Source organism: Phyllopteryx taeniolatus, chromosome 2 (genome assembly GCF_024500385.1).
Source record: "Phyllopteryx taeniolatus isolate TA_2022b chromosome 2, UOR_Ptae_1.2, whole genome shotgun sequence".
In the NCBI taxonomy this organism is placed as follows: Eukaryota; Metazoa; Chordata; class Actinopteri; order Syngnathiformes; family Syngnathidae; genus Phyllopteryx; species Phyllopteryx taeniolatus.
This window is the reverse complement of record NC_084503.1, coordinates 18,459,365-18,581,260: the sequence shown is the minus strand read 5'-3', so window position 1 is coordinate 18,581,260 and position 121,896 is coordinate 18,459,365. Positions and strand designations below refer to the sequence as shown.

General features: G+C 41.2%; 7 protein-coding genes across 9 annotated transcripts; 4 read left to right on the top strand and 3 right to left on the bottom strand.

The window, feature by feature from the left end:
* Nucleotides 1-2,313: 2,313 nt before the first annotated feature.
* On the top strand, nt 2,314-18,803 carry LOC133472689 (CKLF-like MARVEL transmembrane domain-containing protein 3). Its single transcript, XM_061763874.1, has 5 exons — nt 2,314-2,725; nt 12,816-12,971; nt 14,247-14,342; nt 14,474-14,591; nt 17,459-18,803. The coding sequence occupies exons 1-5, from the start codon at nt 2,609-2,611 to the stop codon at nt 17,485-17,487; spliced, it is 516 nt and encodes a 171-aa protein (XP_061619858.1). The 5' UTR covers nt 2,314-2,608; the 3' UTR covers nt 17,488-18,803.
* A 1,678-nt stretch (nt 18,804-20,481) lies between these two features.
* LOC133472685 (cyclin-dependent kinase inhibitor 1C-like) lies at nt 20,482-22,912 on the top strand. Its single transcript, XM_061763861.1, has 3 exons — nt 20,482-20,847; nt 21,290-21,424; nt 22,679-22,912. Exons 1-2 carry the CDS (start codon nt 20,592-20,594, stop codon nt 21,412-21,414), a joined length of 381 nt encoding a protein of 126 aa, XP_061619845.1. The 5' UTR covers nt 20,482-20,591; the 3' UTR covers nt 21,415-21,424; nt 22,679-22,912.
* Nucleotides 22,913-23,417: 505 nt separating this feature from the next.
* cmtm4 (CKLF-like MARVEL transmembrane domain containing 4) lies at nt 23,418-33,422 on the bottom strand. The gene is made up of 5 exons (XM_061763848.1): nt 33,101-33,422; nt 32,546-33,012; nt 28,225-28,401; nt 25,803-25,901; nt 23,418-25,044 (listed from the first exon to the last, which is right to left on the bottom strand). The coding sequence occupies exons 2-5, from the start codon at nt 32,729-32,731 to the stop codon at nt 24,880-24,882; spliced, it is 627 nt and encodes a 208-aa protein (XP_061619832.1). The 5' UTR covers nt 32,732-33,012; nt 33,101-33,422; the 3' UTR covers nt 23,418-24,879.
* A 1,842-nt stretch (nt 33,423-35,264) lies between these two features.
* On the bottom strand, nt 35,265-55,248 carry dync1li2 (dynein, cytoplasmic 1, light intermediate chain 2). 2 transcript variants are annotated; one of them, XM_061763813.1, is made up of 13 exons: nt 54,876-55,248; nt 54,033-54,106; nt 53,651-53,767; nt 53,334-53,564; nt 47,676-47,839; nt 46,002-46,095; nt 45,771-45,906; nt 44,354-44,465; nt 44,195-44,254; nt 44,025-44,069; nt 43,799-43,916; nt 42,420-42,548; nt 35,265-38,592 (listed from the first exon to the last, which is right to left on the bottom strand). In XM_061763813.1, exons 1-13 carry the CDS (start codon nt 55,124-55,126, stop codon nt 38,576-38,578), a joined length of 1,548 nt encoding a protein of 515 aa, XP_061619797.1. In that variant the 5' UTR covers nt 55,127-55,248; the 3' UTR covers nt 35,265-38,575. The 2 variants fall into 2 exon arrangements, with proteins under 2 accessions (XP_061619797.1, XP_061619788.1); XM_061763804.1 differs by having other exon boundaries at nt 35,265-38,597; nt 54,876-55,246.
* On the top strand, nt 54,914-64,684 carry si:dkey-56m19.5 (fibrous sheath CABYR-binding protein). 2 transcript variants are annotated; one of them, XM_061763835.1, is made up of 2 exons: nt 54,914-55,046; nt 62,563-64,684. In XM_061763835.1, the coding sequence occupies exon 2, from the start codon at nt 62,571-62,573 to the stop codon at nt 64,176-64,178; it is 1,608 nt and encodes a 535-aa protein (XP_061619819.1). In that variant the 5' UTR covers nt 54,914-55,046; nt 62,563-62,570; the 3' UTR covers nt 64,179-64,684. The 2 variants fall into 2 exon arrangements, with proteins under 2 accessions (XP_061619819.1, XP_061619811.1); XM_061763827.1 differs by lacking the exon at nt 54,914-55,046 and adding an exon at nt 60,458-60,679.
* A 17,449-nt stretch (nt 64,685-82,133) lies between these two features.
* On the bottom strand, nt 82,134-105,816 carry nae1 (nedd8 activating enzyme E1 subunit 1). The gene is made up of 20 exons (XM_061763790.1): nt 105,637-105,816; nt 103,363-103,466; nt 103,225-103,285; nt 103,102-103,132; nt 102,900-102,971; nt 97,971-98,050; nt 97,563-97,672; nt 93,290-93,399; nt 93,154-93,216; nt 93,011-93,074; nt 92,822-92,913; nt 92,618-92,677; nt 92,390-92,523; nt 91,618-91,693; nt 86,062-86,101; nt 84,824-84,910; nt 83,598-83,690; nt 83,382-83,496; nt 83,219-83,268; nt 82,134-83,137 (listed from the first exon to the last, which is right to left on the bottom strand). Exons 1-20 carry the CDS (start codon nt 105,684-105,686, stop codon nt 83,028-83,030), a joined length of 1,602 nt encoding a protein of 533 aa, XP_061619774.1. The 5' UTR covers nt 105,687-105,816; the 3' UTR covers nt 82,134-83,027.
* A 1,174-nt stretch (nt 105,817-106,990) lies between these two features.
* ca7 (carbonic anhydrase VII) lies at nt 106,991-113,401 on the top strand. Its single transcript, XM_061763780.1, is given in 8 exon segments — nt 106,991-107,027; nt 108,067-108,095; nt 108,097-108,271; nt 109,620-109,665; nt 109,667-109,721; nt 109,971-110,066; nt 110,925-110,987; nt 111,069-113,401. Coding segments are annotated over 8 exon segments (744 nt in total). The 3' UTR covers nt 111,312-113,401.
* Nucleotides 113,402-121,896: the final 8,495 nt, after the last annotated feature.

Sequence of the window (121,896 nt, the reverse complement as noted above, 5' to 3'; positions counted from 1 at the left end):
TTAGCAACAAGATAATAATGAATAAATGTGAATATTTTCCGAAAGTACTTGTAATTATTTGCACCAAAACAATGGGACAAATTTTTGAATAGCTGTTATTTATGGATTTTAAGCCATAAATATTGTGGTCCGGCCCACTTGACATCTAATTGGTGTAAATGTGGCCCGTGAACTAAAATGAGTTTGACACCCCTAATGTACACCATATTGACAGAAAAGAATTGAATTGTTGAAATTTATGCTGATTTATTAAAAAAGAAAAACTGTAATATCACACAGCCATAAGTATTCAGACCCTTTGCTCAGTATTTCGTAGAAGCACCCTTTAGAGCTAATACAGCAATGAGTCTTTTTGGGAATGATGTTATTCACGCCAGGATTTGGGGATCCTCTGCCATTCCTCCTTGCAGATCCTCTCTATTTCTGTCAGGTTGGATGGTGAATGTTGGTGGACAGCCATTTTCAGGTCTCTCCAGAGATGCTCAATTTTTTAAGTCAGGGTTCTGGCTAGGCCATTTAAGAAGTCACAGAGTTGTTCCGAAGCTAATCCTTCGTTATTTTTCTCGGAAGGTGAACCTTCAGCCCAGTCTGAGGTCCTGAGCGCTCTGAAGAAAGTATTCGTCCAGGATATTCCTGTACTTGGCCGCATTCATCTTTACTTCGATTGCAACCAGTCTTCCTGTCCCTGCAGCTGAAAAACACCCCCACAGCATGATGCTGCCACCACCATGCTTCACTGTTGGGACTGTATTGGACAGGTGATGAGCAGTGCCTGGTTTTCTCCACACATACCGCTTTAGAATCAAGGCCAAAAAGTTCTATCTTGGTCTCATCAGACCAGAGAATCTTATTTCTCAACATCTTGGAGTCCTTCAGGTGTTTTTTTTTTTTTTTTTTAGCAAACTCCATGCGGGCTTTCATGTGGCTTGCACTGAGGAGAGGCTTCCGTCGGGCCACTCTGCCATAAAGTCCCGACTGGTGAAGGGCTGCAGTGATGGTTGACTTTCTCAAACTTTCTCCCATCTCCAGACTGCATATCTGGAGCTTAGCCACAGTGATCTTTGGGTTCTTCTTTACCTCTCTCACCAAGGCTCTTCTCCCCCGATTGCTCAGTTTGGCCGGACAGCCAGCTCTGGGAAGGGTTCTGGTCATCCCAAACGTCTCCCATTTAAGGATTATGGAGGCCACTGTGCTCTTAGGAACCTTAAATGCGGCATAATTATTTTTTGGAACCTTTGGCAGATCTGTACCTTGCCACAATTCTGTCTCTGAGCTCTTCTTGATGTTGTTATTTTTAGCACCACGGGCCCTTGAGTACTGTAATTTCAAGCCACTGTATGTCTTGCGCATATTGAAGAATTGACAATAAAAGCACCTAGTACCTTACCGTATACCATGCAGCAAAAAACTGTAAAATGATTGTACTTTAATTAAATATAGGTTCCAATGCATCATGGGATTTTGGTTGATGTCACACTATAAAAAGAGTTAGTATATATTTTTTTTAAATCAATGTTTTTATTCATTGTGGTGCTGATGAGTCACACAAGGAAAATGGGAGCTCTTTTGTCGTGCAGAATAAGCAGGCCAAATCGAGTAGTCACAAAGAAGTTCTAATGCAGTCGATAAATCACCAGGTAACGATTAGCATAGCTTCACTTAGCATATAGCTGGACAGGATGTCACTCTATCACACGAGCCACAGCAGGTTTTCAGGAAAACGAAGTACAACATAAATGTAACGCGAGAGTTAAATAAGACACACATTCAACGAACTACGGATAGCATAAAGACATTATTCATGTTACGTTAATCCTGATCATTCATGAACATTAAGGTTTAACGTCTTTATTATGGCAACAGTTCAACATTTCATGGCGCAATGCATGCTGGGAGCCACACGGTTTCTGCTTCAAAATAAAGTAACTGTGTGACGTCAAGCAAAATCCCATAATGCAGTGTGAACTGTAGTTAATTACTGTGTAACCACTTTAAAGTATTGTATTGTATGGTATGTGATAACTGTAGAATTTACAGGAATGTCTGTCAGTGTACTAATCTCCATCTGCAGCTATTTGGTTTCCAGTTGAGTGGGCTGCTGCATTATGGACTGTTACTCACTTTTCCAGAAGAGCACATTGAGCAAACCAAGAAGTGAAACCAAACTGGAGAGAAAGCATGAACTTGGAATCAAAACAGAATGTCAAGAAAGAAACATTTAGCACCATATACTACTTGTATTGTTTCTTTTATCTGATAGAAATGTGACAGGTAGATATGTTTATTTTTATTACAATACTATACGAATCCAAATGATATCCAAAGAACTCCTACCTACGCTCCTCTTTCGAAGTTATGTGCCGCCATTCTTGAGAAGCCTTTCCTATCAGTGTGTGTGTGTGTGTGTTGACGGGCTGTCCCCCCGCTTCACTTCACATCTGGCCCGACAGATGTTGCTTGCTCGTCGTCGTGCTTCCGCGCTGTCATTGTTTCCGCTTCCAGCTCAGAGAGGCTCGTCCATTCGTTCTCCGTTTGAGCCTCGGCGCGGCCGAAGCTCTTCGTCGCAACTTTGACTTTTTCGCCCCAAGTCTGTTCTTTTGTTTCCGCCATGGGAGACATCGAAGCTCCCGCCGCGAGGCAGCCGAGCCGCAGCGTGCTGCAGTCGGTCCTCCCAAGCAGAGAGTTCGCCTCCTCCAGGAAAGGAATGCTGCTCATCGCTGAAGTGGTAGGAAACGTTTCTTTCACAAGATATCGTCCAATGTCTAATATAGTAATATAACAAATATCGCCAAATCTGTCGTGCTTCAACCCAACTTTAACTCAACTCTTCGAGTGTCTGCTTCAATGTCGGTCAGTCTGTTTCCATTAAAGTGGCACTAAGCAGGCCCCAAAAAATGGCACGGACAGTAATTTCGACACACCACAGAGAAGAGACATGTTAACAAGCCTGCCAAATTTCAATGAATAAAACAAATCGCTAGGTATATACAATCAGGTTTCAAAAGTTGAATAATAAAGCTCTCAGATGTTGTGGGCGTGTCGAATGGATGCGCCAAAAGGAATCAAACATACTGGGGGGGCGATAGCTTATATGATGTAAAACTTCAAAAATGAATGGTTATTGTGGACTATGATCAGAACAATTAGCACACAAGTCAACTTACCCTCGTTTTTGGTGGCATAATGTCACTGCCGAACACGCCACCTAACGACAGCGGGACGGTAGGAGGAAGCCCAAGTAGGGAGACAGACTGCCCCATTCACTAGTATCAAGTTACCCATGTTGTCTCTGGTGAAAGTTTACAAAACTATCTGTAAAATGCGCACTGTAAAATCGGCTGGTGGTGTTGATGTTCAGCTCGCCAACTACGTGTATTTTTAAAAACTCATTCACTGCCATTGACGGCTGTTGAATTCAAATATCCATGTTAACACGGAGGCCTGGCAGTGAATGTTAAAGTCAATCCATCACATTTTTATTTCCTCATTTTTTTTAGGAGCTTAAAAAAACGTCATCGAGCTATTCTGTAAATTGAGGCATCCAGCGATGACGCACTTTCAGGGTGTAGCCATTGTTAGCTTGCTAACTGCACCCTGGAGTGGTAAATGGGGCTTGTTATGGAAGCTAAGCACAGCTAACTCAAATGAGCAGCCAAACGAAATGACATCACTTTGTCCTTATATAGTGGGCAAGGGAACTTGCGCTAGAAAGTATACGCCCCAGCCCTGTGATGTCACAGGGCTGTGTTTTAGCCCAGCCCACAAAATCAGGAAACTTCAAATGGTGAAAAAGATGCTTAAGCTACAGTAATTTAGCACTATATTGTTATACGTCTTTGCATATGTTTTCCGCATTTATCTTCAAACATATTTAATGTATTTAGAAAGAAAACACGGATATCTGCTTCAAGCCATTTTAATGACGGGAGGAGCGGCAAAGGTTAAAAACAAATTAGGGGCTACATTCCCAAGGTTTGAAATAAACCTTTTTCTTTTTTTTAATCATCACAGCTCTCTTAACCCTGGTCTCCTCCTGTGTTTGTTTCTTTGAAGCGCCAAGAATTTTCATGTCAATATGACCTCATTCATCATTACCATTAAAAATGTATTTTAAATAAATAATACACACGCAGTAATTAAAAGTACAGTACAAAAGCACGGCTGATTTATTTCTATTTTTTTTTAAATGTTTTGTTATACATTTTTAACTTTCAGTACGGGGGTGAGCACGTCTGCCTCACAGTTATAAGCTTCAAGGTTTGGACTTTAGTTCCATTCTTCCTATGTGGAATTTGCATGTTCGTCCCGGGCTTGTGTGGGTTTTCTCCTGGTACTCCAGCTTCCATACGCATTCTAAAAACATGCATGTTATTCCATCCATTCTCTGTCTATCATCAAAAAGGTTGCGGGTGTGATGGAGCCTATCCCAGCAGACTTTTGGGCAAGAGGCATGGTGCACCCTGAACTGGTCACCAGCAACAGGGCACATATAAACAAACAACCATTCTCCTACAAACAATTTAAAGTCTTCAATGAAACTACAAAGCATGTTTTTGGAATGCAGGAGGAAAGCGGAGTACCCAGAGAAAACCCACACAGACACGGGGAGAAACTCCACACTGAGAGCCCGGATTTTAACCTTCAAATGCATGTTACTGGATACTCTAAATTATGTGAGTGTGAATGATTATCAATGTCTATATGCCCTTTAATTGACAGGCGACCAGTCCAGGGTGTACCCCACGGTCCCACCTCTCGCCCTTAGTCAATTGAGATAGGCTATAGCTCACACAGGGCCCAAATGAGGACAAGCAGAATAGAAAATAGATAAATGGATCATCAAAAGGAGTACTAAAACAAAAACAGTCATTTGTTTTCCATTTTTATATTATTATATATAATTTGGAATGTTTTGTTTCTAAACTTTGCAACATGTCAATTTGACCCACAACACAACAACAGTGTTAAAAGTGGCTCCAACTCACCATTGTGCTCCCTGCTGGATTTCATCAGACTGAAGGATGCTTTCATTATATTGTCACCCTTTCCTGATTATTTTTGAAAAGCAAACAGTTAGCACCTAAGTAACCTTTTTTTTATAGGCACAATCCACGAGCTGAATGAGAATCATCTTTATTGGCAAAGTGTGTTAAAACTTTCAAGAAATTGGTTGGTTGCACTCCAGCGGTAGAAAACATTAAACACTGTAAGAACAAAAGTATTGAGAAACCGCCAGTGGTTATGAATGAAGAAATCAAGCCTCTGCAGCTTAAAGCTTTCCACTATTTTTTGAAAGACATTCTCCAAGGTTATGGCGTTTGTGAGGTCGGAAGTAAATGATAATGGACGAGGGGGGCCTGGTACATCATGCCTATATAGCATAATTATTTACATTTAGGGAGAATTACAGATAAATGGTGAGAAATGCCATTGTAGATACTGAAAAACAAATACAATGTGGAGTATATTGCTGATTATTAAATTCATAAAATCAAAGCAAACCCCATATACCTCTAGTGGTTGTGAATAGTACACATGGGGTGTCCTCGGATATGACTAATGTAGTTATGGTTTAAAAGTGTTTTTCATGCATGTATTTACTATAGTTCTGACTTTACCACTGAATTAGCATTGGTTATTGATGGACTAAAATACATTTTGACTTACATACATGCTTATGCATGACATTTGTGTGTATTGTGTCCATCCATCCATTTTCTGTATCACTTATCCTCACTAAGGTCACGGGTGTGCTGGCATCTATCCCAGCTGACTTTGGGCGAGAGGGAGGGTACAGCCTGAACTGGTCGCCAGCCAGTTGCAGGGAACATATAAACAAACAACCATTCACACTCACATTAACACTTACGGTCAATTTAGTCTTCATCCATCCATCCATCCATTTTCTGTACCGCTTATCCTCACTAGGGTCGCGGGCGTGCTGGAGCCTATACCAGCTATTTTCGGGCGAGAGGCAGAGTACACCCTGAACCGGTCATCAGCCAATCGCAGGGCACATAGAAACAAACCTTCCGCACTCACATTCACACCTACGGGCAATTTCAAGTCTTCAGTTAACCTACCACGCATGTTTTTGGGATGTGGGAAGAAACCGGAGTACCCGGCGAAAACCCACACAGGCACGGGAAGAACATGCAAACTCCACACAGGTGGGGCCGGGATTTGAACCCCGGTCCTCAGAACTGTGAGGTAGATGTGCTAACCAGTCGGCCACCGTGCGGCTTAGAGTCTTCAATGAACCTAAAATGCATATTTTTGGAATGCAGGAGAAAACCAGAGTACCTGAAGAACACTCACACAGGCACCTGCAGACATACAAACTCCACACAGGAAGGCCGGATTTGAACCCTGTACCTCAGAACAGTGAGGTGGATGTGCTAACCAGTCGGCCACCATGCCACCTTATTGCATATACTGTAGTGTGTGACAAATTGTTCTTTTTTTTACTCCTCCATTGATGTGACTCCTCAATATTATACCGAAGCTTCAAGAAAATCGTCAACGGAGCCATTTTGGGGGGCATTTGATCAGATCTCAAATAGGAATAGACTGATTATCGGCGCCGATGTTCGGCATTGTGATGCATAACAGCATCAGACTTTTTTCTAAAAAATCAGATGGCCGATAAGAGATCCATTTAAAACGGTGTAAACATCAGAGAACTATTTATTTATTTATTTATTTATGTATTTACTGAAACTAATCAAATGAGCAAATTATGGCTATTTTCAGTTTGGGATATTTACAGTTTTGTTTTGGCAGTGGGCAAATAAATCTGTTGGAAATATTATATGTTAAGGCTCAAACGTAACATAATTTACTGCCAGCAAACTAGACTTCAACAAGCTAGCTTTCTAACAAACAAAAACTAGCGTGGTTCACCCAAAGCATTGCAGCACTTTTGAAAAAAAAATAGCCAAAAATATACCTACCTATGAAAGGTTATTTTATTTTATTTATTTTTTGTCCTGTTCGGCTGTTAGGTCAAGCAGAATGGAAAATCTGTATACCTTTCATGCCGGAACAGTTTTACTGTGTCACAGTGGAGTTTTTAAGCTTCCGCTGTGGTATTATAATTGAGGTTTATTGAGAATCAGACTTGATCAGTCGAACAGAACAAAGTTTATAAAAGGGAGAGAGAAACAAAGACAACATACAAAGCACTAATTGTAGACAGGATGAGAGAAGTAAATCATTACATTATGTAGAACAATGAAACATTAAATATGAGTGTTGCATGGGGCTGTAGTGCTACACCCTGTGAGGGAAGGACTGGATAAGATAGAACAGGACAAGGACAGGAGAGGAAGCATGCAGGACAAGGGTCGTGAACCCGGCTGTACAACTGAAGTGTGGTGGCATTAATTATGTGAATTATAAAAGTCTACAGGACGAGAGTATAAGTGAGGGGATACACAAGCGATTTGCATATTCATGAGTTATTTGTCACAGTAAGTGCGTGACCCCACACCCAGTGAAAGAGTCCGAGGGGTGTGTGTATGCGGATACATGCAAGTGAATTGATACCGCTTTACATGCACAAAGACTGACAGAAGTGTCATGTAATTGCTGTGGCCGCACCGTGGCGGCTGGGGACCCCACCCAATCAATCGAGGGGCGGGAAAGGTTATTAACAGTTCAGAGTTCCCTTGTTGTGGTAGTACAACGTGTGTGCAACCGTACGCAGCACAATGTGCAGGCATCCTTGTAATTTTAGTTTCCAACCGTGCCGTCCACAAACATGGAATGCGCCAACACTTTGCCCCCACTAGCTTAGCGTCACCGTAGGCACGCGGCTCAAATTAGCTATGATGTCTACGATCAATGCGCTCAACTCGTTTACTTCCAGTTTCCGCTTTTTCGGCGTTATCCTTTTTACGAGCTGTTGTTAACTTGAGAAGGTTTAAGAGTTAAGGTAACGAGCTCATTTTTTCTTTTTTTAATGTAAGGACTGGAAAGTACAGATATGTGTTAAAAAAGTAAGGAGTAAAAGTAAAAAGTATCCAGAAAAATAAATACTCCAGTAAAGTACAGATACCTGAAAAATCTACTTAAGTACTTCCACAATGAGTGTGTACAAGTACTTTGTTACGTCCCTGTCTGCCTCAAATTCAATGTGGACTCTAAATTGTCTATATTTGTGAATGTGAGGGTGACCAGCGACCCTAATGAGGAAAAGCGTGATAGAAAATGGATGGATGCAAGAATAAGTCAAATCCACATTTGCTTGTCTTTCAGCATTGTGCAATACCAAGTTCATGTAGTTTTCTGTACTTATACCCGAGGCACACGTACAACAACTTCCTTGTGGGAAGGAAGGTTCTTTTCTCATCACACTGGTGTCATGTGACTTTCAGTCTCATGTTGGGTCATGGTCACATAGTGGTCATTCTCTTCCTCACAGTTACACTCTTCCATTCCACAATGTGTGGGCTGCAGCGGTGTGCTCACTGAGTGCATAACTCGACATCCACAACAGAGTCCCTTTACCCCTCGGTCTCCGCTCACTGTCATTTAGTTGAATACATTTGGGGTGTTGGGGGAAGGAAACATGGGATGGAAACTGCACCATGTAACTGATTAAGTCCAGTTTATGTGTGTGAAAAATAGTTTAGGCTGTTTTAACAGAAGAGACTTGACAGAACTTCTACATTAATTGTCCAAGATTAATCACTACCTGCAATTGGCTGCTACCTAAATGGAAGTCAATATTTAATATGTTGCCAAAATGAATCAAAAAGTGCACACTGACAGACTGGGAATGTTTTGATGCCTTATTAGAGATTGTTATCAACTTGCAGTCTGTCCAATGTGTGTGTCCTTGACTCCTTGCTGCATCTTTATTTGAATGGCTTCCAACTGTATTGCATGCTGAGTATATATCTGAAAAATGTGCACCGTAATGAGAGAAACACATCTTATAGTACATATTAGTCAGTTAGTATTATTTTTCCATCTGTGTCAAACAACTACTGTTTTACTGCAGTGCACATCAATTTAGTTTGGAATCAGTCCTTTTTTGGTGTGAACATAGAATAGGAGAATTCTGTTTCACCCATTAGGTTTGTGACTCATAGTTACCCTCACAGCTAGTTTTACGACCTTTTAGTACCTGCTCACTTATTCCATACCTTGTAAGTACAATCTGCTTGTCCATTATTATGATCTAAGAGTGCATTTTGCCTGGAGGCTCAGAGAAGTGTTTGTAATTTATACAACAAGAACATCAACTTGTACTGATGTGACGAGTCAAGTGTTTTATCCTCAGTACTCTTAAGAATGCCCATACTTTATTCTGCCCGAACAAACATTCGCTCATAATTATTGAGTTCAGTTTATGGTTCTACAGGTACTCTGACAATCCAAAAATATGCATGTTACATTCACTGAAAACTGTTAAATTGTTTATACAGTAGGTGTAAATTAAAATTATGACCAGGCCAGGGTGAACCCCACCTCTCACCCAAAGTCAGATGGGAAAGGTTGCAGCTCACCCGTGACCCTAATGAGGATAAGTACTATAGAAAATTATTGGATGGATGAATGGGTTCCCTGGAAGGCAGCATGGTGATTTCATGTTTAGGATGCCTGCCTTACAACTCTGTGGTTCAGAGTTCAACTCTCGGCTATGACAAGAGGTGGATAGAGTGGACAAATATTGTACTCAAGTAAGAGTACTGTTAGTTGACAATAATTTGACTCCAGTAAAAGTAAAAAGTAGTCCTCCAAAAAATTACTTAAGAGTCAAAAGTAAACAGTGAAAAAACTACTGAAGTACTGAGTAAATGGTGAGTAGCATTTTTTATGAGCATGAACATCATCCATCCATCCATTCATCCATTTTCTGAGCCGCTTCTCCTCACTAGGGTCGCAGGCGTGCTGGAGCCTATCCCAGCTGTCATCGGGCAGGAGGCAGGGTACACCCTGAACTGGTTGCCAGCCAATCGCAGGGCACATACAAACAAGCAACCATTCGCACTCACAGGCACACCTACGGGCAATTTTAGAGTGTCCAATTAATGCATGTTTTTGGGATGTGGGAGGAAACCAGAGTGCCCGGAGAAAACCCACGCAGGTACGGGGAGAACATGCAAACTCCACACAGGCGGGGCCGGGGATTGGACCCGGGTCCTCAGAACTGTGAAGCTGACGCTCTAACCAGTCGTCGACCGTGCCACCGAGCATGAACATCAATAAAATAAAAATAACAAAATAAAATGTGAATGTGCAAATCCTGATATTTCTGTGTGTGTGTGCGTGTGTACAGTGTGAGCGAGATTAGCACGTACCCCAAGAGATGCATGTTTTACAGTTACTTGTGATAAAATAGGGCTAATGTGGGCTAATATGCATAGCCAAAACAACAAAACATTTCCAATTTACGACAAGGTGTTTTCCCAAGTTAGAAGTGGGCTGAAATATCCACGTTTGGGCAGACAGTGCCAGACAAATACTACAATTCATGAAAGTTGTTTTTCTTTGTCTAACTGTAAACATGAGTCATGCGCCGTTGCCTTCAATGGTAACAGTGCCTTTCCCAACATGGTCACCACGTAGGCACGTCGATTAGCCGGGCTGGCTTATCTAGTGTTAATACCTATGCCCGGGAAACCCAGGGGAAGGGGTTGTGTGTGGTCATGTGACTTCATTGTGTCGTTTGATTGGTGAACTTAATCTTCACTAGCGCTTAAATTGGATTGGAGCAAACAGCGCCCAATGCAGAAGTCGAAGTCGTAGTCTAAACCGATAGGTCGCACACGAAATAGCTGAAAAATAAGCAATTATTGATACATAAAAGTAGCGAGCGACATTTAGAATATTGTAACGGAGAAAAAGTACAGTTTCTTCTTCACATAAACACTTGAGTAAAACTAAAATGTATGCAGTATAAAACTACTTTAAAAAGTACATCCATCCATCCATTTTCTGAACCGCTTATCCTAATTAGGGTCGCGGGCGTGCTGGAGCCTATCCCAGCTACCTTCGGGCGAGAGGCGGGGTACACCCTGAATTGGTCGCCAGCCAATTGCAGGGCACATTTAAACAAACAATGATTCGCACTCATATTCACACCTACGGGCAATCTAGAGTCTTCAATCAATTTATCCAAAATGCTACTTGAGTAAATGTAACGGAGTAAATGTAGCACAATACTACCCACCTCTCGCTACGACCTTCCAGGGTGGAGTTCGCATGCTCTCCTTGTGCTGGTGTGGTCTTCCTCCTGCATTTCAGAAACATGCATGTTAGGTTAAGTGAAAAGTCTAAATAGTTCAGTGGCATGACTGTGAACGTTTGTGTGTATATACGTTGCCTGCAATTGGATGAGGACCAGTTCCAGGTGTACTTTCGCCTAAACTTAGATGGGATAGGCTCCGGTTCATCCGTGATCCTAATAAGAACAAGCAGTATAGAAAATGGATGGATGCATGATTTTCCTGGAAATCTGGTCTCCCACCAGGAAGAGTTATCATCAGTGCACATTTTGCACTGATCTCTGTACTGCACTGCACAGCACGCTCCCACATTTATGCTGCATTCCAGAAAACTAGCAAGTTGGTCATTTCTGATTTCAGACAAGGAAAAGTGCACTGGGACAAAAGAGTCAAGGGAAATCAGTCTGTATTTATTGCTCATGTTCGTAGATACAAGCATTTATCACAAACTCTTCTGCATGGAAAACTGTGTGAAACCATTACTACTATCTGACCCTTGACAAAAATGAGTTCAACACCGCTGACAGTTAACACAAGTTATCCATCTCTTTATTTTCTTTTTTACTGGTCACCAACCGATTTCAGGGCACACAGAAAAACAACCATTGGCACTCACTTTCACTATAATGGGCAATTTAAGTTTTCACTTAACCTAACTGCATGTTTTGGAATGTGGCAAGCATGGGGAGGACACGCAAAATCCACACAGGAAGGCCTGAGCCAATATTCAAACCCCAAACCTCAGAACTGTGAGGCAGATGACATACTAACCACTATGCTGCTCAACAAGAGTTATTTTCAATAAATTCATGAATACAAATAATTCAAGTAAATTACAGTGCCTATGTGTTGGTACATTTGACTCAATTTTTTCACTTTGCCTTGAGTGATCTGCAGTACATATACTGTACATATTTCTGTTTGGCAGAGGGGATTGGATACTCATTGCTTATATATGAAATTTTTAGCAACTGTTACCGCTTTGTGTTTTGTTTGAGTATTTGCGCCTGGAAGTGAAAGAAAGAGGGATTTAGTGTAGCAGTCAATAAACATTGTCTGTTCACAGCTGTATCTCCTTACAGGAAATAGGCCTGGAGCCGTGGGTGGATAAGGTCTCACTCTTGGGGAAGGCACTTTGCTTCGAAAGGCGATGCTTAGAGACAATCAAAAGTGGAATCAACCTACTTGTGCTAAATAGTACTTGACTAAATAGTGCTGTGAATTACTACTGGCCACAAGCCAGATCTGGTTGCCAGATGTCTCCCTGTATGTGCTGTACATATGGACATTGGAATTCAGATGGCTGGTTGGTGGAGTATTCAAGAAAGAAAAAGAGACAAAAAAGGTGGTGGGAGGCTAAAAGATAGCGATCCATGTCAGGAAATAAACAGACTGCTTGTGGAAAGTGACACTATAAAAAAACAAACCTCAGAAAAGGAGATGTTTTGAAAAAAATGCAACAGATGAGATTTATTCAGGCAAAGAGGGATTTGATTCTTTGTTCTTCTTTATGAAAGCGTATCCTGTGTGTGTTGCTTTTGTCTTCCATTTCTCATGAACATCTCCATGTGTCTGTAGGCGCTGTCCTTCGTAGACTTTGTGTGCTTCGCTGCATCCATGGCAGCTGCCTTTGTGACAGTCCCACTGCTGGAGTTCCTGGCTGCTCTCTTCCTGCTCTTTGCCTACTCTACCAAATTCAACGAGAGGTTTAAAGGTTTCATATGGCCTCTCATGGTAAGAGGATCGTCCCAGATCACATTTACATACTTTTGGACTGTTCTGAAACAAGAAAGGGGCAGCGTGGTGTAGGGTTGGGCATCGTTTGAATTTGAGCGATTCCGGTCCCGATTCCGGTTCCTCGTTTCGATTCCGATTCCAAACGATTCTCGATTCCGATTCTTTTTCGGGGTTGGGTCAAAAAAGTTTGCATGGTTTAAATAAAGGGTGTCCAAATTATGAACATCCATTTTCTTAGCAGTCCGCATCATAGACTAAAATGAGCATTTGACTCGGGCTTCTTTATAACCAGTATTAATATCAAACCCATGAACTAATAGGCAACTAAACCCATTGACTTAATATTTATTAATTAATGCTTCAGCTAAAAGTTAAATATAACATTGTTAAAATGAGGATAAAGCGGTACAGAAAATGGATGGATAAAATAGTTATTTGGAACTGTTTTATCACGTCAAATGGTTTATATGTGCAGGTTTTAACTTGACTTCCTGTTTTAAGCTTGCAGCCTTTTATTTTGAACGGTACGCACCCAGCATTTTTGCATGAAAAGTAACTTCACACGACACCGGTGAGCTATAAAACGTTGATTCCTTTCTCTACCCACCAATGAGCCACAAGGTTCGTGTTTGTGATACTGCGAGACTTTTATGTGAATTTTCTCCCAAATCATTGTGATGTAAAGTTGCTACGGTGAAGTTCCAGCTCAATGTTAAGTCATCGGTTCTTACGTTGGTTTGAAGACTAAAATAAATGCGAACGGCCATAAGTGCAAAAGTGCAACCAACCATTTACCTTGTTAGCTGTCTCAATGTTGGCATTGACGTATTTTATTGTTTCACTCACCCAATTGACTGAGCATTGACTTCACTGAAGCTTCGCGCGGTGTATGCTGAGGCTCAGAGCGGGAGGGAGCACGTCAGACGCGACACATTGTGAAAGCCTCTTTTACACAATATAATCTTTTTCCAAGTGTTGCACTGAGGCCACCGGTCATTCATTTTAACAAAGTTAAGACACAATTTTGTTCGCCGCCACCGTTGGGCAAAAGCACGTCTTCGTGCGCATTCTTCGTTGGTTTTCGCCACTCTTTTCTTCGGGGTTGGCGAACTAGGCATTGAAACTGGAAACCGAAATTTTGAAATTTTAACGATTCCGCGAGAACGGGAACATTATTCCCGGTTCCAGTCGGTTCTCGATTTTTGATGCCCAACCCTAGTGTGGTGTATGTTTTTCCTGATAATAGGTGTGTTTCTCTTTTCCTCTTTCAAGGATTTCATGAGATGTGTGACTGCTGCCATCATTTTCTTCATCATTTCCATAATTGCAGTATCCAAATATGTGGATGGTTCCTCCAAAGCTGCCGGGGTAAAGTTGAGAGCTTGACCACTTCAATCATTTAGCATGACCATTATTTACCTCTTATTAATCCCACACGTATTTGTTCTATTGAAATACCCATGTCCTTATTTCAATTTCTTCTGAAATCCTCCTCACAGGTTTTTGGCTTCATTGCTACTATTGCATTTGCTTTAGATTTTTATCTAATTTTTAATGAGCTCGCCAATTTCCTGAAGCAAGGTGGAGAGACCACTGAGGAGCCTTCCAGACAGCAAGGTAGTGGTCCACAACTATCAGCATCCAATATTTGTACATCTAAAATAATACCGGCACATAGGAATACATATTTTTTGTATAGCACTTACAAAAATTGTAGGTTCCTGTTGAATGAGGCCCTAGCTTGATGCCCTAAAACTATATACATCTTTGTACAGGCCCATAGTTTACCTCAAAATTGAAACAATGTGACAAACATTATTCCAGGACAATAAATAATGAGGTGGATAAAGAGAAAGTAAAAGAGAGGTTTAAAAAAAAACAAAAACCTGTGGCTTCACTCCATGCTGGCCAGACCAAATGGCAATAATAAAGGCAATCAAATACATATATAAGAAGGCTCAAATATGATGATATATATGTAATTTCAAACCTTTGAAATTATCCACACACATTTTAAGTGCAATGAATTAACTATTAACCTATTACTTATCTACTATTACCAGTTAAATTAATATGAATGTAAATACTGTAGACCTTTTTTTATAAGAATAAACACAAACCCACTTTTAATATATACATATAAATTATTATCAAATATTTACTTAAATGTTATTTATGGGCACGGTGGACGACTGGTTAGGGCGTCTGCTTCACAGTTCTGAGGACCGGGGGTCAATCCCCGGCCCCGCCTGTGTGGAGTTTGCGTGTTCTCCCCGTGCCTGGGTGGGTTTTCTCCGGGCACTCCGGTTTCCTCCCACATCCCAAAAACATGCGTGGTAGGTTGATTGAAGACTCTAAAATTGCCCGTAGGTGTGAATGTGAGTGTGGATGGTTGTTTGTTTGTATGTGCCCTGCGATTGGCTGGCAACCAGTTCAGGGTGTACCCCGCCTCCTGGCCGAAGATAGCTGGGATAGGCGACAGCACTCCCGCGACCCTAGTGAGGAGAAGCGGCTCAGAAAATGGATGGATGGATGTTATTTATGATTCTACAAAAATACTCAAAGATGCTTACTAGAGAAACACATTTAAAAAGTAAAAAAGAGCAATTATTATCTTATACAAAGAAGGGCTGCCCGCCTTTTACCGATAGATTTTAGATAGATAGATAGATACCATTTTTAATGGTATAGTTGAAGGAAGGTGCTCTTAATCAAGCTTTTGGTCCATATTAACACAAGAGCACCACATCCACATTGGGAATATGCAATTCCAGCACATCCCAAAGATGATGTATTGACACATCTTTACAATGAAGTTTTTAATAGGGAAAAACATTGAAAAATATTCAATCATTTTTAGTTCTTCGAATGTCACCCAGCCTGAATCATTGACCCGGCAGCATGTTCACATACACCAAATTCATATGCATTTAAAGTGCACAAGTGTATCTATCAACCATCCATTTTCTGTACCGCTTCTCCTCACTAGGGTCACGGGCATGCTGGAGCCTATCCCAGCTATCTTCGGGCGAGAGGCGGGGTACACCCTGAACTAGTTGCCAGGCAATCGCAGGGCACATATAAACAAACAACCATTCGCACTCACATTCACACCTACGAGCAATTTACAGTCTTCAATTAACCTACCATGCATGTTTTTTGGGATGTGGGAGGAAACCGTTGTGAAAAGCCACGCAGGCACGGGGGAGAATATGCAAACTCCACACAGGCGAGGCCAGGATTTTAACCCCAGTCCTTAGAACTGTGAGGCAGATGTGGTAACCAGTCGGCTGCTGTGTATCTAACATTTGTTTTATATATTTGTTTAAGCACTGCTGCAGGGGCACTCAGGCTTGTTACCCCAGATACATTCCTTTGTTGTTTTGGAAGTGTGTATGGGTCATGCATCCTGTATTCAGTTTGCGTGCATGTACTCTATCTTTAAATTGGCAGACAAAATGTCTGTGGACATTTGAGTTCAGTTAGCTGAGTTTCACAGTTGAACTTGCATGTTTTGGATCTTGAGCAGATCCGTTTGTTCTTGAAGCCACTTTGACAGTCCATAAAACTTTCTCCCCAGATTTTTTTAGACTCATCTCTGTCCTTTTGAACAAATTCCAGCCTGGCCTTCTTTTTCTTCTTGCAAATGAGTGAGTGCTTTGCATATTTTAGTGGAGCAGCTGTACCCTTGTTCATGTTCATGACCTTCACTCCTTCCTTCTGGAGGTTGTTGCCACAAAAAGTTTTTTTTAGGGAATTTCTTTATAGTTCTGAAATATTTCTTTCCACAACAGATGTTGATTCCTTGGTCTACCTGTTCAAAGTCAAGCACACCAGTAGTTTATTTCTTCTTTAAGAGATTCCAAATGCTATTCTCAGATAGATTTTCCATCTTCTCTCAGCTTCACAATTTTTGGTTTCTCACCAATAGAGAGCTCTATGATTTTCATTTTGATTACAGCTCTAAATGCATTCTTCACAGGCAAACTCTAAATCTGAAACTGTGCATATTTATTGTTTGAAAGTTGATTGTAAAAGCGGCATCAAAACACACCTGCCAGTCACATGTTCTAATACTTTTGCTTGTATGAACAATAAGTAGGTTCCAAGAAAAGGTGCTATCTTTCAAGTTGTGTAGCAGATGCAGATGATAATACCAGAAAATTGTAGCTGAAATTATGATCTCTTGTCTCATGTTCGTCTTTTGAACTAAAATTATTTTTGGGCCAACAGCTACAATAATGGAATTGCAAAATACCTTTGAAGAGGAGCATACAGTATATGTAAGAAAGGAAATCAATCAATAAGAAAATCAAAGGAACCTGTGCTTACAGTTTTAAATTTGAAAAAACAAACCAACTACTAAATACAACAAGCCTTGCACTTGTAACATTGTTGAATTACTTTTTCTTATTTATAAACTGCTAAACAAGCCCACATGGGGATGTGCCAATCATCCTGATGAAGGTATTTTTCTCTTCCAGATGAATTTTCAGACTCTGACTCGGACTGAGATCGTTCTCTCCTGCAGTTACCAATTACAACATTTCTAATAATCTACACCAGCAGGAGACAAGGCCTCAGCTGCTGCATGACACCTTACAAGGGTACATTCATACTGTGCGTCGAGGAAGTGACTAAATTTTCTTGAACAATTGGGATATTTTGGGGTAGTTGAGACCCAAACATGTAAATATGTGGTACGTAGATAATCCTGTCTGAATTCATCGGTCACACCAAAGAGCAGAGATGTCATTTTTTTTCCGTAAGAAAAAAAAACACCTTTACTGACCCTCTTGGTAAAATATGAAGCATAATGCTAAGTTACGTTTTGAACATTTGAAGGGTTACCAGTTGTTCTTCTATTTGATAAAAAAAAATACATTGGATTTCATCTCTTCATTCATCTTTAAATCTGCACGTTTTTTCCAAATTTGTATATCCACACTGAGAATGGCTTTCAATTGTTTTTAAAATTAAGTCTTTCTTTTAATAATAATCATAAAAGTGAATTTATAACAAAACATTCTTCTTAATATTAATTTAAATAGAAGTTTGGATCAATTAAGAAGTTAAATTTAAAATTTGAGTTCAACCATGTAACCCTATGTACAGACGTGATGCAGGTTGGCTGGTTTCAACCATTATACAATTATGCTTAACTTTACAAGGGTGTATTTTTGATTTGTTGACATCAATACTGTTGGTGTCATCTTTTCGGGTTGTTATGCTATGTTGTTTATGTCTCTGAAATGTCATGTTTGAGTGTGTGTGAATGTGAATTAATCTACTGTACCGTATGTGATCCTTTCAACACGTTTACATATTGGATAACAGTAAAGTGCAGCACTTATTAGTTTAGAAGAACTGCCAGTGCCTTCTGTTGCTTTTTTTTTGTACTGTATCTTTCAATTATTTACTTGTGCTTTTTGTGTCGTCCCTTATACTACCACTACTGAGGAATTAGAAGCACTAAAAAGCCACAGTGAATAGTTTCATAGCACCACAACAGTAATAACAGTGTTAACTCTACAGAAATTGTCACTTGTGGCCTTTGGTCAAGCGGAATTCATTTGTAGACTATAAATAACAAAATTATTGGAAGTAAGTATTATTTAAAACTTGTACTTGCAGCCAATACATTTCCACTGCAGTGTACTATCAATTGGAAATATTTTCCATGATTTGATACTGTGGCTTCAGTGTTAAAAAATGCAAAGATATTCCTACCTGTGTGTCCATCTCTATTGTATTTTGTCACTTGATGTCCTGTGAAAAACAGCAGTTATTTTTTTTTAACTAAAATAAAAGTTGCTTTGTGATCATTTATCAGTCATCAAACAAATTATGCAAATTGTGCACTGCACTTTTCGAATACCGAGTGACACTCATGCATTTTAGGAGACTTGCATCATCAGAAACACAATTGACATTTTATCAATTAATTTTCTATACCACTTGTCCATTATGGTCACGGGTGCATGCAGTATAGACAATCAGCCATTCACACTCACATTCACACCTATGGGCTATTTAGGGCTAAAATTTGAACTCTGGACCTGATCACTGTGAGTCAGCTTGGATAGGCTCCAGCAGGCCCATGACACTAATGAGGGTAAGCGGTACAGAAAATGAATGGATGTATTAATGTGTGCAGATTGGTAGAGACGGTTTTCACTAGTTACAGTTGGCTGTAACTAGTTTTGCTCTGACCAACCAATCACAGGATGAAAAAAGGTCTATTGCTAATAAAGGCCCTAGTTACATCCCCCAGCACTACTGATTCTGAAGGGAAGATCAGATTGACATGGCAGCACATAGGGGCTGAAATATGATTTAAAGTTGCCCTATTTGCCCTACCAAACCAACTTTTTCTAGTATTTGGGATGTCATATTGGCTCTATGGTGTCACAGTAAACATGCGAAATATGAATTAAAACCGTCCAGCCATTCCTGAATTCTAGACCTTTTTCTGCCGAGGCCTGAAATCAGGTCATTCGAATTTCTCAAGCTTATCTATGCCAACTAGTGAAGATCTCCGTGTACCTCTCCACTCCCGAGCCAGCACTGTCAACATAACAAACAACACGTGAGCTCTATATGGAGGCAACCAATCAGAAGAAAGGTGGCGGTCTTAGCCAAATATGGACAAAGGGATACAAAACTGGGTCAAACAGAAGTAGGTGTCAGAGGGACCTTTTCTGGACACTTGTATGACCAAACCAACATACATGTACACATACTGGAAGCACTATAGGGGAAAAAAGACGATGAAATGAAGAGAATAATCTGTTGATATTATCCATCCATCCATTTTCTGTACCGCTTATCCTCAATAGGGTCGGCGGCGTGCTGGAGCCTAACCCAGGTACCTTCGGGTGAGAGGCAGGGTACACCCGGAACTGGTCGCCAGCCAACCACAGGGCACATTTACACAAACAACACATTCACACTTACGGAAATTTTGAGTCTTCAATCAACCTACCACGCATGTGTGTGGGATGTGGGAGGAAACCGGAGTACCCGGAGAAAACCCACACAGGCACGGGGAGAACATGCAAACTCCACACATGAGGGGCCGGGATTTGAACCCCGGTCCTCAGAACTGTGAGGCAGACGTACTAACCAGTCCAAAACCGTGCTGCCGCGTTGGTAAAAAACTAATAAAATTTCATGAGGCAAATATTACAATGTAGTTTTAAATGTCATTGCTTCTGACTGCCCATCATAAGTAATTAGGTGAAACAATTACAATAAATGTCCAATATTCTAATTACAATGAAAAATATTGCCAGCACACCAGCCTAAACACAGAAAACGTTTGCTGTTTTTCATAGAGAGCAGCAAACGTTTTAGTGTATCCCTAACTGAGGAACAGCGCTGTACAAGTTAAATTCCCAATCTATGTGAAAACAATCCATTTTGTAATAATACCGCGCGCTTGCACTGAGTGAGCGCGGCCGCACACAGCATGCTGATTGGCTACAACCTATCCTTTGTGACGTCGATGCCACAGCCAATGGCGTGCTTTGCGCTCTCAATTGCAGCGTGCAGCTCCTCGGCTCGTCACATTCCATCGAAAAAAGCTGCGGCGGCTTTTCGTCGACTACAGCGAAAATGGACACCGTCGTTTTGGGAAAGTCGGTACGCAGGGACCTGTTCGGCATTGTGAACCGCGAGCGGGTGGACCGAGAGTTAGAAGTGAAGCTCCGCCAAAGTATCCAGGAGGACAACCTGCGCTGGAATTTCAGCTTCCAGACCGAGACGCCGCTGCCCGGCAGGTTGCAGTGGGAGAAACAGCCCGTGGAGCACACCGCTGCTTTTTACCACGAATCCTCCTGGGACAACGACAAGTCTTCTTCTCCCAGGCCCGGTATGGACACCCATTATGGAAGCTTTCATGCACGGTGTGCTGCCCGAAAAAAAAGGTCGTTATTCGTGACGTATGCCATCTGAGCTAGCTTTGTAAGTAACATGTCACGTCGTTCTTTTGGTGTTTTCTCTTCGAGAAGCGCTCGCCCTGTCGTCACAGAATGGTCACGTGCTGTGTCGCTTGTCAAACGCTCTTTGATGAACGGCCGACTCACTTATTTAAGTTGTGAACTTATCTGCTGTACACACAGATGTGATCCCACAGAGCCTTAAGCGCTTTTACCGCGTACCAAATAAACTTGAAGCTCACTGAACGCTTTTGGGAATCGAACCTGTGAGCCAGATGCTATAACCACACAACCCACCGTTCCACCTGTCCTTACAACTGAGCTGCCTTCGCTCAACAACGAACATTAAATATATTTTTTGTTGTTATTTTTCAGTGTGTGAGGAGACTGTGGAGACCGAACAGGAGATCTGCTCGGCTAACAAGCGTCCTGCTGAAGTCACCCCTGGCCCAAACAAGAAGACACTGAGAAGGTTTCCAGTCAAGATCTCACACAATTAATATACTACAAGTAAGGATTCTGTGCCATATATTATATTACAATAAACAAGATACAGTGAACCCTCGCTATCCCTCGCCTCGGACCAAGCATCGATGTAAATAGTGAGTAGTGGACGCCCCCTATAAAATGCCAACACAAATATGGCAAATGAGTCCATCTCTGCGATTGACTGGCGACCAGTTCAGGGTGTACTCCGCTTCTCGCCCGAAGATAGCTGGGGTAGGCTCTAGCACGCCCGCAACCCTAAAAATAATAACACAATATGGGTTATTTGGGACACCTAAAGTTGGAGTGACCCAGCCAGTGGTTAGTGTAAACCGGCTGGGTTTTGGGTGTGACCCTCCCTGTGTGTTGGGTTGGAATTGTGTAGCCCAAAATGGGTGGAATATGACTTTGCTGTTTGGGTTCATCCATCCATCCATCCTTCCATTTTCCGTACCATTTTTCCTCACTATGGTTGCGGTATGGTATATGGTTGCGGATGAGGGTCTGTGAGGGTTTTCTTCAGGTACTCAACTCGCAGCACTTTTATTTCTCAAAATAATGAATATTGGTACACAGACGCTGTATAAGTCATATACAAACAGGTAGTATAACAATACTCTCTGGCATATACTCTTCAGACTCTGTATCTCATTGCGTGCACCACACTGCCCCTCAGTGGTCAAGACGTGCACAGCAGGAACGGGGATCCCAACGAGGATTATTGTTCTCTGTCTAAGTAATATCACTTGATCAAGCCTTTACTAACATTCCATACTACAAAATAAGTCCAGGATGTATGATTATTGTTGATCGGACCAATATTGGTACCGGTCAAAACTTAAGGCTGCGATATCTGTATTGGAGCGGAAGTGAAACAGTAGGGACACCGCTAGCGTCAACCCAGCATCGTCTTGAGAAATGACCTCATTTCTTTCTCCTTCAGCTTGTCGGAACTCTTCTGAAATCTTCCATCTTCCAAGCTGTTGTTCACTGTCAAGCCGGCCGGCTGGCAACCGGTGGCCAGCGCTAACAACTCCTCCGTTAATAGGGTTTTTAGCAGGGCACTTGTGCGTCATTTTAGGCATTGCAGAAAGAGCACACAAATACACAGATAGATTGGCTGAAAATAGGTGGGCTTTACAATGAATAGTTGTTAGGTTTTACTGAAAATTTTGCAATTAGGTGTGTTTTGGTATAGTTACCCAATCAACGGGGGTTCACTGTAATTAGTTGCTGATGAATTAATACTGTTCTTTTTCTCTATTTTTCCCCCAGCAGATGTGTTGGTCTCAAAGGCACATGTTCCAGCAAAGTTATACTAAAATGGAATGGAGATTGATTATGGCAATTAGTCTAAGCACTGCACTAAAAAAAAGTCTGAATACTGGCATGACTTATTGTTTGATACTGTTATTATAGCATGTTATTGAACATACTTTGTTACAAAGACACAGTATAAGATGTATATATAATTTAGTTCTTTATTAAAACAAATGACATTTCCTCAAATGACCAAGTCTGTTGTGTATATTTTTATTATTATTAGTATTTGAATTGTATTTAACACACCCCTCCATGCGCCCCAGCCTGGTTCTAATGCTGTAGTTAAAATGGATAAAGTATACATGGATGATGCATTAATCTGCAGCCTAACAACAATATTAAAAATTAACCAATTAAACCGCATAAAGGCCATTAATTGTGGTCAATGATATAATTCTCTCATTGGGTTTTGTCAGCCCAAGTCCTGTGTCCTCTGTGCTCATTTTTATGCTAAAATATTGAATCAAGAAAGACGCTAGCATAACATTTGGTGCAGAGTACTGGTTCAGTGGGGGGCATGACAAAACCCACCAGGTTCTCAAGTGATAGCTAATATTGTATGGACTATATGCTGGATAATTCATATACTGTAGATAAAATCAGATTTTAAAATAGTCAACTTTTTCTGTTCATAAACAGTCAAGAGGAAACAAAATTTAGACAGCAAAAAAAGCCATGAAGAATGCACGCAGTCTTTGGTACAATTAGTTTAATAACATAATAAACATAAAGGCAATGCATAATAAATACCTGAAATGATTCTGGGTGTATTAAGGATATATTGTGTATGGATAAAAATAGAAAGAGTGGAATGGTTGTGTGTAGTTTTTTTTTTTTTCTTTTAATAAGTGTCACAGGCACACAGATCTGGACTGCACTAAGGTTACTGAAGTAAATTTTAGAAAAAGTAAATACTAAACATACAGTCTACCAGCAAATTCTTTGACCTGGGCCTACTGCGCAATGTCGAGTACAAGTACAGTACCTTCGGTCTCAGTCAGTTTGCCCTAAAAGCATTAATGGAGTGTCAAGGAAACAAGGCATGACTGAGGTTTGATTATAAACTGATACTATACAGCTTTTAAATAGATTGAGCCAAAATACTGAAAACTGTTTTGAAAAAAAAAAAGCCCAAAAAAATATCACACAGCATCAGCAAAAGACAAAAACATTACACCAACCCTCTATGATAGAACTAGCACATGAAAGTGCTTACAGTGAAGCACACTTGATTGTCATCTGAATGTGGTCAGAATGAAAAAGGTATACCAACACCCTGGATGCAGTATAGAGCAGCCACTACTATGTGATACAGACTTGGACTGTGTGTGTGTTATAACAAGATGTCATCACTTTATAAAGCATTTGACATGTGCAAAAGGGAGACAAAATAAATCAGACATCCTTGCCTCATATTATTCGCTCACAGTGTTATCAAACTAACATTAATAGTATGGATTAAGAAAAGGCAAGAACCATGTTTGTCTCTAAAGATAAATGCACAGAATTCAAGTTCGAAAAGGAGAAGTAATCTCAGCTAAAGAAATAGACTGATTGCACGTCACTGATTAAAAGGCAGTCAATCAAGACGAAGAAATCAGCGAAATCAGCGTGAGCGCTCTTTAGAGATTAAATACACTATTATCAGTCTTGTCTGGCCAACAGATGGTGTCAGTAAAGAAAGGAACAGTCAAGCTGTGGTACTGATCTGTAGTAACAGGTTGGCGGTTTATCATCACCGCTGACAGAGAAGACACAAAAGCCACTCAAAAAGCTCAACTTTTCTTCCCGACTACTTCACAGTGAGACGCAACACTTGGAAAAGTCCAAAATTAGGAAAGGACAGGTTTGTGTGTCGCTGTAGTGATGTGAGTCTGTTTCGACCGCCATGGAGGTCATCCTCAATTTAAATATGGAGTCACACGTGGGGGGGGAACTTTTACAGTTTCCATTACTTCAGTGAACCGTCTTTATTGTAGACCGTTTATACTGGATTCCAGGTAAACAAAACCGGGGAGCACATCTGTGGCTCAGGAATGAGAGCAGGAAGCAGAGCCAAAGTGTTGTGATGTTGAGCCAAAGCACGAGTTGAGCTGGTGGTTCCACGAGAGGTGCTATTCCTCTGTCAGCTGTCAGTCATGTGATTCACACTGAGATCACGCAAGTTCGGGCCGGGCCTCCATTTCTCCACGAGAGGCCGTGCGCGCTCGCATGTACTCGTTGCTCTGAGCCGCTCTCTGAGTCCCGTTGCCACGGCGCCATCGCCGTGCCGCCAGGAAAGTGTTTAGGCCATACACACTTGTAGCCAGGAAGCCAAAGGTCTGTACACAAAAGGAAATAGGAAGTGAATAACAATGCACAATTTGAGTGGGAAACTAAACATGACAAGCTGTTCATGAAACAAGTGCAAGTTAATTTAGATTCTTGCACTTGCAGTACAAATATTTAATGATGCACATAATTGTGTTTAGATAGATAAATAGATTGTCGACAGACAGGCAGGCAAATGGCTACGAGCTGTCGCTTGGTCTTTTTTATTTTTTTGCTTTGTATTGACAGGCAACTTTTCAGTTATGAGTGCTCTTTAAATACGCCAATTTATTTATATATCCTTGAAATTTGTACTGGCCTGGTCAGGTCAGCGTCTGTAGCATTTTGGTAGCCCGACACAGCGCCATACTGGCCCTAATGGGCCAGTGTTGATGTTGCACCCTGGTCCTGGTAGCACAAACTAGAGTTGCACATTGTACCGGTACTAAAAGAGTACCGCAGCACTATCCGGTCAAAGACCGAACGACACCGCATCTTTTTAGTACCCTTTTTGTTTCCCCAGCAGAGTGGCTGTGTGCAGTTTGACAGATGGCGAACAATTCTCCAAACAACAGGCAAAACATGCTTGCTTCAAGCTCTATTTGGCACTCCCAGCTCCACTTGGATGTAAAACAAAAATATTTGCCTTTGTAATAAATGTGTTAAGTTGTAGAGGGAATTTATGTATGCACAACCTATATTTTTCCCTCTTAGGTTTGCATCACATTTCAACGTGTGCACAGCAACGAGCCTGAGCCCACTTACTTACCACTGCAGCTATTTCAGCTCCACTGTTGTGGTTTAAGCAAGCAAGCACGAGGGATGACAAGAAGAAGAGGAAGGTACTAACTGCCGTGTTACCCAAATCCTATAGGAACAGACAAAAACATCATACACATTGTGAATTAGCCAGTTGTTTTGACTGCAACAGAAGAAAAACAATTTGGTTTGCTATAATAACCACTCAGATTGCACCCCTGTTGCTTCATTATAGTCCATTTAAAAGGAAGTACATAGTTCAAAATTAGTGAACAACTCATATTGCAGACAAAGACTATCCCCCACAGGAGAGAAAATGAGAGCTACTTCCTTTACATGTGTTCCTTTCCTATTTTAAGACAGCTTGGGGTTAATGATGGTATTCCGTGTTGGGGACTGCCTGCATGATTTAAATTATCACTGGCATGCTTTTTGTTGTCATACGACAATAGATTCGCACAACTGCAATGACAAGTTGTCACACGCTGGGAAGTAATTCACAATGTCACACCAGGGTGGTTTAATCAGTAACCCAATAATATGGACTCATAATGATGGATGGACAGCAGTAATCCAAACCATACCTACTTAGCACAAAAACTGGGCATACCCCCACCCACAGTTCCATTTGACACACCCAACCACTTAAACAGGATCTAGTCTAATTTTTGAGGGTCCTTTCTTATGTGAGGAAGCAAACACATTACACATCCAGTCAGATCACTCTCACACATTCCATGTTTTCGCCCAACCGACACTCTGTAAACCGTTACATAACACCAGACCAGACCAAACCGCTGGCTCTCTGGTTGAGTCCAGTCCTCAGTCAGTGCCGCTACGTGAACTTTCCCCAGAAGCACTGCCAAAGACACCATTAAAGGGTGAAATTGATGAGACTGAGTCTCATAGCACATAATCATATGCTCAAAACCCTCGCGCAGAATTTGCTCAGTAAGTACAATGGCAGCATCGAGCATTACTTTGAAATGAGTGAAGGGGGAGTAAGAGTGGTAGTAAGATACCAACAAGATTAAAAAAAAAAAAAAAAAAAACAGGATTAAAACCTAAAAGAGGTGTAGCTACAATACAAAATTAAACTTTTCTGTTTTCATGAAAATCATTACAATAGAAGACTGAACAGCCACAAGTCCAGTAAGGACTCACCTACTCTTTAAGGACACAAAAGACCACCTGTTGATGAATAAATCATGATTATTCTTCAGTTCAGTTAGGTGTAATTACCCTACAGTGAGTGAGTGGAAACCACATTAGGCCATAACCAGACAGTCCAGCAAACCACAAGAGAAAAGTAAATGATAGAATGTAAAGAAATGCTTTAGAAAAAAAAATGAAACCTGAGGGTTTCAATTATATGAATGCTGCTGGTCACAGCTCAGGTGCCTATTTCTCTAAATTCACAGTCAGTCAGTCAACAACTTTATATAAAAAAATAAAAATAAATAAATAAATAAAAAACACTTAGGCCAAATGAACACCATTTGTCCTTGCTTGAGGCATAACAGCCTACCAATGAAGCTATAAGGCAATCTGATAGCTACAGTTGGATCTGGGCATCTGGCTTAACATCCACTGCTCAACTATGACATGTAAGCTGTGTGGCTTCTGGAATTATAGCTAGAAGCTATTTTCCACTCCATGCTGCTCAGACAACACCATCTTGTGTGTTTGGGCAAAAAGTAAAATGCAAGCAGTGTAAAAAAAAAGCCAAACAGCTCATTTATTTACAGCTGAAACTGCATGTTTTACTGACACTGGCTCCCAAGGGCCTCCCACCACCCTTCAGAGTCTTTACAACCTTGCCTATGGAGGATCCTAAAAATGTTCCCTTTACACTCCAATCAGGAGGGGAACAAGCCCTGCTGTGAATAGTTAAAATCTGCGAGTAATTCACACGCCCCCAGCAAAAGGTGTATAATTTCCTATAGATGCCTCTAGAACACTACTTGTCTAAATGAAACTTCTGTCTGTGCAGGGGGACTTGGTTCTGTGGCTCGAATGGCATAAATCCAAATGGGAAAAATTGCTTCGGTTCATGAACAGTTGGAAGTCAATAAGTTCGGTACAGTGGAACCTCAGACCACAATCTCAATATGTTATTAAGTTACTGATCCAGTGTTCCACTGTAAATATCACAAAACAATGAGTTTCTTCTGGATGCAAAAGCATACACAATAAAGTGGCTGATGTGTTGTTAATATCCACAAAGCAGGCTTGAAAATAGATTACCGGGTAAAATAAAAGCAGATGAAGCATAAGGTACTAACACAATGCGTGGCTTTCAATGTAGCATGATTATACCCAACATCCCTATTCGCTGTAAGCATAAAATGCAAATATCCTGATGTACATTGCCTCTGTACAGCATGCAACGGTTTCGTGCCTGCGGCACCTGTGATGACTTGTGTACCAACCGTAAGGTTCCAGTTGATGTGAGGCACCTTGGTATGCAGGTTGAGAGAGAAAATCACCAAGAGTGTGCCTGTGACCACAAAGGCAGTACAGCTGACAAACTCGAAGAAGTAGACGCCACTGCATGGGGAACACATCATGATGGTTTCTATGCAGATGAACCCAATAACTGACAGGACCTAGAGGGAGATGGATCAAAGGCGAGGGACAGTTGTCAACATACTAAGCAAGAGCTGGGCAATATCAGAATACATAAAACGATAATTACTGATACAATTGAAATCATATGCACACTGTGTACAACATGATTTACCTCTGTACAATCTAACGAGGTCTCATGCTAGAGCTTTAACAAAAAACACAGACAGAGATTTTTCTTTGAAACGGCCTGGGAGAGTTTAATTTTTGCGATTTTTCTAAAACTTTGGTTACCTTATTTATCAGCTGTGGTAGAGTTACTGTTGAATTTTGACAAAGTTGTTCCAATGCCTTTTGGGAAAAGCTGCAGAGTTGACAATTTTTTTTTTTTATAAAGGTTACACATTCTTCACGTATTGGCTAACCCTGTTTAGACCTATACTAACTGGCTAATGATTTACAATGGTAAATCATTAGCCAGTTTAATATTAAGGTAATGTTTGCATCATCATCTAAAGGCGATGCATGGTTTTGCTATGAAACAAAGCTTAGTCGGAATGTAAAATTCCATCTGTCTGTATGCATTGCATTAAAAAAAAAGGAAAAAACTAACAAGCAACAAAACAGTGTTATCAATGAGTGTCTATTTTTATAGTCTTTTAAGGTAAGTCAATACAATAATTGAATTTGGCGTCAACTACATGTTCCTAAAGTATTTAACGATTTGATCTGGAAACAAAAAGTAATAGGCCTAACTACAAAGTGACATTAAAATGGATGGTACCTTTGTTCAAAAGGTAAAAGAACAATTCAGAACAATTTTTAGCTCATTTTCAATCGCTCATATTCGCAGGGACTATTCACTAGTGTTGACTGACTGTTCTGTAGTTTGAGTTTGGAGAGGGTAAAAAAAAAAAATTAAAAAAAAAAACTTGAAGTGTAACAGATTATAAAAATGGCATGCATAGTTTTTCAGCATAAAGGGAACTCAAACTTGCACCATTTGTGACTGTTCGTTCAGAAAATCTGGGCTGTCCTGATGATGAAGAGATTATCCTACGAATACACCCGAGGCCATGAACCCATCTCACGAGTCCACTCCTGGCAGCCCGTGTGGATGCCTTCCACCAGCCAAGACATCAACAAACCACAGTATGAGAGGAATTCCACTATTTAGGTGTTCTTTTGCCATTGAAGGCCCGGCAAAACCGCATGCAGATTATTGGCTGGGTGAGTGCGATCCAAAACCCAGAGATTCAACATAACGAAGCAAAACACCACACCAACATCCCGCCTCAACTACGTCTGACATTGTGGAACAATGAACTTGCGTTGAAAGTTTAGAGGTTCAGCACTAACTATGAATGCGTATGGGGTTTAAATTTAAAAACAGTACTTCCCCCCCCAACATTATCCAACCCCTTAGGGCTGTTGTAAATTTAAAAAAAAAAATCACAAAAATAATTCCAAGAATATACAAAATATACTCAAAAGGATTCATCTCACTCAGATTTCCAATAAAACAATTTCTTATTCCTCTGGAAAAGCCATAGTGTTGCCAGCACTCTGCTCACTGTGTCATTCGGAGTAATCTTGCAACGAAACACAAACAACCTAACTGGCTTGGCTGGGGGTAAGAATGCAATCAATCCAACAACAACCACAATTTATCAAAGCATGGTGCTGGATGCCGTTTTTGCCTGCTACAACCAAAAGGGGTTACACCCAAACAAGAGTCCAAGGCTGCAAATGCTTAGGGATGATGTCATGTCTATGAGAGAAAAACCATTGCTTCCCCAAAAGTCCCCGTGTAGCAGGTGTCGAGCTGTCCAGCAGTAGGATGAGAAGGAGGGGCCACAAAGCTCCATATTAGATAATCTCATAAGTAATGATTAGATGTTCACCTTCACCCCTACACAGTCTGTGCAAATGCATAATCACACAAAACCTCCCTCTCACTACTTAAGTGTCACAAGTGTTGTTATCATTTTAGACACCAAAGTTTTTGGGGAAATGTGAAAACACAATTACTGCAAGACTTCCTATGCATACAAAAACAAAAAACAAAAAAAATGCCTCAAAAGTGGTAGTGTGGGAGTGCTTGAGCAGCAACCCACACTCTGAGTGCTGGAAACCATTGCTAGCTTGACTGCAGGTTCTATTTCACCACAGAGGATAAGGTGAATGTGCAGTCCATGGCATGCATTTCTCCCCACATGCCTGCACAAAATTCTTTTTTTCCCCTCCCAGAGCTGAATAAGTAACATTTCAACCCGAAGCGACCACAGTGTCTCTCTCAGCAGGAAGTGCTCACAGACATTTGGGACCATCTGGAAAGTTCATTACATCTAGAGCACCTCAGCACAATATTTCAGTATCATTTGTCACAATAGTTTTCCAACGGTGCTGGGAAGGCAAATGATTAGCGTACTGAAATTCCCAACAGTGAATGGGGAACAATCTGAATATCGCTTAAGCTTTGTTCAAGACAATACATGGTCAGGTTTCACATGACAGAAGGTGGTGGTCGGAGGGGGGTTGGGTGGTACAGTATATAGTCTGTGGATACAATACAGTATAGTCTGTCTGCACTGTCAGTACAAGTCCAGCAAAAGCATGCATTACCATTCACCCATGGAAGATGACTTTCTGCAGCAAACACTATAGTTATCTAGATATCAACACTCTACTAATACATCTCCAACCTCTTAGCACCAACTGAGTTCATACAGTTTGATTATCAATGACTTGTCCACCATTCACTTTATTTTGTCCTTCATTAGGCACAGGATATAATTACACGACCCTATTTGGGACGGAGTATAAGGATTTACAGAATGAAGCAGTAAAACTGCCAGCTAAGGAAGAAAAACCATCTGGCAGTGAGACTTGCGGGCTTCCACTAACATACCAAATGCAAACTTGGATGGTGTTCAACTGTCCTAGTTTCTGAAGGAGATCTACTTTATGACTCGCTTATACAGAAATATCTGTATCAAAGAAGACCAGATCATTCCGAATATAGAATGTTTGTAATGAGGGCACAGAAAATGCTTACATACCAGATGTATTTGCTGATGTTTAACTGCAAACACTTTTTGTTAAGATAGCGGATTTAGATTCCACGAGATTCACTGGTGGCCCACTTAAAAGGTTAAAAAATATTACAACAGGTAATGAGACCTACAAGAAACAAATGGAAGAGAATATGGACTCCCCTTTTCTTTTTTTATTGTGGTCATTTTTTGGTCCATTAATACAGAAAAACATTGTTCTGTGAAGACTGGTAGGGAGGACCACATTCCTCTGTTGTAGTTCGAATCATCCCATTGGAATTTGTTGGGGAGGTCAGGGCTCTGAAGTTCTTCCACACCAAACTCATCCAACCATGCATTTATGGACCTTGTTTGTGCACTAAGCACAATTATGCTGGAACAGAAAAGGGTACCCACAAAGGTGGAATTGTTCAAAATAAAAGCCCATTTTCATATTTTCAAATAAACACGCAGGTTAAATATCATACTGTAGCTGCGGGCTTCCGAAGTTGATAGTGGCTACTTGCACAAAAACAATACAACACTGTCCACATAGGAGATGACGCACAAGTCAGATTGTGAAGACTTTAGTGTTTTCTAGCGGCTGCTTTTCAATTCACACACTGTGGTGCCTGATAGTTTCCTTCAAACTGTTTATGTGGACAATAGAATGGGAGTATTGCACAGCATACACCAAGAAATTTATCACAATCTGGATGTTCACCTGAGTATCATATTCAGACAGGTGCATAAACTCCATCGAAATAAAACATTTCCAGGAAGCAATATTAGAAACGGGTTTATACTAAAGAGAATTATATGATTAATCCACAAACTGTTGAGAGAGAGCATAGAGTAACATTTTTAAACCTCAAACTACATACTGTATACGGTGGTAATGTACTGATAGAGTGTAATCATCACGCCAGCAACAAAGTCATTCAGCATGACAAGACACTGACCAGAATGTCTCTTCTATTTTTATTTTAGAGTATTAACTTAATCCATCACTTGAGCGCCGACTGGGTAGTCTAAATCCACGGTGACCATATGTTAGTTGCTAATTTGTGGACACATGGTACGTCGTTACTCATTAAGACCACTTTGGGGAGTCTTTACATCGTCTGGCGGACAGTAAAACACAACTTACCACTTCGACTGCCTTGAATAGACCAAAGTAAGACTTGAGGTAGTTCACATCGCACCGAATGCCCCCCCAAAAGCTCCTCGCGTGGACTGGCTCGGTCGTAGGCTGGTAGGGGCTGCTGGCCCCGGAGATCATGGAGGTGTTGGAGGCCTCCCCGTCCAAGCCCTCAGCCTCCTCGGTGTTCCTCATGGCGGTTTCTCGCGGTGCCCAAGGGCTTGTGATGTCCAACTAAACAAATATGTTTCAAACCGCGCCGGTCGTCTTTATGCGCCAACAAGCCCAACTTGTTCCATGTCGACGCGACAACGAGGAGGGGGACGGAGCAAACGAGCAGAAAGGTCCACTTCTCACGGCCGCCCCGCCGGGAGGCGATAGAGGGTTCGCCGGGGTAGGGAGGTCGACACTCCGGGTTGTTTCCTGCTTGTCGCTTCCCTCCCACAGAGGCACTTGGAACTCTATTAGGCGGGTCACTTGTTTTCCACAGTCACATCACCATAGAGTGAGTGCCACAATAGGCGCAAAAGAAAAAGAAAGAAAGAAAATGAAACACACGCCTACCGGGTACAGCGAGCGGTTTCTGCGCCCATCACGGCCCAGAGGGACCGACACCGAGTGCGAAGTCCATTGTTAGCTAGCGTCAACTTGGGGCCTGCTTTCCGGGTATCTGCAGCCCGCACTGAGACAGCTCCGCGCGGCTAGGCTCCTTATGGATGCGGGGTAGCCTTGTCTCCGCCCCTCACAAGCTGCACATACTTAGGAAAACTCTTCGACAGTTTTCGAGTGCTCCCAAGCAGTCTGCGAACACGAATTCTGGCAAGAAACACACGGCGGCGGACAGCTTTTCTTTTTCTCTCTTTTCCAATTGGCAATACCTCCGTAGTTAATATAAAACACATGCACTCCCTCCAAGTGAAGGCCTGGAAACTCATCTTTGTTTCCTGGGTAGAATTGTAAGCCAATTGCTTGCTACTCGTGTGACTTAAGTGAGTACGGGCATTCTTACTTTGGTTTCACGTATTTTGTACATTGTTATTTGTCGTATAAATCTACGAAGGATAAATTTTCCACTCCCAGTCTTTGGGTCGTTACAGTACTGTACTGTACTCTATTTAGCATTTACTGCCATCCGATGGATTGGTGTGGTATTACAAGGTCAAAGGGAACTCCCAAGGCGTAGGGGCCAGATCAGGCCCACCACATGTTTTTGTGGCCCACTAAAGCAATTAGCGTCTCCTTTACATTTCAAATTTGAAATGGATTTGTTTGTCAGAAAATCTATACCAAACTATAAAATGTTCCCTCTATTTTTAGTAAATATTACAAGGATTTCTTTTCACCAAATCCCATCTTAAAATATATTGAAAATTATATATATTTGGTTGTATTTTCCATTACTTCTGAATTTAATTTCAATGGATTTAATACACATAACATTGAAATGCAGGGGAAATTGTGAAGACCCTACCTGCCGGGAGGAACGAAATAATCCAGGGGGGACCTTCCGTACCCTGGTAGTTTTTTTTTTGGTGGGGGCATAGGGGGAACTCAAGCTACCAGGGTAGCTAGGGAAGTTCCTGCGGTGGGAAAGCCCCCATTGGGGTAGAATAAACAGAGGTGGGTAGAGTAGCCAAACATTGTACTCAAGTAACAGTAGTTAGTTTAGAATAATATGACTCAAGTAAAAGTAAAAAGTAGTCATCCAATTATTTACTTGCATAAGAGTAAGAACGTACTCAATGAAAAAACTACTCAAGTAAAGAGTAATTTGTGAGTAACCAGGTTTTTTGATCAGAGCATGAACATAAAAAATAAAAATAAAATAATATATATATATATATATATTGGGAGTCGACACACACCTGCCACCATTTCAATGTTTAACTGCTAAAAAACCAATAACATGCATTGGGCCCTACAAAAACATTATTTGCTTTATTTGCTTAAATTACTTCACGAAGAAGCTGTTTGTTGACCAGACTTGGTGATTGTGTGTGTGCGCGTGTGGTAATTTTGCCACATCCACTGGCAAAACAACAGCAAAAACATCTGCAACTTACCACAAGGTGTTTTCTTAAGTTAGAAGTGGGCTGAAAGTTTTGGCAGTCACAATTTAAGAGCTGCATGACAAAGCTGTTGTTTTTTGGGCTGTAAACACACTCGCGCGGGTGTTCTCCACCACCCCCCCCCTCCAAAAGGAGTCATTTTGATTGGCTCGCGAAGGCTACGTGCGCCGTCATGTGACTGCTTTGTGTCGTCTGATTGGTGGAGTCAAATTACAATAGTGTTCACGATTGAGTGGCGCAACGGGCGCCCTATGCGGAAGTCGAAGATGGAATCTAAAAATAGATGCGCACGCAGGAATGGATAAAGGTAGCGAACGGCATATCGGTCATTGTAACGGAGTATAAGTATCGATCCTTCACATAAATACTCAAGTAAAAAGAACAGTGCATTTAAAGTACTCTAACAAGTACAGTTAACCGAAAACGTTACTTGAGTAAATGTAATGGTGTAAATGTAGCGCGTTACTACCCGCCTCTGAGAATAAACCCTTGCATCTTACCCTGAGTCAGTTTATGTAACATTATATATATATATATATAAATTAAAAAAATACACCCTAGACACAACGTGGAATTTTTTTATATTTAGTTGTTTACCCTCAAAAAGCGAAACTGGTCCACGAATCATCACCATGGTAATGAACAAAAATACAACACACTTGGATTCATTGTTTTATTGAAGCCGGGGATACGATAAGCATTTTCCTCATCTTTATCGGCACAAGAAGCTAGAAACCACATGGCAGCTTAGAGGCTAGAGAATTGTTAAAGTCGTACAATCAAATTCTGAATTAATTCAGTACACCAAGAGCAGCCATTTGAATGCTTATAAGGTCCTGACATCCTGAATAAAAAAGGACAGATAACAGAAGCTTGTAGTCTCATAGATGACAGCTGCCGTTAGTGGTCAAAGGCAATTCATTAAAGTTGTCAAGCGACAGTTGACTTCAGCTGAAGCCAGGGTACAAAAGTTACATCAGCATATTATTCAATATTGGGAAAGACATCCAGTCATCACAAAAAATATGTGCAATTATTGAACCAAGCAGCAGGAGGGCACTTCATTCCTTTTACCGAATTTACAGCTCTGTGACCAAGGTTAAATCAGTAAGCATGGAGTGACATTTTAAAACTTAACAGAACGTGACGAATTGGCAAAACTGTAGTTTAACCCCCCCCCCCCCAAAAAAAACATTTTTAGGCTGTAAACATGCAAAAGTAAACTTGGGCAAATATGACAATGGATATTAATTTGGGCCATCTTCAAGATGTCCAAAAATATTCACTGCACAATTTCAACACAAAATAAAAATCAAAAAGATGGTATTGCTAGTTAACCACAGGGGGGTACCTTCCAATATGTAAGCAACAAATGCAGATAAATAATGCTGTTTTACGGTGTCGATGCATCACTAAGAGCGCAAAAGGCAAGGCGAAAAAGTATGAATTCTGTCTCTTTAACAGTTACAAAAGGAAACTGATTCAGGAGTCCAAGGAAAAGTGCTTATTTCAACATGTTCTGATCCTGGTTGTTGTGGAGGTGTGCTTCATCTGCTGCACACGCCACATAGTCACGCACAAACCAACAAAAACAGGTTAATTTTGTTCAAAAGTAATCAGTGTGCAATTGTATCTTCTCACAACATACCAGATCACCCACGAACTTATCTGAACACCAATATGGTTTCTGAAACCCTAAATGCAATTTAAGGGGGGTTCCTCACATTTTTATTTAAAAATAGTTATTGGAAAGGGACAGATATATGTATGGTGAGTTGGTAACTACAAATATAAAAAGGTGGTAAATAATGAACACTTCAGTTGCGTCTTATTGTCCTTTCGCTGCTAGTCTTATATAAAGGTCCTGTATTTTACCAAACCAACCTTTTCTAGTATTTGGGACATAACATCGTCTCTATGGTGCGTCAGTAAACGTGAAATATTAATTAAAATCATCCACGCATTCCTAAATTCCTGGTGTTTTTTTTTTTGCTGAGGGCCTAAAATCATGTCATTTGAATTTCTCGAGCTTATCTACGTCACTAGCGAAGCGCTCCGCCTTCCCTTTCTGCTCCGGAGCCAGCACTGTCAACTTAACACTGTTCTTTTACAAGTGGGTCTTCTACACAGAGGCAACCAATCAGAGGAAAGTAGGTGGTCTTAGCCAAAAATGAACAAAGCAAATACAAAACTGGGTCAAACGAAAGTAGCGGTCAGAGGGCTCTTTTCTGGACACTCTTATGACAAAACTTAAATGAAATTGACACTTTCCTACTAAGTCTGTGTTCGAGGGTCACACTATGGAGGGCTAATTAGCCCAAATATGGGACCTTTAAACAAGCAGCTGTTTTCTTCAGATTTACCAAGTCTTGTGCGAAAGTGACTGAAAAATAAGTTGCTGTCATTAAATCAACAAATATGACAGATGATTTGATGAGGTACAACACAGTTAGCACTGTAGAGTGATACTGGGAAGGCAGGGTGTAGTTTGAAGGCAAAGGTCATTTTAGGGCACTGAAGGGGAGACTAAACAAAAAGGGCAGTGATTCATCTAGTCCTTTTGTAGAAACGGAATGTTTTCTCTGAGAACGGAGAATGAGGTGTATACAACATTGTGAAGAAGGGAAGACAGTAGGGTGATGTTGGAACACTGAATTGGAAGGGATCCTATTTTGTTTCAAACCACAGCAAATCATTGTGTTCTGGCTCTGAAAAGTCTGGGTTACATGAAAGTTTGAATGTATTAGATCCTTTTATCTTTGAAACCTCAACGAGGTCACAAACTTTTTTTTTTCTTCAAAAAAACAAAATAACCACAGGCTTGATCTACATGAACAAAAACGTAAATAGAAATAAATTATTTGGATGACAAGAAATGGACTAAAACCTTTCAACCAATGGCGCTACAGTGCAATTCCTCTCACATAGAAAAGCGACTCGGCTGTTGCATGAACAGCTAGTGTATGAGGCACTTTTGGGAGTTATAGTAGGAAAGATGCTGCCCAACCCTCTTCCAAATTATACACACCTGTCACTAAAGAAAATGTTCTGTTGGAGCCTCAAAGCCTTGTCAAATGCCAACTTCGTTAGTCAAAGAGGCAATCGCCAGGATTTGGAACTGAATGGTATATACAGAAAATAAAACCTGAAGAGATTTTCTCTGGTACCTATTTACAGAATCCTTCGATATGATTAGGGCGATAAGATTATGCTATCAGCTATCCAGATTTTGTCACATTTATTTCATGGTATCAATAGCATTTGAACATGCCGTGTGTAGAAGATTATTTCCTTAAACAATTAAATGGTGTGCACACAAATAAAAAGGAGGAACTTTGTATAAATACATCGGCAATAACCCCAACATTTTGTTTGCAAACTAAATTAGTCTGCAAACATCTGAATTAAGTTTCATTACAAATACAAAAGTGTAAATAACTTTTCAATTCCAATCCAATTCTTTCCATGAGATAAGCTGAGCGAAGGCCAGTGTGTTTCCACTTTTAAACCCACTGAGGAGTGTTTTTTCCCCCTCCTTTCTTTTTAAATATACCTCAGCTACTGGGAGGCCTGCAGGCCAGTGTATCAGGCTCGCTGCCAGTGTGGGTGTGCACATTTCCATACATTTCTCCACAGACAACCTTGGCGAATAACACTGAAAGTGGAGAGGACTCTTCCGCACTATCATCTTGTTAACACTTTCTTTACCATCTCTTGCACCAGAACACCAAAACATCCGTAGTGTCCCAAACGGGTTTTGGTGAAACCTGCTCTGTGTTCTGACATAGACGTTGAGAATTTGGTCAATTGTTTACGGTCACATGTACATTTGAATTTCCATTATTAGCGTGGTGAACAATGCAGCTCTTTTTGTGGACTTCATGCTTCATTCTCAGTCTGCGGCGGTATGTTGTTGGCTGAAACCATGGGGTCCTGTTTGCGTGTCATTCGGTCCAATTCAGCCTGGACGTCAGTCAAACCCGGCTTCTGCCCTTGGAACAAAAGGGAGACAAAGCCCAAAAGTAATCTCCTGTAGCTTCTGTGTGCGCTCATAAAAAGCAAGCAGATGAATGGAGGTTGGGAGTTTATACTATCCCATGCTGAAAGGTTGTGGACTTGCTGCCATAGTTAAGACATGCAAAATGAATCATCAAGCAAAGACAACGTGCACATGCATTATTCTTTCAGCTGGGACAAACCTGGAAAAAAGGGGACATTTACTGGTCTCAGGATGAGCTACGCATTATGCTTCAGTAATTTGCTGGGTGCATTCTCAGTTTGTGACAGGTACATCTCAATAAATTAGAACAGTGTCAAAAACTTAATTTAGTTATGTAGTTCAATTCAAAAAGTGAGACTCAGAGATGCACTACACACACTGAGTGGAATACTTCATATTATTTTTTAAATACATGTATAATTTTGAGGATTATAGCTAACAGCAAACGAAAAACCAAAATTCACCATCTCTAGAAACCAAAATATGGCAAATTAAGAAACAATGGAAATTATTTTTAATGTATAAAGTAATTTAGTGAATGAACCGTTAGTCCCGGTTCCAATCGGTTCTCGATGCCCAGCACTAATAATTTTATGTGGCCCATGAAGGAAATCATGTGCAACGACTTCCATGATTCTTGTTAAAATCTGTACCAAAATTTCAAATTATCATTAGGCTTTATACAATCAGGATTTTTGGGGTTGACCACCGATCAGCGAGTTTAAAAAACGATAACCGATCCAATTACAAGATGGAGCAATGTGTCTATTTAAATTTCATTTACTGTATATACTTGTGTACTGTATACTGAGTATCTTCAAAAGTATGTTCTATTCAGGTCATGTATTCTAATCAGTCAGCAATTACAACATGACAGAAATAACGGGTGCTAACTTACTAACACTAAAATACTTTATTGTAATTCAATTACTTCACACACACTTAAACGTTAGAGCACGATTCGACATAGTGCTAGCACTAGCTTGCTAGGCTACATAACGTTTTGTTGCCTGCTTGAGAGCAGTATCGTATTAAAAGTATGTGAAAATACCTCAAGCAATCCTTGAATTAAAGTCCTCTCCTGAGCACCGGTGACACACCATTTTGTTCTTATAATACACACGACGCGATCCATTGTTGTTGTCGTCGCCATGGTAACGAGTGTATCCGGTCGCATTTCAGTTGAGATAAAGCCCAGTGATTGCAAAAGACGGGATGTGGTGGTATCAGAATACAAGATTTTATTGCAGTAGTCTGACATAGTGCAATCGTGAAAGACCAAATGTGTCTTGTGGTCTGATCTGCGAATTATGTGTTGTCTGTCTCAGAAGTGTTGTCTGTCACACACCGCCGTTGTTGTTTTTTTTTTTTTTTTTTTAACTATTGGCGGTCAGATATTTACAGTACTACGTCAAAAGACACAACAAGGCAAAAAATAAACTAGCTTTTGGATTCAAATATACTGTACAAGATGGCGACAGAGTAAATGTCATTAATTGGATCGGCAAATTAAGACATTAAAGCCGATAAAATAAAAGAGCATAAAATGCTAATTATCGCCCGATACCGATCAAGCAAATCAGATCGGTGTAAAGTGAAATTATCATATGTAATAAATAACATTGAGATATTGAAAGCATTTTTTTGTTACCAAACACCTTTAACCAGTAACTTGGACAATAGTTAAACGAACTGTTATATGATTTCAAAACTAGTTATCCATCAATTTGTTGTGTATATGTAATAATATGATTAGGTGATGAAACATTTACAGTTGGAACGGAAGGTATTCTCACCCCCTTAAATTTTTCACTGTTATATTGCATCCATTTGGTAAAATCATTTAAATTCATTTTTTCCCTCATTAATGTACACACAGCACCCCATGTTGACAGAAAAAAACTGAATTGTTGACATTTTTGCAGATTTATTAAAAAAGAAAAACGGAAATATCACACAGCCATAAGTATTCAGACCATTTGCTGTGACACTCTTATTTAAGTCGGGTGCTGTCCATTGCTTGTGATCATCCTTGAGATGGTTCTACACCGGGTCACTGATGGTGTAGTGGTACACTCGCCTGACTTTGGTGCAGGCAGCGTGGGTTCAGTTCCCACTCAGTGACGATGTGAATATGAGTGCGAATGTGCCCTTTGACTGACTGGCGACCAGTTCAGGGTGTAGTCCGCCTTTCGCCTGAAGTCAGCTGGGATAGGCTCCAGCGTCACGGGATAAGCGGTGTTGAAAATGGATGGATGGATGGTTCTACACCTTCATTGGAGTCCAGCTGTGTTTGATTATACTGATTGAACTTGATTAGGAAAGCCACACACCTGTCTGTATAAGACCTTACAGCTCACAGTGCATGTCAAAGCAAATGAGAATCATGAGGTCAAAAGGAACTGCCTGAAGAGCTCAGAGACAGAATTGTGGCAAGGCACAGATCTGGCCAAGGTTAGAAAAAAATTCTGCTGCACTTAAGGTTCCTAAGAGCACAGTGGCCTCCATAATCCTGAAATGGAAGACGTTTGGGACGAGGGGAGAAGAGTCTTGGTAAGAGAGGTAAAGAAGAACCCAAAGATCACTGTGGCTGAGCTCCAGAGATGCAGTCGGGAGATGGGAGAAAGCTCTAGAAAGTCAACCATCACTGCAGCCCTCCACCAGGGCAAGACACATGAAAGCCTGCACGGAGTTTGCTAAAAAACACCTGAAGGACTCCAAGATCGTGAGAAATAAGATTCTCTGGTCTGATGAGACCAAGATAGAACTTTTTGGCCTTAATTCTAAGCGGTACGTGTGGAGAAAACCAGGCACTGCTCATCACCTGTCCAATACAGTCCCTGACCTAGACCCAATTGAGCATCTCTGGAGAGACCTGAAAATGGCTGTCCACCAATGTTCACCATCCAACCTGACAGAACTGGAGAGGCTCTGCAAGGAGGAATGGCAGAGGATCCCCATATCTAGGTGTGAAAAACTTGTTGTTGTTGTCCCAAAATAACTCACGGCTGTATTAGCTCAAAAGGGTGCTTCTACTAAATACTGAGGAAAGGGTCTGAGTACTTATTGGCTGTGTAATATTGCAGTTTTTCTTTTTTAATAAAATCTGCAAAAATTTCAGCAATTCCATTTTTTCTGTCAATATCGGGTGCTGTGTGTACATTAATGAGGAAAAAAAGAACTTAAATGATTTTAGCAAATGGCTGCAATATAACAAGTGTGAAGAGTGAAAAATCTAAGGGGTCTGAATACTTTCCGTACTCACTGTATATAGGTTCAGAGTCACAACGACCCTCTGAGGAAGAGCATAACTACGTCATCCGCGACAAAAATGAGTTATACATTATATCACGAGTGTCAAAGTATTGAAATAAATGAACTTCTAAGATAATATAATTTATTGAGATGTACAAGTATTTAACTTGTATCAAAAAACCCAGCAAGCTCTTTTCGGCCAGTATATTAAGACTATCCGCCAACAGTTAGTTGACCAATTTAGAATGTAGTGTTGGAATATAAAGTGTTACATTAATGGGACTAAATGTTTGGTTCATACAGGCTTCCTCCTCTTCGCATATCAGAAGGTCAGCATAGATGTCTTTTGCAAATCTCTTTTTTTAAAGATTTGTGTTTATGCTGTGGCGATAAACCTCCACATAGCAAATGTTTTTTTCCTATCGAACATTTCATCTGTTAAGAGTTAATCTACACAAAAGTGCTATAATATACACTCACACACACACAGTCAAACACATGCGCACACACAAAGAATGGGAATATCTATCAGAGGTGACAGCTTTGAAGTTGTTTGTACCTGTTTTTTTGGCAGGGCCTTGCACCCCAGCTCCAACAGCTCCACTTCCAGGGCTCCCTGGGGATCCCGTCTTTTTACTCAACAGACTGTTGAAGAAGTTGGCCAATACGCCCTCACTGGCAGCCCCAGCTATGGGAAAATGTGCACTGACTTTAAATGCCAAGATCAATGATCTCTCCTTGACTTGAAAATTTTTACAATAGCTATAAAATATTTTATGCACAATACTGAGCTGTGGTTGGTCTTGATGAATTTTCAAAATCTGTAGAAAATTGTTGCCATGTCTTTCATCCATCCATCCATTTTCTGAGCCGCTTCTCCTCACTAGGGTTGCGGGCGTGCTGGAGCCTATCCCAGCTGTCATCGGGCAAGAGGCGGAGTACACCCTGAACTGGTTGCCAGCCAATCGCAGGGCACATATACAAACAAACAACCATTCGCACTCACAGTCACACCTACGGGCAATTTAGAGTCTCCAATTAATGCATGTTTTTGGGATGTGGGAGGAAACTGGAGTGCCCGGAGAAAACCCACGCAGGCACGGGGAGAACATGCAAACTCCAAACAGGCGGGGCCGGGGATTGAACCTTGGTCATCAGAACTGTGAGGCTGACGCTCTAACCAGTCGTCCACCGTGCCGCCTGCCATGTCTTTAACAAGGGGAATTCATCTCCATCAACATCCTTTACCAGCAGGAACAACAAAATCTGTTATTCGCAGTATAAACGTCATAAATCTAACTTGACCAAATATTGGGATGTTCTTCCGAGCTGCTGTATTTAGTGATATAGAAAAGAAAACATGTATTTTTAATGGTGGATTGAACAGCTCTCTTGGGGCATTTTTACCAATCTAATTGTTGTAGCTTCGCCACTCTGTGTTTTTTGCATAACTGTTGTTGATTACTACTTGCCACTTATGTGCTTGAGGACTCTGCACCATTTGCACAATTGTTATAGTATCAGCATTACCACATTACCGGTATCCTTTCATTCCTCAATGACTCTCCGTACTTGTGTTTTTTTTTTAATGTCCTAAATGTATATTCTGTCATAATGGCTGTTGGTTGTCATACTACAGTGGCTCCACCTACCAGAGACAAATTCCTTGTGTTTTTTTTTTTTTTTTTTTTTAATCATACTTGGCCAATAAAGATGATTCTGATTCTGAAGTGCTTAAGTTAACTACTACTACTTAACATTTTACTAACTACCTCTTGGGGACAGTATTGGAATGACAAAATAATTATTTTAAAAAAATGTTTCTGGAAGATTTAACATTGGCAAAAGTGGTCAAGTAAATATGGAACAGCTGATAAAGAGGTCCAGGTTTTGAGGGGAAAAAATAAATTTTGTTCATAATCATGTTTGAATATTAACCTTTCATGTTGGCATCAGGCTTTTTGACAGCAGCCATTGGAGAACCACTGGTCAAAGTGGGCTGGCCAGGTCGTCCTGCAGGCCTGGGAGAACCTGATGCTGTCCGTCCTGGAGATTCCTGCCTCACAGAGCGAGAATGTAATCACTACCAGTGAGCTGGAATGATCTAGTAATAAAGAAAGGGGGGGGGGGGCAGAGTTGCAAGAGTTCTGTTGACGACACTTACGGTAGCTCCTCTTGTCAGTGTGGCTGGCTGCTTTGCTAACAAAGACTGCAAAAACAAAAATAGTTTAGTAACCGCATAACTCTGATGTGAATTATGCAAGATGTGGAAAAATAGGCCTGACCACCTGTCTAAGCTGCAACTGTAATCTTAGGTCAAGTCATAAAACATACCTGTTGTTTCATCAGGAATACCTGCTCATCCTCAGCATTTATCTCCTTGTCATGCACCAGCTATAAGGAACATGGAAATTAAACACTTCAACCTCAGATCTTAATGACAAAATATTATGAGAAAACAGACACTTAGGTCTGGAGTAAAAATTGCCATACCTTTCGAACTGGAGGTTTAGTGATAAAATCTTCGAATGGATCTTCAGGTCTGACTGTTGTTAGGTTTTCATGCAAAATGCAGATTTTCTTGTCATTATCCCACCCTGATGGACTACAAGAATATAATAAACACTTCTTTTTTACTTTGTCTTTAAATTGTGCTCCTAAAAAGTACTCTGTGCCTAGCATTACATTTCATGAACAAGAATATAGTTGAACAAAATGGTTAAGGGGTCTGCTGAAATGTTCAATTATGAAGATGGGTACCATTAAGACAACAAGACCGAGTTATGCCTGGATCAGACTACAAGACCAATTTAGTCTTTCGCTATTGCACTATGTCAGACTACTGCAATAAAATCTTGCCATATTCTCAGTCAGACAGTGGTAACACTACACAACATTTATTCCAATATCACCGTATCCCGTCTTTTACGATCAATGGACTTTATCTTGTCAAATCAAACACTGTCGGGGAGACGTGACCAGAAAATGTGTGACATTTCACCGAAACCGGATACAACCGTTACCATGGTGAAAACAAGTTTTCAAACAATGGATCACTGTAGCAATGTCGGGAAAAAAAGAACAAAAAGAGGAAAAACAACAACAACAACAACAAAAAAAACTTGGTGTTACCGGGTGCTTGGGGGATGCCGTTTTGGGCTATCCATTCAAGGATTGGTTGAAGTATGTTCACATACTTTTAAAACGATACAGCTCGCAAGCAGGCAACAAAACGTTATGTAGCCTAGTAAGCTAGTTTTAGCACTAACGTTTGTACGTAAACATGCCGGCGTTCTGTCCACTCATCCTCTTAAGCTTCGGTAAACAGTTTGAGTACGGAAATGTTGACAACAGCGTGCAAGCACGTTGACAACGGCAAGCACGGGAGACCTATTGGTCAAGTGTCAATTTCTCACTAAATACATTTCCAAAGGTGCTATTGACATGAAAATTCCCAGATGTTGGGAACAACGCAAGTAATCCATACATAAAAAGAAAGTAGAACAAATAAGATCAGAAATTAAGTTATGTCTAATTAATGTGAAATGACACAGGGAAAAAGTATTGAACACACCAACTGATAACGAGTTACTTCTTCAATCCAACAATAGTTACTTTTGCATCATCAATGTCTCTCACCAAATAGTAATTTGTAGCTGGTGATTCAAACTGAGAAGAGTGCAGTACCATTTAACCGAGACCGCCTTTTTTTCCCAACCAGAATTTTCATTTTGGTGTTGTAGGGAAATCGTAGGGCCAAATCGTTGGTCATGGATAATGTCACACTACAAGAGGTTTTGTCGTCTGGGAAATTGCCCACGACAGCTAATTGGGCCAATATCTGGGCTAAAATCCTGTAGTCTGATATAGGCATTAAGAAAGAGCGATGGGTATTTTGAGCTTCACTTACATAAACACTGCATCCTTCTCCACTACAAGGGCAGGATTGCTAAAGTGAAAATCATACAATTTATGTACAATATATTTATAAAGCAGATCTAGATTCTTTTCCTCTTTGGCTGAGGTGTAGATTAGACCAGCTCCATCTGTTTAGTTGGCTTAAGGTATAAAGTAGGTTGGAGTAGAAACTACAAAGTAAATTATCAGGAGCGATATTAACAACAAAATGTTTGAAGGATACATTGTAAGCAAAATTGCCTAATGTGGGACTGGATGAAATCAAAGTGCTCTTCTCTGTAGTCATGCTCCTTCTCCAATACACTGACTGAGTCACACTGTGGATTTGAGAGAGAGAGAGAGAGAGATTTATGATACATTAATATCATAAAATAAGCAGAGTCAAAGGGCATATTTTACATTTGTTATATTGGTAGTAACAACGGCGTTACAGTAGGTTCAGTGGTGAGCTGAATCTTGTGCAACAATAGCTCATGGATTAACATTGCTTTTGTATGGCTGTCATACTTTCGAGGAACAATAAATTACAAAAATTTGTGTTTTTCAGGGGCCGACAGTTCCCATAACTAAACCAAAGGATGGGAGAGTCACTGACAACATTTCTTGCATGTTTAAGGCAGTGAAAAGTTATTTTCGGCCAGTAAATTATTTTCCAAGTGGAGTGAAACAGTTGTTTCACGGGCCTGTGTGCTGTAAAGGACTTGCTGTCCACACTGTCATATCAATACTGTGTAGTCATGGGATGGTCTTCAATCTTCCGCCTTTAAGCTTACTTTGCCTTTCTGAAACCCCTTTTGAGCACATTTAGAAACTTATAGCGCCACATGAATCGGTTACTGCAAGTCCCAAAACTGATTTGGACATATGAAGTTGTCCATCTTAGGGATGTTACATATGGATGTGCTTGTAACAAAAACAGTATACTTAGAGTTCTCCAAAACATTGTGTTAAAAACATCAGTGGAAGTTCTTCACACCATACACACACCCACCACATTAAAAGTTTGATAAAAGTCATGACAGAAGGGATGGTGAAAAAGAGCAGTACAGAAAATGGAAAAAAATTTTCTTGACTCCTATGATGATATGACCAAAAAATGAGATCTTGATGAACAGCGCCCCCCCCCCACCCCCACCTAAAAAAAAGAAAGAAAAAAAGGCCACAGCTAGCATGTGAAGCCCTGCTGATAGCAAAGCACCTTCATCTGAAGTCTGCCTGGAGGTTTACCAAACAAGAATAGTTGCTTTTAATAGAGGGCGGTCTCTCACAAAACGAAACGCCCAAGTAAAAGCTTGCATCAAAACATACCCCTGGGGAGGAGCGGAATTCACACTATTAAGTGAATGACTCCTCATGAGGGTTTAAGAGCCCATCCATAAAATACAGCAATGGAAGAGGTTGCCAAGATAATACAGAGGTATTTTTGGCTTAACACAGAGATGTAAAAGATGTTCCAGGAGAACGTCTGGAAAATCATTTTAGGCAGTGAGGAGTCTGTGCATAACTAAGAAGATTTCAACAGATTGATTAAACCTCTAACTTTGTCTGAAGGACACTTGGAGGAACTTGCAATCCACATAAAGCCTTTGTTGTGGGGCCCAGTTTTATAGAGGACATGATACCCAAGTGTTAAGGCTGCATTTATTCAAGTTTGTGGCTGCACAGAAAACGACTGATGATGCTGAACTGTCTGAAGTGCATGCCAATTACCATAATTATATGACCTCGTATAATAAACGACAATTTTTCTGGACAACAGATCACTACGGACTATACTGTATGTGTATCAAGGATAGTATATGACACAGGATCACCCTGGCTGCAATCAAACTGACTTTTGTAATTCGAGGTATTGGTCTTGGTTACTACTAAGTATATTGTACCTCAAAGCCCTTACCTTTGTGCAAACTATTAGCACTGGAATGCCTAGGTTGTGCATGAGTGTGTTGTCCCCAAGTGGTAACACAACAGCCTCATCTTCCCCTGCCGCCGGTGCCCGTCTCTGCGGCGAGGCAGGGGTGGCATCCTCCGGTTCTGCATACTCCTGGAACGCTTTCACCACTTAAGGCAATGGCAAAGAGGAGAAAACATGAGCTATGATACATTTGAGAACACAACTTTTTCTTAAGCCCTCTAAACATCCATCATAAAATGTTAAAAGGAAAGAAAATTATTTTGACTTATGATCAAGATCAACACCAAATACTGTAGTTTCATTGTTATAGGACATTATGCAACTTTCCATTCCTCATTCCTTCCTTCATTTACAGTGGTGGGAAAGTGTTTGGCCCGTTCCTGATCTTATTTTTTTTGCATGTTTGTCACACTTAAATGTTTCCCATCATGAAACAAATTTAAATATTATTCAAAGATAAGTAAACACAAGATGCAGTTTTTGAATTAAGGTTTTTATTAAGGGAGAAAAAAATATCCAAACCTACATGGCCATGTGTGAAAAAGTGATTACCCCCCCCCCCCCCCCCCCCCATGTTGAAACATAACTATGGTTTATCATACCTGAGTTCAATTTCTCTAGCCACACCCAGGGCTGATACTACCACACCTGTTCTCAATCAAGAAATTACTTAAATAGGACCTGTCTGACAAAGTGAAGTAGGCCAAAAGATCCTCAAAAGCTAGACATCATCCCGAGATCTAAAGAAATTCAGAAACAAATGAGAAAGAAAGTAACTGAGCGCTATCATTGGAGAAAATGTTAAAAATGCATTTCTAAAGCTTTTGGACTGCAGTGAACCACAGTGAAAGCCATTATCCACAAATGGCAAACCCGTAGAACAGTGGTGAACCTTCCTAGGAATGACCAGCCAACTAAAATTACCCGAAGAGTGCAGCAACGACTCATCCAAGAGGTCACAAAAGACACCACAACAAGATCCAAAGAACTGCAGGCCTCACTTGCCTCTGTTAAGGTCAGTGTTCATGACTCCACCATAAGCAAGAGACTGGGCAAAAATCACCTGCATGGCAGAGTTCCAAGAAGAAAACCATTGCTGGGCAAAAAGAACATTAAGGCAAATCTAAATTTTGCCAGAAGACATCTTGATGATCCCCAAGACTTTTGGGAAAATACTCTGTGGTCTGATGACACAAAAGTTTAACTTTTTGGAAAGTGTGCACCCCATTAAAGTAACACCGCATTTCAGAAAAAGAACATCATACCAACAGTAAAATATGGTGGTGGTAGTGTGATGGTCTGGTGCTGTTTTGCTGCTTTAGGACCTGAAAGAGTCGCTCTGATAAATGGAACCATGAATTCTGCTGTCTACCAAAAAATCCTTAAAGAGAATGTCCGGCCAGCTGTTCATGACCTCAAGCGCAAATGAACGTGATCCAAAACACACCAGCAAGTCCACCTCTGAATGGCTGAAGGAGTGACCTAGTCAAAGTCCTGACCTGAATCCTATTGAGATGTTGTGGCATGACTTTAAAAAGGCGGTTCATGCTCGAAAACCATCCAATGTGGCTGAATTACAACAATTCTGCAAACTTGAGTGGCCCAAAACTCCTCCACAGTGCTGTAAGAGACTCAATGCAAGTTGTCACAAACGCTTGATTGGAGTTGTTGTTGCTAAGGGTGGCCCAACCAGTTATTAGGTTTAGGGGCAATCACCTTTTCACACAGGCCATGTAGGTTTGGATTATTATTTTTTTTGTCCTTTAATAATAAACACCATTTAAAAACTAGATTTTGTACTGTCTTTAATGAATATTTAAATGTGTTTGATGATGGGAAACATTTAAGTGTGACAAACTTGCAAAAAAAATAAGATCAGGAACGGGCCAAACACTTTTTCACACCACTGTATATGTAAATGGAAGTGCAGTATCTGGCTGAATGATGCTGCCAATCAAAAAGGTTGCGTGACAACTTTTCTTGTGGATGTTAAAATAGTTGTGTCGGGACTGAGCAACATATAGACAATGATCCAAGATTTTTAATATTTGAGATTTTTTATTTTTTATTTTTTTAATTGTCACGCCACTCCGATGTTCTACGAACATAGAGAGAACAATATGAGCAAGCAGTGTTCTTGTGGTCCCCATCCTTGAGCATCTCTGGATTCCTGACTTACATCCTTTTGGTTGTTCATCATCTTTGAGGAAGTCACTGTCAGCCTGTTTTGCAAAGTGCTAATATGCCAATTCTCAAATTTAGAGAGAGCAATAATATTTATACTGCTAATTAAATGGTCATGGCAAATAACTGACAATAGCAGAATGTGGATGAAAATAAACACATTTTCAAATACGGCAGACAATTTATTGTTGCCAAGACATAGCTTTAATTGTGATAAACATCCATAGGAATATGGCATCCTTGTTTTGTAACTCCAGCTGTTAAAGATGCGCGCGCGTGTGCTTAGATGCAGGAAGCTTTGGCATATTTCCTCAGGAGCTTTGGAATGTAGCTAGGGACAGCCTGCGACATCAAATTAACTTGCATTTTGGTGCCAATTCCTTGACTTTAAAACATTGGATTTTGTATGTGGGGCAACAAGTAGGGAAATATTCTATATTACAGAGAAGCCTTATTGTTACTGAAGTAAATATAACAGGCACAATCTTATAAAATGGAAAAGGAAGAAATATGAATTCAGGAGAATGTGGGACTCATTTAACTCCAAGGAAGCAAGAAAGCAAGAAAAAAAAGAAATTTGCTTATATAGATTCCCAAAGTGGAAGAGCAAAGTTTTTGCAATCCTGTTTTATATGTAAATGGTCTATTACCTTTCAGAGAAATTAGAAAAATGGCAATTATTTCAATAGTTTAACTAGTTAATGCAAGTAGAATGACTGACACATTTTCAGAAAAAAATACAATCTTAATATTTCATTCCGAATGTTTCATTGCTTCCTTTTTCACTTTACTTTCTCAGCTGATCCTGTAATTTAACTAGAAAAATCCAGCAGCCACTTTCAGTGCGTCCTGCCCACAGAGTGAATTCAGAATCCCTGACGCTACTGTCGGAGGGCAGGGAACCATGATGCAAGAGGGCTGCAAGATCTCTTGGATTGGAGCCACTCGCACAAACTTGCTGCCAGTCTCGCTCATAAAGAGCGACTAAAATACAGTACAATGTGACTGAGTCCCACTACAAGTCAAGGCTGTCATGCTAAGGAAATTATTTATGTGGCTGTTTTACCATGTCTATGGGCGGGGTCTCAAGTGTTGAAACACAGAGAAAAATAGATACTTTCCTCAAAAATATGGAGCAAATTATTTTCTAATGCCCAGTAAGACATCATCTAGCAATGAATGCTACATACTGTGTTTTGTTTAGTTTTGTTTTGCCTTTAGGAAAGCCTTATTGGGTATTTGCACAACACTTGTAATCTTTTGTATCATAACATTGAAGAATAATGTATAAGACCATCACATCAGTTTATTATTTTTTTTTTATATCTCCGTTTCACTACTATGCTAAACTACTGTATACAGTGTGTGCAGAAATGTTAGGTTGAAGCTTAGTTGAGCAGCATGGACCAGAAGCTAGTTGTGATGTCACTAATCATGCTTTTGCATCATCATGCAGCTGAAAGTGAAAACATTTTCAAGCAATTTAAGCTATTATCAACTGGGATTTCGCCACTAACGAAACATGCACAGACTAAACATAATTCTATACAGTCAATGGATAAAAGGAAGTTTGTATTTCTATTACATTTTAATAGATGTAATTTAATTGCTTTGACATTGCGGCGGAATAGTGAATGACTGGTAAGCACATCCGCCTCACAGTTCTGAGGACTGGGTTCAAATCGGCCTCGCCTGTGTGGAGTTTGCATGTTTTCCCCGTGCCTGTGTGGGTTTTCTCCAGGTACTCTGGTTTCCTCCCACATCCCAAAAACATGCATGGCAGATTAACTGAAGACTGTAAATTGTCTGTAGGTGTGAATGGTTGTTTATATGTTTCGTGTGATTGGTTGATGACCAGTTCAGGGTCTACCCCGCCTCTTGCCCAGAGTCAGCTGGGATAGGTACCATGACAGCCACGACCCGAGTCAGGATAAGCGGTGTGGAAAATGTATGGATGAATGAATGAATGTTTTGGCATCATAAATGATACAACTTCCATGGACTGTCGAGAAGTAAAAACCTTAAAAACCATGAAGGCTTAACTAACCTGTACAAAAAGCATCATCTGTTCTCAATAGAATAGAGCTCTTCATGAGCTAGACATGACCACATCTAAATTTAACACTAGATCATCTGCACGTCTCGTTTGTTAACTGTAGAACTTGCCCATGGCCAGAACACACTGCTGAGGATCATGGGCTTCTGAAAATGACCTAAAATTGGCAGCAACAATGAGTAATATTACATCCACTTCACTCATATCATTCAAATGCTCTTTCATACAAGGTCAATCAAGCAAAGTGTGTGTTAATTTTTTTTTTCTGCAATTCTTCATAAACATATGGTGGAACAATTGAGTGCTGTCCATCTGAACACCGCTACTGGATAATTCAAAAACATAATTCTGATGTTGAGATAGAAAATATTTTAAATCTGATTGTTTGCTTGATAAGTAATCATTGTCACTAGTTTCAAAGCAGTATACACAATGACTACCAGATTCGGACAGGACAAAAGATTATGCCCCATAAAAGATGGACGATGCCAAACGTGTGTAAATGAAGTCAGCAGTTAGATGAAGTCAGTGGTTACCGTGACTTATGTATAATGCAAATTTTTTCTCCACAAAAAATGTCAAAAGTCAATAGTGCGCATTATACAAAGGTATAGGGGGAAATTAAAAAAAACCTTTGTTTTATGAATGTATGCCGCCATCTAGAGGTTATGAAAAAACTGTACACTTTCATTCCAATATACCACTGCCACCTAGAGGTAATGAGAAAGGTGTACACGTTCATTCTAATATGCCACTGCCACCTAGAGGTTATGAAAAAGGTGTAGCCTTCACTTTTATTCCAATATGACAGGGGCACGTACGATTGCATATATGTACCGTTGTGCTCATATGTTTACATACCCTGGCAGAATTTGTGGAATTTATTTTATTTATTTTTTTTTAATACGACCGATGACTAAAAAACAACAATCATTAATTTCTTCATGGTTATGTTTTGTTTAATGATCATGCTTTTCTGAGATGCTTGACAGTTTAATTTGAATCCCATTAAAATAAAATTGTGTTTTGCCTGGCTCTTCATGTTTTCTGTAAAGAATTGTACCCATCTTACAAATGCCTGGGTAATCAACCATATGAGCACAACTGTGTGTTTTCTCATTTACTAAATAAAAGTAGGGCTGTGAATTTCAAAATAAGAGCAAGCAAATAAAAAGTATTGCATGTTCATATAAAGTGCTTAACTTCAGAATAATTCTTTGAAAAAACTAACAAAATACAGATAATATTTCATGTTTTGATCATATGGGTAGAAGCAAAATCATGCATTGTAAAAATGCATGATACATAGGTAGAAGGGTTTTCCAGAATTTTGAGGTCAACTTTGGGGGGTGTGTAATATACATGGGTGCGCATCATACATGAGAAATTACGGTACTTACTCTTGAGCTCCATTTGTCTCATGTCCTCGGGAGTAATCTTCAGTTTGTCCACATGGTCACGTAGCACACTGGCCCACTTCTGCAGTGACTCCATAATGGTCCAGGGCCGCGACATATCCGCAACAAACACCGCTAAGCAATCAGCTAGTGACTGAGCGGAAACGGCAAACTTGAGCAGGCCTTTGTGGTACAGGTCCCCATCCAGGATCCACACATTACATTGTGTAAGGTCTGCAAAAGGAAACTAATCAATTGTTATATACACTAAGTACCACTAACATGACTACAGATTACAATTCTTAACCAGGTGCACTCACCATCTCTGTCTTCATCGTGGACATTTAAGTATTGATATTCCAGTCCTCTTCCTTTCTTGTTGTGTTCAGCCCCTTGAAGTTTGGACATGAGTGTAGTTTTTCCTGATCCATCCTCCCCTAAGAGACAACACTACCATCGGTTAACTTATTTAATGAATGAAGGAGAGATCAATCATGGCAGTAAATTTATTTGTATAATACCTGATCTCTTTAACATTATACAAAATATTTCACAGTAGGCCTGTATCCATTTAATTGCATGGAAGGAAGCTCAGCTAAACCAGCAAGGCAAACGGTGTTCCACTCCATTCAGTGCTGACAACCGCAAACACAATTCAAAGAAATCTCAGTCTTCCACACTGGAGGTTTCATAAACACTTACCAAATACCAGAATGTTTTTTCCTGATGGCAATTTTGAACTTGAACGGGTAGACACATCACTCAGTATTGAGGTCCTATTAGACAGGAGGAGAAACGTGGGTTACATTGTGAGTACAGCAGACTTTTACATATGGGTTACATTGTGAGGAGAGCAGACTTTTACATAGTTTCTGTCAATATTAATAAAAAAAATAAAAAGCTAATCAACATAACTTACACATAACTAGACTGATAGAAGACCCTTTTTCACTGTTCTTAAACTGTGCAATTAAAAAAAGCTGAAATGATGTCATCTCTGTTTGTTGACATAAGTAATTGTGAAGTGGAAAGCAGACAGAGTGGCCATGACACAGTGACACAGACACTTGTTAAAGTTCTTCTGAAATTCACGGTTTCGTTTATACTGATTTTTAAGGGGTTAGGTTGAAGGTTCCTGTTAGCTTGTTGTATCCCATAGTAAAGTGACAGCAGTTAGCTAGCTGTGACTTGACATAACATTTAAAAACACCCGATAACAAGCGATAGGTGTCAGACTTGACTGCGGGATTCAAAAGATATATATATCTCTATATATATATAGAGATATATATATCTATATGGGTGTGTGTGTGTCTGTGTATATGTGTGAATGAGAATTGAAAGTCTTTCAAACTCTTCAACAGACACTCAATAATCACAAAGAACGCTAGCAAACTAGTCGCCCAGCCTCAGTTTTTGCTAACGCTACTGTTAGCCGGACCGGTGTTGACTGAGAAGCAAACAGTGTCGACAAAGCAAAGCGACTCTACTTTTCCCCGCAGAAGCCAACCGTTTTTACGCTGCTAAAAGAATAGCCGAACTTGCCAAAGGTCTAGCCCTTCTTCCTCGTCGTTGATGTTGTCGCCTGCCGCTCCGGCTACGCCCGGGAGTTGCTTCTCCAAAACGGGAGCCATCTTCTCTCTGTACGAGCACAAAAGCGAGGCCTTGCTGCTTGCTTGGCCACCACCAGCGCCGCCCTCGTCCAAGTGGCCAAAGGTACGTTTCATTCTTCGGAAGCCACGCCGCGCCGGAGTCTCTTCTCGGGCGGGGCATCTCGTCAAATATACTGGTTGCATATTTAATGCGCGATCATAAATTAAGTGTTTGTCAACCTTTATTGAGCCGAGGCACTTTTTTTTCCCCCATTAAAAAAACGGAACGCCACTAAACAAAATGTCTCAAAAAGTAGATCCACCGTTTTATTATCTACCTTCTGCTATCTAGTCTAATTTTCTGCCTGTCACGACGCGTCGCTGACTTATGTAACGTGTAAGTTTTCCACTGAAGTTGGAATTTACAACCAACCTTTTGGGGGAAAAGTTATAAATAATACGTAGGCGCCAACTAAACATTTCTCCCTTTGTCAGCAACAATTTGACAGAATTTCAAAAGCAATACTGCCAACACTTTTGTTTTATTTTTATTTCATAAGTCTATGTACTGTACTGTTTATGACATTTATAACATGAAATATCCTTTTTGTTACGACTTTGGCAAAATAGCTGTTGTGCTGGGATAATACAGTAGATGGTGGCATTGTCATCTTTTGTTCAGGGGAACAAAATTCCAAAATGCCTGTAATTCCGAACCGGGGCCGGCCCAAGCCAATGTGGCGCCCTAGGCGAAGCTAACAAAATGTCGAACAGAAATAGTTTTTAACAATACTTTTATAAGATAACTTGCCAGAAAATTTTAAATGGAACATTTTATTCATTTCAATACTGTATTGTTACAGCCAAACAAATCGTGAGAGTAACTTGCTGTTTCGACACCTAAAGGGACAAACCAAAAGTAGTAACAGTTTGACCTCTCTTTCCCCCATTTTTCCTCCATATTTTTCTTTTTCTCCTGTGTTCTGGACAGTTTTGGCCGTACTCGATATGTTTCCAAAGTTCTCTGGGGGTCACATCAATAGATTTGCCCTCAGCAGAGTAGGGATTGTGTGCTATTATTATTTGTATTAATATTAATTAGGCATTTCTTTACATTTGAATCTATGTTGTCTATGTTTTCCACTTTAAAAGTTAGTTGTCAAGTTATTCCAAAAACAGTGCTGTGCAAAAGTATTGGGCCCCTTCTCAAATTCTTATATATTGACATAGTTTCCCCACTTTCATGTTTAAGATCATCAAAAAAGTGTAAATATCAGACAAATCCTGTTTTTAATGCTGGCCCTGTTAATTCCGAGGGGCTTTGAATGCATCGCTCTGCACATTGTAGGGAAACTAGGAGAGAGAAAGAGCCTCAAGGTGAGTTGATTTCAAAGTACTGTACAGTTCATCTTGCTCCCCTTCTTTTTTTTGATTGCTTATATTTTCATTCTCATTTCATTTGAATATAATTATATTGAAGGTGAACCCTCCCCCCACCCCCATTTTTTGTTTTTCCCAAAAAACAATTAAAAAAGTTTTTTTCTACCCGATTATTGGCTCCCCCTTGGGATTACTGCACCCTTAGCATTTGCTAACCCTACCCTATGGGCGGGCCGACCCTGTTCCAAACCATTTATTAATTCATATGTATGATGTGGCGGCACGGTGGACGACTGGTTAGAGCGTCACAGTTCTGAGGACCGGGGTTCAATCCCCGGCTGTGTGGAGTTTGCATGTTTTCCCCGTGCCTGCGTGGGTTTTCTCCGGGCACTCCGGTTTCCTCCCACATTCCAAAAACATGCATGGTAGGTTAATTGAAGTCTCTAAATTGCCCCTAGGTGTGAACGTGAGTGCAAATGGTTGTTTGTTTATGTGTGCCCTGCGATTGGCTGACAACCAGTTCAGGGTGTACCCCGCCTCCTGCCCGATGATAGCTGGGATAGGCTCCAGCACTCCTGCGACCCTTGTGAGGATAAGTGGCTCAGAAAATGGATGGATGGATCTACTTACTCAATTATGTGAAATCTGGGCGTTTAATTAAACTCAAAGCTGATGTAGTTGCACAAAGCCATGACTTTTTCTGTTGTATGAATGGCACCAGGTGGAGACGACACAGGTCTATTGTACCTTTTGCTATTTAAGAGCATTTATGTTTCTACCTGTCACTATACATCACTGGCATTGATAGTTGAACAAAGATACTGTATATTGGTAATTGGTGAATAATAATTTTTAAGACAAATTAAGTAAAATTGGATGAATTTCTGCAGCACCTCGATGATCACACTATGGTGCCACAGAACCCTCGTTGGGAATCATGTCTAGATCTTGATCATAGCAAACTGTGGACACTTGGCTAATGTATTAAAGGTCTCCTTCATATTTTTTTTAAATTATTTTTTTAGTCTTTGATGTCATTTAAATTTGGGTTGAACATGCTCTTTTTTTTTACCAATGCTTCTCTTTGGTCTTTTACGCTTGGCAGTTGAGACTGCTGGATTTGTCACATGTAAATAAACTTTGCTCCCATTGGATCGCTCATCTCCTCAATGTAAATATGGAAAACAACTTCACTCTGATTGGCCGTTGACGAATGGTGAGCTCTTAGCGGCCAGGCCAAGCATTTATAGTGACCTTGTGTTCATTTAGTTTGATATGGGGGGAATTTTATATCAATGTGAAGAATATTTCAATTCAATTCAATCACTATATGTAACTGTGTCATGGAATTCATCTCTTACACACATTTGGCGACAGTGACCACAGTTACATTCAACATTTTAAATATTGCTGTAAAACACAACACATGTATGCTTTTATGTACTCTATGTGGCTTGTGGCGGCTGCCCAGCCAGGTGGCTTGCTTGCTCCAAACCCAAAAATGCACTTCCACCATTGTGTGAAAGCTTATAGATTTTCTCCAAATATAAATTGAAGCCATTTATTTCTCAATCCTCAGAGTTTGGCAGGTGATGTGAAGTTTAAGCTTTGCACAAGACCCAGCTGCGTTGCCATTGAGCAGTTTTTCCTGAGAGTGGGCATGTAGCAACCATGAAATGGGCAGGTACTTGAATAATGAGTCAACTTTCTACAGCACAAATACACGGAAATCTGATCTGGTCATTTTGCATACCTTATGCTTTTATTGTCATTTGCATTCAATCGACAAACTGCATAGATGTTAAACTTAAACCAGGTCTTAGACTCATTTTGACCTGTTATGCATAAAATAGTAGAAAAAAAATGGATGTTGATGGAAGGGGACCTCTAAGGGAATTTCCAAGATCTTTGCATACATGTTGACTCCCATGTTTGTAGGAGCAGAGTGGCAGACAGGGTTTGTGGTTCAACTCCTGGGATTGCATTCCAGAACATTTGCATCATGTGAAACTCAGCCCTTGCTGCTGGCCATTTGTCACTGCCGAGCTCTGATTTAATCCAGCAAGGATAACATGCTAAATTGATCTTGTTTTCTTGTTTTCTTTTGCTCACAAACTGAATCTTTGTTCCATCTGTGACACAGATATCAGCATCACAATTGATAGTCCAAGACCCAGGGCTAACAAGAATGTGCAGATCATATGGTTTAGGTTTTCAATATTCAAATTAAGGTCACACTGACTGATTTGTTTCTGTTTGGGGGAATGAGACAAAACCTCATGAGTGAAAACAGGTTTAAACTAAATTAGTACATTATTAATTTCTCTATGAATTTTTAAGTGTTTGCTTAACCATGTGTTGTGCTGTGCTTACAGGTGAGGGTGCTATGTCCCAATATAAGAATATTCCCTGACTGCTTTTATCCATAGAAAATGTAGCAACTGGTTCATAAATCTAGCAATGACATTTAAATATTGTCAAAACAAATATTTTACAGGCTCTGAATAAGACTCGTGTAATTTAACCAGCTCTAGGAGCCATGCGATCCTTGTCAATACAACCCAGTCTAGTTTAGAGTTTTGCGAGACAGTCGAATACATTAGTTCGGATATTCGGATTATTGTTTTTGTCTTTTATTAAGTTTTTCAATGGTCAAAAGTGACCAAATGCTGTAAAACAATCATGCTTTTATTAGCAGTTTCCCCACACCTAATATCCTCTTTATCTACCTTAGCCTGTGTGATTAATGTTGGTGCTACCTTATTTTATAATATTCCTGTACTTATACATATTGTGGATATCAGCTCTGCATATTCAGGGCATATCTACAGTATTTGAAAAAACATGTTGCGACTATCACTATTAATATTTGTTTACAAAGTAACTGAGATTTCACTGACATGATGCCTCTCTATGAGGTGCCGTTTGTAAAGCTGCTCATGCCAAAAATCACGTCACATTTACCTTCAAAACGTGTTTAAAAAACTGATGTGAATTTTCGAGAGTAACTTTTCTGCACATTTTGAACAATATTTGTCAACTTTGTAGTTAAATCCAAATATTAAATGTTACACCTAAATCTTTAGTCTAAGTGTTAAATATATATTTCGATGTTAAATATATAGCTAAATATAAAAGCTTAAATCTAAATGTTAACTATATATCTAAATGTTAAATATAAATCTAATTATAAATCTTAAATTCAAGTCTTAAATATATAAAAATCTGAAATCTCTCTTTCTCTCTCTCTCTCTCTCTCTCTCGCTCTCTCTCTCTCTCTCTATATATATATATAAATCTTAAATGTAAATTTAAATATAAATCTTTAAACTAAATGTTAAATCTAAATATAAATGTTAAATGCTAAATGTAAATGCTTCGGGTCGAACTAAATATTTAGCTAATATGCAAATTCACGCTGCCAAAAAACAGAAGTACCAAAATAAAAGCTGTGTTTGTAGCATCAAATAGCAACATAAAAAAATAAAATTAAAAACTTCTTATAGAGGGAAATGGACCCTTAGAAATATATTATCACTGCCTGAAATAACAAACCAGTTATGGAAATTTTATTTGAAGAGTACTCGAAGTGTTTAATGTCACATTTATTAAGAAGTGTCATGTGGAAATAGCGGGGCGGGAGATGGGGAAGCAGGGGGAAGAAAAGAGAACCAGCTCATATAGATATAGATGTAACATTTATATATATTTAACATTTAGTTTTAAAATGTATATTTACAATTACATTGAAGATTTATATACATTTAACATTTATTTTTAAGACTTATATTTACATATATATTTAACATTGAAATATATGTTTAGCATTTAGATTTGAGATTTAGGTGAAACATTTAATATTTAGATTATTATTCTAAATGTGCAGAAAAGTGAGTCATGAAAATTCACACCATTATTTTCTTAAACACTATTTGAAGCTGAATGTAACAAAATGTTGGTGTTATTTTCAGTGTGAGCTGCTTTACAAACGGCGCCCTATAGCCTCCCATGCATAATTTATCTTACAATGACACTCCCCTAGGGGGACCCGTGATATAATTTCTCACATCTTCGTTTTGCGAATTTTCCATTGTTGATTTGTTATAATCCTCGTTGCTCCCCCAGTATCGGTAATTGTGCAATGGAGAGGGTGTGTGCGGGAGAGGTGGGGTTAAAACCGGGAGGCTTTGCAGTGGGAGCCCTGGTGGGCTAGGCTGCATTGTGATCGCGACAGATGTCTGAGGGGCACTCCTCAGACCCACACTGCACCCTCAGAGAGCAAGACCGGAATCCGCAGCTGTCACTCCCAAGGCTTTCGCCTCTATTATCACATTCAAGCGGAGTCTGGAGACCAACTGATTACTTTCCTCAGTACAGGTCGGTCAAACCGATGCTTTGTTTTTACAAATACGTTATTTTTCAATCGAGATACGTCGCCCCCCCCCCCCCCTTTTTTCGCAATAGAAAGAAAGAAATTACCAGTTCCTATTGTTCTCGCCATTCCTTTTTCTAAAATTATGCAAATGTATTCCCATTTCAACAATAAAGCCGCGGAGGTTTCTTTTTTCTTTTTTTCCTCGAGACTGCGGTTAAGCCTGTGTGCTCTGGTGCGTCTTTACCGGCAGCAGCTTTGATTTTTTTTTATTTTTTTTTTTTTTTTAAGAAGACTAGCCAGTGAATTAAAAATGTACAAAAGAGAAAGCGGAACAAATTTCTCAATTTTCTATTTGGTTGTATACCAGAGGACTTTCGTTTTTTCTGAATATGATCTTTGAAAATATTTTTTGTGTGTGTGTTCAAACCGGTGAACAAAAAGAGTAGAGCAAGAGAGAGAGAGAGAGGCGTTGGTGGGTAAAGGTGGGGGATGGACAGTGGTTGGAAATGTAAAGTGTAGTTATCTCCTAATTCCGTATTACTCAATTCGTTGTCTAAACCCATTTTCTCTCTTGTTGTGATGAGGACTCACCTCCTTTGTTCCACGCTCATTATATTTCCTTGATATAAATGTCACTGACTACATACGTTCTGTTTTATCAACAAAATGTTATTTTTTAATTTCACGATTTAACGTGGAGACCGGTCAACAAGAAATAACCCAAATGAACTTGGTCCAGATAGAGTGGTTTGAAAGCAGACACAAGACAGTTTTACTGAAATGGCGTAGTGGGGAGTGGTCATAGGTGAAATGGATTTGCAGCCACTCCCCAGCACAGTGCTGTGTGGCCACGTTATGGCTTCATTGCTCCACTGCAGCACTAAGGACAGTTCCTTGGTCTTTCACTTTGGTGCCCATACCCACATGTTGCCCTCACCTGGGGTTCTGTATGTCTTGTTTTATAACATAAGGATGGTTGCAATATATTATCATCTTTGGTTGGAATAATCAAATCAAATCAAATATCTTGCTTCTATGACCCTAGCATCTGCAGCAGGTTTTTAGGTATACATTTTCAAACACATTGATTTATTCTCTAACTCAGCTAAAAAACAGCCAGCAAAATGAAAGAAAACTCATAGTTCTCCCTTTTTATTCTGAAAGGAAGTCCGATTGTGTCGTAATCAACTGCTGCCCTTGATATATCCTCATTGTACACTCATTCCTCTCACACACTATCTGTGTTATGTACTAATCTAATCCCCACTGAAAAAGACTGTTATAGAATGTGTCGTCATAAATAACCACTGTAGAATGCTCTAGTGCAACTACAATGATGAAACTATTGTTAAAAAAGCCATCAAATTCCCTGTTGTAGGTGCAGGACCAAAGCACCTTCGACAAAAGACAAAATAGTAAGCTGCATGAGTTTGTTTGCTATTGATCATTTTGTTGTTGTTGTCGTTTTTCTTGAAATATAAAAGCGGAATCTCAAATTTACTTTTAACAACAAAGAAGAATTGAATGACTTGATCCCTATTCCATTTATTGAACACAACTAAATGCCAATTATAGGAATGTCTCGATCCGAAGATGTGATTGAAAAATTGGCGTGATTTTCAGTTGCTCGAAATCGGGTGAAAAAGATTTTTATTCATTTTTTTTTTTTAAAGGTACAACTTGTTACTTGTGTCTGGTCATGAGTCTTATGTCAAGAGAGTTCTGTGTTGAAACTCATGTTGGTCAGTTGAATTGAATTATGTAATTTGCCAGTGCAAATGAAAGTGATTATCCATGTCTTGCTATGGGTTTATTTAATTAAAATCAAATTAAGACATGTTCTAAGATTATGCAATGTCCTAATCTTTATCAACTCTTCTCATAGGTGACACCATGGGAGGGAAACTGAGCAAGAAGAAGAAGGGGTATGATGTGAGTGATCCCAAAGAAAAAAAGGATGATACTGCAGCACCAGCTGCAAGTGCCGAGGAGTCTGGTAAAGAAGATGATGCAGCACCACCCACAGAAGCTCCTGTGACAACTGAATCGGGCAATGGGGAAGAGGAAGCTGTTGGATCAGCTGTTGCAGTAGTAACTGAAGCAGGAAAAAACCCTGAACTGTCTAAATCTGCTCCACCTGAAGAACAAGCAGTAGTAGCAGCTGTAATACCAGAAGAACCAGTCACAGTCAACCAAGAACCAGTTCCAGTTCTAGAACAACCAGTCCCAGTCAAGGAAGAAGCAGCTCCAGTTCCAGAACAGACAGTCGTAGTCAATGACGAGGTAGTTTCTGTTCCAGAACAACCAGCCATTGTCAAGGAAGAAGCAGCTCCAGTAACAGAAACCATCGTTGTCAAAGAAGATGCAGCTCCAATTCAAGAAGAAGAAGAAGCCGCATTCAAACAAGATGCAGCTCCAGTATCAGAAGAACAAGAGGAAGAAGCTACAATTACAGCGGAATCATCTTCAGTACTAGAAGACGTGGCTTCAATACCAAATGAACCAGTCGCAGGCACAGAGGAAGCCACTCCAGTTCAAGAGGAAGCAGCTGCGGTATTAGAAGAACCTACCACAGCACCAGAGGAGGCAGTTCCAGTTCTAGAAGAACCCGCTGCAATATCCGAGGCAACATCACCATTACCAGAAGAAGCTACAGTCAAAGAGGCTGTAACAATTGAGGCAGAACCAGAGTTTGCAGCTGCACCCGAACCTATCGAAGAACCTTCTCCAGCTAAAGAAACTGTGAAAAAACTACACGTTGTTCCTGCCAGTCCAGAGGAGTCACTCAAAGAGCCAGAACCCATTCTAGTGACTCTTACAGAGCCCGAGGACATTTCAGAGGAGATAGCCCCACCTCCATTTGTTCAGGAATTTGAACCACTGGCTGAACCAGTAATAGAGCAAGAGACAATTTTGGAGACTGAAATAGAGCAGGCAACAAAACCCGAGACAGAATCAGTGACAGAGAACGAACCAGAGCCAGAACAGGAGGTTGACACAAAGGAACCTCCAGCTGAGGAACAAGGTCAAGAAGATGAGCCTTATCCAACAGTGGCCACAGATGACAGCATGGAACATAAGACTGTGGATGCTGAGGAAATCAACAACAAATGTATGCCTTCAAATGATGAATCAGCTGGACCAGACATAGCAGAACCTGCAGGATCTGATGTGATTGCTGAAACCTCTGTGGAAAATGTGCCTTTTCCAGAGAGTGTGGTGGAAACAAAGATGGAAAATGGTGATACGGAGAGCGCTCCTCTTACAGAGGATGTGGTGGAAGTAGCGGCACTCCCGGTTGTGAATGGAGAGCGCACAGTCTCCACACACCCAGAGGAATGTGTTAATGGTATTGAGAAGTCAGTGGAGTCACCTGTGAAGAAGCTGAGTGACTTTGAACTGAAAACGGACGTTAACCTGACTGGGGATGCCCAGGAAGCCCCAGAGGCCGTCACTGACATTGTGGAGGCTTTGAGTACTGAGGTCACTGAGGAAGCCTGATCTTTCAACTTAATGTGAATTTTGACAAATCTTCCAGTGAGATGTGAGAGAGGCGCCAAGGAATCACAAAAGCAGCAAGACTTTCAGAAATGTCGAAATAATGCTTGTGTTTTTCATGGTAACTCAGGCAATGATTTATTTAGTTTTGAGCAAAAAATGAAAAACATGCGGTCACATGATTATAGACGGAACGAGGGTAGATAGCAGGTAAGATGAAAGTACAACTTGAGTTTAGAATTTCAGGCATGAGTCAATACAGTTAAACGACACACCTGAGCGAATATTGTGGACAAACGATAGACATGTTATTAATGAGTGATGTATGATTAAATCTGTGTGTGAGCCCGATTAATATGACAATATTAATTGACTTTCATATATTCTTTCTATTACAATGTGCAGAGCCACACAATGTTTTGGCCTTTTATAACAAATGAGACTTGTGAGATCTGTTAAATTTAAAATGGTTGAACAGAGAATAAAAAGATTGCCATAGCCTACAGTGAGCTTCTTGTCTGTCCATGCTTTTTGCAGCATTAAACATAATTAGCTCTTGCATCAGGGAATTTAATGCAAATGTATTCAAACAAATCTCTTGCAAGTGATTACTGAATATAAAGGGTTCAATAGCATATCGCTGCAGAACAACAAAGGTACATAATATACTAAACATTAAAAGTACTTGCTGAGATCAACAACCTTACTAGCTGCAATGCAGGTCAGATTTTGGCTGATTATTCACATAATAAGAGCAACGTCCTGTTGGTCCCTGCTCACTGCAAATATTGTGGTCTGTGCAACAGGGCTGTCTATTGAGGGCTCAAGTTTTACTCAACTTTACTTAATATTTGGTCTCATGCATGTACAGTATTTGGGAATTGAACACAAAAATGTTGAATCATCATAATATTTTGCATTAATCTACCAAAACGGGGTTGCGTGGAAACAGTTGACAAAATATTTATTTAGTAAAGTCAGTGTTTCTATTTTTTGGTGTACAGCGTACATGTGGAAACTCTTAAGGAGTTCACATTTCAGGTTTATTGTTCCTGCATATAGCCTTCCATCTTGTACAATGTGTGTCAGAAAGGTTTCAGGACTGGTGTCACACAAGTTATATTTCCAATCCAAATTACAACCTACAAGTTTTCCCTTTCTAAGTAATCCCCCCTAGAGTCTGAAGCAATTTAACAGTTTTCTCTGCCATGCGGTCATGCACTCCGGGAAGAATTCTTCCTGGATCCTCAGCAGGTTCGTTGTCAGAGCCAACTTGATTTCATCCACCTTTTTCAAATGGGTCCCCTTGATTGAGCTTGGGTGGTTGAGTAGAGAGGTTGCTCCAACACGGCCATGTTCTTCTCCGCTCGGAACTTTTGGATGCTCAGTGCATTGTGAGCAGGGACATTGTCACAGTGAAACAGCCCCGAGTTGTCCTACAGCAGCTCTCGTGCACTGAACAAAGCAAACGCTGCGGGATCTCTTTGTTGACGTGCTGGTTGATCTTTGTTTATCGTCACTAAATGGAAAATTCCCACTTTGTAGTTTGGGTTTGACATGTATCCTTTGTGACACAAGTCCTGGAAATTTTCTGACACACCTTGTATGTCACCATGCCTTAGTTAGTTAGTGTGCCATTTTAGTTTAGCCAACTCACAGTTCCATGCTGGCAAGGATCTAACGGAGACAGAGCAAGAATGCAATAATTTGTGTGTGTGGGGGGGGGGGGGGGGGTTCAATGATGAAAGGGAGTGCTCTAATGATTCTAAAGACCCAGAAAAGAAAGTCAGGTACATTTACACTGTATCACGGATTCAAATAAGGCATTAGACGTCTACGATGTGCATTTTTTTTTTATATATTGCCCATGCACGTAGGGTTTTAGGATGTTGCCCAATCTGCTTTTCACACTATTGTCAGAAGTCCAATTGTCACATAGATGCTAACGTACATAAAATAGCATGGGGAAGTCAATGAAATTAGCCTTGTGCATGTGTGTGCACGCTGGTGTGTGGACAGTTGGGAGGTGGGTACGCATGTGTGTGTGAACTGGAGGAGAGGTGGGAGGAGAGGGGTGGTCACCCAACCTTGAACAAACTACTGAACCGTGGGTCAGAGCATATAGGACGAGGTCTGATAGGGATCATGAAAACCTCCAATAGCTTCTTTCTAGGCCCATCGATATTCCAGCTCTCTCCAGCTTCTTGGGGGGAAAAAACAAACAAACCCTCTGGTGTTGCATATTTATGAAAGGAATGTTGTAGGGAGGCCTTTCATGGGGGCTGGGGAGGACAAACATGTCCTTCTCTTTCTCCAAATGTTTCTTTTTTTAAAGAATACTTTGTCACTGGCCACTAAAAAAATAATTTCACCTAATATGTCAAACTAATTGGGAAGTTCTCTTGTTTGCAAGCATAGTTAATGCTAGAAAAGGCATCATTAAATGGTTTGAGCATACATACAACATGTATTTTTATATCATATCATATACAATGCAGAAATGATCACTAGTGTATTCATAAGTCTAGTCTACAGTCTACATTTTGTCTAAAAGAACAAATCCCTACATTTCTGTCTTATCTTTTCTCTTTATGTCTTTTTAAATGGGTGAACAGGGCTCTTGTCCTTTGGCTGTAGATTTAAACTTGCTTCTGTGAAAGGCCAAAAGGCCAGCTGCACTGCCTGGTTACCCCAACACTATGTGCTCTATACGCAAAGGCCTGCACAAAGTGCAGACTGTCTTCCAGCTTCTTTCTCAGCCTGCGGGCATTAGCCAACTCTGGCTGATGCTCTGAGAAGCAAAAAGAACCTTGAACTAAATCCAAAGCAGCTCTTTGATGAGGAACTGTACGAGGCACCAATTCACTAGGGATTCTTTCAATGTGTTTTTTTCTTGATGGAAGAGAATTTAAACTTGACGTACGAATGCTAAATTGTTGTCACGCAGAATATAACCAAACCTCCACCATGTTTCACAGAAGGTAACCTACAGTGTATTTTTCTTTGTATCCTTCATTTTTGCTGTAAACATAAAGCTGATGAGATTTGTCAAAAGTTCTGGTGCTGGCCACACCAGAACCATTGTGGTTTGTAAATACACATCTTGGCAATTAAAGTCCAGTTTTGTGAGTTCCAAGTTATTTCAATGTGTTTCTCTTTCTTTAACTCAAGGGTACCAATCATGGAAACATGGAGGAGGTTGGTTATGGTCTGGGGCTGCTTGCTGCATATGGCACAAGGTGTCTTAAATCTGTGGTGGGCTGGGCACAATGAAATCTCAACACTATCAAGGCATTCTGGAGTGAATTGTGCTGCCCAGTGTTAGAAAGCTAGGTCTCAGCCTCAGGTCATTGGTCTGCCATCAAGATAAAGAAGAAAAAAAACCACACAGCTAAAAACACCCCAAGAATGGCTAACAAAAAATGGAAACTGGACATGCAGTCTGGGGAAGGCACCCTGAAAACCTGAGACAGCTGGAACAGTTTTCTCTGGAGGAGCGGGCCAAAATATCTGTTGACAGGTGGAGAAGGCTCATCAAGAGTTACAGAGTTTTATTGCAGTGATTGCCTCAAAGGTTTGTGCAACAAATTACAGCCCAGTTTCATTAGCTCTTTTTAAAGAAAATAATTCTGTTGTACCACGTAAAAACAAACAATGCCTAATTTTCACAAGTACATTTTCACTTTATACCATTGTTTCTCAAAGTGTAGTATGCATACAACTAGTGATATGCGTACTCCCTCTAGAGGGGCATGAAAGAATCACTGCCTATGTATAGTTCAGTTGTATTTAACTTTTTAGTTAATTACATTTGCATTTAACCTCCAAGATCTGTCTTTTACATTTTTAATGGAATCACTGCATTTTAATTGGATCAGTATTTGGGTACAGACTTTTTGTCATTTTCCCATATTTAAGCGCAGTGTTTATTTACAAACAGTGCCTAATGTTACAGTGGCAATAATATAAATACATATACTTTTTAGGAATAAAACCTCTGTCTCATTTTTGAAGAAAACAGAGGCCCACTACGCCACTGTATTTTAAACAGTGGTATTTAGAGTGCCAAGTACTTTTTTTTTTAGGCTGTACTTTGTTTAAAAAGTTTGAGAACCGCTTGTCTATACCGTTTGTCCTTATTAGGGTTGCGGTTAAATTGGTGCCTATCCCAGCTGACTTTGGGCGAGAGGCAAGGTAGACCCTGGACTGGTCGCTAGTCGATCACAACTCGCAGGGCACGTGTAGGTAAACAACCATTCACGATCACATTGACACCTATTGACAAATTAGTCTTCAAACATGCACATTTTTGCAAAGTGGGGGGAAACCAGAATACCTGGACAAAACCCACACAAGCACTTGGAGAACACGGAAACGGCTAAACACTATGTCATCGTGCTGCTAGTTCATATTCAGTAAATATGTATTTATTCTTACTTTTGTCAATTTCAAGTTATGTCAGTGACCAGTGTGGGGTACCAACAAGGTAGTTTACTCAGAGTATTTATCTTTCTGCACCAATCTTTATGTCCTTTTAACCAACTCATTGTTAGAATTCTGTAATGATTGATTGCCTGACAATGTATAATCGAGTTACAATGTAAAATTTATGCCGAACGGGTGGAAACCAACATTAATGAACAATAATTTTAACCTAACACCCCGTGGAAAATTCCTGACATTATGAAGTAACAACGGCTTCAGTGTATTCAATGACACACGAGGGACACAATCATGAAGAAATTCACCGTTCATGTCGGAATGGCTAACAAACCGTTAACCACAAGACTGCGAATGTGCGGCTCTGACTAGAAATAGCCTTGCTCAGTCAGGGTCACAAAAGTTCCCCACTGAATGCGCGAAAGACGAGGTTACAGATTTGACTATTCATAGCAGAATCAATCTTGCATCATCACAATGGATTAAGTGCAGACATGTTTTAGAGAACACACTTTTGGGACAAACTTATTGAGACATTTATTAATGAATCAGTCGTGTAAGTCCAGACCTCCTGGTTCCCTGAGTCTTAATTGTTTGCCTCACCAACAATCTATTATTACAACTATGAAGTTTAAGGAGGGCCCTTTTCTGTTCCAGCATGACTATGCCCTTGTGCACAAAGCATGTCCACAAAGCCATGCTCGGATGTGTTTGCTGCGGAAGAACTGGCCCAAACTCAGCTCCATCATGTACCTTTGGGATTGACTCCATATGTTCTTCCATTTTACTTCCTGCAGGTTTAATGACCAAGTGTTCCAAATACTTTTTGTCCCCGTGTGGTGTTTTTTTTTCCTGAGAATGTAAAAGCTGCAGAGCACGCAAATTCCACGTGAAAGAGTCGAAACAATTCACTGAAGCTCACGACAGTCTTCTCTGGGGCAATATTGAGTTTACACACCTTCCCCATATCCATATCATCATATCATGGCTGAAAAACAACTCTTCATGGAAGGAATGTTATGGTGTCTGGAGGATGTGAACATGTGAAGGAAGAAGGATCAGACTCAAAATGTCTCCATCTTCCCTGGTCACAGCGCATTGTTGTTTCTTTTTCAAGCAAGAGGCTGCCAAAGGAGTACAGACAAATAGAGCGACAGCAAGACCAAAACCAAACAACAGACACAGCACACAATCACTCATTCTAAGCTTTACTTATGACGGCTTTGCAAAGACTTTCTCTCTTTCCCTTTATATTTGCTAAAAGAGTGAGTAAGGGGTAGATGTGCTGAGTCAGTGACTAGAAGACCGCAGCTGATCCAATCATGTCATAAGAAACAGTTTTTAGGGCATGCCTTATACACATTGCAAACCTTGTTGTCCTTCCCACACTTTTGTGCCAGTAAATCTTTTAAACCGCTTTATCTCTCGTTTTCAGCTTTTTTGACTGTGCTTCACACTCGCATCCTTCAGTCCATTTGGACATGTGCACTAATGCTCTGTCATTGAACCAGGGCAGGCAGGAGACGATTAGACCGAGCTTGCGGTAGTAGGGATCAATATTGATCCATGGGGTTGGTCTAATGGATGCTGAGTGGAGCTGTGATTCCCCCCTTTGTCTGCTCCAAGATCCCCATCACCCTTAACTCCTCATATGTGCCACCCACACGCACACGTGCACACGCACACACAAGCGAGCAAACAAAGACACTCCTTTCTATTCTGTCTCACTCTGCTGATGCAGCTGCTGCGCTGACTGAGCACTTTATAAAGAGCGGCTCTTTTTCTGTGCACTGTGTGTCTCTTCATAAACATGTATGGCTGGTTACTAAATATTCTATGGATAATTCTTATTGAGAGAAAATGCCAAGTTTTAGTAGTTGCAAGTGTAGCCATCATAACTAGCACATACACTGTTGCATTGCTAATTTACAAACTGCTTTTTTAAAGAGCAGTTTGATGCCATTGCACTTTTCGTTTCGGGTCAGCAGCAGTTTAGGTTTTGGGTTAGGTTTGGTTCTCGTACGAAGCTCCAAAGTGAAAGCCAGGACTCATATTCCATTGTGCTTTAACATTCAAACCCAAAAGCAAAGAACACTTGTAGTAAACATGTAGTCTAACATTCATTGTTCCTTTTGATTTAATCTCTCTTGTCACTGTCCAAACCTTATTTGGAATGATCCTTGAAACAATTCTGAAAATGTTATCATTATCAAATCATTTTAGATGAAGACAGCATTGATGGACCAGTTGGTGTATGGAGAGAGGGCTGAGCACTGTCAAGGTTCACTTGAACAAGCCTTGTTTTAATTATCATGTATATATTATTAGGCGGCACGGGGGGCGACTGGTTAGCACATCTGTCTCACAGTTCTGAGGACCGGGGTTCAAATCCCGGCCCCGCCTGTGTGGAGTTTGCTTGTTCTCCCCGTGCCTGGGTGGGTTTTCTCCGGGTACTCCCCAAATCCCCCAAAACATGCATGGTAGGTTGATTGAAGACTCTAAATTGCCCGTCAGTGTGAATTTGAATGGTTGTTTGTTTCTATGCGATTGGCTGACGACCAGTTCAGGGTGTACCCCGCCTCTCGCCCGAAGATAGCTGGGAAAGGCTCCAGCACGCCCGCGACCCTCGTGAAGGTAAGCGGTATGGGAAATGAATGAATGAGTAATATATTATTTGGTAGCACAGTGGATGAGTGATGAGCACAGCTGCCTCACAGAAAGAATGTTCTGAGTTCAAATGAGTCCCAGCTCCTGCCTTTCTGTGTTGCCCCATTTGCCCTAAAATTTGTCATCACATGACTTCTTGAACAGTGTCTCGAGCCAACAAGTTACATCGGATGTGTTTTATCCTAAAAAGGCATGTAATCTACAGTTTCTCCCTCACAGCATTCCTGTGGTACATTGTTTCAGCTGCAGTCACCATAACTATCTGCAGAGGAGTCCACAGTGAAGAGATGACCTTCACTGTTCCTCTAGTAACAAAGCTGCTGCTTGCTTTGAAGAGAAGCACTCTGTACTGGCCGCACAACCCCTAGTGAATTATTTATACTTGAAATTATATAACCTTTGATAGATGCTGAGAAGGGGGAGGGCAAATAACAATTGATGGAATGAAAACATGCACTACGGAAAAAGGAAGTTGCAGAAAGATTACGACCCTTGTGTACAGTACTGTACATTTATGAGAAAACATGGAGACAAATATAAAGTTACAAAAAAGATGAGTTCTAACCAGGATCCGGCAAGAATGCATGTTGAAGATAACAACCAACCTATTAAAGCTGAATATCTTACTTGATTTCTGTGTTTAAGTGTACTAGGGGCGCCGCATATTGTTCATATGTACACGTCACACATATTTGTTATGCTTCTTTATGTAAATACATCTAAAAAAGTAAATTAGAGTTTGAAATTCTTTAATTACCACTCGCCAGCATGGTGACCTATTGGTTAGCGTGTCTGCCGCACACGTTTGGAGTTGGAATCTCAGCTCTCGCTGAACATGAGTTTTCTCCGGGTGCTCCAGCTTCCTCCCTCCCACATTCCACAAAAACATGCCTGTCAGGCTCCACTCACACAGTACACACACAAGTAGTAACGGGCCAGCATGCATTCTTTGAATATATACATACTACTGATTAGTTTTAGTTTGTATTCAAATGGAAAGTGACATTTCCAAGAGGGAAATGGCTGGTGGGAAAGTCTCTCTCAGCAGCCAACTAGAAATAGCAGCTTCAAGCATTTCACATACAGTCCTGCTGTTGCAGGACAAATGAAAACAAGTCACCATAATTCTTGTGGTCAACCTGAAAGTGATGCTAACATGCCATAGGTATCCCTCTTTAAAATAAACATACTGTATATTGATTATTATTTTTTAACAACTTATGATCAAGTGTTGGTGCAAAGGTGCGATTCAGTGTAAATATTGCATAAGCGTGTGTGCCACTACACTGACTGACATGTGTCAGTGCGGCATAAAGCTAGGGAGAATTACTCAGTAGATGCATTCCTGAAAAGCTAATGCCAAACTGGCAAAAATGGCAGGGTCAATACCACTCCAGCAGATTATGTTCATTACCTAATGAACCAGAATATTGTTTCAAATCAGCTCTAGAGTATTCTTTGTGTGCTTCTTCTCATGCCATGTCAACTGTGGAGGACTCTGAAGTGCCGTGACAGATCAGCATCTCAGCTTTTGCGGTTGTGTAGTTGTGTTGACATTATCGAGGAGAAAGAACCAGACAACATTCCTTGAATTAATATAAGGGGACACGTCATGAGCAACATCCAACTACAACCGTTTACTTGTTTTAGTGAAGAGATGTTTTAATTTAACATTATGATTAGTATTGCACTTGTATCAGCTATGCATCTGTGTGTGCTTAATCAGAATTGAGCCTTATTACTATTGTAAAGACTGAATGCATAATACAGCTCTTGCATCACAGGCCTACCAAATTAGCCAAAGGATTATTGACAACAATTTCATCAATTTTTAGAATAACTCATTTGAAACTCGATTTAAAGTGTTATTTGTGTACACCATTAAAGATTCCACGTTATTTTATGACCACCCCATTCATGTCCCAAAGATAGCATATGTACCATTGTACAAAGATTAAGTGTTTGTGTAAATTTGGGAAGGGCTCATTTGACACACAAAAAAGGGTCCAGCAGGACGCAGCTCACCCTAAAACATTCATATTAAACTCTTGCTTCTTACAATATTTATATTATAAATATTTTCTTTTTTGTTTTAAGTGGACTGAAATTTTTTTGGTACCAGTGTCTCCAAGAAAGAGAAATTGATATGCAGGCGGTAAACAAAAGAACTGATGGAAAGTGGGGATCAGAGAAAAGTAGGGAGGGGGCTCATTGTGTTCAGAGCAGCGAGGCCTTGAAAATCGACTCCTCCCTCCAATGCACAGAGGATCCACGGGCGAGTGCCGGGACCTCCCTCTGTTGCTAACCCCCTGCATGCCTCATTAAGCCCCTTAACTCTGTCACAGATTCATTGCAAAACACACACGCAAACACAGAAAATGAAACACATAAGGCCCCGGTACATACAATCCCCCTCCCCAAATGACGCCCCAGGCCGCGGCATTGCCATATGTCCACCTAACAGGGACAGGCAGCCCCTTGCTGCCTTGTACTCTCTGCTTATAGTTCAAATCAACATGCAAGATCCCTTGCCCTCCCCTCCCCCTCAGACTTTTGAAGGAGCAATGGTTATTGCCTTGGAAAATGCAGATCAGCGCCTATACCAAAAGTGCTGGGTCTTTCATTTATTTTCCACATAAATTAATGGATTATGTATTACATTTTGGTATCCATGGGGCATTTTAAGCAGGCAAACAATGATTATTGCTTTTATGTATCACACTATTATCTTTTCACTTGACTTTATTTGGGGGGAAAGACTTTGTGCTACTCATTAGCAGAGTTGTTGCCCTCCATTGTAAAATGTTACACACTTTTGCACTGTGGAAAGAAAAGGCCTCTCAGGAAAAGCCATTTTCTACCATCAAGGTCATGACAACCATTGACAAGACGATGTAGTGTTCGTGTCACTATGGACCCTCTTCTAGTCTGGAAAAGTAACACCTGCAGTGTAAATGCAGACAAAGAGCAGAAGTATTTGTGAAGGGAAGCGCTAAAAAATGTCTGAGATGTGAAAACGAAGATAATTCCCAAATGATGTGAGCCTATACCTCATTTTCTGTGCCAAAAAAAAACAACAAAAAACAAAAAAAAAACAATTGGCTTCCAGGAGCAAGCGTAGGCATTAAAAGTCAAAACTCCACATACAGTATGAAAAAGAAAGACAAATGACAGAATTAATAAAATATTTTTGATATAACTTTTTAACAATAACCATGGCTTCTGGCTGGTCTCATCTGCCAAGCTGGCCTGGTGGTTTCTTAGCAAGACTTAATACCAGGGAGAATAGGCTGAATGACTCAGCACTGGGAGTTGACTAAGATCCCACACTTTGAATTTGTGATGCTTTACTGTCAGGCAAAGCAGGTCAAGGCTCCATCACTGCAAACTCTCAGTGACATGACAGAGGCAAAGAAGGAGAAACCGCTTCCCTCTGCACTACTTAGCAAAAACAGCCAACTCAGCTGATGCTCAGTGGAAATTGGAGAGGAAGCGAGAGAAGGCTGGAGAGCTGCCCTGATGCTGTGCCTAGGCATGTGTGGAATTACTCAACCTCCCACAAAGATTCCCAATAAATGTAGTTCCAAAAAATAACAAAGAGTTATCCTTCATAAATCGGCTGGGCAGTTACCTGCTGACTTTGCAGTGACCCTACATAAGAAGCTTGTGCACATGCAAAAGATGCATGAATGTTCTCAGCTAACACGTGCTGTAAAAATTCTAATCCGACATTACGAGTCTTTATTGTTCAGTGTTAAAAGCATCTTACTGTAAAAATGCCAATGTGCTTTTGCTGAAATTAATGGGACATGGTAAACTTTCAAATGTGGAATGTAGCACAATATTTTGATCTGTATACACAACAGTGGCAGGGACAGAGAAATTGTAATATTTGCCACCTTTAAAATGGATATACAGTGTGACCGAGTCCTGCCGTGAATAGCAAAAATCTGCCAGCAATTTTGTTCCCCTTAAAAATGTTGTAATTGTCTACAGATGCCACAATATGCTGTCTAAATAAAGCTCCTCAACTCATTTCAACATACTCGTTCCTTGGCACCAAGATGTCACAAGATGTGCCAAAAAGGACAGCTTTAAGCCCAAATGAGTGACTTCTTGTTTAATTTCAGCCATGGGTTCGAGAGACTTCTTTGTGTATCATGATTGACATGGGTTCCGCATCCCGGTCATCAGCTCTTCCGGCTCCTTCCCTCAGGTAGGCGCTACCGATCAATGCAAACTAGAACTAGCAGACATTCCAACAGCTTCTTCCCTCTTGCGATCAACTTCTTAAACACCTAACCTACAATTCCATTACAACATGCTGGCAATTTTTTGACTTGAGTTCATTGTCACATTTCTGTGGGGCCTATTATATATCACTTGTGCACTCACTGTAGTAGTCTCGCCACGCTGCACTATTTGCATATCTGTTGTTGACCAATACTGGCCGCTCGTGCCAGAGTAGCATCTGCTCCATTTGCACACTGATTGAGGAGTATCTGCAACATTTGCACAACCAACATTGTCCCAGATTATCGCACTACTCGTCACTTTAAACCGCATACACTCCTTGAAGTCTCGGCGCCCTTTGCACAATGGTCATTGCACCGGACTATTGCAACATTAGTCATTCGAACTGCTCTAAGTGCTAGAGGAGTCTGCATCTTTTGCACAATTGTCAAAAAAAAAAAAAAAAAATTACCGGCATTACCAGATAACTATTAACCCTTTATTGCTCAGTGACTGTTTTTTTGTCAATGTCTATGTCTCTGTCAATGTCTATGTCTCTGTCAATTGACTGTCTGTTGTCGTACTAGAGCGGCTCCAACTACCGGAGACAAATTCCTTGTGTGTTTTTTGGACATACTTGGCAAATAAAGATGATTCTGATTCTGATCCTTCAGCTCAGCATTCACCACCATCATCCCTGAATTCTGACATGTCCACCGAAATTTGTGTCAATTAGTGGATTGGGGCAAATGCTTTCAAACTTTCCAGAGGGGTTACTGTGTGAGTTTTGGGGGAGAGGGGTTTGTATTTGGAAGTACTAAAACCCATTTTCACCAGGATACACGCTTACAAAAATGGCAGTTTTCAGGCATTTTCAGGGCTTCAAAACAATGAATATGTTTGGGGGGGGGGCTAATTCCAAGAGGAATAAATATACTTCTTATAATCTTTTTTTTTTTAACTATCAGAAATATATTTTTTATATTTGACGTCATCCATGAACCAGGAGGTTTTCTGCTAAATAATGAACATATGTACAATCTAAACAAACAATGGTACACTCTGACAATAGCTTACCCTTAATTATACAGTATAGCAGTTGAACAACCGTGACTTACAAAGACTTTCTGTACTAATTCAATCTAGTTTTCTGGTGTATTATAATTGTGAAATGTGTTTACAGAGCATGACTGAGGTGATGCAAATGTACTGGTATGTTTGTCTGCATTAATCGTTTTGTCCCAGACATCTACTGTTGCTCCCTGCCAGACCTCAGATGCATACAGCAATCCTCGCTTAAAATCTCATTGCAGCAAAACCCTTGCCGTCTAACAATAGCATAAGACTTGACATATTTGTAACAACCCCTTACTGAGGTTTCCACTTCCACAACATCGCTCTCACCTGCTCTTTCCCCACTCTACTGCTTTGATGGCTCTTAACATGTTTAGTCTGTTCACACACATTGCAAAAACACCCCACCCCCTTTGGCCATGAGGACACATAACACTGGAACAATATATCTGGTCCAAGTGTTCTGCTTTTTAGGATTCCTTCCTCTTCCACAGGCATGTTGATTACACTGTGTGTAGGGGCTGTTTGTGGTGGAAACAGTGAGATCAGATGATTGACAATCACTACAATCAGTTTGTGGATAAAAGAAATTGAGGTGAATGAGAGGTGCCAGTGTAATTAAAGGCAGGAATCTGAAGAATGTTGTCATCAGAATGGTGCCTATGCAGCTGATTTATCACATAGTGTGTGACAGACGTTGACATTAGTGGTGACGTTCTAACATCCAACATTGTCTAACACAAACAGTGGAATCTGTTTCTGCAGTTCAAACCTCTGTACTCATGTTTAGTGCTTGAGTCTGTGAGCTCTTGTTCGTGTTAGTGTATGTTTCAGAGGTTCTCCATATAGGGAGGTTCTGCGCTCCTCTGCAACCACAATGGAGACTTCGTGTCACTTATCTGAGGAATTCACCCTGAGCATCTCCTCTTCATAAACACTCCCATGTGGAGCTCATCACTCTCCATGTCTCTCTAACACACGCACACACACACTGGCTGGACTCCCACCAGAATCAGAAAAAACCCCAATAGTGATATCCATTATGCAATTCCTCCGTAGTTCCTAAACAACACCTGGAACTTCCTTAAGCTGGGCTCACATTGTTGACATAGTTCTCTGTCTTGATGTTTTCAATGCCATGGCTCCACCCGGCAGACAGGTGGCCTTCATTATTGCTCCTCTTGAAAAATGAGACGAGACAAAGAAAACACATGCAAGCGTCACTGAATTGAGTGTCGGTCATTTTAATGTGCCGCAGTCACCATGAAAAGGAGACTGATTACATGTTGCAAGACTGTCTTTATGGACATATGCATATTTATTTAGATTTCACTTCATAAAATCTGATCTGTTGAAGTACACGAAGGACAATGCTTAGTACAGTGTGCTTCAAACAGACAGAGTGAATTTCCAGCGGCTGTATCTGACGGATCTAAGGGACGGGGCAAATGCCAGAGAGGGTCGATCGAGATAAGAATGGCACCGAAAGAATGCAAGTAAATCATTCTGTGCCCGAGCGAGCATACTCTCACATTCAGCAGTACTTCAGGAATGTTGGCATATCAATGCTAATGAAAGAAGATATCAAACAAAAGGCACTAACATTCAGCAGGAAATGGTACAAAAAGAAATACTGTAACCTATGTTTCAGCACAGGTGATGGTGAGTGCAACTATAACCCCCCTCGCAGTGACACATCAACCTGTCAACAGGTTGGCTGTATTCTTCTTGCAGGAAAATAAAGCAAAACCCCTATATTTTGCCATAGGTCTTAGGGCAAATCTTTATTAGTTTCATAACATTAATTTGATTACATAGTTACCCATACCAGCTGCTAACAAAACAAATACATTGGTTATGAAAAGAAATGCGGGTAGATACAATAAAAGAACGTTTGAAAGACATTACAGCTGTCTGAAATGTTTTTGAAACACTTTATACCTTTTATTAGTCTAATGTGGCTTTGAGTGTGTTTATGTCCCCTGAGAGTGTACAGTGTGTGTGTGTGTGAGAGATAGAGGGGGGAAAGATGGGGTGGGGGATAGTGTAACGCAACACCATTGTTTCCCAGGGGGGAGTGTGTCGGTTTCTGACCCCATCTGGAGCTACTGACTCCTTCAGTCTGCAGGCGTAGCTGCTAGTAAAACATTCATCCAGATGACTAGTCGTAGGTTACGTTGATATTGCAATTCGTGTGTCTGTCTGGTTTACACACACACTACCAAACATCTTTTCATGGAACTTAGTGGAGGGATGGTGAAGCCAAAAGGGAAAACATTTACAAGTTAATTTAATCATGTCTGTTCCAATACGTTTGCTCACTTGAAAAGTGGGTGGCTTCAAACAAAAGGTGATCTGACCTGAGGTGTTTATCACATCGAGATGTAAATACCATGAAATGAAATCAGGAATTCTGACCTCTCATATTCATCTTTTGATCTGAAACCCAAATGTCTTCAATATACAACAAAAACAAAGGAGTTGACCTTGCCGTTCAATACTTTTGGAGGGGGACTGTCGGTGGGATTCTTTCCCATTCTAGTTTGATGCACAACTTCGGTTACGTAATAGTCTGGGGTTTCCGTTGTCATATTTTGCACTTCGTAATGCCCCACACATTTTCAATGGGAGACAGGTCTGAACTGCTTACAGGCCAGTCTAGTACACGCACTCCTTTACTACGAAGCCACGCTGTTGTAACGTGCAGAATGTGGCTTGCCATTGTCTTGCTGAAATAATAAGCAGGGCCGTCCCTGAAAAAGGCGTTGCTTAGATGTCAGCATATGTTGCTCCACAACCGGTATGAACCTTTCAGCATTAATGCTGCCTTCACAGCTGTGCAAGTTACCCATGCCATGGGCACAACCGCCCCGCCCCCACACTTTGCCGATTGGGGGGCAAATATCAGCATATGGTGACTTTGGTTGAGTTGGGGTGGGGTATCGGGATCAAAATCGCCTCAATTATCGGTATGTGTGGGCAATTAGCATAACAACTTTCGTTCCTGGTTAGTGCCCTCCGGCTTGTGTTAACAGGAGACGATATCTGTCGCCCACAAAATTTGCTCCGATAGTGTCCCTCCTCCAGGATGGAATGTTCACACACCGCCAGAAGAGTTGGTCTTTCTCCCATACCAGGAGACAGGACAGTACAATGGGAGAGATGGAGGGGGACATAGGAGGGCAACAATATAGCATAGCACTGGGGCCACTTTTAGCTCCTTAGCCCAAGGAGGAACAGTAGAAAATTGCCAGACCCAAAAATTTACTACCAGCATGATACTCGGGTTTAAGGTCTTCCCCAAAATTTCTGAAGCAGTCCACGAAGCAATTATCACATCCCAAGTCGGGCTTGTGTGTGGACCTGTTCGATGAGCACAGGTTAGCTTCAATAATAAACTGTTGTACAACCAATAATTTATAATGCATCGTTGAGAATTTTAGTACTGCATATCTAATTGGTCGTAGTGTTGTTGTTGACAGCCATGTATTTTTAAGTATCTTTGTAGTAGCTTTGATACCTTTGAGAAGACATATAGTACTTTGATTGTTAAGGTATACCAAACTGAATGAAAAAGTAAATAATAACAAATAAACAAACAACAAGGTAACGTGAACTACCTTTTCTGTATTATGTTGGAAAATCAAAATCACTCATTTAAAAAGACTACAACTCACAGTCATCAAAACACATTGTGAGAAGATTTGATCACATTACACTGTGACTGCTTTTGGAAAGAGGCGATTAAATTTTTTTTTTAATTCATGTGAGTGTAAATGGTTGTTTGTTTATATGTGTCCTGCGATTGGCTGGCAACCAGTTCAGGGTGGAGCCGCCTCTCGCCCGAAGATAGCTGGGATAGGCTCCAGCATGCCCGCGACCCTAGTGAGGATAAGAAGTACAGGAAATGGATGGATGGATGATTCTACTACACAACAGACAATTTGCATGGAGTGATCAAACATCTTTTCTGTTTCCTGTTACGGGAAAGTCAAATTGTTTCACCCATGTAAAGGATTGGATAGTGAGTCTGTGTATTGCATTACCTGATTAAGCAATGCATCTGTAAAGCATTTAACTATGAAGGTAGTTGAAGCAGGTCTGCCCTGCGAGACTTGTCTAGGTTGCATTGTTGTAAAGTGTGTAGGAAATGTCACGCAGAGAGCAGCTGCTAATGCAGTGCTGCAAAATTTTGCTCATACATGTTGTTATATTACACAATCTGCTAAAATGTGCAAATTAAGGAATTTATACTGACTTTAACTTTCTGCAAAATGTGTATCCTTCATTTTCACATGGGCATCTATGTATTGTACTTTCACATTCCAGTGTCGCAGTTTCATCTGTTTGTAGGAAGAATGGAGAGGCCCTTGGCCCGACCCCATAGAGGTTTAAAGTATGCCGGCCTCCCGCAGTCTCCCAGCAAACACTGAACACTTTGCTCTGCTTTGGCAGGGTCCTTTCCATTCAGCCTGGGCTTCACGAGGAGGTGAGGGCTGAACTAGTTGAATCACAGCCAGGCAAATGGCTGAAAGTCGCAGAGATGAGCCATCAGGAAACACGTTTTAAATCATTGGCCCTCTTTGCCTTTAGTCCTCATCAGCTACAGAGAAAGTGGACCACCTTTATGGCACAATTACCCTTTATGTTTGGAGCTGACTCATCTTGTTCCCACCCACATTTCCTCTCCTTTTATTGCTTAAAGCTTCCAGGGAGAATCATCGCTGCCCATGTTGCTTTTGCAGGCGGTACCGCCGATTTAGATTGATTTTAGCATTAACGGCCCCTCCCCCGGCACGATGGGCGACTGGTTAGAACGTCTGCCTCACAGTTCTGAGGACTGGGATTCAATCCCCGGCCCCGCCGGTCTGGAGTTTGCATGTTCTCCCCGTGCCTGTGTGGGTTTTCTCCGGGCACTCCGGTATCGTCCCACATCCCCAAAAAACATGCGTGGTAGGTTGATTGAAAACTCTAAATCGCACGTAGGAGTGAATGTGAGTGTGAATGTTTGTTTGTTTATGTGTGCCCTGCGATTGGCTGGGAACCAGTCCAGGGTGTACCCCGCCTCCTGCCCGAAGATAGCTGGGATAGGCTCCAGCAATCCCGCGACCCTAGTGAGGAGAAGCGGCTCAGAAAATGGATGGATGGATGTCCCCCTCCCCCAAGCACAAACATGGATCTACTGGCTTCTCCTGCTGTTCAGTCTATGCACTCAAATTTTGATAATGTATGGACAAGAAAGGAGATTGTGATCAGAAAGTAACAAAAAAGCAACAGCCATTTAGGTCAAAACTTAACTGAAAATACAATAAGCTGTAACCTTAGTCTTGCATTGACCTATATTAATGTCAAAGTATGTATTCTAGCTAAGAGGGCCGCTAAGTTATTGCTTTAATTCTTGAGTTTAACTTAAAGTAAAAATAACACAGGACATGCCAATGTTTCTTGTTTGTAGAGGAAGTAGTATTCAGATTGGATTTTTTTCAGAATTCATGTTATGCACAATTTGCAAACTTGTAAAAATGAAACACACACACACACATATATATATATAATAATTTATGTTTGGCAAAATTTTATACTCAAAAGACCATAATTCCACATGTTTTATTATCAAAAACATAATTGATTCAGATAGTAGATTACTGTAACAGATATCTTACATTAAGATATCCATAACTGAAAATGAGAGCAACCATGTATCTAGTTAAAAACATGATTTCAGCTATGTCTCAATGAGATAAAAGAAATGGAGCGTTATAGAAATAACTTTAGTTCTGCAAAACTAGAAGCTTCCTGTTTGCCTCTTTTCCACAGAAGTCTGGAAAACAATAGTAACTTCTCAATGACCTATATAAAACAAAACACGTCTTCTACTTCTATGGCAATGCTATTCGGATCACGTTGTGTAAGTGTACCTAATGAAGAGGCATTTGAGTTTGAACAGAATGCCAAACAGTGAATGGACGTGCGCCATCTACTGTTGAAAAGCAGGACAACTCTCAAATGCTTTAACTTCTTAAGAGTGACTGAGAGCCACTTACTGCATGCCCTGTAAAGAATAATAACCGAGCATACTTGGAAGCAACAGTTCACAAAAAAAGACAAGGCAAATATTAGGTTAAAAATCATTTCTTCTTTGAAAAAGTCCACCTTTCTCTATTAGACAGAGTAAGAAACAAATATGATGTAGACAGTAATGTGAACTCGTAAAATATGTAATCAAGCAGTTTTAATGTAATCTGCTGTGTTTCCATGGGTGCCCCAAGATTTACTCCTCTTCAACTACAAATATTTGTTTGGCCAAATTGACATTTAAGTGCACATATTCAAACTGAAAAAGCATCCTGAAGAGCAACAACCCCAAATCCCCGGATGTCCATCCTCTCTGTTTTTGTGAATGAGTTCAGAATGAGTACCTCACAGCTCACCCCAGTCTCACAGCTGTAAAGTAGCAGACGTCTGTGACATTGCGTTGTAGATGAAAGTGTTGTTGAATGGTACAAACTGGTGGCTGATGATCTTTATGGCTTCTTGAGCAGCTGAACCTTAAAAGATACAAGAATCATGGAAAACAATTGACAGTAGGATACACTGCACACAATTTGCATGTCAGCTTCTAAAATTACCTCCCATAAATGCAGAAACAGTATGGGGCTCGGCTGCACCGTATCGACAGCTGCAAATAAAAATAGAATTTTTGAAAACATGACCTAAACGTCAATTAATGCCGCTCACCCAAAAGACAAACATCCAACAAGGATATACTGTAAAACAGTAACTAGGACTTACAACTCGTGCACATAATCATCCTTGATGTTGCCGTTGAGATTGTACTCCTGCAGCAGGTTGGTGACACACAGCTTCAGCTTGCTGATGTCTTCTTCAACTTGATAGTTATACACTCCTGTCAAATATGTTTAAAACTGACACTTTTTTTTCTGTACCACCAAGAAAAATCACTTAAAAGGCAAGATTTTTTTTTACAGCCCTGATTCTGCACATTACCAGGGTAGCGGGAGTACTGCTGGTAGAAGCGGTCGACGGCTCGAAGCATGAGGTAGAAGACCATCTCGCTATCGGGATTGTCCATGCATGAGCCTGCAGCGAAACATTAATAGTAAATGTGTGACCATGCTTTATACTGAACAACAATGCACTACAGTTACTTAAAACAAGATATGACACTAAGGCAGTTGTTCTCTAAACCTGGTTGGAAGTACTGAACCCCGCAAGTTTCATGGACGCATTCACGGAACCCTTCATACTTGCAAAAATAAAATATGGTTTATTTCAAATCCAAAATGGGTACTATATATTTTATTGGTGCATAAAATGAACCACACATCATTTGCACACTAAATCATTGTGTTCAAAAACAAAACAAACAAAACATGAATATCACACACAAAGAAAACGAAAACAATTCAATTCAATGAAAATTTACTGCAAATGAATGTCAATTTTGCTGTTGCCTTTCACCTTGGAAAGTGGCACTCTCATATCATTTTCATAACAAAGTCTGTTCCTTTGTTTTTATGTCTTCAATCATTGAAAAAGATTGTGAAGTGGTTGCTTAGCAGCCTACAAGGAAGAAGCATGGATGCTTTTACTGCTTGTTGGGTCTATGGCTGTAACAGATATAAACAATAGGTTGATACGACACACGCCATATGGAGCTGCGTGCCTAAGGCAATATTAAGCTAGTGGGGGCAAAGTGTCAGCACATTCCATGTTTGTCAATGGTATGAATAGCAAAATAACAACAATGCCTGTGCACTCTGCTGCATACGGTTGCACACAATGCGATACAATTACAAGGGAACTGGGAGTAACCTTTCATAGGTAAGAATATTGTCTCTTTTTCAGATGTTCTTTATTTGATAGCACGTTTTGATACTGACAAAAAAAAAATGACCCTCTTATTTATTTTTAATGTGCATGGGACCCACCAACGTGGCAGCCACATAAGCACATCACTTAGCTGGGCTCCTACAGCATGCTTGCGTATCAAGTAAGTCTTCTATTCATGTCTGTGTATTGCTGTTAGCGCTCTGAAATCATTCCTCCAGTCCCTCTCCTACTTGTAATGTTGTCTGATGTCAACGTGATGCCGCTCCCGAGTTGACGGTGCAAACCCCCGCCTTGAGCATTGTTACGCAACTTTGTCGACAGCATCCTGCGCCCGGCTTTTAGTGCAGTGTGAAAAGGTGGCGTGCACGTCTCCCACTTACTGATTTCATCTCTGTTGACTGAATCCACGCCGTACTCTGCTGCTAGAGATCTGCAGCGCACCACCCGTAGGAAGGATGCATTCTTGCCTAGACAACAACACACATGGCAACAGTGAGAAACATTCAATCTGCTGTGGTCAGTGACACAAATCGCAATTAAAACCGAGTGCCCTGAGTATTGGCCCCCTTCTCAAATTCTTATATTTTTGCATAGTTTCCCCACTTTGTTTACGATCATCAAACAAATGTTAATATCAGACAAATATAACCAAATATTTGGTTAATTTTCACTTATCACACCCAAGCCTGATTACCTCCAGACCTGTTCAATCAAGAAATCACTTAAACAGAATCCATCCTGACAAAAGATCTAAAAAAGCTCCAACAAAATTACACTATCCGAAAGAAATTCCAGAACAGTCGAGACATAAAGTAAATGACATCTATCAGTCTGGAAAGGGTTACAAAAGGCACTTCTAAAGCTTTAGCGAACCATTAACCTCACATGGAGAAAACTTGAACAGTGGTGAACCTTCCCAGGAGTGGCCAGCCTACAAAGATTACCCCAAGAGAACAGCAACGATTCATCCAGGGGGGCACAAAGGAACTCAGAACAACTTCTAAAGAACTGCAGGCCTCCCTTGCCTCAGTTAAGGTTAGTGTTCATGACACAACATTAAGCAAGAGACTGGGCAAAAATGGCATCCATGGCAGAGTGACATCAAAAAAGAACATCAAGGCTTGTCTTACTTTTTGAAAAGAAAAAAAAAACTAACATCTGAATGATTCCCAAGACTTTTAGGAGAATATTACATGGACTGACGAGATGAAAGTTGAGCTTTTTGGAACGTGTGTGTCTCCTTACACCTGGCGTAAATGTATCACATCATTTTTTTTCTTTAATAAATGAAATTAACAATTTAAAACAACATTTTTAGTTCACTTGGATTATATTTGTCTATTTACAATATTTTGATGATCTTAAATATTAAAAGAGGGAAACCCTGCAAAAATAAAATTATTTGACAAGGGGGCTAATACTTTTTCACACCACTGTATATGGCGCAATAGTCAAGTTTGTTGTTATGCAGACTTCTCAGGACACAAGTGACAATAAAATGCACTACAGCATTTGACAGCGTGCATTGCTTGGACAGAATATTTAGTTTAATGTAGTAAACATAGTAACACAGCAGAACCAATACACATATTGGATCTCAAATGTGAGTGCTGCTTACAGAAGAGTCTGATTTCTTTTTCAGAGATACTTTCAGGTGCCTGTTGGGGATAAAAAAAAAAAAAATACAAGGCATCAAATTAAGTTTCAATCAAACCCATTATACGATAAAAGCTGTTAATGCTCAACAGGACCATCCATTCATTCAGTCATTTTTTTTTACTGCTTATCCTGTTCCTGTGGGAGGAAACAGTGGACCCCCATATACACAGTTCCGCACCCGCAGATTCACTCATCTGCGGACTTTTTCCCAATTTTTTCTTTTTTTGGGGGGAACCAACCCCTGAAAACACTGAATGGTGGTTTGTCTCCATTTAATGAAGAATTTGTTGAGTTTATTAAAAAAAAATACATTCTACACACACACACACACATACATATATATATATACATACAGTGGGTACGGAAAGTATTCAGACCCCCTTAAATGTTTCACTCTTTGTTATATTGCAGCAATTTGCTAAAATCATTTAAGTTCATTTTTTTCCTCATTCATGTACACACAGCACCCCATATTGACAGAAAAAAAAGCAATCGTTGAATTTTTTTCAGATTTCTTAAAAAAGAAAAACTGAAATATCACATTGCCATAAGTATTCAGACCCTTTGCTCAGTGTTTAGTAGAAGCACCCTTTTGAGCTAATAGAGCCATGAGTCTTTTTGGGAATAATGCAACAGGTTTTTAACACCTGGATTTGGGGATCCTCTGCCATTCCTCCTTGCAGATCCTCTCCAGTTCGGTCAGGTTGGTTGGTGAACGTTGGTGGACAGCCATTTTCAGGTCACTCCAGAGATATTCAATTGGGTTTAAGTCAGGGCTCTGGCTGGGTCATTCAAGAAAATGTTTTGTTGTTCTGAAGCCACTCCTTCGTTATTTTAGCTGTGTGCTTGGGGTCATTGTCTCGTTTGAAGGTGAACCTTGGGGCCAGTCTGATGTCCTGAGCAGTCTGGAGAAGGTTTTTGTCCAGGATATCCCTGGACTTGGCCACATTCATCTTTCCTTTGATTGGACCCAGTCGTCCTGTCCCTGCAGCTGAAAAAACCCCCCACAGCATGATGCTGCCACCACCATGCTTCACTGTTGGGACTGTATTGGACAGGTGTTGAGCAGTGCCAGGTTTTCTCCACACATACTGCTTAGAATTAAGGCCAAAAAGTTCTATCTTGGTCTCATCAGACCAGAGAATCTTATTTCTCACTATCTTGGAGTCCTTCAGGTGTTTTTTTTTTTTTTTTTTTTAGCAAACTCCATGCGGGCTTTCATGTGTCTTGCACTGAGGAGAGGTCTCCGTCTGGCCACTCTGCCATAAAGCCCCGACTGGTGGAGGGCTGCAATGATGGTTGACTTTCTAGAACTTTCTCCCATCTCCTGACTGCATCTCTGGAGCTCAGCCACAGGGACCTTCGGGTTCTTCTTTACTTCTCTCACCAAGGCTCTTCTCCTCCAATTGCTCAGTTAGCTGGACGGCCAGCTCTAGGAAGGGTTTTGGTCGTCCCAAACATCTTCCATTTAAGGATTATGGTGGCCACTGTGCTCTTAGGAACCTTAAGTGCAGCAGAATTTTTTTTGTAACCACGGCCATATCTGTGCCTTGCCACAATTCTGTCTCTGAGCTCTTCAGGCAGTTCCTTTGAACTCATGATTCTCATTTGCTCTGACATGCACTGTGAGCTGTAAGATCTTATATAGACAGGTGTGTGGCTTACCTAATCAAGTCCAATCAGTATAATCAAACACAGCTGGACTCTCAGGTGTAGAACCATCTCAAGGATGATCAGAGGAAATGGACAGCACCCGAGTTAAATATACGAGTGTCACAGCAAAGGGTCTGAATACTTATGGCTGTGTGATATTTCAGTTTTCTTTTTTAATAAATCTGCAAAAATTGCAAAAAGGAGCCCCAACTAAGTATTGAGTGATATACATGCTCATAGTTTTCATGTTCATACTTTTCAGTTGGACAACATTTCTAGAAATATTTGTTTTGTATTGGTCTTAAGTAGTACTCTGATTTTGTAAGATACTGAATTTGGGATTTTAATTAGTTGTCAGTTATAATCATCAAAATTAAAAGAAACATTTGAAATATATCAGTCTGTGTGTAATGAATGATTACAATATACAAGTTTCAGTTTTTGAATGGAATTACTGAACTAAATCAACTTTTTTGATATTCTAATTATATGAGCAACACCTGTATGTATGTGTGTATATATATATATATATATATATATATATATATATACATTGTATATATATATATTTATATATATATATGTATGTATATGTATATATATATATATATATATATATTTATTTGTTACACCCCCCCTCCACACACAGTCCCCTCCAAAGGTATGAGAACGGCAAGGTCAATTTCTTTGTTTTTGTTGTATACTGAAGACATTTGGGTTTCAGATCAAAAGATGAATATGCGACAAAAGTTCAGAATTCCAGCTTTTATTTCATGGTATTTACATCTAGATGTGTTAACTCAGAACAGAGCACCTTTTTCATTTTTTTTGAAGCCACCCACTTTTCAAGTGAGCAAAGGTATTGGAACATGTGACTGATGGGTGTTTCTAGTTGTTCAGGTGTTGCCTTTTAGATTGATTGCTTAAAGATTAAATAGTCCTTGTTTTTGGCTTTGGGTTTCGCCTGTGAAAACTGCATTTGCTGTTAAGCAAACAAAGACCAGAGAGCTGTCTATGGGAGAAAAGAAAACCATTTTGAAGCTGAGAGAAGAAGGAAAATCGATCAGAGCTATTGCACAAACAGTGGGGATAGCCAATACAACAATTTGCAATGTCCTGGAAAAGAAAGAAATACTGGTGTACTGAGCAACAGACATTGAACAGGTTGGCCAAGGGCATGGACAGCAGTTGATGACAGAAACACTGTGAGAGCTGTGAAGAAACACCCAAAGACAACAGTCAGTGACATCACTGCCAATCTTCATAGGGCACAGGTGAAGGTACCACAATCCACTCTTGGAAGAGGACTTCGAGAGAAGAGGCCATACCACAAGATGCAAACCACTCATCAGCAAAACGAATCGGAAGACCAGATTGGATTTTGAAAAGTAGTATAGAGATGAGGCACAAAGGTTTTGGAACCAAGTTTTATGGAACCAAGATTAACCTATACCAAAGTGATGGAAGGGCCAAAGTATGGAGAAAGAAAGGATCTGCTTGTGATCCAAAACACACAAGCTGATATGTGAAGGTAATGTCATGGTTTGGCTCCTTCCGGAACGGATTCACTTGTCTTTATTAATGATGTAGCTCATGATGGTAGCAGCAGAATTAATTCTGAAGTCTACACAACCATTTTGTCTGGCAATTTACAGAAAAATGCATCCAAACTAATCCAGAGAAGCTTCATCATACAACAAGACAATGACCCAAAACACACTGCCAACACAACAAAGGACTTCATCAGGGGGAAAAAGTGGAAGGTCTTAGAGTGGGAAAGTCAATCACAGGACCTTAACACAATAAGCATGCATTTTACCTCCTGAAGAGGAGACTGGTGATAGTGGAAGGTCTGAGGCTGGCCAAGTCATTTACTGGACCTTAACCCAATAGAGCATGCATTTTATGGAGACTGAAGTGAGAAACCCCCAGAAAATAACAAGAACTGAAAGATGCTGCAGTAAAGGCCTGGAAAAGCATTTCAAATGAAGAATGCAACAGTATAGTGAAGACAATGGGTCCCAGGCTTGAATGCAGTTATTGCAAGTAAAGGCTATGCCACCAAATATTAAATGTTATTCACTTGAAGTTAATTTAATAATGTCTGTCCCAATACCTTTGCTCACTTGAAATGTGGGTGGCTTCAAACAAAAGGTGCTCTGACCTGAGTTGTTTAACACATCTAGATGTAAATAACATGAAATAAAAGCTGGAATTATTAACTTTTGTTTCATATTCATCTTTTGATCTGAAACCCAAATGTCTTCAGTATACAACAAAAACAAAGAAATTGACCTTGCCGTTCTAATACTCTCGGTGGGGACTGTAAGTACAGTCATTAACCCACTAAAGAGACCCAAAAAATGTCTTTTGAATGAATAAAAAAAACAAAACAAAACAAAAAACACCATGTATGTATTCGCTAACATTTGGGCTTTGTCACTGTTTTTAAGTCTGATGCCATACATTGTTTTTTTTTAGTCTTTATTTATTGTATGAATGTTGTATTGTCATTTCTGCTGCCTGTACAGTTTCTGCTGTCTCTTAACTTTTGAAAAAGAGATTTTATCTCCCAATAAGCGTTTACCTTGCTAAATAAAGGAAAAATAAAATATTATATAAGGTCCGCCCTCAAGCAGCAGGACTGTGATGTGAGACCTTTACCTGTCAATCAAATAACGCTGAAAATTTGTTCCTTGAATACAACTACTACCTGAATATTGATAATGTGTGCCGTTGAGTTATGATTTAGAAAGTTAACTTTCCCGTGTTTGTGTGTGTGTGTTATGTAGGGCACACACACACACACAACTCCGAACGCTGACGTTATAACGATGTCACCGCTGTCAGGTGAGCATTTTAGATCCAGCCCTTACCTCGCTAGGTCGTTAGCTTGGAGTCTAGCGGAAGTAATAAACAGTTAAGGTTTCCTATGTCCCAGTCGTGTGCATCTACGGAGAAAACGCCGTCTGCCAGCAGCTTGCTGGCATATATAATATGCTTCGTGTGTCCCTATACCCTGCGAATAGCAAGGGTCCACTGTACCCAGAAAGTACAACTAATCATCCACTGTGTTCCCCAAAGGTTACATATACATTTAGTATGTTGTAATTGGGTGTGGACAGAAGCATGTAAAGTATTACTTGCAGCATTCAAAGGTAAAAAACAGTGCTAATTTATGGTGAACCAATATGTTTTTTCATAATCAGGATTAGCTACATGCTCTGATCAACATTACACTGTGCTCCAAATTGTTATCCATCGACGATTAAATCAATAAACATTTGAACTTAGCTTTTTTTTCTGGGAAGGTTTTTACATGCTGTTTCTCCTGTCAATTTAGGTTACTGATCTCAAGCTCTGAAAGGTTTGATTATTACCGGGAGTTTTTCTGCTGTTCTCAACAACCTAGATTTTTGTGGTGCATAATAAATTGAACCATTATTTAGCCCCCCAATAAGTATGGTTCAATCAAATCCTCATTATTATCGAAAGTAATATAATTGTTGATGTTTTTAAAAAAATATGTACTTTACATTTTACTGACTATTAACAACAATGAACAAAAACATCATATGCGTAACAATCTGGAACACCATGTATAACCTTTCTGCAGTTGATATTTATATTTGACATGGCAGCAAAAGCAAACAAGGGGAATTCATTTTGATGTAATGTATTATACCAAGGCTGTTTCAGAAGAGGAATGTTACTCCAGTGCAAACAGCAGTGAGATGAAAGTGAATGGAATCCCAGCAATGTTAGTTTTTCCCTTGCAGTTTTTATGGTTTACTGAGAATAATGCCTACTATTATTGTTTAACTGTTTTACTGTAGTGTTTTCACACAGGATGACAGCATACCTTTCCAACAGACTGTACCAGACTTTCAACATATCTGCCAACAGATGCTGCATCCTGCAGGGCCTTTTCCCTGTAACTGTCAAGAAACATTAACTTCAACTGTAGCACACACTCCCATATAATAATATAATAATAATAATAATAATACAAAACATGAATTGTTGGATCGTAGTTATTGGACAATTAGGTTTTCACAACTTAAAAGTGCTGTCAACTTTATTTATTAGGATCAGCGGCCAGTAGAGGTTTCCGTTTTACTGGATAAGGAATTTTGTATTCTGTCCAGAAAACAAAACAAAACTGAATATAAAGACGAAACAGTAAACAATTGGTAGTTAACGAAATTGCAAAAAAAAGAAAAAAAAGAAAGTCAAGTTTAGTCATTCCATCAAAATTAAAATCTATAGTAATATCATATATAATATCATACTGCTCTGTGTACTGTACTAGTTATTTCAGCACTGCAATTCCAAAAAGTGAAACTAAAATGATACAGATTCATTTGACACGAGAAAATATTTTTCAGAAGGCCAAGTTCAACTTCAATTCCATATTAAAATCTTTGTAACTTTTTTTTACATGACATTTAAATTTCTTGGAGAGGGTAAAATGAGGGTTTTTGTAAGCAAAAATCATCAAAATAATAACACAATCGTAAAATGGTTTACTCTGTGTAGTGAATCTATATACGAGGTTTTAAAATTGAACTACGGAACTACAAAGTTTTCTCATTAAAATTTATTGAGATGCACCTGTATATTCATTTTCTTACACATTCTGAAGGTTGCTAAACTTCTGGGAGTCTGCAATCATATCTGGGATGGTCCCCCGCACAGGTAGGCTGCCACAGCCTTCATTGTGTACAAACTCCTTTACAGCTCGCAGCATCACCCAGAAGGGCGTAGTCTGTTAACAAATAACAGCAGATTGGGTTGCACCTTACATTTTTACACTTAAATATCTGCATAATATAATGAAGAGCAAGAGAAATATCCAAAACCTGTGACATTATGTTGTTACATTGATCATCATTGAAGAGGTCTTTGATAACACTGGGTATCTGAAAGAACAACCAGTATCTGTATATTTAGTTCTGTAGTTTACTGTTCCTACAGAAAACTGACATCATTATTATTTATTTATTGAGGGTAATTAGCAATTTTAAAAAGTATGATTTGATATATTGTGTGGTTTAAGTTGGCACCTTTGTTGGATTTAAAGCAGTATTGACATTCTTAATCGCTTCCTCAAAGTTTTCTTCATCCTCGAGGACACCATTCTCATTCTTCAGGATCCCTGAAGTAAAACACAGAATGACAACAAGTAACCTTGCATATGTGTAGGGGCTGCAGAGCTGGGGGATTGAACTAAGTAAAAGACTCCACACAGATACCTTCCCGAATAAACTGTCTGAAGGCCTCTTTCTCTTTGTAATTTTTGGGTAGCTGGGAGTCTTGCTAAAAAGTCCAATACATGTAATTGCACATCATTACAAATTAATACAAATATCTGTGTTGTTGATTAATTGTACTATACCTCACTGAGCCATTTTTCCAGACATTTGGCAATGATGACAATCCAAGGTGTGTGACTATGGTCCTACAAAGTAAATATGAACAAGACTATCATCTGAGCGAAACAGAAAATAAGTGCTGTCATACAAAATAAGCACCTTTTTGTCCATGCTCTCAAGGTCGTAGGAATTAATATGCTTCTTGAATTCTGCAAAGGGCTGGTCTAACCTCAGGTCCTCCAAAGCATTGTCTGGGTGTGACTCTATAACTGTAGAGATATGTCAAATGTAACTATAGAGGAGTTATAAAGTACAACGCTTACAGTGGATGATGTCACTCATCTTATGTCAATTATGTACTCAATGTATCTGAACTATATCTGTATTTATTTTTATCTATATACATATATACACACAGATATATACATATGTATACATACATATATATACATACACACACCCTTTCTAAAAAATTAGAATATCATCCATCCATCCATTTTCTGTACCGCATTATCCTCACAAGGGCGTGCTGGAGCCCATCGATCCATCCATTTTCTACCGCTTATCCGGGTCGGGTCGCGGGGGCAGGAGCTTTAGCAGGGGCACCCAGACTTCCCTCTCCCCAGCCACTTCATCCAGCTCTTCCGGGGGGGATCCCGAGGCGTTCCCAGGCCAGCCGAAGGATGTAGTCTCTCCAGCGTGTCCTGGGTCATCCCCGGGGTCTCCGGTGGGACGTGCCCGGAACACCTCACCAGGGAGGCGTCCGGGAGGCATCCGAATCAGATGCCCCAGCCACCTCATCTGGCTCCTCTCGATGTGAAGGAGCAGCGGCTCTACTCTTGAGATCCTCCCGGATGACCGAGCTTCTCACCCTACCTCTAAGGGAGAGCCCGGATACCCTGCGGATGTAACTCATTTCGGCCGCTTGTATCTGGGATCTTGTTCTTTCGGTCACAACCCACAGTTCGTGACCATAGGTGAGGGTAGGAACGTAGATCGACTGGTAAATCGAGAGCTTCGCCTTTCGGCTTACCTCCTTCTTTACCTCAACGGATCGATACAAAGTCTGCATTACTGCAGACGCTGCACCAATCCGCCTGTCGATCTCCCGTTCCATTCTTCCCTCACTCGTGAACAAGACCCCAAGATACTTGAACTCCTCCACTTGGGGCAGGATCTCATCCCCGACCTGGAGAGGGCATGTCACCATTTTCCGACTGAGGACCATGGTCTCAGATTTGGAGGTGCTGATTCTCATCCCAGCCGCTTCACACTCAGCTGCGAACTGCTCCAGTGAGAGTTGGAGGTCATGGCTTGATGAAACCAACAGAACCACATCATCTGCAAAAAGCAGAGATGCAATACTGAAGCCACCAAACCGGACCCCCTCTACGCCTCGGCTGCGACTAGAAATGATGTCCATAAAGGTTATGAACAGAATCGGTGACAAAGGGCAGCCTTGGCGGAGTCCAACCCTCACCGGAAACGAGTCCGACTTAGTACCGGATATGCGGACCAAACTCTGACACCGGTCGTACAGGGACCGAACAGCCCCATACTCCCGAAGCACCCCCCACAGGACCCCCTGAGGGACACGGTCGAACGCCTTCTCCAAGTCCACAAAACACATGTAGACTGGTTGGGCGAACTCCCATGCACCCTCGAGGACCCTGCCAAGGTTGTAGAGCTGGTCCACTGTTCCACAGCCAGGACGAAAACCACACTGCTCCTCCTGAATCTGAGATTCAACTTCCCGACGGACCCTCCTCTCAACCACCCCTGAATAGACCTTACCAGGGAGGCTGAGGAGTGTGATCCCCCTGTAGTTGGAACACACCCTCCGGTCCCCTTTCTTAAAAAGGCGGACCACCACCCCAGTCTGCCAATTCAGAGGCACTGTCCCCGATGTCCACGCGATATTGCAGAGGCGTGTCAACCAGGACAGCCCTACAACATCCAGAGCCTTGAGGAACTCCGGCCGAATCTCATCCACCCCCGGGGCCCTGCCACCGAGGAGCTTTTTAACCACCTCGGTGACCTCAACCCCAGAGATAGGAGAGCCCGCCTCAGAGACTCTGCTCCCTCATGGGAAGGCGTGTCGGTGGATGTGCTGGAGCCTATCCCAGCTATCTTCGGGCGAGAGGTGGGGTACAACCTGAACTGGTCGCCACCCAATAGCAGGGCTAGAATATCATGAAAAAGTTTATTTATTTCCCTAATTCCATAATACAAATTTCATAGATTTCATTGATTTAGGGCCCACAATTTAAACAATTTCAAGTATTTATTTGTTTATTTTTACATAATTTGGCTTCCAGCTTATAAAACCCACAAAATCAGGAATTCAAAAAATTTGAATACTGTGAAGAAATCCGCACAAATTTTGCAGGCCATAAATGTTTGAAACTGAGTGTCACACACTAATCATCTACTAAACTCAAAACACCTGCACAGGTGTGCCCAGGTGTCATTGAATTGCTTCAGTTTGGTTCAATTGTCTCAGCTGGGTTCAATATGGGGAAGACTGCAGATTTGACAACTGGCCAGAAGACCATAATTGATACCCTCCATAGGATGGATAAGGCACAACGCTTCTTAGCTAAGGAGACTGGCTGTTCACAGAGTGCTGTGTGCAATCATATCAATGGAAAGTCTAATGGAAGGAGAAAATGTGGCAGGAGAAAACGCACCAGCAAAAGAGATGACCGTGGGCTTCAGCGTATTATCAAACACAGAAGATTCAAGAATCTAGCAGAGATCCAGAAAGAGTGGAATGAGGCGGGATTCACGGCTTCAAAAACCACCGCATTCAGACGCATCCGGGAGATGGGCTACAACTGTCGGTCGGGTTCCTCGGGTCAAGCCACTCCTGAGCCTGAGCCAACGTAGGAAGCGTCTCAACTGGGTCAAGGAGAAGAAGGACTGGACTGGACTGTTGGCCAGTGGTCCAAGGTCCTCTTTTCCTATGAAAGTGTGCCAAGCTGCTTGGGGTCCAGTGTGAAATATCCGCAGTCATTCATGATTTGGGTGCAATGTCCAGTGCAGGTGTTGGTAAACTATGCTTTCTTAAATCAAAGGCCACCGCAACTGTCTTCCAGAATGTTTTAGAGTACTTCATGATTCCTTCTGCTGAGGATCTGTATGGACATGCAGATTTCATCTTCCAGCAGGACCTGGCCCCTGCCCATACCGAGAGAAGCACCAAAACCTGGTTTGATGCCCATGGCATCACAGTGTTTGACTGGCCAGCCAACTCGCCAGATCTAAACCCCATTGAGAATCTATGGGGTATTATTAAGAGGAAAATGAGGGGCACCAGACCCTAAAACAAAGAAGAAATGACAGCAAGCGTCAAGGAAATCTGGGCTTCCATAACTCCCAGGCAATGCCACAGGCTGATTGCCTCAACGCCACGGGGCATCCAGGCAGTGATTCAAGCAAAGGGATTCCCAAACAAGTATTGAAGATTAACATATAGTTTTGAAAGTACCATGATTGATTTAATGTGACTGTTGGCCAGTGGTCCAAGGTCCGCTTTTCCCATGAAAGTGTGCCTTTCATTCGGGAATCAAGGTCCAAGGGTTTGGAGGAAGAAGGGTGAAGAATAGACCCCAAGCTGCTTGAGGTCCAGTGTGAAATATCTATAGTCAGTCATGATTTGGGTGCAATGTCCAGTGCAGGTGTTGGTAAACTATGCTTTCTTAAATCCAAGGCCACCGCAACAGTCTTCCAGAATGTTTTAGAGGACTTCATGATTACTTCTGGTAAGGATCTGTATGGAGATACAGATTTCAAGCCCAAATTATGTAAAAATAAACAAATAACAGTTGAAATAGTTTAAATAGTGGGCCCTGACTCAATAATCTATGAAAGTTTAACTTATTATTTTCCATGATATTAATTTTTTGGGGAAAGGGTGTGTGTCTGTCTATATATATATATATCTCTCTCTCTCAATCCATCAACCCAACCCGCCACTTGTCAAGAGGACATAGACACATACAGGTTCAAAATAATACCGTGTTGACCTAATAACCTGAGGCTGAGCACAGAGTATCCAGGTAAGGAAACACCATCTCAATGAGCCGTCTGCACCAGGACCACAACTCACCACAGCTCCCAGTGCAGAGGGCTCCCTCTGAGTAAACACTGGAAACAGTAAAATATCACTAAAAGATATTCATCAAACCTAAAAATCTATAGACTAAAATGATAAAAATATAAGACCTAAAAATATAATATAAAAGCAGCATAAGGATAACTACAGTAAATGTTAATGACAATGGAAATAAATATAAAGTAAAAGAAAGATAAATAAAATAAAGTCAGATAAATAAATATTCGTTAAAAGCTAAATTAAAAAGGTGGGTCTTGAGCCTGTTTTTGAAGACAGGCTCAAGACCCTCATGCATGTAAATCAAATGCTACTAACCTGTGTGCTCTTGCACAACAAGCCTCATGTAGCCAATGAGGCCATACGTTTTACAAAGCAGGAATGGTACTGAGGCACTCCACAGAACTGACCCTAGCCTCAGACTTGTGCTATTTAATTTCAGAGGAGGAAAAAGGAAAACATTTTTATTTAGTCAAAAAAGGATCTGACCAACCCCCCAAGCCCACCCAAAAATAAAATGAAAGCACAATAACATTTTTTAGGCACTGCCTGCAGCATGTTTCAAAGAGATTCATTCATAAAATGGACAACAAGTAATAATATTACAGTGGACCAATACTTTTGTTTTATGGTCATAAATTCAATTTGTTGGTCTTGTACAATTTTCTATTAGCTTTAATGGCAGTAACTGTGACAGTGACGGTAAACAGTTACTATATTCCATACCTTTCAGGCAACTGCACACCAATAACAATGGTAAATCTATGGAAAAAATCTGGATTGTTGTCCAATAGCATGTCAGGACTCTGAAAAAAAAGGACAACACAACTATCATTGTATTTAAAAACAAACAAACAAACAAACCTTAACATTAAGGATGTAACAATATTCACGATATCACGAAATTAGAAGGAAGTGCTTGTCTTTGTATAAAATAATGAGCTGTTGTACTTAAAATTTAGTTCTGGGCCAGCTATACGGAGCCACACCGCTTAGCCAGGTTGCTACAGCTCCACTTCCTTATTAGGAGAATAAATGCACTTGAATGGACACGTAACCCATGTGACCAACTGGGTACGTCTAAAAACATACAATGATTGGCTGAATGGCCCATGTGACCAAAAGGCTCTGCTGGGAAAGATGCAGAAGCATTACAACTTTGTGCCCCGAGTCGATGCCAAGGCTACGGCGTAGCAGCTACGCCGGTATGAGCGTCCCACCCGGCGCCGCTGCTTTACTTTCAAAGAGTTGATCCGTCGACTTATTTAAGCACATTGTAACGGTAGCACTCTCGAGAGGTGTATTAGTAAATGTTTATCTCAAGTCCAACGTTGTGGGTAAAAGAACATCAGATGAAATAAAGAGAAAAAAATAACAAATCCGACTCCACGTTACAACATATCCCTCCCTAATACAAGACATTAGTCCCAAAAATGAAATTATAAAATAGGTCCACTCCATACAGTATAAATACAGATCAATGCAAAAATAAATCATATGACATACTGTACTTCCCTCTCTTCAAATAAAATGTCAACATTTCAAATTGAAACATATTACACAAGCTGCTTCATCCATCCATTTCCTTCTGCTTATCCGAGGTCAGGTAGCAGGGGCACAAGCTTAAGCTCACTGGAAATGAATCCGACTTACTGCCGGCAATAAGGAGTAACCTCTGACACTGGTCGTACAGGGACCAAACAGCCCGTATCAGGGAGTCTAGGACACCATACTCCCAGAGCAGCCTCCACAGGACTCCTCGAGGGACACGGTCGAACGCCTTTTCCAAGTCCACAAAACATGTAGAATGGTCAGCGACCACCAAAGCTATGTTTCGGTTGGCCAGCCTGTACCCATCAGCTACCTCCGGAGTCCCACAGGCCAAAAAACCTTACAACTCCTCCTTCAACTTGACGGCATGCCTTACTGCTGGTATCCACCAGTGGGTTCGTGGATTGCCGCCAGGACAGGCACCGACAACCGTATGGCCACAGCTCCAGTCGGCCGCCTCAACAATGGACACAGACTCAATTTCCCTCGCCTCCTCCAGGACGTGGGCGAAGTTCTGTCTGAAGTGGGAGTTGAAGCTTCTTCTGACAGGGGACTGTCAGACATTCCCAACAGACCCTCACAATACGTGTGGGACTGTCAGGTCGGACCAGCATCTTCCCCCAGCATCGGAGCCAACTCACCACCAGGTGGTGATCAGTTGACAGCTCCTCCCCTCTCTACACTAGAGTGTCCAAGACATGCGGCCGCAAGTCCGTTGACATGACCACAAAGTCGATAATCGAACTGCAGCCTTGGGTGTCCTGGTGCCAAGTGCACATTTGGACACCCTTATGTCTGAACATGGTGTTCGTTATGGACAAGCCATGACGAGCACAAATGTCCAATAACAGAACACCACTCAGGGTCTGGTCGAGGGGGCCATTCCTCCCAATTACGCCCCTCTAGGTCTCACTGTCACTGCCCATGTGAGCGTTGAAGTCTGACAGCCGAACGAGGGAGTCCCCAGCGGGAGCGCTATCCAGCACCCCCTCAAGGACTCCAAAAGGGTGGGTACTCTGAAATGTGGTTTGGTGCATAGGCACAAACAACAGTCCCCCTGTTCCTGTGAGTGAGTTCCTGAGTGTTCCTGTGCTTATGAGTTGACTTGAATTTTTGGACTAAAGCAAAGAAAGCCTTGTTCAGAGGCAGTATCCAATTTCCTATAACATCCATCCATCCATTTTCTACCGCTTATCCGGGTCGAGTCACGAGGGCAGTAGCTTTAGCAGGGACGCCCAGACTTCCCTCTCCCCAGCCACTTCATCCAGCTTTTCCGGGGGGATCCCGAGGCGTTCCCAGGCCAGCCGAAGGACGTAGTCTCTCCAGCGTGTCCTGGGTCGTCCTCGGGGTTTCCTCCCGGTGGGACGTGCCCGGAACACCTCACCAGGGAGGCGTCCGGGAGGCATCTGAATCAGATGCCCCAGCCACCTCATCTGGCTCCTCTCAATGCGGAGGAGCAGCGGCTCTACTCTGAGATCCTCCCGGATGACCAAGCTTCTCACCCTATCTGTAAGGGAGAGAAAATTCTGTCCATAAAAGTTATGAACAGAATCGGCGACAAAGGGCAGCCTTGGCGGAGTCCAACCCTCACCGGGAACGGGTCCGACTTACTGCCAGATATGCGGACCAAACTCTGACTCCGGTCGTACAGGGACCGAACAGCCCGTATCAGGGGGTTCTGTACCCCATACTCCCCAAGCACCCTCCACAGGACTCCCCGAACCAAACTACACATGTAGACTGGTTGGGCGCACTCCCATGCACCCTCGAGGACCCTGCCGAGGGTGTAGAGCTGGTCCACTGTTCCACGGCCAGGACGAAAACCACACTGCTCCTTCTAAATCTGAGATTCGACTTCCCGACGGACCCTCCTCTCCAGCACCCCTGAATAGACCTTACCAGGGAGGCTGAGCAGTGTGATCCCCCCTGTAGTTGGAACACACCCTGCGGTCCCCCTTCTTAAAAAGGGGGACCACCACCCCAGTCTGCCAATCCAGAGGCACTGTCCCCGATGTCCACGCGATGTTGCAGAGGCGTGTCAACCAGGACAGCCCCACAACATCCAGAGCCTTTAGGAACTCTGGGCGAATCTCATCCACCCCCGGGGCCCTGCCACCAAGGAGCTTTTTAACTACCTCGGTGACCTCAAACCCAGAGATAGGAGAGCCCGCCTCAGAGAACCCACACTCTGCTTCCTCATGGGAAGGCGTGTCGTGGAATTGAGGAGGTCTTCGAAGTATTCTCCCCACCGACTCACAACGTCCCGAGTCGAGGTCAGCAGCGCCCCATCCCCACTATACACAGTGTTGGTGGTGCACTGCTTTCCTCTCCTGAGACGTCGGATGGTGGACCAGAATTTCCTCGAAGCCGTCCGGAAGTCTTTCTCCATGGCCTCACCAAACTCCTCCCATGCCCGAGTTTTTGCTTCAGCGACCACCAAAGCTGCATTCCGCTTGGCCAGCCGGTACCCATCAGCTGCCTCAGGAGTCCCAAAGGCCAAAAAGGCCCGATAGGACTCCTTCTTCAGCTTGACGGCATCCCTCACCGTTGGTGTCCACCAACGGGTTCTGCGATTGCCGCCATGACAGGCACCGACCACCTTACGGCCACAGCTCTGGTCGGCCGCCTCAGCAATGGAGGCGCGGAACATGGTCCACTCGGACTCGATGTCCCCCGCCTACCACGGAACATGAGCAAAGTTCTGTCGGAGGTGGGAGTTGAAACTCCTTCTGACAGGGGATTCTGCCAGACGTTCCCAGCAGACCCTCACAATACGTTTGGGCCTGCCACGTCGGACCGGCATCTTCCCCCACCATTGGAGCCAACTCACCACCAGGTGGTGATCAGTTGACAGCTCCGCCCCTCTCTTCACCCGTGTGTCCAAGACATGCGGCCGCAAGTCCGATGACACGACCACAAAGTCGATCATCGAACTGCGACCTAGGGTGTCCTGGTGCCAAGTCCACGTGTGGACACCCTTATGCTTGAACATGGTGTTCATTATGGACAATCTGTGACGAGCACAGACGTCCAATAACAGAACACCGCTCGGGTTCTGATCGGGCCGTTCCTCCCAATCACGCCCTTCCAGGTCTCACTGTCATTGCCCACGTGAGCATTGAAGTCCCCCAACAGAACAATGTAGTCCCCAGTGGGAGCGCTCTCCAGCACCCCCTCCAAGGACTCCAAAAAGGGTGGGTACTCTGAACTGGTGTTTGGTGCATAGGCACAAACAACAGTCAGGACCCGTCCCCCCACCCGAAGGCGGAGGGAGGCTACCCTCTCGTCCACCGGGGTGAACACCAACGTACAGGCGCCGAACCGGGGGGCAATAAGTATACCCACACCTGCTCGGCGCCTCTCACCGTGGGCAACTCCAGAGTGGAAGAGAGTCCAACCCCTCTCGAGAGGACTGGTACGAGAGCCCAAGCTGTGTGTGGAGGCGAGTCCGACTATATCTAGTCGGAACTTCTCGACCTAACACACCAGCTCGGGCTCCTTCCCTGCCAGAGAGGTGACATTCCACGTCCCTAGAGCCAGCTTCTGTAGCCGGGGATCAGATCGCCAAGGTCCCCGCCTTCGGCCAGCGCCCAGCTCACACTGCACCCGACCCATATGGCCCCTCCCACAGGTGGTGAGCCCATGGGAAGGGGACCCACATTACCCTTTCGGGCTGTGCCCGGCCGGGCCCCATGGGTGCAGCCCCGGCCACCAGGCGCTCGCCTTCAAGCCCCACCACCAGGCCTGGCTCCAGTGGGTGGCCCCGGTGACCCGCGTCCGGGCAAGGGAAAACGAAGTCCATTGTTTGTCGTCATCATTCGGGTCTTTGAGCCGTGCTTTGTCTGGTCCCTCACCTAGGACCTGTTTGTCATGGGTGACCCTGCCAGGGGCATAAAGCCCCAGACAACTTAGCTCCTAGGATCACTGGGACACACAAACCCCTCCACCACGACAAGGTGACGGCTCAAGGAGGGGTTTCCTATAACATTTCCTATAATATTTCTTCCTATACAGTAATTCAGCTTTGTGCCATAATGTGCTGTCCATGTTCACATCCATAGGTGTGTATCACACAGGAAACAAATAATGACGAACAACACTAACCTCCTCAACAAAATTACCCGATACATCAGTGTTCAGTTCTTGGAGCAGCTCGGTGGCAGCCTGTGCTCTGTTCTGCAACATAAACACTCGGGTCACAGTCCACTGACATATTGTAAGCATAAAAAAAATTTAAGTACTGTAAATCAAATTATTGAACATAGGGGAATTTGTGTATACACTTAAATGACACCCATGAATATACCTTTCCAATGCTGTTGTGGCTAAGGAAAAAGCTGCACAGCAAGAAAAGAAAATCCCCAAAAATTAACAGCCAAAAATAAATTGTTATAATATCATACGACCAAAAAAATAAAATGTGGCTTACTTGTGTCCTACATCTTCCCCTGAAACTGTGTGCCCATCAACTATAGTGAACGCTCCAATACCTGATGAAGACATTTGGGTTATTCTATTAATGAAAACATCAATATTTCCTACTGGAATAATGCTGAAAACATTTTACCAGGAAGCACAAGGTTTTTCAGTATCTCTGTCCCAGTTGCTGTAGCATTGATCAGGCAAACGTGGGCATTCTCAAGAGCTTCTTGACCATGGTCCCCCCACAACCTGAAAGCACACAGTATGTGTTCACAATTTGGCTTGGTTGGTATTATTATAGAGAAGGACAAAATTCGACTGCAATGGACAGCTAGGACTGCTGAAAGGATCATCAGTCACCTACTGCCCTACCCACACTTGAGGACTTTGCAAACTGGAAGAACTTAATTAGAAAAGGACGGGCAAAGTTCCTTTGGACTCACCCCATCACAGACATCACCTTTTTCAGATCGTTCCCTCTGGTATGTGCTACGAACAATGTTTAGGAATGAATGTGCGAAACTTTGCCATTTTGCACTTCCCTTTGGTGCCATTACTACTGTACTCATCGTTGTTGCTCTGTGACTTTGCAACATTCGTACAGCTTTGTTGTTGGTCAGTATTACTGCACACTATATATTCATCTATCCATCCATTTTCAGTGCCGCTTCTCCTCACTAGGGTCGTGGGCGTGCTGGAGCCTATCCCAGCTATCATCGGGCAGGAGGAGGGGCACACCCCGAACTGGTTGCCAGCCAATCGCAGGGCACATACAAACAAACAACCATTCGCACTCACAGTCACACTTACGGCCAATTTTGAGTTGTCAATAAACCAACAATGCATGTTCTTGGGATGTGGGAGGAAACCGGAGTGCCCGGAGAAAACCCACGCAGGCACGTGGAGAACATGCAAACTCCACACAGGCGGGGCCGGGGATTGAACCCCAGTCCTCAGAACTGTAAGGCTGACGCTCTAACCATTCCTACACCGTGCCGCCACTCTCTAAGCAATATATATCAAATTTTTAAGTTTATTTTTTTATTGTTACAGCTCTCAAAGTTTTTGGGTTCAGGGACACCTCACAGTTTAGCGATTTTTTTTTTTCCCATAATCCTAATGCCAATTTAACATAACTAAGTAAAATGGATGGATGGACCCTTAAAAACATATCTATATTCTAGAAAAGATGATTTTATTCTCTAAAAAATAGGACAACTGCATCTTGAAAAATATGTATATTGTTTTGGGGGGGGGGGGAAACAGGACTTCACAATCTTATCAAAGCTAATGTAGGAAGGAGTTGTTTTAGTGGCTCGCTGGTCCCCATAAGCAGATATGGACTTTTTTTTAATGCTATGACATAATAACGTACCACAAATTATGCTCAGTTCGTGGACCCCAGTTTAAAACAGTGGTGGTTTTAGATAAATTTTACTCGGAGGCCAGGCTGGGGTCAGGGGTTTTGTCACAGGGCAGGGCTCAAGACTGCAACCAAAATTGGTCGCATATGAAACCTTTTTTACAGCTTGTAAGATTAAAAATTTCATCTTGTCGCATTTGCGCAAGTGCATGTTTTAATGGTGGAAAGTTGCCTTTTTCCAATCTCTTCCTGCATATGAGAGAGCGAGCGAGAGAGAGAGAGAGAGAGAGAGAGAGAGAGCGAGAGAGAGAGAGAGAGAGAGAGAGAGAGAGAGAGAGAGCTAACTGCTAATTGCCTGCTTAATTTGTCTCATTATTCACTCACTCATTAATACAAAGAGTCATGTGCAAAGGTTTTACTAACTTGGTTATGAAGATAGCAAAGCTCACAAATCTATCTGTCTGTCTAAACCTTGTTTATAGCATAGACATATGAAGATACTGTATGTACAAAGTTAAAAAGCCCTGATTCATTTAAAGAGGATTGCATAGGGAAACAAACTATCATTAAAATAAAGTGCGATAATTGCAGTCAGTAGTAATGATTTATCCATGTTCTGTTTGGGACTGTAATACAGGCACAGTGTAAAACCTTTGAAAACCACTACTATAGATACTTGATGTATATTATGTTACCTGGCAGATGATTCTGATGAAGAATCCTGACCCAAATAACGTCTGAGTTAGCAGGTGGAAGGAGAAGTATACAACTAGTTGTAATAAACACGCATTATATACGCATATGTATGTATCATGCTAACACGAAGCAACCTCGCGAAATACTGGGAACGCAAACACAAGAAACATTAATTCATCCCATATGGCTTTTTTATCCTACTGTTGTTAGTCGAAGCAGCACGTAGCGAAGCGGCTAATGCTAGCGCCTTCTTGTCCGCGCTGCTGTCTCACCCTTGCTTTTTGTGGACATTAAACTACAAATTGCGATAACTGCAGGATAATGTTACGACCATTCCGACCGAATTCGAAGATAAATTACCTGAGCTGCCTGTCGTATTTCTGTTCTTTGGCTGCTTTGGTGGCTGCCATGGCATCTGTCAGTGCTAGGTAAAAGCGTAGCAGCGTTCATAACGTTAGATTCGACACAGATTTCCACGCAAGGCGATTCATAATCGCATTTTCAGCACAGCAAACCTCACGGCTAGTTACTTGATTAAAAATAATACTTAATTCAACAATTTAATAAAACAGATACAATTTCAAAAGAATAAGGTAAAAAGCATTGATAAAAAATATAGGGAACGACTGGACTGTAGGAGGAGCTGGGTAATATCGTCCAAAACAAGCAGTCTGGATTAGATGCATTTTATCTTTGAGAATTAAATCGCACCAGACACACCATAGCAACTTTTCTCCAAACCTCAAATCTGTAACACTACACACACACACGCACGCACGCACGCACGTACGTGCACAAATGTAATATGTCACAGAAAATGTACTAGAGTGTGCCTTGTAAACTATACTGGAAGTGCACGGGTGACTCATTTAACACTTAACATGGGGTCTTTGTTTCAACTGTTGATCCATCCATCCATTTTCTGAGCTGCTTCTCCTCACTAGGGTCGCGGGCGTGCTGGAGCCTATCCCAGCTGTCATCGGGCAGGAGGCGGGGTACACCCTGAACTGGTTGCCAGCCAATCGCAGGGCACATAGAAACAAACAACCATTCTCACTCACAGTCATGCCTACGGGGAATTTAGAGTCTCCAATTTATGCATGCTTTTTGGGATGTGGGAGGAAACCGGAGTGCCCGGAGAAAACCCACGCAGGCACGGGGAGAACATGCAAACTCCACACAGGCGGGGCCGGGGATTGAACCCTGGTCCTCAGAACTGTGAGGCTGACGCTCTAACCATAATCTGTCAAACGTGCTTCTTGCCAGTGACTGGAAAGACCTTGATATTCAGTTTTATTCATGCAGAAGTACGATTCTATAGATCTTATTGTTTTTTATTGTTGATACAATGACAATCATGTATTTCATGTAGATTGCTCATCATCATATTGACCCCAAACCGAACGTATAATAATAATAATAATAATAATAATAATAACAATACACATTTATTGCTAAACTATTTGTATGGATAGATGACATTGTAATAGTAAAGGATAAATAAAGAATTTGATAGGAGGTGGTTGTAGAATCATGTGTGCGCGCACGCGATCTGTCTATTAGTGGGCGTGAAGGGGGCGTCTACAGAATGAAAGCTTTCCCTCCTCCTGCCTCTTACAAAGTCTTCTTCGTCATTATCTGCAACAACTCATCCTACTGTATACGTGTGGACCTGATCCTATAACGTTTTAATCCTACAGCCCAAAAGCAGAAGATGCCCATCAATAGCTGGGGATACGGCAAAGAAAACGGTAAGACGTCAGTGCATCTCCTCTCTCTGCTCTCATCAAGTAGCTGCTGGAGTTCATTGATTACAGTGATGGAATTTGACAGGGGCACGTTTATGTTGCTGAGGCTGATTGGTTCAGCAATGCGAGATTAGCCGCACTTTAACGGATGAACAGTGTCCTATATTTTCCTTTTTCTTATTTTTCTTATCGTGATGGTGGGGGTCACGTCTTGGGAAACAAGCATTTATTGTTTATAATTCAAATGAACTAAAAATGTGGAATTAATTGGTTTCCCCATGCTGGTATTATTTACTCAATAAAAAGTGAAATGAGTAGGCTACATTAGGTGATATTAGATGTTTCCAATACTTTGGCCCTTTAACACAGCTAGACCTGAAAGAAAAACAACTTTCACAATTTTTTTTCTTCTTAATTTAACACCTCTCTTTGAGTGTTTCTCGAATTTAAGCTTTACCTTTGTAAATGTAGAATTTATGATAACTCTCATATTTGATCACATCAGGAGTGGGTATATTTGTGCTCAAGGGCCGTGTTTGATTTTTTTTTTTAATGGAGAGATCATTCTTAGATAAGTAGAAAAGGTTAAAATGTGGAGACCTATGTAAAATATATGTAGTGTAATAATAATAATAAGTATAGCTAATGTTAATAAAAATAAGAATAAGAATTCATTTTCATTTTTAAATTCTGATATTTATTTATGATTAATTCCATTAAATCCATTAGTTAATAAAATCAATTCAAAATTGCAAGATGTATATGTATTTTTTTATTTTACATTTTCTTTACTTACAGTAAACCAATTAACCAATTATTAAACGAGTTAAATAAATACATTAATGCAAAAATATTTTACAGGATTCATGTTAATGTAAATGCTCAGTGGGGAAAATTAAAGAATAGAGCAGGCCGTATATGAGACATGGGCCACACTTTGCCCACCCTTGCAAGGTGTACCTAATGCTGTGCTGTGTAATAACACTGTGAATAGCTCAACTGTATTGATTTGTTCGCTTGCATGTGCTTTGTTTCTGAATAGGTCCTTCAGTATGGCACAAACATTGCCTGCCTGCCTGTTGCCCAGGGGAACAGGCAGTCTCCCATCAATATCATGCCTCATCAGGCCTCATATGACCCCAGCCTGCAATCCATTCTCCTCAATTATGACCACTGTTCCTCCATTAACATCTCCAACAATGGGCATTCTGTTGTGGTCGACTTTGATGACACAGATGACCGTTCAGGTGAGGAAACAGACTTGATTTATTTAGTTAATTTTTAATAGGTTTAAACAGTACAGTCTTGCATTGTTTTGATTTCTTAACAGGCTTCATTTTCTAAATAGCTAACTCAAAGATTACATAATTTCGATTTTGCACTTTTACTCTGCCTTAGTTATGAGCAATGGTCATTCATCAACATTTACTGTAACGTTGACGAACGCATTAAAGAACTGTATTGAGTCTAATAATTTAACTGGGTCATAATTCAAGTATTGTTTATGGTGGGTCAGACAATAAATACCCTTCTGTGTCAGAATTTTAAAAAGAATGTTGCAATTGACCATAAATAACGATTGCACGTGTACTGTATAGTTTGTTGTTGAAGGTAAGTGCAGTGAAGTGATTAAGTGTACAGAAACTGTTTCGTGGAAAAGAGGTATAATAAACTGAGCTGATCTCAGTGGTTATTATGATCCTATCCTATACTGTTTTTAGTGGGTGGCACCATGTATACCACACTATCATTACCATCAATAACTGCAGAAAGACGGGGCTGTATGTCATAGGCGGTTTCCACAGAGAAAACAACAACAGCTTTTTTTCAGCCGCAGTATAAATGAGTGGCACAAATCCCTTAAACGGGCTGTTTTTTTTTCTTCTCAAGTGTGGCTGAATTTGTTGTTAACATGATTGCTTCAACATGTTGCATATTGTTGTTAAAAGTATTCTTCACACACAAAAGTTTCTAAAGGGCTTTGAGCTGTTCATGATGGTATACATTAAGTTTTCTACTGTATTGAATCTATGAGACAGGGTTTAATATCAAGTTGTTATGAGTTATAACATCATATCTACATGCAGTCGAGAAACTCTCAACCAACAATACCGTAATTGATATTTGCTCTTATGTATTTTGCAATAATACAATAGTTCTAACCTAACACCACATTGTTAGACGTAGCCCTTGTGTCATCCTGCCAAGCTAACTTGACTGGGGTCTGTGCGCCTCGTTTGCCAAAAGGCTGTCAGAGACATCACAGCGAATAACAATCAGATTAGAATAGTATGGAAGGCCACGGCTAGCACTCCAGGATGCAGGCACAGAAAAAATCTACACTTTCTCTCAGACATGCAAGTGTTCAGTCACACGATAGCTCAATTTATCAATGCCCGTGATGACCAGTAAACAGGAATAGAATGTTTAACCCAGCACAGCAATATTTGACCTCACATATGCATGTTGTTTATGTGCCTGAATCCTATGCTGAAGAGAAGCATCAATGAAAAACAGCCCGTCTTTCAATACTTGTCTTAACAAAGAGTGAGTATCTGATAAATTGACGAAGTGTTGACTCCTGTCTCCCTGCAGTGATCCAGGGAGGCCCTCTAGACAACCCATACAGACTGAAACAGTGGAAATGGGTCACATGGCTCTGAGCACACTGTTGCAGGCCACAGCTATGCTTCAGAGGTCAGTGTTTGAGAACTGAATATTAAAGTCTTATATGATGCAATGCTGTCAAGTCGAATGAGAGTATCCAGCATAGGTCACAAACAATTACACATGTTCAATTGGCATCAAAGGGAAGGCAAACTAATCCTTGAACATACAGTATAATCTGATTGAACAACTGTCTTCTTTATTGTAATTTGCACTACTCAAGATTATGGAAAGCTACAGTCTTAATCACTTCCCATTCTGTTTCTATACACCTTCCAGCTTCATTTGGTTCATTGGAATGCAGTCAAATACAAGACATTTGGGGAGGCAGCAGCAGCTCCTGATGGACTTGCTGTCCTTGGTCTCTTTTTAGAAGTAAGACACATAGTTATAGTTATCAAGACATCCATTTATAGGATTCACATTAAATAAAATTGTTGCTTGTATAATGTATTATCTTCATAGGACCTGTTTTAATAAGACTGGTTTGGAAGCCGGCGGCACGGTGGGCGACTGGTTAGAGCGTCAGCCTCACAGTTCTGAGGACCCCGGTTCAATCCCCGGTCCCGCCTGTGTGGAGTTTGCATGTTCTCCCCGTACCTGCGTGGGTTTTCTCCAGGCACTCCGGTTTCCTCCCACATCCCAAAAACATGCATTAATTGGAGACTCTAAATTCCCCGTAGGTGTGAATGGTTGTTTGTTTGTATGTGCCCTGCGATTGGCTGGCAACCAGTTGAGGGTGTACCCCGCCTCCTGCCCGATGACAGCTGGGATAGGCTCCAGCATCCCCGCAACCCTAGTGAGGAGAAGCGTCTCAGAAAATGGATGGATGGATGGTTTGGAAGCCAAATTAGAGGACAAAATGTACCCCTCACTTTAGGCTTTGTGACCCAAGCATTTTGTCACCCTCACATATTTAAATTGTAAAAGATTTGACCATTTCCGATAAAGTAAGTGTACGTTTAGATGTATTTATACAATAGAAAACAGTTTGGGGGATTTTGGGTCTCATACGCCACCACAATGAGTTTTAAATAAAACACTTGAAGACGCAAATGAAATGTAGACTTTCAGCTTTAAGCAAGTGTTTTCACAAAAATATGACCTTTTACCTTTTAGAAGTTACAGTCATTTTAATACCTGCACCTCAAGGGCCTCAGTTGTAAATATTAACATAAGTATTAATATAATATATTTATATATATATTTGTAAATGTTTCTGTGTTGCATAAGACTGGTGATGAACACAGATGGTTCCATATGATAACAGATTCACTGTACATGGTAAAGTTCAAGGTGAGTTAAATTTTCTAACTGACTCGTTCTGCTTCAAAGCTGTCAAAGCAAAATATGGTTTGCTTGTTATGTTGGTCACAGGTTAGTGTCACAGATTTCAAAAGTTTCAATCCCAAGTGCCTCTTACCAAGTAGCCTCCACTACTGGACCTACCTTGGATCACTGACCACACCCCCACTACACGAAAGTGTTATCTGGATCATCCTGAAGGAGCCCATCACTGTATCAGAAAGGCAGGTCTGTGATCCTTTGACCACAATATTGACTTACTGTATAATGACAGGACATGATGACCAAAGCTCTATCAGCCTCTTATTCGCTTAAAAATATAGCACTTTTCATATTTATTTATATAAATGCTTTTAAAGAAATTATTCAACATTGACGTTTGAAATGTATGTTTTGGACTGTATGCTATGGAGGCTTTCAAATGTTATTTTAAATTCAGGTCGCAGAAGTCCTTTTTAAAAATTTGAGCTTCCCCTTTGCTCTTCGATCTATATTTCTTACTTTTTTTTAAAAAACCTGTCCTGTTAGGCTGCATGGCCTTGCAGAATGGTCGGTCTGTATGCCTTTGTGCTAGAACAGTTTTGTTGTGCAACAGGGGGGTTTGAAATACTCCCTTTGCTTAATTTTTAATTCATTTTTTAAATTAATCTGATGTTTACTGAAAATGCAGCCAGACAGAAAAGGGTTTTAGGGGTCAGACAGGGGGACAGAATTGACAAGGGAACTAGGGGTGAGAACCACAGCAGAACAATACTGAGACCGTCTAGATATTTAAACACAAGTAACATTACAACAGTTATTTGTAGATTGGGGGGTGGGGAGACATCCGGTGAGGACATGCAATAACTAACCAGGAGAAACAGATAAGAGAGGACAGTATGTGGGAAAATGAGGAAGGCAGTGGTACTGTCGAGTGGTGTGGTGGGATTCTTTATTAGTGTCTAAACACCTGTAAGAACCTGTGAGTTATGTTACTTGAACCTGTGTTGTTATAAGTGATCCCAGCACAAGTAATTAAAGTCTTATCGTGTTTCTATCAAACGTATTAGTGAATGAAGACCATATCACATGCATGTTAGTCAACTGGTGTACAGAGTTGCTGAGCCGGCACATCGAGGAAGACTGTAACCGGGACCAATTCCCTGGGCCCCCCCGGAGCCGCCTATACCCAAACACCCTGGCCCCTAGCCCCGATGCTCGCAGCCTGCCCACCCCGAAGAAGAAGCGGAAACCAACAAAGAAGAACATGCACGAAGACGCGCCCAACGCAACACCCGGAACAGGAGGGCCCCACGATGCGCAGCGCCCGACGCGCCCCGAGACCCAGCCCACACCGCACGGAGCCCCAGCGAAGCCAATTCACAGTTAACAGGACGAGCGAAACCACAAAACATGTCCATGCCAACACCGAGACAGCCAACAAGGCAAACGGCCGGCCGCACCCCCACACTGACAGTCCCCGGCGCCCACTCCAGTCCCCAAACCAACGCAAGCGCCGACGACAGAAAAACAAACAAACAAACAAACAAACAAAACAAAAAACTAACTCAATACCGAGCCAAAACCCACCGCAGCATTCCCACACCACAATGAACCGTGACAAAGCCCACACAAATGCCGTCCCACAGCACCCCAAACACAAGTTGGGGTTGGGAAAGGAACCAACGCTTCACAGCACCAGGCACCACCCATCAAGAAAAAAAGGAAAAATCACCAGGGCCGTGCGAAGCCCCCCCGGGCCAAAATGCCGAGCCCCAGTGTGCACTGCCCAAAACAAGAGGCCACAAGCCCAAAAGAGGAAGCCAAGCCAAAACCCGCACGCACAAACCACAGTATATTTCTTACTCGAACCACAGGATGCACCACCACTGCATTTCGCAAATGCGATGGAAGCAAAATTTAATATCATTTAATGCATGTTTAGTATTTATAGTCGTGCAGAGACTATTTTCAATTACTGAGCATTCTCACATCTTAAATACCACCTTTTCCTACAATAAAATCCACACAGAAGCTTTAACTTTGAAATAATTTTTACGGATATATATCCTATTTATCTGTAAGTCATTCCACAGTTGACCAGCCAACTGTGAAATCTGGTTTGCTCATGTTGCGTGCTTTCCAAACTACAGTTCACCACCACTGATTTCGTCTGTTAAGATTTAGATTTATGAGGGCTTTTCCCTACAGGTTTTTGAGAAATTTGCTGTGACTCTATTTTTAAAGAGAAAAACGTACTTTATTGAGTTGCTATGTCATAGGGTTAACATTGTGCCCCTTTAGCACCGAAAATAATCACAAGGTATAGGTGTGGTAACACCAAACTGCTGATACCTTAATCTGACTATTTGTGACTCACCTTATGAGCTGTCCTTTCAAAGACAGCTACCATCCTCTTTGTTGTTCTCTACTTACTTAACAAATTCCTAGGGGAGGAGGCGAGTGTGATAAAGATGGTTTCTGTCAATTTGAAACCCAAAGCTTTTATGGTTCCATGTCCATTGATCCTCTCCAGATAATTGTGTTGATGAATGTACAACTGCTTTGTGACAGAGCATGCAAGCGAACATTATTTTGGGACTTCACCGTACCAGAGGCACTGGTACAGTTGTGCTGATCGGTATTCTGTTGCCTGTACACAGTACAGCTCGTCATATATTATGTGGTCGGTATGTTTCATTGACAGGGGGGCAATTTTTGGAGAAGTACAAAATTGTTTGGGGGGGGAGGGGGCTACAGATTGGCTTTATGGGGGATTAGATCAGAATCAGAATCAGAATCAGAATCATCTTTATTTGCCAAGTATGTCCAAAAAACACACACAAGGAATTTGTCTCTGGTAGTTGGAGCCGCTCTAGTACGACAACAGACAGTCAATTGACAGAGAACACTTTTGAGACATAAAGACATTGACAAAAAACAACAGTCACTTAGCAATAAAGGGTTGCTAGTTGTTTGGTAATGCCGATACATTTTTTCTTTTTTCCTCAAGCACTTAGAGCAGTTCGAATGACTAATATTATACAGTTTAAAGTGACGAGTAGTGCGATAATCAGTATTTCACACTGATTGATACTCGTCAATCAGTGTGCAAATGGAGCAGATTCTACTCTGGCATGAGTGGCCAGTATTGGTCAACAACAGATATGCAAATAGTGCAGTGTGGCGAGACAACTACAGTGAGTGCACGAGTAATGTGTAATTGGCCCCACAGAAATGTGACAACAAACTCAAGTCAAAAAATTGCCAGCATGTTGTAATGGAATTGTAGGTTAGGTGTTTAAGAAGTTGATCGCAAGAGGGAAGAAGCTGTTGGAATGTCTGCTAGTTCAAGTTAGCATTGATCGGTAGCGCCTACCTGAGGGAAAGAGCTGGAAGAGCCGGTGACCGGGATGTGGAGTGTCCGAGAGGATGTTGCACGCTCTTGTCTTAGTTCTGGCAGCGTGCAAGTCCTCAAGGGTAGGTAGGGGGGTACCGACAATCCTTTCAGCAGTTTTGATTGTCCTTTGCAGTCGGAGTTTGTCCTTTTTTGTAGCAGCACCAAACCAGACTGTGATGGAAGAACACAGGACTGGTTCGATGACCACTGTGTAGAACTGCCTCAGCAGCTCCTGTGGCAGGCCGTGCTTTCTCAGAAGCCGCAGGAAGTACATCCTCTGCTGGGCCTTTCTGAGGACGGAGTTGATGTTGGTCGCCCACTTCAGGTCCTGAGAGACTGTAATTCCCAGGAACTTGAAGGTCTCGACGGTTGACACGAGGCAGCTGGACAACGTGAGGGGCAGGTGTGGCGAAGGATGCCTCTTGAGGTCCACGATCATCTCTGCAGTCTTGAGCGTGTTCAGCTCCAGGTTGTGTCGGCCGCACCACAGCTCCAGCCGCTCCGCTTCCTGTCGATATCCAGACTCGTCACCATCCTTGATGAGGCCGATGACAGTGGTGTCATCTGCAAACTTCAGGATTTTGACAGCCGGGTGCGCTAAGGTGCAGTCGTTCGTGTAGAGAGAGAAGAGCAGCGGAGAGAGGACACAACCTTGGGGCCCCCCAGTGTTGATGCTGCGTGTGGATGAGGTGGGATCCCCCAACCTCACCTGCTGTGTCCTGCCCGTCAGAAAGCTATAAATCCACTGGCAGATGGCAGGTGAGACGCTGGTACCATATCATACTGCTGTCTAAGCTCCTTACTGGTGTCAAATGATCCTTTGTTTATCCAGCTTATTGTTGGTAGATATCTAGTTCCTGTGGCCATAGATCATTTCCATCGTAACAATCCTAACTGTAGCTGGAATTGGATTAGTGCTTTGTTTATCTAAGTGTTCTGTTTGGCCATGATAGACGTGTCTCTGGGCTTACTACCGTTCAGCAGTGTTGGGTTTTATTTTTAGCATGTCATCGAGACTTGATTGAAACTAGTGTGTACAATTAGTTCTTGTGTGTGGGTTTTGGAGTGCCCCCTCCCACTCCAGTTTACTTGTTTTTGTTTTTGTGGGATTCCCATGGTTATTAATATCTTTCCTCTGCAGCTGCAATTCCTAAACATACTGTATATCCAAAGCATGTAGTATGCAAGTCCTGGCGCCTAACACTTGTTGAGCGGTGACAGTTTTGTGTAACACAGTCTTGACGTAGGTGGACTAATGCCAACTGTAATAGTATAGTTTATATACTATAGAATATATATACTGTACATTTATCATGATTGTACAACAAACTACATGAAAAAATGAACCTCACAGTATAATTTGAGTGATTTGAATAAAATGTAACAAAAATTGTTTCGTTATTACTTATTTTAACTTAATGGAGAACGATTTCCTGTCATAAACACTGAAAACTGAGCGAAAGTGAGTGTCAAAATTTGCTATTAAGTTTGCAATACCTGCACCTTGTTCCTGGTATCGAAATTCTGTCTTTTTTTTGGAGGATAACATTCAAGTACAACCCCAATTCCAATGAAGTCGGGATGTTGTGTTAAACATAAATGAAAACAGAATACAATGATTTGAATATCATGTTCAACCTATATTTAATTTAATACACTACAAAGACAAGATATTTAATGTTCAAACTGATAAACTTTCTTGTTTTTAGCAAATAATTAGAATTTGAATTGTATGGCTGCAACACGTTCCCAAAAAGCTGGGACAGGGTCATGTTTACCACTGTGTTACATCACCTTTTCTTTTAACAACATTCAATAAACATTTGGGAACTGAGGACACTAATTGTTGAAGCTTTGTAGGAATTCTTTCCCATTCTTTCTTGATGTACAGTTTCAGCTGTTCAACAGTCCGGGGTCTCCGTTCTCGTATTTTACGCTTCATAATGCGCCACACATTTTCAATGGGAGACAAGTCAGGACTGCAGGCAGGCCAGTCTAGTCCACTTTTGGCATTGTCTTGCTGAAATAAGCAGGGGCGTCCATGAAAAAGACTTGGATGGCAGAATATGTTTCTCCAAAACCTGTATGTACCTTTCAGCAGTAATGGTGCCTTCACAGATGTGTAAGTTACCCATGCCATTGGCACTAACACAGCCCCATACCATCACAGATGCTGGCTTTTGAACTTTGCGTCCATAACAGTCCGGATGGTTCTTTTCCTCTTTGGCCCGGAGGACACAACGTCTACAATTTCCAAAAACAATTTGAAATGTGGACTCGTCGGACCATAGAACACTTTTCCACTTTTCATCGGTCCATCTTAGATGAGCTCGGGCCCAGAGAAGCCGGCGGCGTTTCTGGGTGTTGTTGATAAATGGCTTTTGCTTTGGATAGTAGAGTTTCAAGTTGCACTTACGGATGTAGCGCCGAACTGTATTTACTGACATTGGTTTTCTGAAGTGTTCCTGAGCCCACGTGGTGATATCCTTTACACATTGATGTCGGTTTTTGATGCAGTGCCGCCTGAGGGATCGAAGGTCACGGGCATTCAATGTTGGTTTTCGGCCTTGCCGCTTACATGCAGTGATGTCTCCAGATTCTCTGAACCTTTTGATAATATTATGGACCATAGATGATGAAATCCCTAAATTCCTTGCAATTGTACATTGAGGAACATTGTCCTTAAACTGTTCGATTATTTTCTCACGCACTTGTTCACAAAGAGGTGAACCTCATCCCATCTTTGTTTGTGAATGACTGAGCAATTCAGGGAAGCTCCTTTTATACCCAATCATGGTACGCACCTGTTCCCAATTAGCCTGTACACCTGTGGGATGTTCCAAACAGGAGTTTGATGAGCATTCCTCAACTTTCTCAGTCTTTTTTGTCACCTGTCCCAGCTTTTTTGGAACGTGTTGCAGCCATAAAATTTTATGATTATTTGCTATAAACAATAAAGTTTATCAGTTTGAACATTAAATATCTTGTCTTTGTAGTGTATTCGATTAAATATAGGTGGCACATGATTTGCAAATCACTGTATTCTGTTTTTATTTATGTTTAACACAACGTCCCAACTTCATTGGAATTGGGGTTGTATATGTTTAAACTGAAAGTTCCAGATTACAGAAAGCCACATTCAATGTAATTAGTAGCCAGATTGTAGCAGGTCATAGGGACAACAATTACAGTCAATTATTGACTCATTGTGTTAATTGGGGAACTATAAAGTGTTATGGAAATAAATTAATTGCAACCATTGTAAATAAATAAATAAATAAATAAAATAGAAGTGTGTAATGTTTGATGAGGGAGGTCAATACGTGTGCAGTTTTCTTTATGTTCTTTAACATACTTGTTTTATCCCCTTGATTTTGTTTTGAAACATGAATCGGAAAATTATGGGATAGTGATGATTAAGGCTTAAAAAAAGGAAACACAAAAATCACAATCAGTGAAAATCAATCATTTATACTTTTTAATTGTTTTGCTGCAAGGTCACATAATTACTGCTGTATGGTATGCCATTTATCATTCATTGAATCCTTTCAGGTGGCACGGTGGCCGACTGGTTAGAGCGTCAGCCTCACAGTTCTGAGGACCCGGGTTCAATCCCTGGCCCCGCCTGTGTGGAGTTTGCATGTTCTCCCTGTGCCTGCGTGGGTTTTCTCCAGGCACTCCGGTTTCCTCCCACATCCCAAAAACATGCATTAATTGGAGACTCTAAATTGCCCGTAGGCATGACTGTGAGTGCGAATGGTTGTTTGTTTCTCTGTACCCTGCGATTGGCTGGCAACCAGTTCAGGGTGTACCCCGCCTCCTGCCCGATGACAGCTGGGATAGGCTACAGCACGCCCGCGACCCTAGTGAGGAGAAGCGGCTCGGAAAATGGATGGATGGATGGATGAATCCTTTCAGTGCAGTTCAATATTTATTGCTGCAGACTTGTGCCTTCCTCTAGATGGCAGCATCTCCCCTCTTCAGCTGGATGTAATGAGGCTTGTCTTTTGCAAAAATACTACCCATCCATCCTTCCATTTTCCTTACTGTTTATCCTCACTAGGGTCGGGGGCGTGCTGGAGCCTATCCCAGCTATCTTTGGGCGAGAGGTGGGGTACAGCCTGAACTGGTCGCCACAATCACAGGGCACATATAAACAAGCGATCATTCACACCTCCGGGCAATTTAGATTCTCCAATTCATGCATGTTTTTGGGAGGTGGGAGGAAACCAGAGTACCCGGAGAAAACCCACGCAGGCACGGGGAGAACATGCAAACTCCACACAGGCGAGGGCGGATTTGAGTTCTCAGAACTGTGAGGCAGATGTGTTAATCAGTCGGCCAACATGGTGCCCCAAAGATACCAATACTAACTTTTATTGGTACTTATAAAGTAATTTGCATAAGATAATAACCATCAACTGAAGAAGCATGTTTTTTTTTTTAAATACAGAAAATTAACTGGCGGCTGCTTTCAAATTTTCAATAAGATTTGGCCTTGCCATTGTCTGGCTGCCTTTTATTGGGTATTTATATAAATTACAAGCAATTAAACGCTGATGGCTGTGGAAATAAATCTGTTAGCATGCTAATAAACAAGGAATGAGAGTGGGTGTGTTTGAAGTATATTTGACACATATTCTCAAATAACGCTACCAAAATAGAACCAGGAAGCGTTCGTGAGGCTGAGAATACCCGACCGAGCACATCATCCCCAGCCAAAATCGATGTGCTATGTTATAAGATATTACAGTCAGACCTCAGAAATAGAATCAGTCACGTGTATATTTAGCAATCTTTGTGCTTGTTGGGGAGATATTTTGTCACTATAACCTCTGACCAATAAGTTAAGGTCAAAACTATGTGATCATTGGAAAGACAAAGACATTGGTGCCCAAAAATGATGACACATGGGTTAAAAGCATAACATTTTTACCACACATCATATCAGAAATTAGGCTTGTCAGCATACATACATACATACACATACACACATACACACACACATATATATATATATATATATATATATATATATATATATATATATATATATATATATATATATATATATACTACATAATGTATAAATCACTCTAGAAAGAAAGTAACTTGCTAGTCCAGTCCTATTGCAAATATATTGTAAATTGTGAGGTACTGTACTGAAAAGGTTTTGTTACATCGGAGAGGCATGACTTAAGCATTCAGTTACCATTTTTCACAACATTTTCTAGAGTAATATAATTATCGCTACATTAGTGGTTTATATAAGCGAAAGTGAAAGTAACTTCTCTAAACACAACTGCATTATCTAACATGGAACAAAAAAAGCCAAGACATTTTTCTTAAATCCCTTAGTTTGTCAGTTTTGGCAAGTACAGTGACTCCATCTGGCAGCAAGGAGAAGTAGTCACTGCGCAGTTGCCATGGATACAAATAACAGAGCAACAAAGCACAAACTCTGGGCCCACTCATATCTCCCCTACTTGTCTTTGAGCCCGTGATCCATCTGCATCACCTTGTCAGGAAATAAAACCATCTAATAAAAATATCCAACCCGTTAAAACCCTTCTGGTGACAAGTGTTTCTGTTTTCGTTAGGATGCCTTTATTTAGTAGGTTGTTCTCTATTTTGTTTGATGTTCAGTAAAAGGCCTTGGTTTCTGTGAAACCCCTGTCCCTCATGGACACTGACATTTGATTTGCAGCCAAGTTCAGGGTCAAGTTAGAGGTACTGTGATAACAACTTGCCGCATTAACAGCAGGTTGTGTATAAACAGCAAATGTCATTAAAGTTGACAGTCAAAGGCCTTGGTTCACTCAATGTATTAGACAACAAATCACAGAGGTGAAAGAGAAGACTTTCCCCCATCTCTTGGGGGTCTGTTAAGAAAAATAAGGAAAATAGCACCAGGTCATGATCTGGAGGCAAGGCCATGATCTGTAATTCTATACTGAACTTTCAACTTATCCACAACAAATGTTTTGATCTATGGACTGTTTTCCTCAGAAAATGTGGCCTTGGTGTTTATTTTATTTCTCTCCTAGTTGGTCACTCCAAGTGTTGATGAGACACCGTTGATTGAGTTGTGGGCTCACATAGTGTTATGTATGATGGTTGCATCCTGAGCCTTGACATCTGATCATACGTGGGTCCGGTTACACTGACCTGAAGCACAAGGTATTTGTAGTAGGCCTTGTACATCTATATGCTCTTTAGGGAACTCGACAGACTTCATTGGATGATCTTAAATCTCCCTGAGTAGTAAGTCCAAGCTTTGATGTTTGTTCCAGGGTCGCTATAGCAACAGACTCAGCACTGCATCAAGGCATATTCATTTCATATATGTCTGTTTAAAATCACTGTCAAAGATGGCTTACAAATTTCATACATGAAACTACCATCAAGAGTCTTGACAGTCAGATGTATTTACATTCTCTGTTGATTCTGTTAATTCATTGGCCCCAGTAGGCCCAATAAAACAATAAACAATGTAAAAGCTGTTATCTTCCATCCATTTTCTGAGCCGCTTCTCCTCACTAGGGTCGCGGGCGTGCTGGAGCCTATCCCAGCTGTCATCGGGCAGGAGGCGGGGTACATCCTGAACTGGTCGCCAGCCAATCGCAGGGCACATTGAAACAAACAACCATTCGCACTCACAGTCATGCCTACGGGCAATTTAGAGTCTCCAATTAATGCATGTTTTTGGGATGTGGGAGGAAACCGGAGTGCCCGGAGAAAACCCACGCAGGCACGGGGAGAACATGCAAACTCCACACAGGCGGGGCCGGGGATTGAACCCAGGTCCTCAGAATTGTGAGGCTGACGCTCTAACCAGTCGGCCACCGTGCCGCAGCTGTTATCTTATTAAATGTTATTTATTTGTATTTTTTTTTTAGGTGATTATTCTTCCTGCAGTTTTGGGTTGTGCCAACGAGAGTACGGCTTTGCAGCAAAGATTAGGCGTGGCCAGTGGCTACTAAGTGAGGGCAAAGTGCACCATCGCCAACATAAAGGCAGTAAACTCCTGAATTGTATTTTCACCCCAGGAGGCTGTACTACACTTCTCAATTAGAATTAGAATCAGAATCAGAATCAAAATCATCTTTATTTGTTAAGTATGTCAAAACCACAAAAGGTATTTGTCTACGGTAGTGGGAGCTGCTCTAGTACAACACACTGCCATTTGACAGAAAATACTTTTGAGACATAAAAACATCAAAACACAGTATGGTGAGTCACTGAGCAATTAAAGGCTATCAGTAATGTGGTAATGCCGATACATTTTTATTAATTTTTTTCTGACAGTTGTGCAAATGATGAAGAGTCCTCTGGCAATTTAGAGCAGTTTGAAATGAGTAATAGAGCAATAGTCTGGTACTTTGACCATTGTACAAATGGTGCAGAGATAAGAAATTTAAGCAGTGACTAAGTTACTAGTAGTGTTATAATCTGGAACAGTGTCAATTGCGCAAATGGTGCAGATACTTCTCAACCACATGAGTGGTCAGTATTGGTCAA

Excerpts from the sequence above, each read along its gene's own strand:
- LOC133472689 (XM_061763874.1), top strand. The coding sequence starts at position 2,609 with ATGGGAGACATCGAAGCTCCCGCCGCGAGGCAGCCGAGCCGCAGCGTG. Across the intron at positions 14,343-14,473 it reads GTTCCTCCAAAGCTGCCGGG|GTTTTTGGCTTCATTGCTAC; the intron begins GTAAAGTTGAGA and ends TCCTCCTCACAG. Across the intron at positions 14,592-17,458 it reads GGAGCCTTCCAGACAGCAAG|ATGAATTTTCAGACTCTGAC; the intron begins GTAGTGGTCCAC and ends TTTCTCTTCCAG.
- LOC133472685 (XM_061763861.1), top strand. The coding sequence starts at position 20,592 with ATGGACACCGTCGTTTTGGGAAAGTCGGTACGCAGGGACCTGTTCGGC. Across the intron at positions 20,848-21,289 it reads GTCTTCTTCTCCCAGGCCCG|TGTGTGAGGAGACTGTGGAG; the intron begins GTATGGACACCC and ends GTTATTTTTCAG.
- cmtm4 (XM_061763848.1), bottom strand. The coding sequence starts at position 32,731 with ATGAGGAACACCGAGGAGGCTGAGGGCTTGGACGGGGAGGCCTCCAAC. Across the intron at positions 28,402-32,545 it reads TATTCAAGGCAGTCGAAGTG|GTCCTGTCAGTTATTGGGTT; the intron begins GTAAGTTGTGTT and ends ATCTCCCTCTAG. Across the intron at positions 25,045-25,802 it reads GAGCTGAAATAGCTGCAGTG|ACCTTTGGCTTCCTGGCTAC; the intron begins GTAAGTAAGTGG and ends TTTTGTGTACAG.
- dync1li2 (XM_061763804.1), bottom strand. The coding sequence starts at position 55,126 with ATGCAACCAGTATATTTGACGAGATGCCCCGCCCGAGAAGAGACTCCG. Across the intron at positions 54,107-54,875 it reads GAAGAAGGGCTAGACCTTTG|GACCTCAATACTGAGTGATG; the intron begins GCAAGTTCGGCT and ends CCTGTCTAATAG. Across the intron at positions 43,917-44,024 it reads CACTGACAAGAGGAGCTACC|GAATCTCCAGGACGGACAGC; the intron begins GTAAGTGTCGTC and ends TCTGTGAGGCAG.
- si:dkey-56m19.5 (XM_061763835.1), top strand. The coding sequence starts at position 62,571 with ATGGGAGGGAAACTGAGCAAGAAGAAGAAGGGGTATGATGTGAGTGAT.
- nae1 (XM_061763790.1), bottom strand. The coding sequence starts at position 105,686 with ATGGCAGCCACCAAAGCAGCCAAAGAACAGAAATACGACAGGCAGCTC. Across the intron at positions 102,972-103,101 it reads GCCACAACAGCATTGGAAAG|AACAGAGCACAGGCTGCCAC; the intron begins GTATATTCATGG and ends TTTATGTTGCAG. Across the intron at positions 93,217-93,289 it reads TTGAGAGCATGGACAAAAAG|GACCATAGTCACACACCTTG; the intron begins GTGCTTATTTTG and ends TTTACTTTGTAG.